This window comes from Schistocerca americana, chromosome 3 (genome assembly GCF_021461395.2).
Source record: "Schistocerca americana isolate TAMUIC-IGC-003095 chromosome 3, iqSchAmer2.1, whole genome shotgun sequence".
NCBI classification, from domain to species: Eukaryota; Metazoa; Arthropoda; class Insecta; order Orthoptera; family Acrididae; genus Schistocerca; species Schistocerca americana.
The window spans coordinates 771,657,182-771,801,360 of record NC_060121.1 but is presented as its reverse complement, the minus strand read 5'-3'; the positions used below and the strand labels follow the sequence as shown (position 1 = coordinate 771,801,360).

General features: G+C 39.7%; 1 protein-coding gene and 1 pseudogene across 1 annotated transcript; both read left to right on the top strand.

Annotated features, from left to right (window-relative positions):
* The first annotated feature begins 45,125 nt into the window (after positions 1-45,125).
* LOC124607995 lies at positions 45,126-45,243 on the top strand (annotated as a pseudogene).
* Positions 45,244-49,366: 4,123 nt separating this feature from the next.
* Positions 49,367-143,172, top strand: LOC124607191 (lipid droplet-regulating VLDL assembly factor AUP1-like). Its single transcript, XM_047139412.1, has 9 exons — positions 49,367-49,664; positions 49,749-49,886; positions 65,105-65,255; positions 83,013-83,164; positions 91,945-92,097; positions 98,365-98,485; positions 111,513-111,672; positions 125,412-125,542; positions 142,488-143,172. Exons 1-9 carry the CDS (start codon positions 49,633-49,635, stop codon positions 142,635-142,637), a joined length of 1,188 nt encoding a protein of 395 aa, XP_046995368.1. The 5' UTR covers positions 49,367-49,632; the 3' UTR covers positions 142,638-143,172.
* The last annotated feature ends 1,007 nt before the right edge of the window (positions 143,173-144,179 follow it).

Below are 144,179 nucleotides of genomic sequence, written 5' to 3'. Positions count from 1 at the left end.
TTATATTTTCTCCTTTCATCAATTAAATTCAATATTTCTTCTGTTACCCAAGGATTTCTATTAGCTCTCGTCTTTTTACCTACTTGATCGTCTACTGCCTTCACTACTTCATCCCTCAGAGCAACCCATTCTTCTTCTACTATATTTCTTTCCCCCATTCCTGTCAATTGTTGCCTTATGCTCTCCCTGAAACTCTCTACAACCTCTGGTTTAGTCAGTTTATCCAGGTCCCATCTCCTTAAATACCCACCTTTTTGTAGTTTCTTCAGTTTTAATCTACAGTTCATAAGCAATAGATTGTGGTCAGAGTCCACATCTGCCCCTGGAAAGGTCTTAAAATTTAAAACCTGGTTCCTAAAAATCTGTCTTACCACTATATAATCTATCTGTCACCTTCAAGTATCTCCTGGATTCTTACATGTACACAACCTTCTTTTATGATTCTTGAACCAAGTGTCAGCTATGATTAAGTTATGCTCTGTGCAAAATTCTACCAGACGGCCTCCACTTTCATTTCTTACCCACAATCCATATTCACCTACTATGTTTCCTTCTCTCCCTTTTCCTACTCTCGAATTCCAGTCACCCATGACTATTAAATTTTCGTCTCCCTTCACTACCTGAATAGTTTCTTTTATCTCATCATACATTCCATCAATTTCTTCATCATCTGCAGAGCTGGTTGGCATATAAACTTGTAGTACTGTAGTAGGCGTGGGATTCATGTCTGTCTTGGCCACAATAATGCGTTCACTATGCTGTTTGTAGTAGCTCACCTGCACTCCTATTTTCTTATTCATTATTAAACCTACTCCTGCATTACCCCTATTTGATTTTGTATTTATAACCCTGTATTCACCTGACCAGAAGTCTTGTTCCTCCTGCCACCGAACTTCACTAATTCCCACTATATCTAACTTTAACCTATCCATTTCCCTTTTTAAATTCTCTAAGCTACCTGCCCAATTAAGGGATCTGACATCCCACGCTACGATCCATAGAACACCAGTTTTCTTTCTCCTGATAACGACGTCCTCTTGAGTAGTCACCGCCCGGAGATCCGAATGGGGGACTATTTTATCTCCAGGATATTTTACCCATGAAGACGCCATACTCATTTAACCATACAGTAAAGCTGCATGCACTCGGGAAAAATTACAGCTGTAGTTTCCCCTTGCTTTCAGCCGTTCGCAGTACCAACACAGCAAGGCCGTTTTGGTTAGTGTTACAAGGTCAGATCAGTCAACCATCCAGACTGTTGCCCCTGCAACTACTGAAAAAACTGCTGCCCTTCTTCAGGAACCACACGTTGGTCTGACCTCTCAACAGATACCCCTCCATGGTTGCACCTACCGTATGGCCATCTGTATCGCTGAGGCACACAAGCCTCCCCACCAACAGCAAGGTCCATGGTTCGAGGGGTTGGGGGGTGGGTGGTACATGTGCACATGTTGTTGAATTTTATGTGTTGTATGGTTTATCCCATACGCGTTTCGCCTTCTCCTGTTCTAAGGCATCATTAGTGGGATCTATAACGATACAGTTTTGTTAGTTATAGATTGTCAAACAGTTCACTTGGCGATTTTTTGTAAAAAAGTAATTACTTACGATTTGCTGATCTGCATTTCCTCACATCTGGCTTGGAGGTCGCACTACCACTTTTTTCGCTGCTATACAATCACTTCTTTGAGTTCTCGCCATCCACTTACTGTTCACCATGTTTGTCACTCATTTTGTGGTGGACTATTGTTCCTTTGTCACTCGATAAAACTATTTTCGTCGTACACTTCTTTTCACAGCGTAAATATTGCGACTCCATTACGTGTTTCATCTTCTTCGGTATGTTCACCTATTTGTTGCCAACCTAACAAAGTATATGTTCGTTACTATCTTCATTTTATGATGTTTATACCGTGTGTGCGCGTGCGTGTGTGTGTGTGTGTGTGTGTGTGTGTGTGTGTGTGTGTGTGTGTGTGTGTGTATGAGTGAGAGAGAGGGGGGGGGATGGAGCCGATTTTTTTTCTCAGGGGGGAGGGGGGGGTGTGGCGGGTGTATTAGGTGTTAGCGAGTGGCTGAAAACTTTGGTGACAGCTGTTTTGACTTTTTGTTTCAATATTCTGGGGAGGGGTCATTGATGAGTTTGTGTCAAGATGTTGGGTCCTATTACTGTTACATCATTACATTGGACAGTATTATTATATTTACCCTTTTTGCAAACATTATTCTATTATATTATCTATAAGTGCAAATAATGAATTGCTTGGTATGTGTACTTGGTCATTCAACAGGTCTTTCCCTACTGCTTTGGTTTTATGTATGTGGTAATCTTCGTGCATGGTCAGGAGGTGTTTTTCATTGTTGATCGTAATTATTTTCATGTCATCTTCTCTAGTGTTTGGTTTGTTGTCATTTTCTCTTAGGTATTCTGCAAATGTGGAGCGGTTTGTCCCATATTTCCATGCTCTCATATGTTCCTTGTATCTGACATCAAATGTTCCCCTGTTTGCCCTATGTATGTGCCTTCACAAGTGTTACACTGTAACTGTTACACTGTAACCTGCTTTCTGGTATATGTCTCTGTTTTTTGTCGGTTTTGGGGTGTATTTTTGTATTGTAATAGGAGCAGGTGACGTGGTCGGGGTTGTAGGGCGTGGCTGGGTAGAAGAAGGTGGCTGTTTTCAGCAGTCTTCCTCTTTATTTTTGCTTCTTCCAATACATTTTCCGGTAGCTCAGCCCCACCGCTCGTGTCGTGGTGGAGACGTGCTGATGCACGATGTCCGGGGAACGCGACGCCACGCTCTGTCGGCAGCTGCGCAGGCGGTAGGAGGTTAGCCGCACGAGGCACGGCCCATCTCGCGGACGCGGCGATTCGTGACGACGCCGGGACTCGCTGGTGCAGCAGCGGGCAACGCCCCCCGCCGGCCAGTCCTTGGGGACAGCGTCACTGACGACGACGACGTGACAGCGACCGAACGCCCAGTCGGTCGAACCGAATGCCGACGCCCACCTCTGATGCCCTTAAATAGTGCAGACCACTGCTGAATCCGCCGGTTTCGCGGCGGCGTGTTTATTAGAAGGTTCTCGATGAGTTGGCTAACGCAACCGCGCCACACGCGGCCCGCGCCTGAGTAATTCTGCTAATGCTGCGTTCTGACGGCTGCCGCGCACGTACACACACACCGACGCTCGTTGCAAAACTGTGTCACCTGCATAACGCGCCGGCCAGCCTTCGTCTGCCGTTTGCCGTGATGCTGGCGCATCGCGCACTGAAACACACTAAATCACAATTTCGCACCGTATTTCCTAAAAACAACCGCTTGTCCTCTAAAATTGCTCCCTCGTACGAAAAGAATTCGTCCCCGAATTCAATCAAAAAGTCAAAACAACTACAATTCACCTCACAAACACAACAAAATGCGATTCATGCACTATTTACACTGTGTTCAGTCTCTTCTATCCTCAGTCTAATCTTTGTCCATAAACATTAATAAGTGTTCTGCTGCAGTGCCTCACAACTGTTCAATGATTTTGTCTGGACCCTAAGGTTAAAGGTTGGAAGGGCGGGATTTGGGCTATCTTCCTCTTGAGTCAATAGTACACTAATCCTACGACAAAGATAAAAATACAGGTGGCGGTGGTTGATGATTCAGTAACTAGTAAGCATTGCTTATGCTCATCAGGGTACTCATGCACTCGTTGAAAAAGATCTTCCATAGGTATACGTCCATCCTGAGCTGCTAACGTCCAGTCCAAAGAGGCGAGCAAAGTCTGGTCTAATGTGCTATTCAAAAGAGTGAGATTTTCTTTCGTGACGAGTTGCACCAGTTGGTTCGGTACGTAGATCAGTGTGCGTGTTATGTTCATGATTGTAGCTCTAGTAATCATGGCTGGTAAACGGAAAGTTGGCCCTGAAATGTCACACTGTGTGCCGTTAATTAACAGTCCCTGCCCCTGCAATTCTATTCTTTGCGCACTACCTTGCTTACTCTCCTCGTAACAAACGCAAATAACGACTGTGTTTTCCATTACTGAAAATACCCAATGTAGACCCACTTGCTGAAGGAACTGCACTGTGCCTTCTATAATTTCCTTAGGGCATTCCGCGAATGGTTCTTGAGAGCGGAATAGAGAATACTCACAAGATTTGGGAACAGTGTGTAACAATTTCTTGGGGCAGATGGTAACTGGACCTGTTCAACAACGCTGCAAGTCTTGTGCAGCGAGGAACGCATGAGCTTGTATGTTACGTGCCACTAACAGTATTTCCTGTACGGTTAATTGTACGAATTTCTCCAAAACATTCCACTTCACAGGATACGTATGCAAGGTGTAACATTCAAATTTACAATCCTTACATGTTAATGGTATTATGATATGAATTCTCAGCAGGGTACCCATCCGTGTACTGGTAACAGTGGCCATTTTGTAGTACAGAGATAAGTGTTCGTCTGTTAATGTCGTCAGTAGCGTGCAAAAGCTGATCGTAGTAGCTGATATTCCCCCTGTGTGTCATTAAACCTTGACTGATTAGCCACCATGGAATGAAGTTCATTAAATGTATCCTCTAATTTACAGATTTCATCTTCAACCGCCCAAATATTACAGTCCACCCTTAAGGTCCATTCATGTCCTGACATAATTACGTCCCCTTGTCGCGGGAACGAAACACCACTTGATATAGGATGTACCTTCAAGGCTTCAGCTAAGTTGCAACAGCAAAACAGAAAAACTATGCTGAGAGATAGTGTACAACTTCCCTCTTCCCTCTTCAGCGCAACCCATGACGCTGGAACTGCTGGTCTTACCAGAATGTCACGCCTTCTGAGAAACAAAAGAGAAACAACTCACATTAGCTCTTCCTTTTTACGCGTGGTCTAACAGCATAATAGCATGTCTGATCGCTTTCGCAATTAACTTGGTTCTCTTGTTTATCTACTCCTTTCTTATTCTTTTTCTTAGATTCTGTAAATGGCAGGCAGCACCGCATAACAGCCACGCTATGAGGGAAACAAACCAACAGCCAAACAGGCGAAGACATCAGGTAAACACGCCGAAGATTCCAGTCGATTAATAGGAACCTTTCCTTGCAGAGGTCGCCACGACATATCCGGCCACGGATTCCTACACCAGGTTTCTGTTGGCACCAGCTCACTATATAGGCCCGGCTAGTCGAAGGCAGACCAGTCTTCGACTGCTCTTAATTGCAACCGCTATAGCAGAGTCTCCGAGAAGATATCACCAAAGCCGTGACGATGCGTAAGGATTCGACAACCCAAAGAACATGGAACCACAACAACAACAAGCACAACCACAACTGCAACAGCAGAATCTATCAGTGCAGCAGGTACTGAATCAACTTTTTCAACAGTTTGCGATACTGCAGCAGCAACTGATTGCCGAAATTCAAAGTCTTCACCGTCCACCGACACCGCCAGCGTTCCCGGCATTCGATGAAGACACTGAAGATTGGGAAACATACGAAAAGAAGATTCATAAACATTTCCAGATTAATCAGGTATCCCAGGAAAATGATCAGAGAGCCTATTTTCTTTCTTGGAATGTCTCTCGTATGTACGTGCTCCTGACGAAACTCCAGCCACTTGATCCTGATAGTCTTACCTTCACCGCCATGTGTGAGTGTCTCACCTCCTACTATCACCGCAGATATCACGTCATAGTAGCAAGAGTGGAATTTCACCAGAGTCGAAAGAAACCCGATCAGACGTACCGACAATGGGCTGCTGAAGTCCAAGGTCTCGTTCGGAAGTGCAACTTTGTCACCCGCATATACCGGGAATCTTACAAAGATGACATGGTCTGGGATCACCTGATCCAAGCAGCCCCAGACGCGGCTTTCCTCCACGACGCCTTGAAGTTGGAGGACCCATCGCTAGATCAAATCATAGAACTTGAATTCAAGTTTGAAGTTTCCACTGCAGCTGACCGTAGATTGGAAACGTGGGCCGACGTCGCAGCCATCCGAGAAGAGACTTCCGACGTCCAGGAGGACGTCGCGGCCATATACGCACCTTCACGCCGCACTCCCCAGCGCAACACCCCGGCATCTTCTCGGCGTATGGAAAAGAAAAAAAGATGGTCGTTCCAGGAAGACAACCAGCAGCCGCAGCCGGGCCAGCAACGCCGCCGCAGGGAACCCCTGCGCCTTCCATCTTGTCCGGGCTGCTACTCCCAGCATGAATGCGAGGATTGTCCTGACCGCTGGGCGACGTGTCGCCGTTGCGGTCGGGACGGGCACCTTGCATCTGTCTGTCGCTCTGCCATGGCGTCGATCTCCAGGCGCTCCGACACCAGGTGTCCATGGACATCAACCAAGTTGTGTCTTCGGCGTCCCCCAAACTGTATATTGATGTCACCATATTGGGTAAGCCAGTTCGAATGCAGGTCGATACAAGGGCTGCAGTATCCCTGCTCAATTACACTACCTACTCCGTTTTAAGAGCGCCAAGCCTTCAACCGGCTCCTCGATGCCTCCTTACATAAACAGACAGGAAATCGCTTTGTTGGGGCAGTTCACGACAGTGGTTTCTTAAAAATCTGTCAGTCGTACGATTTCTTTTCTGGTAGTCAACAGTTCCAATCCTACCGATCTGTTTGGGTTCACAATCGATGATCATGTACATCTGGTCTCTCCACAGGTGCCATTTCCCAAAGTTGACTCTCTTTGCACCGAATTCCAGGATCTCTTCTCCCCCGGCATCGGGTTTGCAGCGACCCTCCACCTCCAGCCGTCAGCCCGCCCTCGTTACTTCCGGGCGAGGCAGGCCCCGTCGCTCTCCAGCAGCTGCTGCGCGACGAATTGGACCGTCTGCAACAGGAAGGGGTGCTACGGCTTGTTCAGTTCAACCGCTGGGCCACGCCTCTCGTCATCGTCCAGAAGCCAGGCAGGCGTCTCCGTCTCTGTGGGGAATTTTCGGCGACCTTTCAACCCCCAGCTCCAGGTGGACGATTTTCTGCTTCCTCGGCCTGATGATCTCTTCCGTAAATCGGCTGGTGGTCGTTACTTTACCAAAATTGATCTCGCTGAGGCGTAACTCCAGGTTCCTTTGGATGAAGGTTCTCAAGCCCTCGCCATTCTGAATAGGCCCGCCGGCCTGTTCCAAGTCACGCGCCTCATTTTCCAACTCTTCTTGGAACAACTTCTGCAGGACATTCGTGGTTGCTTTAATTACCTCGACGACATTCTCGTTACGGGCCCTACTGCTGCAGCCCATCTTAAAGTGTTCCTTCTTTCAGCCTTCTATTTCCTATTTAGAACATCTTATTTCACTTAAAGGCATCTCTCCGTAATTTTCCTATGTAGATGCCATACACCACCTGCCCCTCCATGGGACATCCATCAGCTGAAATCTTTCCTTGGAAAAATATCGTATTACCAGAAGTTCCTTCCGTCGGCCGCTCAGGTGGCAGCCCTCTTATATCACTTATGCCGCAAAGATGTACCCTTCAGTTGGTTCCTGGCCTGTGAGACGGCCTTTTCCACCCTCAAACGCCAGTTGCAATCGGCCTTCTGCCTGATGCCGTATGATCCGTCTCTGCGTTGCTCCTGGCCACGAACGCCTATGATTACGGGGTCGGGGCTGCCCTCTCCCACAAGCTTCCAGATGGGATGGAACGTCCGGTGGCTTTTCTATCCAAGGCCCTAACTGCCACCCAGCTGAAGGACTCTCAGATCTAAAAGGAGGCATTGGCTATCGTATTCGCCTGCTCCAAACTCATGCCTTTTTTTATACGGATGGGCGTTTCATATCGTCACTGACCACAAGCCCCTCCTCTCCCTGTTTTCCCTGGAGGCCCGGCTTCCAGTGAAGAAGTCTCAGAGGCTTCAACGATGGGCCCTGTTCCTCTCGCAATTCCGTTACACCTTGTATTTTAAGTCGACCTCCCAGCACGCCAACGTGGATGCTCTTTCCTGCCTTCCTCTTGGTCCCAGTGCTGCGTTTGACTTTTCAGACGTCTTCGTGTTCCAAGTTGATGAAGCGATCCATGCGGGTTTCCCATCACGGTCTCCACAGTGGCAATTGCGACCACGTGTGACCCATTGTTGCACCGTGTCCGCTCCTATGTTCAACACGGGTGGCCCAGCTGTGCCCCCACCTGCGACCAGCAGCACCTTCGATTCTTTTTCAATTCGCCATCAGCTGTCGGTGGTGGATGGTGTCCTATTGTGGGTAGACCCGTATGTCCACTCTGCGTGTGGTCGTTCCCCAGCGTCTACGGACCGAAGACTTGCGTCTCTTACATCAAGGCCATTGGGGAATCACTTGCACCAAGGCGTTGGCCCGGCATCACGTCTTTTGGTTCGGGCTTACCAAGGACATCACTCACATGATTCAGAATTGCTCCACGTTCGCCTAACAGCTGTCCCGGCCCCCTCAAACCTTCCTCTCTTGGCCTAAGCCGGCGGGTCCCTGGGATCGCATTCATTTGGACTTCGCCGGCCCCTTCCTCGGCTACCAATGGCTTCTCGTCATCGATGCCTTTTCACATTTTCCGTTCGTTATCCGTTGTAACAGCACCACTTTGGAAGTGACCCTCGCTGCTCTCCAGAAAGTTTTTTTCCTTGGAAGGGTTGCCGCTAACAATTCCGGAGCCAGGAATTCGCGATGTTTTGTTCTGCCAATAGCATCCAACATGACCTCACTCTGCCCTTTCATCCACAATCGAACGGCAAGATCGAACGCCTAGTCCGGACAGTTAAGGCCCAAATGACAAAATATGCCTCCGCCCACACTTTGGACGAGTCGCTGACATTGTTCCTCAGTTCCTATCGGTCGACGCCCATCGGCTCCCATAGTCCGGCGGAACTTTTGCATGGCCGTCAACCTCGTACCCTTTTGCACCTCCTCTGGCCCGGACCCAAACAATGGGTTCCGACTGCACAGGCTCCCTTTGTTCTGGGATCCCCTATCTGGGCGCGAGGTTTCGTCCCAAGAGCCGGATGGATTCAGGGGGTGATCGTCTGGCCGCGAGGCCGTCAGCTCTTTGACGTCCGCATCGCCGACACCACAACCAACTTCGGCTAGTATCAGGGTTTTCCTACTGCCTCTTGTTTCCGGCAAGCTGCTCCGCCGGCTTCTTCCGGCCGCCCGGATGTGCTCCCTTCCACCCATGGTCGGCATGTGGGGGCGCCAGATCCCGTCCAGCAGCAACAGCCGTCGTGTCCACAGGGGCTGCAGGCTACACCGGCTCCTCCGCCGGCCCGACCGGCTGCGCCATCCGCCATCCTTGGCACCGCCGCCGCCGATGTCGCAGCCTAGCCAGCGAAGCCCGCACGGTCCCCTTCCCAGGCAGCATCCCGCAGACGTCGATGAACCTATGCACCTGGCGCCGTCGCGGCCAGCTTCCCCGCCTCTCCGCCCGTCTGGTCCGTCACGCCGCGCCCTACTCTGCAGGGGCGAGTCTTCACCGCCTCCTCCACGAGGCCGCCAAGGCGAGCAGGACGACGTCGCCCTCCTCTCCCCCCCCCCCCCCCCAGGAAGGGAGGTGTGTACTGTCTGCCATCGGGTTCCCATAAACGGCAGGCAGCACCGCATAACAGCCACACTATGAGGGAAACCAACAGCCAAACAGGCGAAGACATCAGGTAAACATGGGGAAGATTCCAGTCGATTAATAGGAACCTTTCCTTGCAGAGGTCGCCGCGACATATCCGGCCACGGATTCCTACGCCGGGTTTCTATTGGCTCCAGCTCACTATATAGGCCCGGCTGGTCGAAGGCAGACCAGTCTTTGTCCGCTGCTAATGGCAACCGCTATAGCAGAGTCTCCGAGAAGATATCACCGAAGCCACTGTACTGCACCGCCGATTGAAGTACCAGCCGACCGAGAGGAACCACATCTCCAGCTAGATCGATGGACGTCTACATCTATTGTACAGCCAGCTAGTGTATTGTAGAAGAAGTTACATTCGATAAACTGTTGGAGAAAACAACAGATTCATCTTTCTCTCTACTAGACGTTACTGCAGACAATGAAGGAAGTTCCTCAAAACTCCCCTTGAAAGGCCTAATTCGGCTCACATGCACAATAGTAGGGCGAGTTGGAAGCTGTACTTTGACATTCACCGGCGATGTCATCTCGATCACTTGGAAAGGACCTTGGTAACGGGATACAAATTTTTTCGTTTTGCCTTTTGGCACATACGGATTAGTCATCACCCATTGTCCTACATGATATTTGGGTAAAGCCACCTTTCTATTGTGAACTATGTCCTGTCTCTCTAACGCTTTTGTGTTCATTTTTTTCACAAGCCACCAGATTGTTTTCAACTTTGTGGATAAATCCTTAACAGCCGAAATATTGGTTCCTGGTGGGGTCTTGAGCAATTCAAACAGAGATGGCATCTTCCAACCGAACAGTACTTCATACAGAAACAATCCTGTACTTTCATGCACTTTTGAGTTATACGCCACGGTTACAAACGCCAATAGGGTATCCCAATTGTTGTGTTGAGAATTTACATAATAACTTAACATCTTAGCTATTGTATGATGAACTCTCTCGGTCTGACCATTAGCGCGCATACTCAATTTCTTTACATGCAACAACTTGCATAACTGTTTCAACAAATCGGACATAAAGTTTGACCCTTGATCTGTAATTATAGTTTCAGGTGTTCCGAATTTCAATATCCATTGATGTACCATGGCATGAGTCACTGTTTCGGCTCGCTAGTCCGGAATAGGTGTCATAGACACAAGTGAAAAACGATCTATTATTGTTAAAACATAGCGATTACCCGCTGGTGTTTGCACAAACGGTCCTAAGATGTCTACGTCAAGTAATTGGAGAGGTCTATCTGCTTCCGGTAGTTGTTGCAACACAATTTTCTGATGACTCAATTCCGCCCGTTGAGCACACAGAATGCAATTCTTTACGTACTGATTGACATCTTGCTTACGCGTTGACCACCAATAACTCTGTGCTACCCTCCTTTCCGTTGCTCTTCGACCCGAATGACCAGAAAACATTGAATCATGTGCTTGCCTTAAAATTTCGCTTCGCAATTTTTCTGGTACGACTATGCGTGGACCGTTCCTAGTTTTACGGTACAATATCCCGTCTTCCACGACAAACTGTCGCTGCGAGGTATATCGTTGACAATCTGTGTCGGCGGTTTGCGCCTCCACCCATTCGCCCTCATTTATTCTTGTGCATTCCATGGCGCATACTTTACGACTCAAACCATCCGCGTTTCCGTTCAATTTACACGGTCGGTGAATCACTTCAAATTGTACTCACTAAGACGCGCTAACAACCACTTAAGTGCTGCATGGTCAGCAGCCAGCCAGAGTGGCTGAGTGGTTCTAGGCGCTTCAATCTGGAACCGCGCGACCACTACGGTCGCAGGTTCGAATCCTGCCTTGGGCATGGATGTGTGTGATGTCCTTAGGATAGTTAGGTTTAAGTAGTTCTAAGTTCTAGGGGACTGATGACCTCAGATGTTAAGTCCCATAGTGCTCAGAGCCATTTGAACCATTTTTGCATGGTCAGTAATCACCTTGAGACGTCGTACATACAAATAACATCGGAAATAGGTTATTTCGAAAATTAATGCCAATAACTCCTTCTCAGTTGTTGAGTAATTTTTTTCTGCATTGTTTAGCTATCTGGAAGCATATGCTATCAGTTATTCCTGCCCATCTATTTCCTGAGATAATACAATACCCAAAGCAAAATTGATAGAGTCACAAGATAATATTAACTGTTTACTAAAATCTGGAAAAGCCAAAATCGGACTAGATGTTAACAATTTTTTTAACTTTTGAAAAGTTCTGCTGACCAGTGAAATTTTGCTCCCTTCTTCAACAACTGCGTGAAGGGCCTTGCAATTTCCGCAAATTTTGGAATATACCTCCTGTAAAAATTGGCGAGACCTAAATGAGACTGCAACTCTTTTACTTTTGTATGTGTCCGAAAATTCATTACCACCTCTACAAGTTTTGAATACGTGCAGACACCCTTCTGTCCTATAATATGAGCTAAATAACTGACTTCTTACTAAAAAAATGACATTTTTCCGTATGAAGAGTTAACCGCACTGCCTTCAGACCATCGAAAACTTCGCGCAAACGGCACACATGTTCTTGCACGTCCTTTGAGAAAACAATTATGTCGTCCAAATATACCATACACTGATTAGGTTTCAGCCCTCATAACACGCTATCTAGTACCCATTGGAAGGGTGCCGGAGCATTTTTGAGTCCGAAAGGCATTCGCCGATACTGAAAATGACCTGTAGATGTTGAAAAAGCTGTCTTCGGTCGGTCTTCCGGGGCGACCTCCAACTGGTGGTACCCGCTTCGAAGATCCAAGGTCGTAAAGTACCGACGCTGATCCAAATTCTCCAGAGTTTCAGTGATATTAGGTATCCGATACAGTTTTTTGATTCAGGAAACGATAATCGCAACAAAAACGATATGCCTCGCCCCCATCAGGTGATTTTTTTACCCACTATTACGACAGGAGCGGACCAGGGACTACTACTGGTTTCTATTATCCCATCCCTAAGCTGTTGATTAATTAATTCTTCCATGACAGGCTGTAAACTTTTTGGAACACGATATGGACGTTTATACACCGGTGCTTCATTCCCAGTCGGGATGTAATGCTGAACTAACGGTGTGGCAGGCAGTGGACCATGAGAATTAAATAACTCTTTATATTCCATCAAAAGGTTCTCCATGACTTCTCTATCTTGCCCTTCTAAATGTGCTACTTTACCCCTCAGTGCGGACCAGCTGACAGGCTCTCCCAGCATTGTGTAATCTGCTGCAAAATCCTTATCCAGTTCATCTTCCCCTAATATTTCCAGATTCGCTATTACGGTACCCTGTGCTAACTGCACCTCTTCAAGGCCAAAATTATCAATACTGACAGGCACAACCTGTTTTCCTTCTATCTCCCGCACGTAGGACGCGCTACGGCGCGTAAAACACTTCATTTTATCCAGTGGCTCATTCTCAGATAAAGGTTCAACAACACACAACGAATTTACCGGAACCCTAGCTCCAATATCTGCCCAGATTATTTTCCCTGTACCCTTCGGTATAGTATCCCGCGAGTTAACCCTAAGGGACCTTGTACGCAGTTTAGCTGGACTACCCGACATCTAGGCGGTTCCTTACGACAGTAATTTCGCAGCACCTAGGCGAAATTGTATTCTGTCCAGTTCTACTGTACGCCGTTCCAGGTTAACTTTTGCGTGATACGCAACCAGGAAATCCAATCCGAGTATGACATAGCTGCTGGCAACAACTGGAAGAACTTCTACCTTCACCTGGATGTTCCTCATTTCCTCAAATCCAGGGAGAAGACCACTACTGTCACCAATTGTAACAAGAGTGTGTGATGCGCAGGTTGCCCGTCTGACATCACTTGTAATAGGATGACCGGAGCGGGTGACGTGGTCGGGGTTGTAGGACGCGGCTGGGTAGAAGAAGGTAGCTGTTTCTAGCAATCTTCCTCTTTATTGTTGGTTCTTCCAATACATTTTCCGATAGCTCAGCCCCACCGCTCGTGTCGTGGTGGAGACGTGCTGATGCACGATGTCCGGGGAACGCGACGCCACGCTCTGTCGGCAGCTGCGCAGGCGGTAGGAGGTTAGTGGCACGAGGCGCGGCCCATCTCGCGGACGCGGCGATTCGTGACGACGCCGGGACTCGCTGGTGCAGCAGCGGGCAACGCCCCCCGCCGGCCAGTCCTTGGGGACAGCGTCACTGACGACGACGACGTGACAGCGACCTCTGATGCCCTTAAATAGTGCAGACCGCTGCTGAATCCACCGGTTACGCGGCGGCGTGTTTATTAGAAGGTTCTCGATGAGTTGGCTAACGCAACCGCGCCACATGCGGCCCGCGCCTGCGTAATTCTGCTAATGCTGCGTTCTGACGGCTGCCGCGCACGTACACACACACCGACGCTCGTTGCAAAACTGTGTCACCTGCATAACGCGTCGGCCAGCCTTCGTCTGCCGTTTGCCGTGATGCTGGCGCATCGCGCACTGAAACACACTAAACGCGCACCATATTGCCTAAAAATAACCCCTTGTCCTCTACAGTATAGAATTTTCTGTTGTGTATGCTATATTTATTCCCAGTCTTTTGAAAATGCAGGCCTGCTGCGGTGGTCTCGCGGTTCTAGGCGCTCAGTCTGGAACCGCGCGACTGCTATGGTCGCAGGTTCGAATCCAGATGACCGCAGCTGTTAAGTCCCATAGTGCTCAGAGCCATTTGAACCATTTTTTTTAAATGCTGGTGATTTTATTGGTGAGTTTTGATTGTATGCCATTGTGCACCATCTTGTGTTTTCTTTCATCTTTTTCTGATTATCCTGTGTAGTTGTTGTGGGACTGCATGCTTGTGTTTGGTTCTGTTGTGTTGTTGTCTGTCGTTTGGAGCTTCCTGCTTATACTTTACTTTTAATTTTCTTGTTTAGCTTTGTAACTGTGTTATTATTGTAAAGATTATTTTGTGCTATCTGCATTATTATGTCCAGTTCTTTTTGGTAGCTTTCTTTGGAGAGTGGTACTGTGTTGAGTCTATGGAGCATGTGTCGAAGTGCTGCTTGCTTTTGCGTGTGGGTGGTTTGATGATTGGGGAATAATAAAGTCCGTTGCTGTGGGTTTACGGTAAATTTCAATCATATGCTTATTGTTTTCATTTTTTATTTTTATATCCAGAAAGTTAATTTGGTTGTTCTGTTCTTCTTCAATTGTGAATTTTATATTTTTATGAATCTTGTTGATGTCAGTATGTAGTTTTTCAATTTTTGTTTGTGGTTCATCTATTAAGCAAAGGATGTCATCCATATACCTGAACCAATATAATATGCTGTATTCTTTTGCTACTATTTTTTTGAAAATGATCAGTTCAATGTGGTTTACAAAAATACTTGCTAAGGCTCCTGAAACTGGGGACCACATTGGCAATCCATTTTCTCGTAAATGAAATTCATTATTGTACTGGAAGTAATTTTGTTCGGTTATGGGCTTTATTAGTGTGCATATTTCCTAAATCTGTTCGTCAGGGTGTTGACTATAAGTTTTTAGGATCTTATCTATAATTTCTACTTTTTATGGTACTGTTATGTTGGAATACATGTTTTCTATATCAAATGAAAGGAGTGGTGTCCTGTCTGGGATTTTTATATCTTTTAGTTGTTGTATTAGGTGTGTAGTATTTTTAATGTTTCTGACTTCTTGTACTTTGAAATTTTCAGACAGTATTGTATCCCGCAAGCTTGTAAGTGGGGGATTATCTGAAATCCAGTATTTGCCTCACAGGAAAGTTCGGTTTGTGGATTTTTTGTTGGTTTAAGAGGACTGGTGCAGTGGGACTGATCTGAGTCAACTTCCTTTTCTCTGTGTTATCCAGTATGATGTCAATATTTTTTCGAGTGTCTTTTACTTTTGTCTGGAATCTCGTTGTTGGATCTAATTTTAATTTTGAAATGTAATTTTGTGAGATGAATTCTTGTATTTTTTCAATATATTGTTCATTGTCTACCAGTACTACGGTGTTCTCCTTGTCTGCTTTTGAAATAATAACATTTTCGTTTATAAGTTTTCTTCTGAGTTCTCTGAGTGTTACACATTCTGTGTTTTTTATTGTTTTGTGTTGTTGTGTTTTTATACTGGTTATTATATTCAGGATTTCTTTCTTTACTAGTTCTCTAGTTAATCCAATGTTGACACAGCTATTTTCATTCCTATCTTCCCTCGTCGAAACACTTTCTGCTTCTATAATTAGATTTTCTAAGTAATCTTCATCTACTTCTGAATTTACATTATATTTCAATCCTTTCTCCAACGGCTGTCTTTCTTTATTGCTTAAGTGTGTGTAAGATTTACTAATCTTAGTAGAATTTGTGTGTGTGTTTTTCTTGGCTGTGTGCAAAGGTATTATGTTGTGACTGGAGTTTTTTGAGTTGGTTGATTTTCTTCTATGAACTGTTTCGATTCTTTGTACAGCAGTTTTCATTTGCTTTTTGACCTTGTTGACCGGATGGGAGACAACTGTCATATTATTTATGGTGTCTGCGAGTTGTAAATGTGTCTTATACAACTCGTAATTTAAATCTTGTTTTTTAGAGTATAGGGATTTGATCTCGTATTTTAACCCTATTTTCTGAGCAGCATGCATTGCTTTTTGGGCGCTGGGTGAACTGTTTGCAATGTTTATTTTGATATATTTAGGTAAAAGATCGTTACATTTGCATATGTTGTTGAATTTTATGTGTTGTATAGTTTTATGGATGTTCAAATGAAGTCTTCTGAATTTCTGATGTAGGCCACATGGAAATGCCTGACATGGCGTGAATAACAAGTTTGTTTGTGTGGCCATCCTACGCAGCAAGCATATAAATACTTGTTTTGCAAATCAAACTGCCTTTTCCTGCAGCTAGTTACTTTATTTATCCCATACGCGTTTCGCCTCCTCCTGTTCTAAGGCATCATCGGTGGGAACTATAACGATAATGTTTTTTTAGTTATAGATTATCAAACAGTTCACTTTGCGATTTTTTAAAAAAGTAATTACTTACGATTTGCTAATCTGCGTTTCTTCACATCTAGTCTGGAGGTCGCACTACCACTTTTCTCACTGCCATATATTCACATCTTTGTGTTCTCGCCAACCACACACTGTTCACCATGTTTCTCACTCATTTTGTGGTGTACTATTGTTCCTTTGTCACTCGATAAAACTATTTTGTCGTACACTTACTTTTCACAGCGTAAATATTGCAACTCCATTACGTGATTCATCTTCTTTGGTATGTTCACCTATTTGTTACCAACCTTACAAAGCATATGTTCGTTACTAACTTCTATTTATGATGTTTATACCGTATGTGTGTGTGTGTGTGTGTGTGTGTGTGTGTGTGTGTGTGTGTGTGTGTGTGTGTGTGTGTGTGTGTGAGTGAGAGAGAAAGGGGATAAAGCCATGTTTTTTTCTGAGGGGGGGTTATGGTGGGTGTACTAGCTGTTAGCCAGTGTCTGAAAACTTGGGTGACAGCTGTTTTGACTTTTCGTGTCAATATTCTGCGGAGGGATCATGGATGAGTGAGTGTAAAGATGTTGGGTCCTATTATTATTACATTGAACAGTATTATTATATATAACCTTTTTGCAAACATTATTCTATTATCAGGTTGCCCTCCATGGGGTGGGTATTCGCAATGACTGTGATTGTATTGAGTTAGATAGAGCAGCAATCAGTCATGGAATTAAGTTGCTTTAATATGACATTTATAGTCACAACGCGGATCAGATTTTGACCTGTGTCAGGTCATTATCAATGCAGTGCAGAATTGTAGCAGTTGTTCATGCTCAAGTGAATGCTTACACAGTTCAACCATTATTCTATTATATCATCTATTAGTGTGAATAATGAATTGCTTGGCATGTGTACTTGGTCATTCAACAGGATTTTCCCCTCTGATTAGGTTTTATGTATGTGGTAATTTTCTTGCATGGTCAGAAGGTGTTTTTTATTGTTGATTGCAATTATTTTCGTGTCATCTTCTCTAGGGGTTGGTTTGTGGTCATTTTCTCTTAGGTGTTCTACAAATGTGGAGTGGTTTGTCCCATATTTTCATTCTCTCATGTGTTCCTTGTATCAGACATCAAATGTTCTCCCTGTTTGCCCTATGTATGTGCCTTCACAAGTGCTACACTGTAACTGGTATACACTTGCTTTCTGGTATATGACTCTGCTTTTCTGTCAGTTTTGGGCCGCATTTTTGTATAGTACTGTCTGTTGTGTATGCTATGTTTATTCCCTGTCCTTTGAAAATGTTGGTGATTTTATGGGTGAGTTTGTGTTTGTATGCCGTTGTGTACCATCTTGTGTTTTCTTTCTTCTTTTTCTGATTATCATGTGTAGTTGTTATGGGACTGCGTGTTTGTGTTTGGTTCTGTTGTGTTGTTGTCTGTCGTTTGGAGCTTCCTGCTTATACTTTGCTTTTAATTTTCTTGTTTAGCTTCGTAACTGTGTTATTATTGTAAAGATTATTTTGTGCTATCTGCATTATTATGTCCAGTTCTTTTTGGTAGCTTTCTTTGGAGAGTGGTACTGTGTTGAGTCTATGGAGCATGTGTCGAAGTGCTGCTTGCTTTTGCGTGTGGGTGGTTTGATGATCGGGGAATAATAAAGTCCGTTGCTGTGGGTTTACGGTAAATTTCAATCATATGCTTATTGTTTTCAATTTTGATTTTTATATCCAGAAAGTTAATTTGGTTGTTTTGTTCTTTTTCAATTGCGAATTTTATATTTTTATGTATCTTGTTGATGTCAGTATGTAGTTTTTCAATTTTTGTTTGTGGTTCATTTATTAAGCAAAGGATGTCATCCATATACCTGAACCAATATAATATGTTGTATTCTTTTGCTACTATTTTTTTGAAAATGATCAGTTCAATATGGTTTACAAAAATACTTGCTAAGGCTCCTGAAACTGGGGACCGCATTGGCAATCCATTTTCTCGTAAATGAAATTCATTATTGTACTGGAAGTAATTTTGTTCGGTTATGGGCTTTATTAGTGTGCATATTTCCTTAATCTGTTCATCAGGGAGTTGGCTATACGTTTTCAGGTTCTTATCTATAATTTCTGATGTTTCTGGTACTGGTATGTTGGAATACATGTTTTCTATACCAAATTAGAGGAGTGTTGCTGTGTCTGGGATTTTAATATCTTTTATTTAATGTATTAGGTGTGTAGTGTTTTTAATGGTTCTGTCCCCTTGTACTTGGAAATTTTCAGAAAAAATCGTCTATATTCCCTCTCTCTCTCACTGATACACGCTCACACAAACGGTATGAATATCACAAATAGAAGTTGGTAACAAACATATACTTCGTATGATTGGCAACAAATAGGTAAACATACCAAAGAAGATGAAACTACGAGTTCATCACAAAAACGGGTGAGAAACATGGTGAACAGTGTGTGAATGGCGAGAACACAAAGATGTGAATATATGGCAGTGAGAAAAGTGGTAGTGCGACCTCCAGCCCAGATGTGAGAAAATCGTAAGTAATTACTTTTTTCAAAAAAATCACAAAGTGAACTGTTTGATAATCTATAACTAACAAAACTGTATCGTTATAGGTCCCACTGATGATACCTTAGAACAGGAGAAGGCGAAACGCATATGGGATAAATAAAGTAACTAGCAGCAGGAAAAGGCAGTTTGATTTACAAAACAAGTATTTCTATACTTGCTGCAGAGGATGGCCACACAAATAAACTTGTTAGAATTACTGTTGTTTTTAAATCGAGAAGTAAAGGAAAAGTGTGCATCATCAGGCTTCCAATATATGGTTTTGCAATGACGCTCCCACTACACTACACTCACTGTTGTATTCAAATTCCATGAATTCTGAAACGGTGAAGGATTGTTTCTCATTATTTGTGAGCTCTTTCATGTTCATTGTTTCCAAAGACACAGCACTGCATTTGTAAAATTTAGGCCACCATTGTTTGAAAGCCAGTACAAACTCTGTTGAAACAACTTTAACCTGGTATTTGTTAAAGGTACTTGCAGCAACAATAAGTTCTACAAACTGCATGATGCTATAAATCCTATCGACAGCTCGAATTTTCCTCTTACTTACTGCAAAGTCCCTGTCACAGGGTAAGAATGAGTGGCCTCTGACTGGGAAATAGTGATAACTTCTGAGTAAACGCTGAGATGCTGAAACTGCCATGAGGGGCCTGACCATACTGCTATTCTTATTCTGCCCTGTGCATCCACCTGAAAGTATATGCGGGTATTTTATGTTTGGTGGCAACTCGTTTCGCATGTAATCCAGCAGAAACGTGCAGACTTCATTGGGACCCTTCTTTGCTACACCTTCGTGATAAATGTAGAATGTTGCATATCCTGTCTTCAGGTTGTGGATATTGAATACCTTAACATTGAGTTGCTGAAGGTAGAAAACTTCCTGAACTGGAATGGTAGGAAAGGACAGATTTTGCATAAAATCTGTGGCAATACCTGCAACATCCTCTTCTTTTTGACAGAATACTTGTACTTCACGAATATGAGCAGAAAACTTTTCAGCCCGAGTTTATGAACCATCATTTCTGCAGTGCAACCCTTTTAGACTTTTCATTCATTTTTTTTTCATAATTTATTTTGGATCGCTTCACAAGTACTACATGTATCAACTTGTGGTCGACCAAATGTAAGTGAAAAACGTTCTTTCAATATTTTTAAATAAAATTCGTACATAATATTACTTGCTTGGGGATGTCGTAATCTGAACTGCTCATCCATGATTTTGACATTAAGTTGGCTATTTAAATAACGCTGTTCTCTTGTGCCATAGTGAGTAATTTTTTGGGGATAGTAATTTATGTGATCAATTATCAGACTTATTTCTGCACCACCGATTTGATTTCCTGGTGCAGTTTTACCCCTCTGGTCACTAGGCGACTTTCCACAAGCAAGCAGATTGCTTATCCTCCTTACCCTTTGGTATGTGACACCATGGACACTTAAGAAAGCTTTCTTGCATACCTCTGATCGTCCAGTGCTGGAATTAATAAAATACTGAAAATTGTTGCATCTTGGTTTTCAGTTCCCTCTTTCTGTTACTCTTCTTCGTCTTCTGGAAATATTACCTACGGTAATCAGCCCTTGGAGATAAGAATCTTGTACATCCTTTGATGTCATGTTGTAGAAAAGTGAAAATACTACATTTCTTTCCTCTTCAGGAATTCTTCCAAAGTAGTTTCCACGGCATCTACAAAATTACACAGATGTTTCTGTCATGCAATAAATCATTAGTTTACTATTTTAGTGACGTATAACCTCCCGTATTAGAACATTACTTAATTGCAGTCCACACCAATGCTTTTCATTGAAACTAACTTTCCACTGTAGTTTTTGTACTCTAAACCTTTAATTCGCGACCTATTTATGATTTCACACTGATACTCAACATTCTTTACACCTTTTTTCCTCTTTCTAGTTTCACCACCATCATGTACTGTACACCCATATCTTTCCTGTTCAACATTGCTGTGCTTCACAAACAAAAACTGTACGAACAGAGAGACGATATTAAACAACAGGCTAGCCAACGTTGGCACTAGTCCTGGACAATTGTTCTTTCTCTACTCACTCATAACGTCGGGATCTTGTTTGTCCCATTAAGAATGATGGATAAATGTTGTTTCTGCATTCATTCGATAGAGGGAGCGCCATAACATGGAAATCTGCATGTACATCTACATCTACATTGATACTCCGCAAGCCACCCAACGGTGTGTGGCGGAGGGCACTTTACGTGCCACTGTCATTACCTCCCTTTCCTGTTCCAGTCGCGTATGGTTCGCGAGAAGAACGACTGTCTGAAAGCCTCCGTGCGCGCTCTAATGTCTCTAATTTTACATTCGTGATCTCCTCGGGAGGTATAAGTAGGGGGAAGCAATATATTCGATACCTCATCCAGAAACGCACCCTCTCGAAACCTGGCGAGCAAGCTACACCGCGATGCAGAGCGCCTCTCTTGCAGAGTCTGCCACTTGAGTTCGTTAAACATCTCCGTAACGCTATCACGGTTACCAAATAACCCTGTGACGAAACGCGCCACTCTTCTTTGGATCTTCTCTATCTCCTCCATCAACCCGATCTGGTACGGATCCCACACTGATGAGCAATACTCAAGTATAGGCCGAACGAGTGCTTTGTAAGCCACCTCCTTTGTTGATGGACTACATTTTCTAAGGACTCTCCCAATGAATCTCAATCTGGTACCCGCCTTACCAACAATTAATTTTATATGATCATTCCACTACAAATCGTTCCGCACGCATACTCCCAGATATTTTACAGGAGTAACTGCTACCAATGTTTGTTCCGCTATCATATAATCATACAATAAAGGATCCTTCTTTCTATGTATTCGCAATACATTACGTTTGTCTATGTTAAGGGTCAGTTGCCACTCCCTGCACCAAGTGCCTATCCGCTGCAGATCTTCCTGCATTTCGCTACAATTTTCTAATGCTGCAATTTCTCTGTATACTACAGCATCATCCGCGAAAAGCCGCATGGAACTTCCGACACTATCTACTAAGTCATTTATATATATTGTGAAAAGCAATGGTCCCATAACACTCCCCTGTGGCACGCCAGAGGTTACTTTAACGTCTGTAGACGTCTCTCCATTGATAACAACATGCTGTGTTCTGTTTGCTAAAAACTCTTCAATCTAGCCACACAGCTGGTCTGATATTCCGTAGGCTCTTACTTTGTTTATCAGGCGACAGTGCGGAACTGTATCGAACGCCTTCCGGAAGTCAAGAAAGATAGCATCTACCTGGGAGCCTGTATCTAATATTTTCTGGGTCTCATGAACAAATAAGGCGAGCTGGGTCTCACACGATCGCTGTTTCCGGAATCCATGTTGATTCCTACATAGTAGATTCTGGGTTTCCAGAAATGACATGATACGCGAGCAAAAAACATGTTCTAAAATTCTACAAGAGATCGACGTAAGAGATATAGGTCTATAGTTTTGCGCATCTGCTCGACGACCCTTCTTGAAGACTGGGACTATCTGTGCTCTTTTCCAATCATTTGGAACCCTCCGTTCCTCTAGAGACTTGCGGTACATGGCTGTTAGAAGGGGGGCAAGTTCTTTCGCGTACTCTGTGTAGAATCGAATTGGTATCCCATCAGGTCCAGTGGACTTTCCTCTATTGAGTGATTCCAGTTGCTTTTCTATTCCTTGGACACTTATTTCGATGTCAGCCATTTTTTCGTTTGTGCGAGGATTTAGAGAAGGAACTGCAGTGCGGTCTTCCTCTGTGAAACAGCTTTGGAAAAAGGTGTTTAGTATTTCAGCTTTACGCATGTCATCCTCTGTTTCAATGCCATCATCATCCCGTAGTGTCTGGATATGCTGTTTCGAGCCACTTACTGATTTAACGTAAGACCAGAACTTCCTAGGATTTTCTGTCAAGTCGGTACAGAGAATTTCACTTTCGAATTCAATGAACGCTTCACGCATAGCCCTCCTTACGCTAACTTTGACATCGTTTAGCTTCTGTTTGTCTGAGAGGTTTTGGCTGCGTTTAAACTTGGAGTGGAGCTCTCTTTGCTTTCGCAGTAGTTTCCTAACTTTGTTGTTCTACCACGGTGGGTTTTTCCCGTCCCTCACAGTTTTACTCGGCACGTACCTGTCTAAAACGCACTTTACGATTGCCTTGAACTTTTTCCATAAACACTCAACATTGTCAGTGTCGGAACAGAAATTTTCGTTTTGATCTGTTAGGTAGTCTGAAATCTGCCTTCTATTACTCTTGCTAAACAGATAAACCTTCCTCCCTTTTTTTATATTCCTATTAACTTCCATATTCAGGGATGCTGCAACGGCCTTATGATCACTGATTCCCTGTTCTGTACATACAGAGTCGAAAAGTTCGGGTCTGTTTGTTATCAGTAGGTCCAAGATGTTATCTCCACGAGTCGGTTCTCTGTTTAATTGCTCGAGGTAATTTTCGGATAGTGCACTCAGTATAATGTCACTCGATGCTCTGTCCCTACCACCCGTCTTAAACATCTGAGTGTCCCAGTCTATATCTGGTAAATTGAAATCTCCACCTAAGACTATAACATGCTGAGAGAATTTATGTGAAATGTATTCCAAATTTTCTCTCAGTTGTTCTGCCACTAATGCTGCTGAGTCGGGAGGTCGGTAAAAGGAGCCAATTATTAACCTAGTTCGGTTGTTTAGTGTAACCTCCACCCATAATAATTCACAGGAACTATCCACTTCTACTTCACTACAGGATAAACTACTACTAACAGCGACGAACACTCCACCACCGGTTGCATGCAGTCTATCCTTTCCAAACACCGTCTGTACCTCTGTAAAAATTTCAGCAGAATCAGCTCTTAACTTCATTTAACCAAAAAGTGGACAAGTGTTGTTTCTACAATCAGAGATTCATATTCTTAGTGAAAAGAATAAACATAAGGTGTAAATTTCCATCACTGTGGAGGTCATTAGAATTGGAATACCAGCTAAGTTAACTGAGGGGCAATTGGGGAGAAAGTGCCCAAGTTCTTTTTAATTCACCATGAAGATGGTTTCCTGGAGTAATTTAAAGAAACCACAGAAAACCTAATTCAGAGTGACTGCTCCATCCTATTGTAGTGCACCCTGTTCACCATTGTGCTCAGCCACTTGGTGAGAAGGATACTTGTTTTGCAACTAATATTTTAATCGTTTATCGTAGAAAATTCGTATTTTTCATTTCCAGCATAATAAAGCTTCGTGTGGAATTACTGATTAAGACACCCAAGAAGTAGGCTCAGCTGCCTAATCAGAAAGTGCTCTCTTCTGCCTCACACAAACTCCCTTTCTTCTTGTGAAATTTCTGTTAAGTGAATCAGTCGAGTGTAAGAATGTGTAAGAGATGTGTGTGTAGTGTGGTGTCATGTTTATGTCATATTATAATGGAAGAATGGAGAAGGTGAAATCTCTTATAGGCACATAGCCAGCCTTCATATCTCCATTTGATGTATAGATAACAATCAACATTGGCACGTGCCATTTACATTTCATTAGTTATATTCTATGCTTCCATGGAGAGTATTTTCTGACCTGCAGAAACAAGTCGAAGATCTTCATACAATTTCAGTGCTATACTCGCACAGTGAAATGGCATTCCATTACTGTATATGATGCGAATTGTAATTATAAATTAACCAAAAACATTATATTTAATGAAACTTCCTGAAAATCTCATTCAGGAAACATCCCCCAGGCTGTGGCTAAGCCATGTCTCCGCAGTATCCTTTCTTTCAGGAGTGCTAGTTCTGCAAGGTTCGCAGGAGAGCTTCTGTAAAGTTTGGAAGGTAGGAGACGAGATACTGGCAGAAGTAAAGCTCTGAGACCGGGCGTGAGTCGTGCTTCGGTAGCTCAGATGGTAGAGCACTTGCCTGCAAAAGGCAAAGGTCCCGAGTTCGAGTCTCGGTCGGGCACACAGTTTTAATCTGCCAGGAAGCTTCATATCAGCGCACACTCCGCTGCAGAGTGAAAATCTCATTCTGGATTATATTTAATGTTTATATGAAGACACTCTTCACTGGATTAGAAAGAATTGTCCAAAGAAGGTTCTTTAATTCAGTCTTAAGTCCCATTACATTATCTACATGACATTTAATGTACTCTAGCAGATTTTGAATACTTGTGTACAAATGTACCTGACTTTATACAGTAATGTTAGCTCCTTAAAGTATTTGTATAGGTTGTTTTTGGTCCTAGTGTTATAGTCATAGTTTTCACAATTTTTGGAAAAGCGAAATTTTTGTAATGACAGAAAACATTAAGGAATATATGTGTGTATTGTAAAGTAGTTGTCAAAATACCCACTTTCTGAAGGAGTATCTTTGTACATTCAGCTGGTTTATTCATCCCAAAAAAATACAATATTTTCTACTTCCTTTATTTCATTGTCTGAGTAACTTATTTTATAACTTGTGGTGTTCTGTGAGAAATACTGAACTGTATGTAGTGAGTCTTGTCATAATTCAGTGATAAAGGTATCGACTTATATAAACAACATCTCTCTAGACAGAGGCTGAACCACACTTGGTGGAACAGAATGGAACAAAAAACAAACATATTCACCAGTGCTCTTCCAATGACGCCATTTACACAGGCTACAAATGGCACAGAATGTGATGGAATGCAACAGGGCATCACCATCAAGGTTTCCTGGGAAGAAATTTCTGATGTTGACTTTGATAGCGGGAAATGGATTTCTTGCTTTTACTTCTTCTTAGACTTTATTTTATTTTGCTCTTGTGACAAATTGCTAATGTTTTGGGACAACTTGGATATTATTTCCATTCAGTGTTCTACTGTAAGAGGAGCCAGATATCTGAAAGCAAAACTGATTTAGATTTTAAAATAGCTAAATAAAGTTGGTTCCTACACTGTGTATAAATTAGAACAGAAATAGATGAAGCAGTTTTCATTAGATAACCTCTTATTAAGAAAAAAGATCAGCTTTATCGAAGGAAAAATACAACTGTTTATGAATCTTTTTGTTATGTAGTAAAAAAACATTATACATAAGCTAAACAGACTCTATGCATTTCTTTATAAATATTGCTTGGTTTTTTTGTATGTATAAGTTTTGGCTGGCAAATAAATGTTCGTGTTGTGACATGTTCCACTTCTCAGCAATTTACCTTAGAAAATTAGTCAAAAAGGTAGATATGAAGTTTGCTTTCGTCAATAATAAACTTTATAATTGGTAGTTCCTTAATTCCAATACTACACTCCGACGTTTTGTATCACAGATTGTGTCTCATAACCTCACTTTCACCATTCTGTACAAGGCTACCAAATTGGCGTCGTGTTGATGTTCTGTCTGATGTGGACATTCAACCATTTGACAGATATCTTGATTGACATTTAGAATGAAATTGTCTTTATCCACTTACCTAGAACGGTCTGTTTGCGTTTTCAAATACACTGTTAGTTGCCTCTTCAGTTATGGGACTGCTACTAATTTGTATTCATGTCTGCTACAAGTAAAAAATTCACATCTTCTGAAGCTGTGAGTGGAAGAATATTTACGTGGATCAGAAACAACAGAGGACTCAAAATAGAACCTTTTGGCATACCATATCTTGTTCCTTTAAATTCTGCTGCCTTTCATTACGTGATTGGCTTGGCTGATACAGATTGCTTTCTGTCATTCAGATAAGATAAGGACAATGAGCTATTTTAACTTCTGCATTAGGATGTTATAGTTCACACAATCATGAGCCTCAGAGGTCACAAATATTCCAAATGGTGTTAATTTCTGATGTACTGATTCTAGTAGGACCTTTATCCTCTGTCATGGTAAATATAGCTGGTTAAGTTAACATATCCTTTTTCAAGCACAAACCATTTGCTAATGATTATGTCTTCCTAGCTGCTGTACATTATCTTCTCGAAAATTTTTGATAGTACTAATAATAATGAAAATGAGTGATAATTTGTTATTAATATTTTGTATTTTTTTAGAAATGGCTCAACAGGAGCATATTTAGGTCTCTCTAGGAAAGTACCACTGTGGAGAGATTCATTTGAAAGTAACTCAATTTACTGCTAGGTTCAGATGAACAACATTTTATTGTTCCACTACTGATTTCATCATAACTACTTGAAGATTATTTTTAAGAGAGTAGATACAAGTGAAAACTTCTATTTGAATGTAGGTTAAGTTGAATTTTTCAAACTTGTTTTAGAAGGCTTTCTACAGAAATAGTGGGCCAACTCCTATGAATGTGATCAAACGCAAATCATATGTTATTGACAGAAAAAGTTATTAAAAGTTATTGTATCTTTGGGGCTATCTTTGGCGAGTTCTTCATCTACCTTTTAAGAAAGTTCTTCAGTTTCTTAATTCATTTTCCCTCTCCCACTTTTTACTTTATCCAAATGATTCTAATCTTTATGCTGTAGGAACTCATTTTTGCTTTAAAGTACACTCAGTTTGATTATTTTACGAGTTTCTTTACATGCTTACAGTGCATTACGTAATTTGATTTAACTCTGTCATCATCTCTATTAAATGTCTGTCCATTTTCACTTTTTCCAGCAGTCTTGAAAGTTCTAGGGAAGGTAGTATGCATTTGGCTTATTAAAACTCTGCAACAAATAATGTATTATCAAACTTGCAGTTCAGACTAGTTTAGGATTCCGGTCTTAGGTGGTTGTGTATGTATACAACAAGAATGTACTTTATTCATAAGACAATGAATTATGAGCCACTGATGTATTTTTCGATCTGTCAATGACATTTGCGTGTGTAAATGACAATACCCTTTTAAGTTTATTAGAAAATATTGGTGTAAAAGAAAATGCTGCAAAATATTCAAATTGTTTCTCTCTAGCAGGGAAAAGAGGTGTCAGTAAGTAAGTATCCTTCATTAACTTATCAGGCATTATACACCTGGAAAATAATTACGTACATGTAATGCCTCAAATGGCTATGTCTAGAGTCCTTAATTTTTCCTGTGCAGGCCTATATCGATGACCTTTCGTCAGTAGTATTACTGGATATGAAATTTGTTTTGTCTGCAGATCCAATCAACACCAAATACAAGTATAGTTTTAGTACAATCAGTTAACGAAATTTTCATTGGTATTCAACTGTACATAGTCCATAACTTGTAAGAGAATATGCTTAAAGTGTGACGACATATGTATAGAAGTAGTTTACTTAAAAAGGATAAACTCTTGGAATGGCAGCATGAAAATAAGTTAAATGGGGGTAGTTTACCTCAAAACTACTGAAGAGCCTAAACAAATCTTTATTTGCAATGCAGATGTAGTCAGACATATGTGACACAAAAATAGAAATCTAATATACAGTACTTCACTTGCTTCCCATATGTAATGTCACATTGAATAATTATTTGCGGTAACTCATCAGGCAAAGCTAAACTTTTACAAATGCAGAAACATGTATAACGAATTATTTGTGACATAAACTCAAGAACTTATTTTTCCTTAAGGAAATAGGTCATCAAAATATATCTCTTTTCCAAACCAAGAGAACAGTTCATTAAAGCAATACTAAAAGTAAGGATTCTATTCACAAAAATTTAAAGTCATTTACTTTCTTTCAAAAATGAGTTCATTATTCAGGAACATGCATTTTTAATAGTCTGCCAGCATCCCCAAAAAGTATAAATACTAATACAATTCAGTTTAAGAGGAGCCTAAAGGATTTATTGGTGGCCAGTTCCTTCTTCTTCATTGATGAATGTCATAGTAAAACTGACTAATGTGTATGTTGAGGATATTCACCAATTATCAATTGTGTTATTATTGCCACAACATGTTTTGGGACAGCTTTATCCCATTTTCAACTGCTAAAAACAAGGAAACCAGATAAAACTATCTAACTGTTCCTTAGTAATGGTGGATGCACTGTTTGTGATGTTTTATGTTTTATGGTTTGAATTGACAATGTATGTGTGCAGCTTGTTTTTAAGTTGTGAAAAGACCTAATGGCATAAAAAATTTTAATGTAGGTTATAACTCATGACATTTGTAATATTCAAAAGTCTGTCCATATAAGAAGGATCGTTTTATGTGGATTCCTTGTTTTTAGCAGTTGAAAATGTAATAATGTTGTCGCATAACACGAAGTGGCAATGATTATATGATTGACAATTAGGTGAACATTCTGAATATTGTTTGAATAACATTGTATGATAGGTCCACATTATTTATTATGATAAATACATGTTGTTAATAATGTTAAGTAATACGAGTATTATGTAAAAACTGACCTCAGTACATTTTTGGTACAGGGATGTGATTAATGAAAATAAGTGTTGTAAATTGATTTTGTTGATGATGTGTGGGTAAAATATAGTAAGAATTGCCAAATACACATCAGTGTAATGCACATTTACTTTTTTGTCAAACGTTTGTTATTGTCTTTTAAATGAGAACATATTGTCATTATTATTAACAACCTTCCATGAAAATCTGCTTCTGCAGCACAAGCTCGAGAATGCTAATCAATGCAAAATCTTTAGCTATCAATGTTTTTTTAAGTATTTGTATCCCTTCTTAATACACCTGGTGTACTTCTCATTTCTTCTTATCCAGATTGCACATACAGTACTCACTCAGTAAGACACTGTGGAAACGTTAGTAATTTAAGCCAGGACATTGGTGCAAAGTCTAGTGATCAGCAACTTTATTTTATCTCCGTTCTTCCCCCTGACACCGAAATACTTGGAACGAAAATTTCTGGCACAATAGGATTCGAACTGCTCACTTCCAAGTCAAGTGCCCAGGTGATCATTGGCAATAGAGGTGGGTTCTAGATTAGTAACAATGTCCTAACTGATACAGAAATAGGTAGATATTAATGGTCAGTTTTACATTGAATCTAAGGAGCAAGATTTCTTGGTATCTATTTGATCAGTAAATAGAAACTGAATGATCATATTGATACTAGTAAGTTAATAAGACTATCTCCACTGTATGGTCGAAATCGATTATAGCTCGAAGTATTCTTGTAATTATGTCTACTAGATACTAAATAAAAGCTAAAAATAAAGACATGTTTGCAGGTAGCAGTATATCTAACTGTGAAATTTTACAAAGGCAGATTTATTGAGAATGCTACACCCAAATGCGGCATAACAACAGTTTAGTCTTTGTTAATGTTGTTCTTGATTTGTTTTGTAGTTCTGAATTTAAGAGTGAGTGAACTTATTTGAGAACTATTGGTGTTTTCACATTTGTGGTTATTAATGAATCATTGGGAATTTTATAGTGAAGTGTGTGTGTATGCACTGTGAACTATTTCTTACAAATATGGGGTAGCAACTTGAACCAAAGCAGTAGTGAATTACAGAAAAATGTGTTCTTTCGGTTACTACAGATGTAGTCGCACTATATTGCTGCAGTGGCAACCACTGCAGATACAGCAAAAGGAAATAAACTATCATGCAAGACTGTGCTATGAAATGGAAAGATGGTGAGTAGTGTAGGCCTACTTTGAAGCATACAATATAAACATTTGAAAATGTCACTACTAAAAACAAATGTAAAGTCGTAATACGTACAACTTACGAAAAGGGAATGCTGTATAGCGAAAAAACAGCATGGCTCCACCTTAGTAAACTAAGAGGTGGCATGACAACTGATAATGCAACTAATTTCTTACAGAAATTTTTCCCAATTCACAACAGTTTCACAACTTTAAACAAAGGGATTAAACAATAGCTTCAAAATTTATGTTCTTTCCGATTTAAAAGACGAAATAATGGACAACAATATATGGTTCAGTAACCTTGTTATAAGACGTTTTTTATTCCAAAGGATGCCCAGTGTTCCAGTGAGATAAATTCACAAGAACAAAAATACCCCAGCAGAAAGGGAAATGTCACCAATGTAAAAAAAAACTGCAAGTTTATTTATAGCCAGAGAAAATTTGCAGTGCCTAAGGACAAAACCTGATACATTATGACTGTTTGTTTAAGAAGTGATACCTGACGTGTTGTATATAATATTGTACTCCTTCTTTCAAAAGTGACTGCACTAACGATCATTCCATAGACTGAATGACGCTGTATTGTAACCTTTGAAATAAATGACAATTTCATTAGCGAGGGATTTTGCCTCCTTTGCAGTCATTCACTCTCTCTCTCCCTCTCTCTCATCTTCTGTCTCTTCATAAACAAACAATGCAATAAGGAGGTGCGATATATTCTCATGTTTGTACATTTTATGACAATATATGCATTAAAATAGGATGCTAATATTTCCTAACATTTTTATTTTCCTTGCCATAATCCATTTTTGTTTGTTTCTTTGTAAGCTGGGACATCATGGAATTCTTGATATGGTGGTGCACTTGATCAGCCGCCATTATAGCTGCCTGTATGCAAATTTGCATAATCAATCAAAGAATCTATCTTCACTATCTTTTCATGATTTACAAAGTCAGATTACAATTTATTTAATTAATTATTATGTACACCAACATTAGTGATTCAAACCTTTATTACTGAGCTACAGTCTAGTATCAACCTATTAATGACTGACTACGGAAACCTCTGGTGAGCAAGATGTATGAGACAGGGGAAATACCCACAGACTTCAAGAAGAGTATAATAATTCCAATTACAAAGAAAGCAGGTGTCGACAGATGTGAAAATTACCGAACTATCAGTTTAATAAGTAACAGCTGCAAAATACTAACGCTAATTCTTTACAAACGAATGGAAAAACTGATAGAAGCCGACCTCGGCGAAGATCAGTTTGGATTACGTAAAAATGTTGGAACACGTGAGGCAATACTGACTTTACGACTTATCTTAGAAGAAAGATTAAGGAAAGGCAAACCTCTGTTTCTAGCATTTGTAGACTTAGAGAAAGCTTTTGACAATGTTGATTGGAATATTCTCTTTCAAATTCTAAAGGTGGCAGGGATAAAATATAGGGAGCGAAAGACTATTTACAATTTGTACAGAAACCAGATGGCAGTTATAAGAGTCGAGGTGTATGAAAGGGAAGCAGTGGTTGGGAAGGGAGTGAGACAGGGTTGTAGCCTATCCCCAATGCTATTCAATCTGTATATTGAGCAAGCAATAAAGGAAACAAAAGAAATTTCGGAGTAGGTATTAAAATCCATGGAGAAGAAATAAAAACTTTGAGTTTCGCCGATGACATTGTAATTCTGTCAGAGACAGCAAGGGACTTGGAAGAGCAGTTGAACAGAATCGACAGTGTCTTGAAAGGAGGGTATAAGATGAACATCAACAAAAGCAAAACGAGGATAATGGAATGTAGTCGAATTAAGTAGGGTGATGCTGAGGGAATTAGATTAGGAAATGAGACACTTAAAGTAGTAAAGGAGTTTTGCTATTTGGGGAGCAAAATAACTGATGATGGTCGAAGTAGAGAGGATATAAAATGTAGACTGGCAATGGCAAGGAAAGCGTTTCTGAAGAAGAAAAATTTGTTAACATCGAGTATAGATTTAAATGTCAGGAAGTCGTTTCTGAAAGTATTTGTATGGAGTGTAGCCATGTATGGAAGTGAAACATGGACGATAAATAGTTTAGACAAGAAGAGAATAGAAGCTTTCGAAATGTGGTGCTACAGAAGATTGCTCAAGATTTGATGGGTAGATCACATAACTAATGAATAGAATTGGGGAGAAGAGGAGCTTGTGGCACAGCTTGACTAGAAGAAGTGGTAGAACATGTTCTGAGACATCGAGGGATCACCAATTTAGCAGATTCAGAAGGATGTAGGTCGCAGTAGGTACTGGGAGATGAAGAAGCTTGCACAGGATAGAGTAGCATGGAGAGCTGCATCAAACCAGCCTCAGGACTGAAGACCACAACAACAACAACATGGAAACCTGCTTTCAATGTCTTGTCGTTATCTTAATTTTTTTTTCTCTCAAAACCCCTAGAGAAATTGTTTATTATAAACCAGATACAGAGGAAAAAATTATAATAAATGGTGAGACTGAGACAGGATGTGCAAATTCTAATTTTTTTCTTTTATGTTTCATGAATTCTGTCTCACCTGTGAGGGATGGAAGCATTGTTATTTTGAAATTGAAAAAAAAAGATAATTTACTAACAAAACTGAACACGGATGTATAAAGCAACCTTAAATTATGAACCCATTGTTGAAGGCGACATGAAAACATCTCTATTTCAGGTAGAGACCTTACATACAGCAAACTTTCTAATCCAGTTTGTATAATTAATATCATCAGGGAATTTGTCCACCAGAGTTTGATGAAAGGAAATTTGCACTTATTGAATTTAATTGTATGTATATTCATGAGCTATGTGTCACAATATGACCACTCTTTGATGAACTTTTATCTAATGGAGAATGCCCAGTATCATTGCATATGCCCTGAAGAAAATTGCTAACCACTATTTATTCTCAGCTTAATTCTGTATATACCTCTTTGAATCTCGGTCTTTTATAAAATTTTCAAAATTATGTTGTTAAATATATTTGCTATGGTAAAAACAGGAAAAGTGACCAAAATGGCTTCACACAATAACAATGATATTGAAATGAACACTGAACAAAGCGAACGTGATAATATGGATGCAGAAAATTTTCATGTCTCCGAGCCCAAACCAAAATCGAGCAATGAAATGGGGGTACATACTTTATCTGAAAGTTTTTTGTGTGAAGACCATATTCACATAGACAATCAAACACAAAACTCAGGCTTTGAAACTGATTACGTTTCATGTGAAGCAAATACTCTGATGGACAATGCTTCCATTGACTCTTGTTTGCAAACTAATAATCCGCCTACTGGTTCGATTATGCTCTTGTTGCAAAACCTTAATGAACTAACTGAACTACAAGACTTTCTCACTGAACACTGAAAGTTACATGAAGATTTTAAGACTAGACAATAATAATTACATAAAACTTTTAAGACTTTTTAAACATAAAAGGAAAAAAAACAATCAAATGAATTAACGACATTAACTGCTAATTTTAATAACTTGTCTCTACAACACCATAGTTTAGCAAGTGATGTATCACAGTTGAAAACAGCTTATCGCGATATTCCGAGAGTCACATTAGGTTTGAAGAGAGAATAAAAATAAATACATGGTACTGTAAAACGATTAGTAAACAAAGTAAATACTTTCATCTATGAGCATGTGGTGCAAGTGGAAAAACAATTTAACGATCAGTGAAAAGTCAGTTTTGACGATTTTTCCTAATGGCTGATAGAAAAAGATATTGAGATAAACGATAAACTGAATCCCAAACTGGAACGAATTGCAAGTGAAATGGTCAATGCCACTGAGTCGAATTGTGACAATATCGGTGAATCTGTTAAAACACAACTTGAACAGATTAAGCGAACTTTAAATACATATATATCTACATCTATACTCTGCAAACCACCGTGAGATATATAGCAGAAGGTATGTCCCATTGTACTAGTTGTTAGGGTTTCTTCCTTTTCCATTGACATATGTAGCACGGGAACTATGGTTGTTTGAATGCCTCCATGTGTGCAGCATTTATTCTAATTTTATCCTCATGATCTCTATGTGATTGATATGTGGAGGGATGTAGTACATCCCCAGAGTAATCATTTAAAGCTGGTTCTTGAAAATTTGTTAGTAGACTGTCAAAGGATAGTTTGTCTGTCTTCAAGAGTCTGACAGTTTAGTTCCTTCAGTATCTCTGTGAGCCTCTCTCACAGATTAAACAAACATGTGACCATTCATGCTGGCCTTCTGTGTACATTCAATATCCCTTGTTAACCCTATCTGGTATGGGTACCACACACTTCAGCGGTATTATAGAAGTGGTCACATGAGTGGTTTTTAAGCAATATCTTCTGTAGATTGATTGCACATCCCCAGTGTCCTACCAATACACCGAAATCTACCATTTGCTTCACCCAAGACTGAACCTATGTGATCATTCCATTTCATTTCCCTACAAAGTGTTGCATACAGATATTTGTATGAGTTCGCCAAATCGAACAGTGACTCCTTGATGTTACAGTCATGAGATAACACGGTTTTTCTTCTCTTGAAGTCCAAAGTCTTACATATCTGAACATTCACAGCAAGTTGCCAGTCTCTACGCCACACTGAAATCTTACTGAGATGTGACTGAATATTTGTGCAGCTTCTCTCAGATAGTACTTCATTACAGGTAACTGTATCATCAGAAAAATGCCTGATTTTATTATTAATATTGTTTGCAAGGTCATTAAATAAATAAACATTTACTAGAATGGCGTGGCTAGATGAATACGCACATTTCTAGCTAGCAGTCAAAGGTTTAGTTCAAGGTGCAGCACGACTGTACACAAATATGTAATCAAAGTGCTAATCCCACTGTTTTTCATATGCTGTATGGTGCTGCTATTACTTCTACTGATTTGTTACAAAATACCGGCACCTCTATGTTGCACAATGTCTTGCTTGAAGAGAGCACACTGAAACAGAGATAATACCAGCCTTACATCACAGAAAAGAGTACTCCATGCTCAATTGCATTCATTAAGTCCTTCAAAAACATGTTACAATCATCCTGGTTAGAGCAGCAAAAGATATGCACCATGACAGGATATATACAAGGAGATGGAGCACTCTACTGCTACTTCAAAAGTATTTACATTAAACACATTACTGGAATGTCCTAATCTCACAAAAAATGTACTGAGAATTTTCAAGGTAAAATTACCATTAGATATTTAGGAAAGTTAATACATGTACAGAAAGACGACTTATATCACTTTATGTCGGTTCCCTTGTACAGGAATATGTGAAGGCCAGTAAGAACAATAGTAATGGCTATAACAGCGCTCCACTGCCTAGCCAACTGCGTATGGAGCAGCAAAAAAATGGCCGGTCACATGACTTCTGGGATCCGCCTGTGACGTCTCAGTCGACGTCATCTGGGTATGACACAAGGCGGTCTGATCATCAGCTGCAATATATGAACAGAAAGAATGATAGGAGATACAATAATAACAGCTGGTATCATCCCAATTATCAGGTAAATGACAATGGAAGAAATTATAGAAACAATAATAATGGTTACTCACATGCACAAAATGTAAACCAAAGCCATAGAAATGAAAAATGTAGTTACCCACAGCACAGTCAGGTATCAACTGGTCCACTTAACAATGGCTATCTCAATCTACGTCATTCTCTGAATAAGAGAGGAGTCACAAATGAAATGCTACCCGGTGTTCGTGTTAAAGGTTCAACAAACTAGATTCGACCTCATCAAGCCCTCCAATGCTGGTGACATCGCAGGTGGGGACAATGTTGGCACTCATGCGAACATGTTTCTCTGTAATGAAGGTAATGATATTAGGGAACTGTACAATGATCAGCAAACGGATTTGAATAAAGTGCAAGTAATGGTGCGAGCATCTATAAATGCTACTGGGAACAATCCCTACCTCGATTACCTTGGATAATGGTGCCTTTGTGACTGTCACATCACAAAAATTATTTAGCAAAATTAAGGAAGTAAACTACCAATATACCTGGTACAAAATTGTCAGATAACAAGAGCCTTAAGTTCAAGGCACAGCCTATCAAAATGTAGTAATATCATGCCCATTCCTAACTATAAAGAATCTTCTAATCGACTGTCTGATAGGTATAGAGTTTCTAGAGAACAAGGCTGCAACGATAGACTTCTCACAAGATAAACGCTACTTATACATTGAGAGTAAACATGTTGAAGTCCGTTTAATACGAGTTCCATTTCAACCTGATAAATACCGCCAAGGAATAATTTTTGAAGCCTAGGAATCCGCCTATTGACGATATGTCGTCTTGCTATAGTAAGAATTACACAGATAAAACTAATGTGCTTGATGATGTACTTAAATCACCACATCATGATAAGAAGCAACAACAACAATTGAAAGAATTACTAATGACACATTTACATGTATTTGATGAAAAACTTGGATTAATAAACGCTTACAGATATCGCATCGTCGTAGCGCCACATAAAACTTTCTATAGAATGTTATACCCATCCCCTGGCCGAAACGTTAGGCCGTAAGTTGCGAGATTAAAAAGCTGTTATCACGGTATATTATTGTGTCTCCACACTCTCAGTACTGTAGTCCTTTATTACCTGTAATTAAACCTAATGGAGACATAAGTCTGGTCCTAGATGCATGCACAATTAATAAAATTATAAAATCAGTACATACACACCAAGAAAATTTGGAGGAGCAATTACAAAAGTTTCACAATATGCATTATTTATATAGTGTCGATCTTAGATCTTCCTACTGGCAGACCCATTAGCAGCAGATTTCGTGAAATACACAGCATTTGTTTAGGCTGGTAGATGTTATCAATTTTGTATTTTGCTTTTCAGTGTAAATGTGAGCTCTCGTGTATTTATTACAGTGCTAGACACTGTGTTCAGACCCGATTTGCTAGACAAGATAATGTTATATGTTGATGACATCTTAACTCCTACTGGGACATAGAAAGAACACCTGGATTTATTGCTACAAAAACCAAAGTTTGATAGAGAGAAAATTAAGTCTTGAGGTTGTATTATTTCCTCATCAGGTATAGTACGTGATGCTGACAAAATAAGTGCAATCAAGAACTTTCGTATACCATGCACTAAACGACAGTTAAAAAGCGTTCATTGGTTTATGTTCTTTCTTTCGTTGTTTTGTGCATTGTCAATTACTGAACAGTCTGTCACTCTTAGGATTACTAAAGAAGGACACATTCTGGTTTTGGTCAGATAGTTGTCAAACAGATTTTGATGCTATTAAAGACACACTTGTGTATTTCGATATCCTTTGTTACCCTTGCATGAGGCCAGATTTTTGTGTTGCCCCTGATGCATCCTTAAGAGTAATTGGAGCTTTTCTGTTTGAGGTGCCAGAGAGAAATGGTGAAGTTGAGATTGAGATGATCGGTTTTTGAAAGTAGGACTTTGTCTAAATTGGACATGGGTACTCAGTTACCAACCTTGAAGCTGTAGCTGTAATTTGGGCTTTTAAGAAATTTAATGATTACATTTATGGTAAACATATTAAAGTGTACTGTGATCTAGATAAACTTAGCTCTCTTTTAACATGTAAGTTATCAACCCTAGAATTGCTAGACGGAAAGCATTTCTTCGAGAAAAAAACTTTGAGTTAATGCATATACGAGGTAAGGATAATGTCGTAGCTGATGCTTCATTGTGCTTGCCACAAGGAGTAGCTGAACTTTCTGATATCACTGAACAAATCAACGACTACATAATATCATGGTAACATTGTAGGATTCAGATCCTGGGTGGCATAAGATAAGAACACTTCCATCAAACAATCCATCTGAGATAATTCTGCAACATTACAGGGTTCGCAATGATGTATTGTTTTACTGATGTAGTACTGGGTATCCGTATCTCTAGTATGTATAGAGAATCTCTAGTTTGGCATACTCACTATTTTGCGTTCATTACAGTGGCACTAAGTGCATGAGGAAACTGAATTCATACTGCTGTATTCCAAATATGTGAAGATACATTGAACCGATTTTAAAACCTGTATTGTGTATCAGAAGGCTATGCCAACAAACAAATGCTGTAACACTGAACTACACCCAATACTAAAAACACAACCAATGCATCTAGTATCTGTTGATACAGCTGGGCCAGCACTGACTGCACGAGACGGTGTCAAATTTTTATTAGCTTTGTATGAGCACTTCTCTAAATATGTTAAACTATATGCCTTGACAGCAACAGCAGCATCTTTTATAATACGATGGATTCAGAAACAGTACATACCCAGGGCTTGCAAACCTGTTGCATTCCTTACAGATAATACATCAAACTTTATTTGTAGCCAGTGGAAAAATTTTCTGAAAGACGAAGACATTAAGAATGTTTAGAATGTTTTGACATCCCGCTTTCACCTGAAAAGTAATCCCACTGGAAGCATTTTGGGTAATTTTATCGATTTGTAAGAACATGTGCAAATACACAACACACACTTGGTCTAGCTCATATAGCCTTTCGAGAAAATAGTAAATAACTTGCCAATTTACACCACACCACACCCTACACACCTGCTGAATTACTGAGCAACAAAGAAGGAGCAAATGAAGGGGTAAATCCCTTACCACATCTGTAGAAAGAAGAAATTACTCTACAGAAGAAGATAAAAGACGCAATAATCACTCTGACAGAACACCACATAATTCGAAAGAAAATACAAGATAAAAAGTTAGGACGAGTTCAAACACATACCCTTGGAGAAACAGTTTTGCTATAATCACATCCAAAATCTTCTATACTGCATAATCGCAACAGTAAATGGCAGTTGCTTTACACTGATTTGTACAAAATCATTAGCATACCAAGTCTTGACAGTTATCTTTTGGTTTTTCGAAGATCAGATAAAATTACAGGCATACATCTCCACCAGAATTTGAAGAGATCTTTATATGGTTCGCCAGCAGGTTTTCAATCTGAGAATCATCATAAAAATATATTTGTTTAATGGCGGTAGATTATGAGATATTATGATGGATTCAGGCTTCTGTATTATGTTGGCATACTGAATCTACTCGATTTAAATATTATTACCAGTGTACTGGGAGATGAAGCAGCTTGCACAGGGTAGAGTAGCATGGAGAGCTGCGACAAACCAGTCTCAGGACTGAAGAACACAACAACAACAACAACAACCACATGAAGGCTAAAGAATAATCTGCTGTCTAAACATCCGTTCTGTATTTCCATAATTTTGTTTAACGTGAAAAGAAATTCTGAGATAGCAATCCCATTTTAACTGTTTGTTTCCGTTATAAAGATTCTAGCAGTGTCTAGAAGCCAGATTTGTATGTGAAAATGATTTATTGTTTCCATGATACAAATGTATAATTAATATGGACACTCCAAACAAGCAATTTCTTTAAATAATAGTTGATTACTGTGCTCTATGAGAAAGTAAACGAGGCAAGAAGTATACTGTCTTTAGCAAATACTATAATTTAATGTTGAAGATGAATACGAATTTAACTGTACATACTAATTTATGACTAAACTGCTGTATGCTTATGAACACATATGACATGAGCTTTTACAGCGAGCACTGAAGAGATTTTATAATGTAATCTTTTTTACATTAAAGCAGTATTTTAAATGTATATGTTTTGTTTTTGCATTGTTTCTTGCATGAAGCTCCAAAGCCCATTTAAGGTATTATTGTGACACCTTTGTGTAGTATAATAAACTAGTAGTATCTAGTGGACGAAAATTTTGGTGAAGTCAGTTGCATGTACACTGTCCAGTGATGCACCATGTTTGAGCTTTTCTTTGCTTTGACTTAGCCCACAGGTGAATTAAACATGTTTTTGGTTTTTCTTGCTCTACTGTTACAGATGTTTGCTATGTGATGCTTTATGTCTGAATTTGGAATAGTGTAGCGCCGGTATCAAAATCTGTTCTCAGAAAACCAGATAGGTCTAACTATTATTTATGCGCCTTTACCTGGTGTAATGAGATACAATTTAAATACTTCTGTAAATAACAAGGATCGACTCATAAATGCAAATGAAATCTCTTAATGTTTCTACCTAGACCATACAGATCGAGTAAATTCGCTTCCAGTGAAGATCAGGAGGGACAAACGCCTGAACTGCTATTGTGACAAGTAAAAACTATGGCAAGCTGGAAAGTGAAAGTACTATAAGGGAAGTAGAATGAAAACTTTGGGAAACCATTGTGCATGTATGTGTGCCTACCTTGACATGAACATGAAAGTAAAGATTTGAACCTAGACAGGATTGAGTGTTTGGTGCATGTAGCCATATATATTAAGCAGAAACTCAAGGAAAGAACAAACGTTTTGCTGACTTCATTGTTGATCGCAGCGCATGCAGCGTCGTTGCAGAATTGCAAATAGCGTGAAGCATCAATGGAAGTAAAGAGAATAAATAACATTGGAGCTAACACAGCGTGACATTTGTTGAACTACGTGAAAAAACCGTAAATTAGTTGCAAACTACGCCTTGAACACACTATTCAACTGTAAACGTCACTACAGATATTCGACCTTACGTTAAGACACCTTCGATATGCCTGCCGTCATTAGCGATGGTGTGGCACACACAAATAGCGAAATTTTGCATGACTCGCTGAAGTGTCGGAACATCAATGCTGTCAGTGATCTTCTGAATGGTTGTTTTCAGCTCAACAATGGCTTTGGTTATAGCTGTACGCCTTGTCTTTAATATAGCCCCACAAAAGAAATCGCAGGTGTTTAGGTCTGGCGAATGTGGCAGCCAATCAAGACCCATGCCAGTGGCCTCTGGGTACCCCAAAGCCATAATGCGGTCCCCAAAGTGCTGCTCCAGGACATCAGACACTCTCCTGCTTCGATGGGGTCGAGCTCTGTCTTGTATGAACCACGTCTTTTCGAAGTCAGAGTCACTTTGGATAATGGTGATGAAACCATCTTCCAAAATCTTCATGTAGCTTTTGATAGTCACCATGCCTTCAAGAAATATCGCACAAATTATTCTGTGACTGGACATTGTACACCACATAGTCACCCATTGAGGGTGAAGAGACTTCTCGATCGCGAAATGTGGATTCTTAGTCACCATATGCGATAATTTTGCTTATTGAGAGACCTATCCAAATGAAAGTAGGCTTCGTTGCTGAAGCATATAATACTAATTCCCATCATGCCCTACAGCCAACCGTGCAGTTTGAATGTCCCAACGCAAACCGTTCAAAAGTTATGACAATTTTATTTCATATAGTTCAGTAACTGTCATCCTATACATAGTACGTTGCTATGAACATTTATCGTGAATTAAGATGATAAAGACTAAGTTATCTTTTACAGCAACTGCAGAACTTGGGTTATACTGTAACGAAAACAAAGGCTATGTCGCTAGGATCTAGAAAATAATTACAAAAACCATTTTAACATTGTGTCTCTAAACTTGATGTCGAGAACGACAATTCTGTATTTTTATGTCTAATTTTTTTTCAGCACAACCATCATGGATTCTGCTGAGATATCACTGAGTCTATTGTGTAACTGTTCTATGATTCCTGAACCTGTTGAGCACCTGAGGCCTGCCTGAATGACATCGTGGTAATCCTACTACAACGTCATGTGTCAGTCTGGATTGACAACTTCTTGCTTGGGACCTATTTTCTGGGCTGGTATTACTCACCATCCTGCCTCATCGCTCGTCACACGTGGTCTCTATGCTGACAATGGTTGTACGTGAAGCACATATATACTGTGGTATGGAGTGAGCGAAAAAATCTAAAACTGCAACCCTTATTCTTTATACAGGGTGAAGCGAAATTTGCGCACTCAGGCTTTGCAGCGCGACTTCTCATATGTCAGCGATAAAAAAGTGTCTCACAAAATTTCGTCCAGTGAATACATGCAGCAGAAAAAGGACGTTAAAGAGTGGCAATCTGGTGACACTGTAACTACATGTATGGTAACTACCTCTGTCTGCACAAATCAGTTGTGCTGTACAGTTGGTGCAGAGGATAGAGTTTTGGGTTAGCATGCAGGAGGTCGATGGTTCGATCTTGGATTGGGGCGCACTTTTTTTATTTGCTAATTTAATTCTGACATTTCATACTGTAATATACACCGTTTTTTAGATCACATGTATCCTAAATTTCCAACATTTTGTAACGCTGAGCATAACAAATACATGGTTAGCAAATAGGAAAGAGACAGTTGAAACAAATGACCTGTTTTAGGACAAAATAACTACAAAAAAGAATATCAGTTTGCAGATGCTAAAGATGATAGCATAGTACAATGACACAACATCTACTTGTCATTTATATTACATGTAATATGAGCGCTCAGAAGTCGCACATTAGCAATCAGTGACAAAAATAATGTCCATATTAATGACCACATGACCTTCAAAACAGAATACGTTGTCCTCAGAACAACAGATTCTCATAACGAGCTCCCTGCATGTCCAAACATTGCACAACCCGCTCGATCATACAGCTCTGGACCCCTTGCAGCAAAGCTGCATCTACAGTAACAAGAGCAACATGAACATGCACTACCAATTCTTCCACTTTCTTCAGTGGAGTAGAGTATACGTGCTCCTTCAGGTGTCCCTACAGGAAGAAATCCAGGGGATATAGGTCAGGTGAAAGCGGTGGCCACACAACTGGACCTCCACGTCTGAGCCATTTCCGTGGAAATGTTCTATCCAAATACTGTCGCACATTAATTCCAGAGCGTGGAGGTGCACCATCACGTTGAAACCATATCCTCCGCCGAAAATGTAGTGGAACATCTTCCAGCACATCAAGAAGATAGTTTGAGAGGAATGCATGATACCTTCGCGTAGTCAACTGGTCAGGCAACATGCAGCGGCCCAAACACCAGTAACCCAATGTTCCAGTCCTGACGTTGATACCAAAGTGAACTTGATATCCATGGTCGCGGGTGATGTGCGGGTTAACCTCACACCAGTGGTGAGCATTGTGCACATTGAAGACATTCTCACGAGTGAATACTGCTTCATCCGACCGACGGTGTTCACGAAGTCATCATTGGCTTCCTGTTGTTGTTGGAACCATTCACAGAATTGCATCCACTGATGGCGATCTGCAGGATGCAGGTGTTGTGTGAAAGCATAATGATAGGGGTGCAGTCCATGCTCATGCAGCACGTTAACGACAGTGCGTCGCGAGACACACAGTTGCCCTGCTACGCTAAGTGTACTTCGCTGAGGTTCTTAATGTATGACCTCCAGAATAGCTTCCTTAGTAGCTGAAGTATGGCGAGTCCGTGGACGACCTTTGCTGGTACCAGAGGTGCAACTCCAGATGACAAAACACATTTTTATCTGGATTGCGTCGACGAGGATATCTAGCAGCATATTCATAAATGGCAATACCTGCCCAGTTATCAGATGCACCAAGGACAAGGAGCATATCCACATATTCATCGTTTGTACATGCCATATGTCTGCCACACTGGTTGAGAGGTTTACAATGAGAAAAATAGATATGTGTACACATGTTCATTGGAGTCTGTCACGAGTGTGTTACTCTGCTCGCAACTGGTCCCTGTCTGGTGGACAGCGCATACAGTATAAACACGCCATCAGTCCTGCGCACTGTTCCACCTAACATGCATTACCCCTCTGACAGATACTGTTCTGCATGATTCATCCCGACACCGCTAATTGGAAATGTTCGGTTTCGAATTACACTGTTTCCCTAAAGGTACTAGATGCGAAGTTTTCACAGTCTGATCGATACAGTAATAATAATAATTATTATAATGCATTGAGATACGTACTAAACAGCATGCGGTTACCAGGCTCAGTGTTGGAAGGCATAATTAGTGGGACCATGGAGACAACACATACAAACAGTAACCGAGTTTGGACATTATTTGAAAAGAATGTTGCTAGTCCTACTAGTAATGTAAAGTCCTAACGAAATGTAATGGGCCTGAACGAAACAGGAATAATAGTTGGTACTTATCTATGGGATCACTGGAGGAGGATACAAAGAAAACAGGTTTCACATCTTGTAGATGAAATGGTGCAAATAAATTCAAGTCCATGACATGGAAATGGCTTCTTTCAAAGCTGACCAGTCTTCCATTTCTACAATTGTAGTATGTAAGTACAGATGTTTTCTAGAGGACCCGTTGCAATCACTGTTGACAATTAAGATGCCAGATACCATACCACCTAGACTGTATTTAGCAAATGAAAAGCGTATGCCTCATCCCAGGATCGAACCATCGACCTCCTGTATGCTAACCCAAAACCTCTATCCATTGCACCAACTGTATAGCACAACTGATATGTGCTGACAGAGTTAGTTACCATGGATGTGGTTATAGTGATGCCAGATTGCTACTCTTTAACGTCCTTTTTCTGCCGAATGTACTCGCCGCACATTTTTTTTGTCACCGACTTGGGAGGAGTCTCGCAGCAAAGCCCGAGTTCACAAATTTTGCTTCACCCTGTATAAACCCTAATTTTGTTACTAGTGAAACGACTGTTTTCCAACGGCCTTGCCGCAATGGTAACACCGGTTCCCATCAGATCTCCGAAGTTAAGCGCTGTCGGGCTGGGCTAGCACTTGGATGGGTGACCATCTGGTCTGCCGAGCGCTGTTGGCAAGCAGGATGCACTCAGCCCTTGTGAGGTAAACTGAGGAGCTACTTGATTTAAAAGAAGCGGCTCCGGTCTCGGTAGCTGATATACGGCCGAGAGAGCGGGGTGCTGACCACATTCCCCTCCATATCCGCATCCAGTGACGCCTGTGGGCTTAGGATGACATGGCGGCCGGTCTGTACCTTTGAGCCTTCATGGCCTGTTCAGGAGGAGCTTAGTTTTTTTTAGAAGTGACTATTTATTGAGAATGATGTACAGAAAACGAAAAATACAATGCAGCTCTAAAGTGAGCAAAAGACAATCCCTACATCTATATCTATACTCTGCAAACCACCTTGAGTTGCATGGCAGAGGATACATCTCACTGCTTCAGTTATTAGGGTTTCTTCCCAATTCATTCACGTATGGTGCATTGGAAGGACCATTATCTGAATGCCTCTGTGTATAAGGTAATTATTCTAATCTTATTATCAGGATCCCTAAGTTAGTGATACATAGGGATTGTAGTATATTCCTAGAATCATCTGGTTCTTATAAATGAAAGTCAGACTACCATTTTTCAACTTTAAGTTTACAAACATGTAAAACGAAATTCTATACAATGTTTGTGAAGTAGATTAGTGAATTGTTAGTATGAATATGTGTTGGTTGGAAATGAGTAGCTTTATTACAGACAGTTAACTGTGACCATCTCACTATATGTCGATTGGTGTTGTAAAGTTAGGTAATAAACTATGGCAACACCATTCAAGGGGGCTGTGTAATACCTCTTTTACAAAAATTAACCACACTATCGATAATTCCATAGATGAAATAACGCCCTCTTGTAATTTTTGAAACAAGTGACATTAATTTCTTTAGAGGGGGATTTTGTCTTTTTCTCACTTACTCAGTCTCTCTCTCATCTCTGTCTCTTCATAGATACACAGTGTAATAATGAAGTGCAATAATTTCAACTACTTGTACATTTATGACTGTATGTGTGAAAACAGAATACCAATGTTTACTAAGATTTTTGTTTTCCTTGTCCTAATGCATTTTTATTTGTTTCAGAATTTGTAAGACGACAACTTGGAATTCTTGATACAGTGTCACGATTGATGGGCCACCATTACAGCTGCATATAAGCAAATTTGCATAATCAATCAGAGAACCTGCCTTCATCTTCGTTTAATGATTTACAAAGTCCGATTACAGTTTATTGAATGCATTTTTATGCATACCAGCATTGGTGTTTCAAACCTTTATTCCTGATAAACGGTCTAGTATCACCCTGTTGATGATTGAACATGGAAACCAGCTATGCTAATCATTTTATTTTCTCTCTTTTAAAATCCTGTCTTCATGATAAATTTTTTTAGGAATCTTTTATTGTAAACCAGATACAGAGGAAAAATATTATTATAATATGTGAACACTGGCTAACTCAGCCAGAAATAGAATACCATGGGCGCATTGAACATCTGTAATTGGTGAATCAATGGTGCAGAGTTATTTCTATCCATGGTGGTGTGTCTGTGTTTGTAAATAGTAAGCTCGGTGCCAACAAGAGTGACGCAGATAATTTCTGTGTGGAGTTGGATCTAGAATTGGCTGCCCTGGGGCTGCCAGATCCTAATTTAATTGTTGTTTCTGTGTATTATTCCCCAAATGGTAATTCTGAAAACTTCGTCAGCAAACTGGAATGCTGCCCGTGTCATCTAGTGTGACTAGGAGCAAAAATTTCCACATGTGGAGACTTCAACATCCATATCAGGAAGGTAATGACAAAGTGAAAGATTTTATCAACTTAGTAAGCAGCTATGGACTATTGTAGCACGTTATCTACCAAAAAAACGAGTTGTCTGTCTAGATAGATGTCAAAAAACTAAATAGTTGGGACTACAAAGTAAGTGTGTTTGAGCTTATACTTGCAGATTACGATGCAGTAATCATGAAAGTATGGACAAACTCAGTAAGTACACAACAAAGTCCCAGCTGACATTCAAATTATGTCTTGAGAAGTAGGGTTATTATAAAGAAAAATTTAAATAATTTTAAAACTGCCTCGTCTTCTACAGATTGACATCATATGTCTGAACAATTGACACCAAATGATACATTCAGTTCCATGGTTTCAGACTCTTAAAGCCAAATTCGATGAAAATTTTCCACTAAAACCCAAGAGAGATCCGACTGCCTGAATGTTTTCATCCAATGTATTTTCAGTTTCCTTGTTCACACAAAGACAAATCCTGAGCCCTACAAAAAGAGAAATTAAGTTCATTAACACAGCACTCATTAAAATACAGTATGGACAGGCCAAGATGTTGGTTGACTAAGATACAGAACAGATTCCCAATCATGAATTAACTAAGATACAGAACAGGTTTCCAATGGTGGCCCTTAAATTATTTAATGGTCTACCAAAGGATATTCAGTTATTGCCAATCGAACGATTCAGAATTAAAATTTTGTGTATACTAAAAGAGCAACCTTTGCACAGTATTGAAGGATACTTCTCTAGTGACATATCAGTGTCTACCTGAGCTGCAGCTCAGAGCCAATGAAAACAGCAGCATCTCTGTGGTTTTACTACACTGTGTTCTAATATCGATTGTCTTATAATTGTAAAGTATGTTGTAATCTAGTTTTTCACTTCATGTTTTATAGTATCCAATTTAGTATTATAGTTTAAATTGCAATACTGTAACCATTTTATTGTTGTAATGTTATTGCAAACTTGATGCTATCTATCCAGTTATGGCTCGTGAATGTCATAGAATTGCTAAAAAAGATGTCTTTTGGGGTCCAACCCAGAACATATTTTCGAAATTACTTAAAAGTCTTAACAGTTATCTGAAACACTGGACTTTATTTATTCGGTTGTATTTTCCACCAGACATAACTTTCTTTTAGAAATTTTGTTTGTTTTAATTACACCATTAAATTCACAAGAAAGTTCTGAATTAACTATAACATTTAGCAGATGTTTAACAGTAGATAGTGAAATTCTACCTCTTTCTATAGACCAAATGCTCTCCATAATTGAAAAAAAACTTTCTTCAGTAGTTTCTGGTGTTTTTTCTTCATGCACATCAGAAAATTCTCGAGTGTACTGCGAGCAATACGCACATTCATTGTTACTGTGCTTACAATTTAAAAAAAAAAATGTCTTCCGGTTACAGGTTAACATTAAACACACACTTTATTTCCTCATAGCTAAATGATGAGAGAAAAAACGAACAGAGAAAAAAACTGTGCAAAACGTTTACGTAGGCTAATTAATTCAGACATGAAACCAGCATAAACGCACTGCTCATGTAGTGTTGCCAAATTAAAACTTATAGCCTGGCGATGGACGCCAGCGCTTGCGCCAAGGTCGGCTGAGAGAGTGTTTAAAAACGCGGTGTCGAACATATAGGTCTAAAATTCAATAATATTCTCCAACGACGTTTTTGCATTCGCGGACAGTTCCAAAACTCCTGGACTGTTCAGGCTAATATCAGACTTATGGTAAGGCTATGCAGATACTGTTACATTCTTGAAATGCAACACAAAGCTAATAAATAGTGACGTAAATATTGTAAGTTGTGTAGAATCCAAGTACCCTGTCAAAATGTAATTTTCGTAGGAAAGTAAAATATTCGAGTAAATAACTATTACTGGAGATACGTTTACTATATTTCGATATCTATAGTCATATGCATCTGTCTGTTTTTCATTTTCAATTTTTTTTTTTTTTCGTTTCAGGTACTGTGTTGAATCTCGCAAAGCAATCGAACATTATTTTTCCTCAATAGCAGCTGTCCGAGCGCAGCAGCAGAAGATAGGAAAGAAGCTCCCAGAAATCTTTACGGAGTCAGAACCTGATTCACATTTTTTTCTACGAATGCTTAAAAAATCCAACTATAACTTCTATTATTTATTTCATTTGATAAGCGCAAATGGGATACCCGATTACGTGCATTCTTAATTACAATGTCTTAAGTTATGCGCACCATAATAACCATTATATAACGTTAAAATTTATGTAGTTCGTAAATATGAGTCTAGTATAGAGATACAGTTCAAGATGATTGCACAAATTTAATAGCAGTTTGTTGGCATACAAAGGTATCAAAGTGCAGCGCTGATCAGGCTGACGCAGTACCACTGTATCGAGAGTCGTATGTTAGTTTCGTGGAGTATGTGACTTTCACAATGTGCGAGTGTGTGTGTGACAGTCTGACAGGGGTATTGTTTCAAAATTTAAGTCATTAAAGCTTCCTCTTAAAAACGCGGTGTACAGTGGAATTGTTTTTTGGAAAATTGCAGAATTTGTTTACTATCAAATAACGAAAACGGATAGTTAAACTTCATGGTGCATTTTTGAGAACTTCTGCTTTGGATAATTTATCGCTTTGACATATGCAATGGAAGTGAAAGAACTGTTTCGTGAGAGCAGGTGGATATATGTGTGGCCAGGATAATATTGGAGAAATGTTAACTGGCATTGGCGCTGGCTTAACACCTGTTTCATTTCTTCTAGATATCCCTCAGGTTTGTCAGCGTTACTTCTGTCCGTCTATTCGCCGTTTGGATTGCTGCTGGCAGTGCTCAGATTTTTGTTTGGACTACAGCTAATCCTTACGAGTAGACTGCTGCCACAGCTGTCTATCGCTAAAAGGTGATTAATAAATATATTATATAATTCAACTGATGAAGAGGTTGGGGGGGTGGCACATTTAGAAACCTTTGTAGTTTTTATGCAGCAGATGTTTGTTATTCCGAATTTTAGTTTACAGAAATTTACCTCTGATGCCTAGTGACGTGAGAGCATTTTTCGTGTTGCTGAAGATATTTAATTTGCTAAAAATACCTACTTTTTGAGATGTACTTCCATGGTGACATATTCACATGTTAAAAGTTGAATTTCAGGTGTCACAAACTAATATTTAAAAAAGAAATTGTATAGTATTTAAATATGAGAAATCCTTTGATAACTTGTCTGTTGCTTCAGTATTTCTTCGAGATTTTCACCTGTATAATGATGGATGGTTTTAGTAATTAGGCATTGGTTGTACCCTGATGATTTGAGGTTGCATTTTTGTGTCAACAGTTTACCAAAGGTTTGTTTTTGATAAAAACATATTTCTCATAGCATTTGTTGCTATAGAATTTTTCTGTACTGAAACATAATATCTCCTACATTTCATACGTTGTCGATTGAAGTTGGGCCTTCCTCATTTATCAGGTGATCTTGTAATAGGAAATTACAAGTGGCAATGCTCTGAGGTGTCAGTCAAACTTGCCACTCGCCACACTAGGAACTTTTTGTGTCTGAAATAAGCAGGTGACTGAAACATGTGGCTGATGGTGACTGATATTGCATTCATGTCATTTAACATGTTGTTGTTGTTGTTGTGTTGTGGTGGTAATTGTTGTTGTCATTGTCATCGTTGTCTTCAGTTTGAAGGTTGGTTTGATGCAGCTGTCCATGCTACTCTATCCTGGGCATGCTTCTTCATCTCCAGATAACTACTGCTGCTTGCATCCTTCTGAATCTGCTTATTGTATTCATCTCTTGGTCTCCCTGTACAATTTTTATCCCCCACACTACCCACCAACGCTAAATTAATGATCTCTTGCTGTCCCAGAATATGTCTTATTAACCTAGCTCTTCTGCTAGCCAAATTGTGCCACAAATTTCATTTCTTCCCAATTTTTTCACTACATCCTCATTTTTTGGGTGATTTACCCATGTAATTTTAAGCAATCTTCTGTAGTGACTTATTTTGAAAGCTTCTATTCTCTTCTTGTTTAAACTGGTTATCGCCCATGTTTCACCCCCATACACGGCTACACTCCATGCAAATACTTTTCAGAAAAGGCTTCCTGACCCTTAAGTCTGTATTCAATGTGAACAAATTTCTCTTCTTCAGAAACACTTTTCAAAACACTGTATCATTAACAGACGTAGGTCATGTGATGTGATGTGCTTTACAAAAAGTTTCCCTTATTTGTATGTACATTTTAATCTGAAAATTTAGAGCTTATTTCTGGTTTCATGCTGCCTGTTGTTGGGGTGAACATTGTTGTTGTAGCACATTTTGTTCCTATGTTTCCAAAAATCTTAAACGATAATTAGAAATAGTTCCTCAAGCTAAAATATTAGTGTCATTGCTGTCTGTTTTCATTTCTTATGTTGTGGTTTATATAAATTTTCTGTACAAAACTTGATCTGTTAAAGTACCTCACTTCAGCAAACATAATCTAGCTCTTTTGGTGTTGTGTTAGTTACACATTTGCTATTAAAATAAAAGTGACTTTTTAGTACAGTACTGTGGCAGCTTTGTGACATGATGTTGCAGCTAAATGTGTGCTTTTACTCTGCTCTTCCCGTCCATCCTGATTTGGGCTTTCCCTTGTTTTTCTAGATTCCTAGGCAAATGCCAGGATGGTTCCTTAATCGAGGCCATGGCCGACCACCTGTCCTATGCGCACAGGCTACTTGTCCAATCCTCATAAAGTCGTTGGTACTGTTTGTGGGGGGGGGGGGGGGGGGGGGGGAGTTTGTTGGTTTGTGATTTAGTTGTGGAGGATCTATTTTGTTGCAGTTTTGTTGAGTTGTGGTGTGTGATTGAGATTTTTTTAAATTTTGCATTTGGTTTTTGTTTGAGTATTTTATTTTGGGGGAAGGTTGGGTTGGAGGGTGGGTGTGGTTGGATTGATTCCAATTGGTGGTTGCTGTGGGTGGTCCGGTATCGGGACTTGCTGTTGAGCTATATAGGTTAAGGGAAGAGTTCAATTCCAATTTGTGGGGTCGGGAGCTGCTGTTGAGCTATATAGGTCAAGGGAACTGTCTGATTCCAGAGGACATTCTGTTTAGTGGAATTAGGGGAGTTTTTTTTTAGTATGATGGTGTGTGTGTGTAAATTTGTTTATATTTACTTTGGCCCCACCCAAAAACCCCCAATTTCCCACGCTTGTCCCGTTAGTGTCATTAGGTTTTTGAGGAACGCGTGTGTGTGTGTGTGTGTGTGTGTGTGTGTGTGTGTGTTGGTTTTCGATGTATTTTCATGTTTGTTGTTATGTTTACGTAATGACGTCATAGGCGCCTTATTGGAGTCATGGTGTATGGTCGTTTCCACCATATTTGTGACGTCATGGGCCAAAGCAGACGGGTGGAATCGGACACTTCTGTATTTCCATCATTTGTACTCAAATATGCAAGCCTCAAAAGGCTTTGTCCATTAGTTTGTTTTAAGTCATTAAGTTTCTTGTTTGGGTATCTATTATTTTATTTCATTAAATTAGAGGTAGTCATGTAGAATATAATGTGCTAAAAATACAGATTAGTTGTTATTGTATTAATAAAATAAAAAATATTTAATATTTTGTTTTCCTTATTCAATTGTAACTAGCGGTGGCATGTCGGCCCCATTGATAACAACATATAACAGTAATTGCAAAAGATTCACAAACTGTATCTTATTATGTTTGCAGGTCTTTGCCTCTGGTTTTCTTGTGTATAAAAATAACGTAGTGTATGTCAGTTACTTATCCATTGTTATCATAGATAATGGATTGTGAAGAGAAATCTTTACAACTACAATGCATGGAGAAGTATGGCTGCACTAAAAGTGTTCATATGACTTAATCCCTACATATTTTGACACAAGTGAAACAAGGTTTTTCTCAAGTTTAGTGGTCATGAGCTCTAAGTAAATCATCACATTTCCATATGATTTAACATCTCAAAAGTAAACATCTTAAATTAAGAAAGGGCTAATTACACTTGGTCTTAAATTAGCTATTGAGGTGTGACCCATAACTAGGTGTTGAGAGCGGGAGTGGCATGAGATGCATCAGTATATTTCATAGATGGGTAGGTTGTGGAATATTACTGTGTGAGACACAGGAAGGATTTTCCTCAGTTACAGACATAGTGGCAGGTTTGTCGAAGCCCTGGTGAAGAATATGAAGAAGTTGATACAGTGCATTCTGATAATATGTGATGAGAGCGACTGGAAGAAGTTCTCTTTTAGCAGTTGTCTCACGAAAGTGGTTGGAGGAATGGTGACATGTGAATATGGCCCAAGAAAACTGTTTGCAAACTTGTTTTGTAGGGTATTGCCTGTTTGAAGACATTAGTAAGATCAGTATACTGGGGACGGATTGCTTGTCACTGTAGATGTTCCATCCACTTATGCCCAGACTTCATATAAGACTTTCATTGTGGAAGGGTGGCATCTATCATAATTGGGATGCTGTTCATTGTTAGCACAGTTAATATGGACTGAAAGCTTTTGTGGAACCACAGGAGAGGTAGATACTGATATCTACTGGGCTGAAGAGGACAAGATTAAGTGGATAGGAGAGATGGTATTGAGGCTGTGGAGAAATAAGTACAGAGTATCTTGAATCTGGGTCTAAGTCATGGCAATATCATCAATAGACCTGAACTAGACAAGAGGTTAGCATCTTGGACAACTTGAAAGGTTTCATCTAGATGGCCCCTAAATTGATTGGCATATGAGGGTGCAATATGTGTGCTCATAATTATGACACAATTTGTTGGTGTATCTTCCCCTCAAAGGAGATGTAATTATGGATACTTATGTAGTTGATCAGTTGTACAAGGAGTGAGGTGGTGGTTTTGGAGTCAAGCTGTTGGAGAAGGTTGCGTTCTGTGGTAGGGACAACGTATGTAGTGCGTGGTTTTGTGTTAGGTAATTTAATTGAAGACATTGTCTGAAAGCTCAGCAATGTTTACAGTCTTTTTTTTAAAAAAAAAAAAAATCTGCTGCCGGCTGTTGTGGCAGAGTGGTTCTAGGCACTTCAGTCTGGATCCATGCGACCCCTACGGTCGCAGGTTCGAATCCTGCCTTGGGCATGGATGTGTGTGATGCCTTAGGTTAGTTAGGTTTAAGTAGTTCTAGGTTCTAGGAGGCTGATGACCTCATATGTTCAGTCCCATAGTGCTCAGAGCCATTTGAACCATTTTTTTTATTTGCTGCAATTCCTCAACGCTTCAGTTATGTTGTTAGTGGTTACCTTAACTGCATTTATTATTTGTATTCTGCCAAAGACTTCTCAGTATCAGATATATATTGATTTATGTAAGATAAATGTCAGGTGTTATGAAAGCTTGATAGATGTAAAGAAAAGTAGCAAAGTTGAATCAAGGGTAGATCAATAGAAAGAGAAAAGTTAGTGTGTGTCTTCAAAACAATGAAGGGGGAAGTTCGTTATATAATCGACAGTGTGAATATTGTACATGTTGGATGCGAGACATAAGTAGTTAAATTCAGAACCTCAGTTAAAAACAATGTCCTCTGGTGATTCTATGAATTCTGTATTATCAAATTTCACAATATTATTCCAGTAATAGAAGCCAAGATAACTGTTTGCCCCATAAATTTTGGGCTGGCCATCTCACAGGATTTCGTTTGCCCTAATAATTTATCCATGCCCTGGTTTTGTCAGTTATAAAAGGATGTACTCACTGTAGGATGTCTAGAGTAGACTTGGCACCTTTCACCATGAGTGGTATGTTGTAATAGGTAGCATACTATGCAAGTATCATTCCCTCTATTACATTTTTTGGATGGTGAACAGGAAGAATGAACATTGTATATCTCCATGTGAGTTTGAAATTCTTTTCATGGATCTTATAATGTAATTGGATACATAAAAAACCTACTCACCAAGTGGCAGCAGGAGAATACATACACTAAAAAAAAACGTTTTTGGGCATGCAGGCTTTTGGAGACAGTGGCTCCTTTTTCTGGCAGAAGGATTGAAGCAAAAGCAAGAGGGTTGAAGAAAAACAATGGGAGAGGTTTGGAAAAAGGGGTAGAGTTTGGAATCCGGGTCAGGGGAGAATTAACAGACAGGACGACAAGGAAAGACTGATTGTTGGGGAGTGAAAGATTTGAGAACCTGAGAGATTAAAGGTGTAAGACAGGTTAATATGAAAGATAGAGATTGCTCCTGAAAAATTGAAATGATCGTATGTCATTTATTGGCTGGAATATCCCCTCTGGGGTTCGGCTGCTGCGTAGCAAGTCTTTTTAGTTGGCGCCACTTCGGCGACTTGCGTGTCAGTGGGTATGAAAATGATGATGAAGGACACACAAAACCCAGTCCCCTACCGGGAATCAAACCGGTCCCCCTTGCATGGTAGGCGGTAACGCTACTGCCGTGCTACAGAGGCAGATGGAGAGATTGCTGCTAAAACATTGTGAACAAGTTAATATGAGTGAAAAGCTAAGTGCATTGTATGTAATACAGATTTTTTTTTGGGGGGGGGGGGGGGACGGCAAAAAACAACAGGTCTGAAAGTTAAAGATGTAGAAAACAAATGGAGTGAAGAAAGGAGTAGTTACTGTGAAGAAATCCTGAGACAAAAGAAATTAACATAAATTAAGGCCAGGTGGGTGGCGAGAACCAAGGAGTTCTGAGAAAATAGAGTATCATGGAAGAATCTAGATGGTGCATGTGACGAAACAGGCACCGAGACCATGACTGTGATGCAGCTCTGCATCAGAATATTGTGTATTGCCAGTGTACTCTTCCTGCTTAAGTCCATTCACACTAACTGATAACTTGGTAGCAGTCATGCCAATGTAAAATGCCAAACAGTGTTTACACAACAGCTGGTATGTGATGTGTCATTTCACAGGTGGATCTCCCTTTGGTAGTATATGTTTTGCCACGTACAGGACTGGTGTAGTTGTGGTAGGAGATTGCATAGGGCAAGTCTTGCTGTGGGGAGGGTCTTAGAGGTAGGAACCGTTGCGGAGATCGAGAGGACGACAAAACGCTCTTCTAGGTATGATGGGCAAAATCTCGGACATAATGGATCTCATTTCAGGACATGATTTTGGGATATCATGTCCTTGTTAAGACAGCTGATTAATACATTCAAGACCAGGATAATATTGGGTGACAAGTGGCGTGCTCCGAAGTTGCTTTTTGGAGGGATCAGAAGTACCAGGATTGGATGTGATGGCCCGGGAAATCTGCTTTTGAACTAGGCTCGTGGGGTAATTACCCCCAGTGGAGGCCAAGATAAGCATAGTGGTGTATTGCTGCAAAGAGCCTACAACTGAAAAAATACATTTGCGTCAAATGCCAAGGCTATATGGGAGAGAACGTTTGACATGGAAAGGATGGCAACTATCAAAATGTAAGTACTGTTGTTTGTTGGTAGGTTTAATGTGGACAGAAGTGTGTAGCTGGCCTTCGATGAGGATGAGATCAATATCAAGGAAAGTGGCATGGAATTCAGAACAGGACCATGTGAAATTTAATTGGGAGTCTGTATTTATAGATTCCAGGAATTTTTAACAGTGCAGCCTCACCGTCAATCCTTAGGGCAAAGATGTCATCAATGTATCTAAACCAATCCAGGTGCTGAAGGCTTATGTGTCCCAGGAAAGTGCCCTCCAAGCAATCCACGAAAATGTTGGCATAGGAAGGAGCTGTCCTGGTTCCCATGGCTGTACACCTGATCTGTTTGTATGTCTGCCCCTCAAAGGTGGGTAGTTTTTAGAAAGTCGATTAAGGTGAGCAGGAAGGATGTCAGAGGTTTGGTATCTGGTGGGAGCTGACTGAGGACATGTTCAGCAGAAGTTATACCATGTATGTGAGGGATGTTGGTGTAGAGGGAGATGGCATCAATGATGACAAGCAAGGTGTGTGGTGGGAGTAGAACATGCACAAATTTCAGACCATGTAGGAAATGGTTGGTGTCTTTGATATAGGAGGGAAGTCTTTGTACTAAGGGTTGCATATGTTGATCAGTTAAGGCAGATATACCTTTGATGAGTGCTTTGAAGCCAGAAACTATAGGATGGCCAAAATGGCGGGGTTTGTGGATCTTAGGAAGAAGGTAAAAGGTGGGGGGTAAGAAGTTCTGTGGTTTGAGTTGTTTGTCCTTGTGAGGGGCTTGTGGTTTTAAGGAGGGACTGCAGGTTCACGTGCCATCAAAATGCCATCCCTGCAGTCTGTCCTTAAAACCTCAGGCTCCTCTGGAGGACTTAACACCCCAGTCTGTAGTACTTCTTACGCCACTCAAACCACACATCCTCACCTTTTACCTTCTTCCTAAGATCCACACATCCAGTCATTGTGGTTGTCCTATAGTTGCTGGCTTCAAAGCACTCACCACACGTATATCTGCCTTGGTTCATTAACAAATGCAACCCATAGTACAAAGACTTCATCCTATATTAGACACCAACCATTTCCCAGGTTGTTTGAAATCCATGCCTTCCCACTCCCACCACACACCTTGCTTGTAATCATTCATGCCACCTGTCTCTACACCAATATCCCCCAGATACATAGTGTATCTGCCACTGAATATGCCCTTAGTTAACGCCCACCTGCTTCCAAACCTCTGACATCCCTCCTGCTCACTTTAATCAACATCATACTTACCAACAACTACTTTACCAGTGAGGGGCATACATACAAACAGATCATGGAATTGGAAAGCAGCTACAATTGCTTAGTAGTGGTAAGGCATCAGGACCAGATGAGATACCTATAAGATTCTGTAAAGGTTATGTGAAAGAACTTCCTCCCCTTTTAGCAGTAATTTATTGTAGATTGCTTGAGTAATGAAAGGTACCTAACAACTGGAAAAAAGTGCAGATCATTCCCATTTTCAAGACAGGCCTTAAGACAGATCCACACAATTATAGACCTACATCTTTGATATCAATCTGTTGTAGAATTATGGAACATGTTTTATGCTCAAGAATTATGACGTTTTTGGAAAATGAACATCTCCTCTATAAAAATCAACATGGGTTCTGCAAAGAGAGATCCTGCGAAACTAAGCTCACTCTGTTCCTCCGTGAGATCCACAGCACAATGGACAGTGGTGCTCAGGTTGATACCATGTTCCTTGATTTCAGTAAGACATTTGACATTGTCCCGCATTGCCGTTTAATGAAAAAAATACAAGTTTACGGAGTATCGGAGCAGACTTGCAATCGGATTTAAGACTTTCTTGCAGATAGAACTCAACACGTTACTCTTAACAGAACTAAATAAACAGATGTAAGGGTAATATCTGGAGTATGTCAGGGAAGTGTGATAGGACATTTGCTGTTTACAATATATATATAAATGATCTAGTAGAAAGTGTCGAAATGCTCTTTAAGGCTGTTTGCAGATGATGCAGTTGCCTGTAGAAAAGTAGCAACACCAGAAGATAGTAAGAATTTAAAGAATGCCCTGCAGAGAATTGATGAATGGTGCAGCCTCTGGCAGTTGACCCTGAACATAAATAAATGTAACATATTGCACATTCATAGGAAGAGAAATCCACTACTTTACAGCTACACTTTAGATGACAAACAGCTGGGACAGCATCTGCCGTAAAGTATGTAGGTATAACTACCCAGAGTGACGTTAAGTGGAATGACCACATTAAACATATAGTGGGAAAAGCAGACACTAGACTCCGATTCATCGGAACAATCTTAAGGAAATGTAACTCATCCACAAAAGAAGTGGCTTGTAAGGTACTTGTTCACCCAATTCTTGAGTATTGTTCATCTGTCTGGGATCCCTGTCAGGTAGGACTGATGGAGGAGATAAAGAAGATCCAATGAAGGGCAGCGCATTTCATCGTGGGATCATTTGGCTGGCGAGAGAGCATTACGGGGATGCTAAAGAAACTCCACTAGCAGACATTACAAGAGAGGCACTGTGCTTCATGGAGGGATTTACTATTGAAATTTCGGGACAGCACATTTCAGGAGTCGGAAAACATATTACTTCCCCCCCCCCCCCCCCCCCCCCCCAACACACACACACACACACACACACACATACATCTTGTGTATTGACCATGAGAAAATTCAAGAAATTAGAGCTGATACGGAGGCTTACCGACAATCGTACTTCCCATGCACTATTCGCGAGTGGAATAGGGTTGGAGGGATCAGATAGTGGTACCAAAAGTACCCTCTCCCATACACCATTAGGTGGCTTGTGAAGTACGATGTAGGTGCAAATCAGGGTGTACAGCCATGGGAAGCAGGACGACTCCTTCTTATGCCACCCTTTTCATGGGTTGCTTGGAGGGCGCTTTCCTGGGATACATAAGCCTTCAGCCCCTGGATTGGTTTAGATACATTGATGACATCTTTGCCATATGGACTCGTGGTGAGGCTGACCTGTTAAGATTCCTGAAACCTCTAAATATCTTCTCCCAATTAAATTTCACATGGCCCTATTCCGAATCCCATACCACTTTCCTTGATATTGATCTCATCCTCATCGAAGGCCAGCTACACACTTCTCTCCACATTAAACCTACCAACAAACAACAGTACTTACATTTTGACAGTTACTATCCCTTCCATGTCAAATTTTCTGCTCCTGTACAAGCCTTGGAATTTGACACAGAAACATTTGTTGGCATGCAGACTCTTTATAGCAATACACAACCATTCTCACCTCAGCCTTCACTGGACATAATTACCCCACGAGCCTAGTTCAAAAGCAGATTTCCTTGGCCATCATATCCAATCCTGGTACTGTTAATGCCTCCAAAACATCTGAAATGAGATCCATTATGTCTGAGATTTCGCCCACTATACCTAGAACACCTTTTCCTCAGCCTCCCAGTCTCTGATTAGTCAGGATGAATGGGCATAGGCATATATTGTGGCATGCAGGCAACACGCAATATCCTGTTGCAGAGCATGCTCTACAATATGACAATCGGCACCTAGGTAGCTCTTCCACCACACACACACACACACACACACACACACACACACACACCATCTGAGTTCTTCCCCCAGTTTCTAAGCACTCCTCAGGTGGGAACTAATGCTACAACATGTTCTTGGTTCTCGCCACCCACCTGGGCTTATTTACGTTAATTTCTTCCCTCTCAGCAGCCCTTCACAGTAACTGCTCCTTTCCTCACTCCGTTTTAGTTTTCTACATCTTTCATATTTTGACCTGTGTATTTTTCGCTGTCCGCTTCCCACCGGTGTTACATACAGTACACTTAGCTTTTCGCTCATGTTAACTTGATCACGATGTTTTAGCAGTAATGTCTGGGTGACTTTTGCCAAGTCTAACCCTTTTCATAAACCTCTCCAGTCCTTTCCCTTCACCCCCCCCCCCCCCCTTTTCCTTGTCCTTCAGCCTTTCTACCACGAGGAGGAGCCACTGGCTCCAAGAACTTGCTTACCTAAAACCATTTTTTATGTACATTCTCCAGCTGCCACTTGGTGAGTAGACTTTTTCTCTATCCATTTACTTTATATTATCAAAAATCGATGATTTTCGTTTTTATGGAACTTACATTTCTAACTTCCTGCCATATTAAATATTTGAAAGTCCTAGATTTGTTGGTATTACATATATCAGCAATTGATTAGTACATTTATATCAGCAATTTGCTACCCACTGCTGAATGAAGACCTCCTCTAGACTTCCCAGTGTATTACAATCTTAGTTCATGCATTCAAATCGCTCCTATATGTTTTCTAATGTAACTTACTCCCTTTCCATTAGGTTATCGTTTCTTTTTTTCTTCTCTCTCAGTCCAGCAAAGAACTTCCCCACTGTGTCTACCATTGATTTACCTGGTACGTGTCCTATCCCTCTCCATTTCATTCCCATTGCAGTCACAATTATGTTTTCCACTCCATTTTGTTCGCTGACATAAGTATTTTTTCTGTCCCTTTTATTGGGCGCTGATGACTGTGCAGTTGAGCGCCCCACAAACCAAACCAAACCAAACATTTGTCCCTTTTATTAATTCTCAATGCACTTTTCTCATTTGCTCATTGGGGAAACTTTGTTTTTAGAATAGTTTCATATTTTAAGTCCCAATCTGCATCTGCCGAAAATTCAAAAACTCATCAACAAAGCACAATACAGCAACCGAAATAGATCATCACACGCAATATATTTCCTATAATGATGAATTTCCAGCTTCCTCAATTTGGACGCACTCTCCGGTGGAGCAGGAGACAGGCTTTAAGAATCAACCTACAAACATTTTCCGTCATTTGGAATGGGTCAGTATTCAAACAGCCAGTTCTATCTTTAGGAAAAGGTAAAGAGATTTACCTGCTGTCACCTATGACAAAATGCACTATTTGAGCACAGTTTTACTATGGGTAATTATGAAGTACGTGAAACATTTCTAAAAAATGGTATGGGTGAATGGCTAAACATTAGGAACAAATGATAGAGCACGTGGAAGACAAACTGTGAGATTTTTGGATATGGTGCCGGCAAGTTAGTTTTGCAAACCACTGACTACGTTACTGACTGCAGTTGTTGAAAATGTTGTCACACATCTTGACATGCTAAAACTGTGGCATGTGTCACAACCTGAAACTGATGGCGAAGATTTCATCTTTCAGCAAGATGGCACCTCTCCCCATTTCGACAGCTGTGTACAAGATTACGTATCACAGGATGGGTGCTGTTGCAGCCACTGACCATTCCCTACTTAAGTGGCCATCACAGTTGCTAATTTAACACTTTGTGATAATTTTTTTGTGGGAGTACATAAAGACTACTCTTATGCTAAGTCAGGTATGAGCATCATTGCACTACTTTTAGATGTGTAGTGTGTGACGAAGGGGGCCACTTAGAATATTTATTGTGTGTATAAAAATTTTTGTTGATTGTTTTTCTTTCACGTACTGTATCGTTTGTTATCAATCAAAAGCTGTCAGGCAAAATCAAATAATGGAAAATCCAGAATGGAATAATGATCTGGCTGCCAGGGCTGGCCAGAGACTGTGGTAGTGTGTGTATGGGTTGTGTTTGCATGGGTGTTTGTGTGTATGTTGTCTAATTCTGATGAAGGTCTGTTCGGCTGAGAGCTTTGAAGGTATTTCTGTTGTGTCTACCTGCTACTCACCATCTCCGCTATATGGTGAGCTATCCTTTTTGTAACAGAATCATTTGTTATGTTATTCTTGCTTGTTTATATGTACTGATTTTTTGAAACATTTCATGGACTTTTTCTTTTCATAATTTTGGGAACTTCAGTTATATTATTATTGATTTCTGTCATAGTTTCAAATTTCCCTTATTAAGCTGTTCCCTTCTTTGTTGAAGTTTACCCACAATAGATGCAAACAGCACAAATTCCTCAAAAAATGGTGACTCGGCTGTTTCATTAAAGGGTCGTCATCATCATCATCATCATCATAATCATTTAAGACTGATTATGCCTTTCAGTGTTCAGTCTGGAGCATAGTCCCCCTTATAAAATTCCTCCATAATCCCCTATTCAGTGCTAACATTGGTGCCTCTTCTGATGTTAAGTCTATTACTTCAAAATCATTCTTAACCGAATCCAGATACCTTCTCCTTGGTCTCCCCGGACTCCTCCTACCCCTCTACTGCTGAACCCATGAGTCTCTTGGGTAACCTTGATTCTCCCATGCATGTAACATGATCCCACCATCTAATCCTGTTCGCCCTGACTGCTACATCTGTAGAGTTCATTCCCAGTTTTTCTTTGATTTCCTCATTGTGGACACCCTCCTGCCATTGTTCCCGTCTACTAGTACCTGCAGTCATCCTAGCTACTTTCATATCCGTAACCTCAACCTTATTGATAAGGTAACCTGAATCCACCAAGCTTTCACTCCCATACAACAAAGTTGGTCGAAAGATTGAACGGTGCACAGATAACTTAGTCTTGGTACTGACTTCCTTCTTGCAGAAGAGAGTAGATCGTAGCTGAGCACTCACTGAATTAGCTTTGCTACACCTCACTTCCAGTTCTTTCACTATGTTGCCATCCTGTGAGAATATGCATCCTAAGTACTTGAAACTGTCCACCTGTTCTAACTTTGTTCCTCCTATTTGGCACTCAATCCGTTTATATCTCTTTCCCACTGACATTACTTTTGTTTTGGAGGTGCTGATCTTCGTACCATAGTCCTTACATTTCTGATCTAGCTCTGAAATATTGCTTTGCAAACTTTCAATCGACTCTGCCATCACAGCTAAGTCATCCGCTTTTGAGAGACTGCTTATTTTGTGTTCGCATATCTTAATCTCAGCCAGCCAGTCTATTGTTTTCAACATATGCTCCATAAATAATATGAACAACAGTGGAGACAGGTTGCAGCCTTGTCTTACCCCTGAAACTACTCTGAACCATGAACTCAATTTACCGTCAACTTTTAACTGCTGCCTGACTATTTATGGAAAGACCTTTAATTGCTTACCAAAGTTTTCTTCCTATTCCATAATCTCGTAGAACAGACAATAACTTCCTCCCAGGGACCCGGTCATATGCCTTTTCTAGATCTATAAAGCTTAGATACAATTCCGTGTTACACTCGTAACACTTCTCCATTATTTGCCGTAAGCTAGAGATCTGGTCCTGACAACCTCTAAGAGGCCTAAACCCACACTGATTTTCATCCATTTGGTCCTCAACTAATACTCGCACTTTCCTTTCAACAATACCTGAGAAGATTGTACCCACAATGCTGATTAAAGAGATACCTCTGTAGTTGTTACAATCTTTTCTGTTTCCATGTTTAAAGATTGGTGTGATTACTGCTTTCGTCCAGTCTGGTGGAACCTGTCCCAACTCCCACGCCATTTCAATAATCCTGTGTAGCCATTTAAGACCTGACATTCCACTGTATTTGAGGAGTTCTGACTTAATTTCATCCACCCTAGCCGCTTTATTGCACTGCAATCTGTTGACCATTTTCTCCACTTCCTTTGATGTGATCCTATTTCCATCATCATTCCTGTCCAATTGTACATCGAAATCTGAAACATTACTGATCGTATTTTCACCTACATTGAGCAATTCTTCAAAATATTGCCTCCATCTGCCCAAGGCATCAACAGGATTCACCAGCAGTTTTCCTGTGACCTGTCCAAAATACTTGTCATTTCCTTCTTACCTCCCTTTCGAAGACTGCTAATTACGCTCCAGAATGGTTTTCCAGCAGCTTGACCCAAAGTCTCCAACCTGTTTCCAAAGTCTTCCCAAGATTTATTCTTGGATGCTCCAATTATCTGTTTGGCTTTGTTTCTTTCTTCAACATAACTTTCTCTGTCTGCCTGAGTTCTAGTATGCCATTTTTGATAAGCCTTCTTTTTCCTTTTACAGGCTGCCTTGACTGTGTCATTAAAGGGTATTGCTTCTTTTTTACCCTGTATAAAGAACTGAAATTTTCTCTAGGGCTGTTGACAATAGTTTTGGTTATGTGGAATATACTTGCCTACCCCCCCCCCCCCCCTCCTACCCCTGCTGGTCTTTAAATTGTGAATTTCAAACTCTCCTATGCAGTGTAATGGGAGCAATAGCATTGAGGTTGTTCTTCTGTATACTGATTTAAGTTGAATAAATGTTTTGGCTTTAAAGGCTGTTCGTACAGATTTGGGTGAAATGATTCAAAACCTGTATCAGGCAATATCATAATTCATAATTATTATAACTGATTATTTAGATTTTGGTAAAATATTGATAAAGTGCTTTGGATGGGACAAACTATTTTCTGAGTAAAGCAAATAACCAGCTTTTTCATACTTTCAAAATAGTTTGTACAAACTATATTAAACTGGTAACTCATGTTCTAATTTGTAATGAAATTCTGTTAATTGAAGGAACTTGCACAATTCATTACAATTGGCTAGTGAGGCTAGCGTTATTTGGTTTCTATTGCAGGGATGAGGAGAAGACTGTGTGTTTTGGTACATATGAAAATCTTAGCTGTTTCACTTTAACTTTGGATGAAATGGAAACAAAATACTGTACTTTGTTATGAATTTGCCTTAGTCTGCTCTCTGTGTTACATATTTGATTCCTGTTATGTTCTTTGATGTAAAAAAATATTTTCAAAATTTATCATAATTTTACAGCAAGGCCTTCCATATTGTCTGCCCTTTGCTTGGTCTCTTAGTATCACATGAGAACAAGGAAGCCAAAGATACCACCAGCCGGGTATTTGTGGCCAATCATGTCACTCGCTGGGATGCTCTCATCTTCCATCTCACTTTAGGTTGCCTAACGGTAAGAACTTTGTCTTTTTTTATTATTATTAAAAAAAATCATATTTACTGGGTATGCACATTTGCTGAATTTTTCGTATGTGTTTTATAGATGAGGTTGGTGCTGTATGTGGGTAGTGAGTCACTTTGTATGTAATTATTTGGTAACTATTTCAGTGATACATGTAACAGGTATTCCCCTGCAACATCTTCAAGTTGTGCAGATTGAAAGTTCAGCATGGTCCTGAGCTGCATTATAACTTAAAATAAGCGTGTTTCAGTAATGAATACATGAACATGTTTAAGTAATGAGTGCTTTGATCCATTAATAATGAAATGACTGATTAGGGAGCTTTTAAGATGAAGATTCATCAAAATATGTGGCTTCCTTTTACATTTAACCTGTAGTGATTGTGCATCGTTATATCAGATATGTTCAAGATGCAAAGTGTTTGTGCTGAGTGATGATATCACTGACATTCATAGATTATTTGGTTTTTTAATTATTCCTTGTATGGATTCTCTCTCTGTATTATCAGACCATTTTACACCTTTACATACTGTGTTATTAAATGTTGCAATGAAGCAGATTTACTCCAAGCCACAACATTTTTGGTGATGCAGACTTGATCCCGGGCACTGACCAACCTATCTGGCGGAAGTCGACATGAACTGTGGAGTTAATTGATGTTACATACCATTTCACTACGAACATCAAGTACAGACCAATCACATCTTGCACTTTCTGTGCACTGAACTGCAGTTCCATCCCAGACATCAAGCAGAAATCAGTCATGCCACCAGCCTTCTGCATAGTGTATCATAGTTTTGTAATGTTGGATTCATCACTGACTGTTGGCATGCCTCCGAATGCAGTGGTTAACAGTCATGGTCAAACCACCACCACCACAATTGTAGCAAAACCCAATCTTGCAGTTTGCACAGCTTCAGAGTCAGTTTTGTGCTAGCTCACTGATGAAACCAAATACGGTTATGTTGTTGCTGCATTAAATGAAGACATGGCTATGGAAGGATATTTTTGGCTTTACCACCAAGCACCAACCGGTACTCGCCAATTAAGAGCGCCTGGATCACGCGTGTTACAGTCCAAAGCAAAACTTCTCTAGAAGTTACTGCATATTGAGGAATTATGTGACCACACTTCCTCACAGTTATTGTGCCAGATACGGATTCTAGCAAGTAACGCTGTCAGTGAGGATGTCCTACGAGATATCTGGTTGTTGCTCTTACCACCAGACGCGCAGATATGCACTTTGGATCTTGATGCACTTGCATAAACTGCAGACTGCATCTCAGTAAAGTATGTGTCCACAGGTGTAGCAGCTATTGGCTCACAGTTGTATAATGCTATCGCATCATGACAGGCACAAATTGCTGAACTTGTCCTCCACGTGAGATGATAAACATGCCAGGAGATCATTATTGATATTGACTAGCTTTCCAAACAGCAACCATGACTGTTTGTCACTGAGTTCTATATTATGTGTGCCTCTGTGGTCTTTCTTCTGCCAGTGGTTCATCCAAACATATGGTCACATGACACTGTAGCTAAACCTAGGCCTGTGCCGCAAGTTTGATTGGCAAATTATTGTGGCAGATGTAATGTATCCTTTTCTTAGAGCAGACTTTCTATCATTTTATGGCCTGCTCCCGGACTATCGTCGCCGTCTCCTCGACACCACCACTAATCGAACAGTCATGGATGAGTACGCTATGTGGACAATACAGCTCTGTGAATGATTGCAGGTGATTCTCCTTATATAGAACTTCTCGAGCACTTCCCAGAAGTACTTTGGCAGCTGCCTACACTAGTGTTGGTAAGACATTCGACACTACATTACATACTGACAACACCGGGACCACCATTTCATGCTTGATCTTGTTGCTTAACGGTAGAAAAGGTGGAAGCAGTGAAACAAGAGTTTTCCTTTATGCCTTCACAAGGAATCTGCTGCCTGTCAAGTAGTAGTTGGGCTCATTGCTGCACATAGTTCCCAGAAAGACTGATGGATGATGTCAGTGTGATGATTACTGGCAACCCAATCCTAGAAAAATTCCTGATCACTACATTTGGTTACATTTGGTATGTGCATTTTACCAGGTACTTGTTGCTCCAGAAGATGTAAGTAAAATTGTCGTCTGTGCCTGATTTGGTCTGTTTGCATTTACGAAAAAGCCTTTTGGACCATGCAGTGTTGTGCAGAGCATCCAGTGTTTTATGGATGAAGTTACATGAGATCATGATTATTGTTACCATATTTTACAGACTAAAAGATGCACTTTTTTCTTCCAAAAATTGCCTCCAAAATTCAGGTGTATCTTATACTTCAAATTAATATCAAAAGTTCAGTGTTTGATTTAAAATCTTAAAAATGGCCATATATTGGATGATGCAGAATACCTCTCTCTATCTGGCAAAACTGGATTCAACTGGCAGCAGCATTGCACTAATGCGACAAACATGAGTTGTGGGGACTCAAAGCTTGCTCTTACTACTATCTCCCTCCTACCCCACCATCACAAACCCAGAACACTGTCTGACCTATGATGTGTCATTGCAGTCGACAGTGCCAGTGAACTTGAACTGAAATTGATTTGTGTTATTGGTAACAGTACAATATTTTTGTAAGTAGCTCGTTTTGTAATGGAAAAAATAAAAGGTATTCATATGATGCGGGCTATAAATTGAAAGTAGTAGAATATGCAGAACAACCTGGAAACAGAGCAACTGGTCAGCATTTCAGCTCTCCACCAACAGAAAAAAAGCCTTTACGATTGTTGGGTAACACAGAAGAACTGAAAAAAATAAATAAATAAATAAGGAAGACTAAATGTGCAAATAGAGGACTGAATGCAAAATGGCCAAAACTTGAACATTATGCGCTGAAATAGATAAAGGACACCATAAAAATGGGATTGAAATTAATACAAAATGATTCAAATACTCACTCGCAAGCTAGTGCCACAGGATAAAGCAGATGGTAGACTTTAGTTTATTGGTAGAATACTGGGGAAGTGCAATCAGTCTTCAAAGGAGATTGCTTGCAAATCACTCATGTGACCTGTTTTAGAATATTGCTCAAGTGTGTGGGACCTGTACCAGATAGGATTAACAGGGGATATCGAACATATACAAAGAAGGGCAACACAAATGGTCACACATTTGTTTAATCCCTGGGAGAGTGTCACAGAGATAGTGAAGCAACTGAACTGGAAGACTCTTGAAGATAGACGTAAACTGTCCTGAGAAAGTCTATTAACAAAGTTTCAAGAACTGACTGTAAATGATACTCTAGGAACGTACCAGAGCCCCCTAAGTATCACTCACGTAGGGATCGTGAGGATGAGACTAGAGTAATTACTGCATGCACAGAGGCGTTTAGTCAGTCATTCTTCTCAAGCTCCTTACATGGTTGGGACAGGAAGAAACCCTAATAACTGGTGCAATGCAACATACCATGTGCCATATGTCACACGGTGGTTTTCTGAGTATAGATCTAGATGTAGATACAGTGAAACTTAACAGGCTTCAAAAGTGGAATTGGTTAGTGCAACAGTTGTATGAAGCACCATGAACTAAGCATGCGAACCAAAACCAAAATATCTTGGAAAATACCACAAGAGTATGAAGAGAATATTATTTTCCCATCGCTTTAATATTCAGCATCAAAAGAAAACCAGTGGGGAACTAAGGCAAATAGTGAATATGAATGAAACTCCTCTGAAATTTGGTGTGCTGAGTAACAGTTCTGTTGCCATAAAAGGTGTTAAAACTGTAATATAAAAACAAGTGGACATGAAAAAAGTGCACTACACTGTTGTATTTCATGTTGTGCTGACAGTACTAAACTTAATCCAGTGATCATATTCAAGTGCAAAATAATGCCAAACATTCTGAAATACCACCAGGTGTTGTTCATGTACATGAAAAGGGCTGAATGGATGAGGCTGGTATAAAATTATGGATTAACACAGTGTGGGAGAGGAGGAGAGGTACTTCATTGAAGAAGAGTTTTCTTCTTATGCTATATCAGTTTAGAAGTCATTTGAAAAATTCTTTGAAAGAGCAATTGAGACAAGGAAATATAGAGCTTGCTGTTATTCCTGGAGGACTTACTTCACAATTTCAACTTCCTGATGTCTTGATAAATAAACTGTTTAAAGTATACATGAAAGAAAAATGAAACAAATGGATGATTGATGAAACCCAGCATGAATTCACATGAAACCCAACATGAATTCACACCGAAGGAGCTTTAACATGACCTACAATGAAACAAGTGTGTTAGTGGATAAAACAGTCACCGTATAGAATGATCCGGAGGGCTATGCCGGCAGTAGCTTAGCTACCAGAAGGGTCACCCAAGCCAGACAGGCCAAAGGGGAGGAGCCAGACAAAGTGTGACCCACAATGGCCTATCGCTCCCCCTTTCCTATCCCAAACCTGTCCTCACCATGTCCTTTTCCTGTTATATGTATAAGACCTCAACAGCAGCGACAGCGGAGAAAGAGTCTTTCAGAACAGTGAAGCTGGCGGAAGAGGCACTTTTTCCTCTTTGGGTACAAAAAGAGTACAAATAGTGACTGTACCCCAGAGGGGCAGCTACAGACAGCATCTGACTCATAGTGAGCAGCTGATTTTAGGCTGGGCATTCTACTGCCTATGTGGAAAGTAACTGGAAACTACCACATGACATTCCCAAGCAGTAAATGTTATGTCTCTCCATGTGAAAGATTCCAGAGTTAAAATTCCCCCTCATTCGGATCTCCGGGAGAGGGGGGGGGGGGGGGGAAGACACATTGAGAGTAGACATATTTGAAAGGAAGAAAGGGACAGTGAAGGAAGGAAAGATAAGGATTGGAACCTGGAATATGAGGACACTGCTGCAAGCAGGAAAGCTAGAGAAAGCAAAACAGGAGATGAAAAGGAACGGATTAGATGCCCTTGGTTTGCATGAAACGAGATGGGGAGATAGAAAGTGGAGATTATGAGCTCTTATACTCAGGCGAAATCAAGAGTGGTGGAAACGGAGTAGGAATATTGATAGAGCAAAAGCTGGAAAATAAGGTAATTGAGATACAATATATTGATGGAAAACTGCTGATGATACGACTGAAGGGTAGTTCAAAACATCTGGTGTTAATACAGGTATACATGCCAACCAGCCAGCATAGAGATGAGGAAGTGGAAGAGTATTATGAGAAAATACAAGAACTCACCGAGAAAGAATGCCTGCGTTATCATCAAGGGGGACTGGAATGCAGTTGGTGGGTGAAGGAAAAGATGAAGGTGCAGTAGGAAAATTTGGATTAGGAATAAGAAATGAGAGTTTAATGACTAATTAGCTTCTGTAAAGAAAATTCATTAGCTGTGGGTAACACATTATTTGAACACCACAAAAGGAGACATCACACATGAATATCAAATTTGAATATGGAAAGAGTGTGCTCCCTGCTGCCGTTGGATAAGCAGCTGCAGCAGAAAGTCGTATACTCTTAGCTCACTTATTTGTTACATAGTTTAATTCTTAATTTCTTTGCGTGTTTTTGGTATTTGCGTTGTTTAATTCATAAATTTCGGGCGTATTGTAGTATTTGGGAGTTGTAGCATTGCTTTTTAGTACCTGAATAGTGTAAAATCGCGTAGTCTCCTTCCGCCGCCGAGCAGTGTGTCAGCAGTGCGCAAGTAGCAGCATTACTGCAGTTACTAGGCAATCTTGTATTTTAATAACCGTTTAAATTTTGTGTCGAATTGTTTGTGCTCTCTGTAGATTAGTTCAGACGTTCTTAGCATAAGTTTTTAGCATGGATAGGGACTGCAACTGCTGTGTTCAGATGCAGGCTGAGTTGGCATCCCTTCGCTCCCAGCTTCAGGCAGTGTTGGCTTCGGTCACACAGCTTGAGGCTGTTGCCAATGGGCATCACTGTGGGGGTCCGGATGGGGGTTTGTCGTGGACGGCCAGCTCGTCCCACGCATCCCCCGATCGGACTACGACTGTGGCTGCCCGGGATACTGCCCACATTGAGGCTGATCCCTCACCTGTGGTAGAGTGGGAGGTCGTCTCGAGGTGTGGCAGGGGGCGAAAGACATTCCAGAGGGCTGAACGGAAGGCCTCTCCAGTTTGTCTGACGAACCGGTTTCAGGCTCTGTCTCAGGCTGATACTGATCTTCGGCCGGACATGGCTGCTTGTCCTGTTCCAGAGGTTGCCCCTCAGTCTGCAAGATCTGGGCGGTCGCAGAGGGTGGGCTTACTGGTAGTTGGGAGCTCCAACGTCAGGTGCGTAATGGGGCCCCTTAGGGATGTGGCAGCAAGAGAGGGGAAGAAAACCAATGTGCTCTCCGTGTGCATACCGGGGGGAGTCATTCCAGATGTGGAGAGGGTCCTTCCAGATGCCATGAAGGGTACAGGGCGCACCCATCTGCAGGTGGTCGCTCATGTCGGCACCAATGATGTGTGTCGCTATGGATCGGAGGAAATCCTCTCTGGCTTCCGGCGGCTATCTGATTTGGTGAAGACTGCCAGTCTCGCTAGCGGGATGAAAGCAGAGCTCACCATCTGCAGCATCGTCGACAGGACTGACTGCGGACCTTTAGTACAGAACTGAGTGGAGGGTCTGAATCAGAGGCTGAGACAGTTCTGCGACCGTGTGGGCTGCAGATTCCTTGACTTGCGCCGTAGGGTGGTGGGGGTTTCGGGTTCTGCTGGATAGGTCAGGAGTCCACTACACGCAGCAAGCGGCTACATGGGTTGCAGGGGTTGTGTGGCGTGGACTGGGCGGTTTTTTAGGTTAGATGGCCTCGGGCAAGTACAGAAAGGGCAGCAGCCTCAAAGGGTGCGGGGCAAAGTCTGGACATGAGGGGGCCAAGCAGCAATCGGCATTGTAATTGTTAACTGTTGAAGCTGCATTGGTAAAGTACCGGAACTTCAAGCGCTGATAGAAAGCACCGAAGCTGAAATTGTTATCGGTACAGAAAGCTGGCTGAAGCCAGAGATAAATTCTGCTGAAATTTTTACAAAGGCTCAGACGGTGTTTAGAAAGGATAGACTGCATGCAACCAGTGGTGGCGTATTTGTCGCTGTTAGTAGTAGTTTATCCTGTAGTGAAGTGGAAGTGGATAGTTCCTGTGAATTATTATGGGTGGAGGTTACACTCAACAACCGAGCTAGGTTAATAGTTGGCTCCTTTTACCGACCTCCTGACTCAGCAGCATTAGTGGCAGAACAACTGAGAGAAAATTTGGAATACATTTCACATAAATTTTCTTAGGTGGAGATTTCAATTTACCAGATATAGACTGGGACACTCAAATGTTTAGGACGGGTGGTAGGGACAGAGCATCGAGTGACATTATACTGAGTGCACTATCCGAAAATTACCTCGAGCAATTAAACAGAGAACTGACTCGTGGAGATAACATCTTGGACCTACTGATAACAAACAGACCCGAACTTTTCGACTCCGTAAGTGCACAACAGGGAATCAGTGATCACAAGGCCGTTGCAGCATCCCTGAATATGGAAGTTAATAGGAATATAAAAAAAGGGAGGAAGGTTTATCTGTTTAGCAAGAGTAATAAAAGGCAGATTTCAGACTACCTAAGAGATCAAAACGAAAATTTCTGTTCCGACACTGACAATGTTGAGTGTTTATGGGAAAACTTCAAGGCAATCGTAAAATGGGTTTTAGACAGGTACGTGCCGAGTAAAACTGTGAGTGACGGGAAAAACCCACCGTGGTTCAACAACAAAGTTAGGAAACTACTGCGAAAGCAAAGAGAGCTTCACTCCAAGTGTAAACGCAGCCAAAACCTCTCAGACAAACAGAAGCTAAACGATGTCAAAGTTAGCGCAAGGAGGACTGTGCGTGAAGCGTTCAGTGAATTCGAAAGTAAAATTCTATGTACCGACTTGACAGAAAATCCTAGGAAGTTCTGGTCTTACGTTAAATCAGTAAGTGGCTCGAAACAGCATATCCAGACACTCCGGGATGATGATGGCATTGAAAAAGAGGATGACACGCGTAAAGCTGAAATACTAAACACCTTTTTCCAAAGCTGTTTCACAGAGGAAGACCGCACTGCAGTTCCTTCTCTAAATCCTCGCACAAACGAAAAAATGGCTGACATCGAAATAAGTGTCCAAGGAATAGAAAAGCAACTGGAATCACTCAACAGAGGAAAGTCCACTGGACCTGACGGGATACCAATTCGATTCTACACAGAGTACGCGAAAGAACTTGCCCCCCTTCTAACAGCCGTTTACCGCAAGTCTCTAGAGGAACGGAAGGTTCCAAATGATTGGAAAAGAGCCCAGGTAGTCCCAGTCTTCAAGAAGGGTCGTCGAGCAGATGCGCAAAACTATAGACCTATATCTCTGACGTTGATCTGTTGTAGAATTTTAGAACATGTTTTTTGCTCGCGTATCAAATCGGTTTTGGAAACCCAGAATCTACTCTGTAGGAATCAACATGGATTCCAGAAACAGCGATCGTTTGAGACCCAACTCGCTTTATTTGTTCATGAGACCCAGAAAATATTAGATACAGGCTCCCAGGTAGATGCTATTTTCCTTGACTTCCGGAAGGCATTCGATACAGTTCCGCACTGTCGCCTTATAAACAAAGTAAGAGCCTTCGGAATATCAGACCAGCTGTGTGGCCGGATTGAAGAATTTTTACCAAACAGAACACAGCATGTCGTTATCAATGGGGTGACGTCTACAGACGTTAAAGTAACCTCTGGTGTGCCACAGGGGAGTGTTATGGGACCATTGCATTTCACAATATATATAAATGACCTAGTAGATAGTGTCGGAAGTTCCATGCGGCTTTTCTCGGATGATGCTGTAGTATACAGAGAAGTTGCAGCATTAGAAAATTGTAGCGAAATGCAGGAAGATCTGCAGCGGATAGGCACTTGGTGCAGGGAGTGGCAACTGACCCTTAACATAGACAAATGTAATGTATTGCGAATACATAGAAAGAAGGATCCTTTATTGTATGATTATATGATAGCGGAACAAACACTGGTAGCAGTTACTCCTGTAAAATATCTGGGAGCATGCGTGCGAAACGATTTGTAGTGGAATGATCATATAAAATTAATTGTTGGTAAGGCGGGTGCCAGGTTGAGATTCATTGGGAGAGTCCTTAGAAAATGTAGTCCATCAGCAAAGGAGGTGGCTTACAAAACACTCGTTCGACCTATACTTGAGTATTGCTCGTCAATGTGGGATCCGTACCAGATCGGGTTGACGGAGGAGATAGAGAAGATCCAAAGAAGAGCGGCGCGTTTCGTCACAGGGTTATTTGGTAACTGTGACAGTGTTACGGAGATGTTTAGCAAACTCAAGTGGCAGACTCTGCAAGAGAGGCGCTCTGCATCGCGGTGTAGCTTGCTCGCCAGGTTTCGAGAGGGTGCGTTTCTGGATGAGGTATCGAATATATTGCTTCCCCCTACTTATACCTCCCGAGGAGATCATGAATGTAAAATTAGGAGATTCGAGCGCGTACAGAGGCTTTCAGACAGTCGTTCTTCCCGCGAACCATACGCGACTGGAACAGAAAAGGGAGGTAATGACTGTGGCACGTAAAGTGCCCTCCGCCACACACCGTTGGGTGGCTTGCGGAGTATAAATGTAGATGTAGATGTAGATATCAGCTGGACTTTATTCTGATACAAAAAAGGTTTAGGAACTGTTTGAAGAATGCCAAAGCTCATCCAGGACTGGATATAAATTCAGACCACAACCTAGTAGTGGGAGAAATACAAGTGAAGTTGAAAAAAGTCTTGAGAGGCAAAGCAAAAGAAAGACTAAACATAGAAAGACTCAAAGAGGTAGGAAAGGCATCAGATTTGGAAAACAGATGTATGAAAAAATGGGAAGGAGGTAGTGTTGATGAAAGTGTTAATGACAAATGGATAAAAATGAAGGAAGGACTCATGGACTCTGCCAAAGAAGTAATAGCAATTAGAGTATCCTGGAGTACCAGGAAAGAATGGATAACAGAAAACATGTTGACAAAGATGGAAGAGCAGAGAAAGTTGAAAATTGTAGAAACTGAAGAAGGCAAAAAGAGGTACTGGAAACTGAATAATGAATTAAGAAGAGAAACTGAAGAAGCAAGGGAAAAATGGATGAAACAGAAGTGCGACAAAATAGAGAAAATGGAGAAAGAGGGAAAGTATGAAATGATGTAAGACTGGCTAGTGAGATATTTTTGAATGTAGAAGAAAAAGGAATAACATGGAAATAGAAAAAGTGGATGGTACTGTAGCAGAAGAACCACATGAGGTTTTGTACAGATGGCAAGAATATACTGAATGTCTGTTTAAGGGGGATGAAATACAAAGCGAAATTAAGGTAGAAGAGGAGCAATATGTGCCAGAAGATGGAAAAGGATTCACTATCTTGGAAGCAGAAGTAGAAAAGGCGCTGAAGGAGATGAAGAATAGGAAGGCATGTGGAATTGATAATTTGCCAGCAGAACTGTTTAAGACTCTGGGAAACAAGGCAAGAAAAGAAATAGTCTACATCTGTAATGAGATATATGACAGAGGAATGGCCTGAAGACTTCCTTGCAACAGTTATGATACCAATAGAGAAAAAGAGAAACACTAAAAAATATGAAGAGCTTAGGACCATCAGTCTAATTTCTCATGCAGCTGAAGTGTTGATGAGAGTGTTGAATAGAAGGCTGTATGGCAATCTGGATAGAGGGATTGCAGAGGAGCAGTTCGGATTTAGAAGAGGAAAGGGAACAAGAGATGCTATCGGCGTGTTAAGAACTATACGGGAAAGATATATGGAGGAAAGTAGATAAATCTTTACTGTTTTTATAGGTTTAGAAAAGGCTTTTGACAGAGTTCAGCGGAACAAGCTGATAGTTATTTTGTAGAGGAAAGGAGTGGATTGGAAAGAGAGATGACTGATACAGAAACTATATTTACACCAGAAAGTAAGGATAAGGATTGGAAATGAAATGTCAGAAGGAAGCATCATTGAATGAGGTGGTAGACAAGGTTGTTGCATTTCCCCACTGTTGTTTAATGCTTACCTTGAAGAGATTATTGTGAAAGGCTTAGGTGGGAAAAGAGGAATATGTATTGGTGGAAAGAGAATAGAATGTATAAGATATGTTGATGACATGGTATTAGTAGCAGAAAGTGTGCAGACAGTGAATAACATGCTGAAAGATCTGATATTAGTGGCAGAAAGTGAGCGGATAGTGAATAACATGCTGAAAGATCTGAATGAAGCTTGTGTAGAATACGGGATGGAAATAAATGCAGCAAAAAAAAAAAAAAAAAAAGAGTATGGTCGTCAGTACAAGACGCAGATTGTCAAGTACTAAAATAGGACAAGCTACCATTAGCCAAGTAAGCATGTTTAAATATCTTGGACGCACAATAACCGAAGACTTGAGATGCCACCAGGAGGTGAAAACTCGAATTGCCATAGTGAAGGAGGCGTTCAACAGAAAGAGGAAACTCTTATGTGGCAAATTAGATAAAGGTCTAAGGAAAAGGCTTGGCAAATGTTTTGTCTGGAGTGTGGCACTATATGGGGCAGAAACATGGACACTGAGATGAGAGGATGAAAAAAGGTTAGAAGCATTTGAGATGTGGGTGTGGAGGAGAATGGAGAGAATAAACTGGATGGAAAGAGTGAGTAATGAAAGAGTATTGGAAAGGTCTGGTGAGAGGAGATGTCTACTGAAGGTTATAAGAGAAAGGAAATGAACTGGTTGGGACATTCATTGAGAAGGGAGTGCTTGCTAGCAGATGCTTTGGAAAGACTGGTTTGTGGGAGAAGACTGAGAGGAAGATGGAGATACAAGATGATAGACAACATAAAGGGAAGAGGAAATTATGCAGACCTGAAGAGGCTGGCAGAAGACCGGACAGCCTGGAGAACTACTATGTGAAAATCTGCCTTTTGGCAGAACACTGATGTTGATGATGATGATGATGATGATGATGATGATGATGTCTAGAATGAGAGAAGACATTATTGTTAAATCTTTCAAGAAGTGCAGTATAAGTAACACTCTCAATGACAGTGAAGACCATCTTATGTATGAAGAGGAAAATGACGATGACAAGAAGAAGAAGAAGAAGAAGAAGAAGAAGGTTCAGATGATGATTTTCAGGGATTTTAAAGGTCAGTTCGGTTTTATAAACTAAGATTTTTTTCTGTCTGGTTTTGCAGTCTAATAATAAAATGGTAAAAATGTCATTTAAAAATATGCTTAAAAATGAATGTATGTCTTGCGATCCGTAGTGTCTTATACATCATAAAATATATCGTCTTTTCATAGAGATGTTTTGGTGATATAAGATTCTGACACCGGGAAAATTTGTGCCAGATTTTTACTTACCCTCGTTCACATACACTACTCATAAATCTGTCAAAGTGCATCTTTGGGACATCAGAAACTCGCTTCCTGGGTTGTACCATCAGCGTTCAAGGAATACTGCTTTCATAGGAGAAGGTAAAAGCAATAATCAACTCCCTGCAGCTGTGACTGTCTGTGAGTTGCAACAATTTCTCAGCGTCACTAATTTCTACCATTTTTTTGTGCGACGCTGTGCACTTTTGGCCACCACATTGGATGAACTTTTGCGAGGCTGAAACAGTCTTCAACAATATGAAGACCACTATCACTGAGGCTCTGCTGTTAGACTATGTAGGACAATTTATGATTCATGCAGTCCATGTTGTGGGAGAACTGAACAAACCAGCAGGTGTCAACTCTCGTCTAGAAGTGATTACAGGTGCAGCTGATTATGAAGCACTCACTTTGGTTCAACAATCTGACAGTGAGCTCAAAGATGTACTGGCAAATACATGTAAGTATGCAACTCCTATGTGTCCTAGTACCACCATTAAGAGTGCTGTTGTATTGGCATGTCTCCACATCAAAGCCACAACCATTTGTGACTGCTGAATTTCGACAACAGGCAATTGCATCTCTGCACAACTTTTCATCCAGGGGTCCACGTTACAATAAATTTGGTTAAATGGTCTTTTGTATACCCAAATAACAACAAAGATTGCAAGGCATTTGTGCCCCAGCATTTGGCCTGTCAGCAGAATAAGATCTCTTGCTGTGTCAGTGCAACCAGTGGCACATTTGTCCTACGTAACCAGCGTTTCGACCGCGTACTTGTCAACATCATCAGACTTTTATCACCTTATGAAGTATATAACTGCCACCAACCGACTTGGTGGCCTGAAGTCTTTCCCATGGTCAACATCATTGCCAAAACGGTCACAACCACATTCTTTCATGGATGGATTGCTTTTTTTGGAGCGCTCCTTTGCATTGCCTTTGACCAAGGCAGGCCTGTTAAGGCATTAAGCACATTCGAACAATGGCTTATCACCTGGCAGAATATGGTTTAGTGTAACATATGCACAGACAGTTAAGGATATTCTTTTGGTGCCACAAATCACAACATGGGACAGAAACACTGCTGATCATCCTGAGCCTCCACACATCCAGCAAGGATGATCTGAAATCTACACCAGCAGATCTTGTCTGCTGCCAACTGATCAGACTGCCGAGTGAGTTTCTCAGAAACATGCCAGACCCTCTTATCAAGGCTACTTTATCAACAGACTGTGAACACAGATACAGCAGCTCCGTCACATTTGAGAGATCAACAGACTCGCCACCCTTTTGTCTTTGCCAATCTTCATGACCAAGTTTTTGTTCATCACAATGCTGTCTGCAAGCCTATGCTTTCAACATATGATTGACCATATCTAGTCTTCAGTGAAAGTGGCAGAATGTTCAAGTTTGACCGCCTTGAACCTGTGTTCAGCACTGCATACACTGGTACGAGAAAATTGCCTGACACACCAACTACAGACAAGACAGGATCATCTGGCACTCCACCTCAAACAAGCCGCAATGGACATTGAACGCCATTCCTGACGCCGTGGCACCTTGTATTGATTCTCACTGTGTATTCTCAAACTGTTTTATGCCTTTGCACACTATGCTATTAAATATTCCAATAAAGCAGATTTACTCTAAACTGCAACAAACCTAATCTTTCTAATAATTGTACTATATTTCTTCTGGATTTAAATTTGGAAAGTTGTTGAAAGAATTTATTTGGTAGTGTTGCGAAATATGTCTGGGACTATTCAAACACGATGCAAGTCAAGTGCATGGGGCAAATAGAATGGTCTAAAGGTTTCACTACTTTCAGGCTCACCCTTCGTTTATGGAATAGAGATGATGTTGATGTTGGCAGTGTATCACTAGGTCAGATTTGCAACAGCTAGTTAGAGGATGGTAGGGGGAAACTGCTAACATGATTACATCTACATACCAAAAAATACAAACTGGTCACATAGCATAGACATACTTTGTGCCATTCTTCCTCATATCAACACTCCAGTTACTGGTGTAGACCTACATAGTACTTTTTTATTGCTTCTCGATGAAATAGTTATTAATGATTTCATTTGAAATACATAATTATTATGGTTGTGGTAATGGGCTAATGTGTAATATAGTCCAATGTCTTTATTCTGTGGTAAGTTGGTTCCATTTACTTCAAGTGGCATGAGTAAACTTGAAATTCGTATTTCCAGAATTGTGATAGCTAGAGATTAGTATTGATCATCCATACACTGTGTTTGTTACCTGTATAGCTACTTATATTTTGACCCAACAAATGGACTGTTTCCCCCATAAGTATAGCATGCCTGCAATTTGAGCAGTTGTACTTCAAAGTCTCCATTACATTAGAAACCAATAGTTACTTTTATTGCCTTAGAAACTTATGTTATCAATATGTCATTGGTTGTTCAAAATTGGTTTTTACATCACCGTCCCAATACCCACTATCATTCATGGAATTCTCATTCGAGGTAAGTGCATGAATGCCCTCTCATAAACTTTTAACAGAATATGTTTGTGATCTGAATGGTGGTGAAAAGTTAGTCTTTTGGTCATTCAGATTACCTACACAGTCACGTTTATTCAGCATTTTCAAGGGGTTTAGATAATGAAATAAAAGACCATTGAAGTACTACTATGAAAGGATCTCAACCTTATCTCCTTTGGGTGGGAGGTGCTGCACATGCCAGGTGAACAACTTAAATTGTACTTAACACCTGACATTAAGAATAACAAGGAAAAACAATTTGTGAGACTGTGGTACATGTATTGTGAAGACCTGCTGTCATTGAAGTCATCTCAGTTGTACTGCTAGAAGTCATTTGTTTCATATTTATTTTTAACAAAATTCCATTTTTGTTGCACTTGTTGACTATATAGAGTATCTTGCCTTGAAAGTAGCTGGCAATGAAAGTGTGTAATAATTCTGTCTGCAACATTCACTGAGTCTTTTTGCCATCAGATTGCACCAAATTAATGTTGTTCAATGGGATATTTACTGTAATGGTCCTATAAGCTGATCAGTTTTTACTGTCTTTCTTCAAACATTTGCTAACGTAATTTTGTCATTTTCTCTCATATCTGACTTGTGACCAGTCATGTAAAATGTTAAAATATGGTCAAGTGCATACATTTCCTATAGGTGACAATGAAAGAATTATTTAAATGTAGCTGCTTGCTCTTGCCTCATATTACTGTTTGCATGTTTACTTTCAGGAGAGATTGCTTTTGAGTCTGGGAGTAGTGGGATTCACATCCTGTCCAACCTGCCTTGTATGGTGTCTGTATGGTTTCCACTTTCGTAAAATGAATGTCAGAATGGTCCTTTAAACAGCGTCATGGCTGACTTCCCCACCACCCTACCCAATTCAGTCTTGTGCTCTATATCTGACACTGATGTAAACTGTATGTTTACGGTACCGTATTTACTCGAATCTAAGCCGCACTTTTTTTCCGGTTTTTGTAATCCAAAAAACTGCCTGCGGCTTAGAATCGAGTGCAAAGCAAGTGGAAGTTCTGAAAAATGTTGGTAGATGCCGCCATAACTAAATTCTGCCATCGAATATATGTAGCGCTACACAGGCATGCTTTGTAGGCACAAAGATTAATACTGGCGCCGAAACCTTTGCGTCAGTAAATCAATTTAAAGAAAGGTGGAAGACGAGCTTTTTTTTCTCCGCCCTGAGTTTCGACCACTGCATTTTCATACATTATCCAACGAAATAAATACAAATTCCGTATTGTTCATCTTCGAATGTAGCAGCATTTCAGTGCACTACGAAAATCCGACTGGCAAGACTGTTTGGGATGTTTGTCAAAATGGCCAACTCTGTGTTCTGAATTTTTTCCTACCTGTGAGAAGAGATGGTTGCTAATAGGAACTTTTATAAATTGTGAATCACATGCAGTATTCTCTTCACCATAATAATAATGAATATAAACATTTTACCATGTATTCTTTCGTGTTTGCTGCTATCTCATTTAAATCCTGTCTGCCTAATAAACAACGAAACTAGAATGAGACAACAGCAAATGCGGAAGAATATACATATCATGCCATGTTTATATTCATATTATTCTTATGCAGAATAGTGATACAGTCAGAAATGAAGCACGACAACTGACTAGATTTTTAAATCTAAGATGACCCTCATTTCAGTCGGCTGGAGTGGCCGAGCGGTTCTAGGCGCTACAGTCTGGAACCGCGCGACCCCTACTGTCACAGGTTCGAATCCTGCCTCGGGCATGGATGTGTGTGCTGTCCTTAGGTTAGTTAGGTTTATGTAGTTCTAAGTTCTAGGGAATGATGACCACAGCAGTTAAGTCCCATAGTGCTCAGAGCCATTTGCGCCAACTCTCATTTCTGTGCAGAATGTAATGTACTAAAGAGGCATCTGGAAAGATTTTCAAACGGAGAAAAATTTTCGCCTAACTCTTGTTCAGAACATGTTCTATCATACGCAGTCTATTATTTGGTTCTTGTTGATCATTATCAAATAAAGCAGCAGTGTAAGTAACAACAAATAGCAGTCTCTTGCCATTGTTTCGGTAATAAGACGATTCCTCTTTCTTTTTTTAATTGATAGCGTGCACAAAAGCAAGGCATGCCGCGAGCGGCGACAGGCTGTAAACACGCACTATCAGAATGCGACAAACAGTGCATGACACAGTACAGTAATGCATTTTCAGCCTAGAGTGATGTAAACACTTATAACAAAGAAAACGGCACTTATCAGATCAAAGCAAAATAAGCAATCGATTCAAACCAGACGAAGCACGTGAAAAAGAAAGGGTACCCATATAAATATGGATGGAGCACCTAACGCATAGCAATGGCTACCTGGTAAAACTTAACTGCTAAGCTTACGACTCGAACCAAGCTACTGTAGCTGTATCGTCATTCATTCGACCTAAATTGTGTCTCATGTTACAATGGACCAACTTTGTTTTGATTTGGAGGTGCGGCCTAAAACTTTTCTCTCCCCTTGAATTTCGACTCTCAAATTTCAGGTGCGGCTTAGAGTAGGGAAATTTATTTTTTTTCCCCTTTATTTCGAATCTCATTTTTCAGGTGCGACTTAGTTTCGAGTGCAGCTTAGATTCGAGTAAATATGGTAACTCTAACCTACCTTTCCTTCATGAGTGGCTGACTTCACCTGGGGAGATTTGAAATTGGGTACATCAGTGGTTTATTAATTATTACAAATATTGTGCAGATCCAGTTTTTCTGTTAGTGTATTACTATAATATGTATTGTTTTGTAAATATTAATATTTTTGTAAGACATCTTTTGTTGCAGTCTGCAGAACCTGTGGTGCATATTATGTTTTGGTTTCAGAAACCAAAAGACTGGGGTCTTCCTTTATGGGTAAATGACCTCCTTGGTATTAAGGATGACTTGGTGGATGAAAGGCACCAGGATTCAGACTCTGGCTCTGTCCTCCTCCTCCCAGAGGGAACCACTACTAGTGGAACTAAAGGATTGCTAAAGTAAGCAAATGTTATGCAAATAAAGGTTCTCTTGGTACGTGAAGGCAATAAAATCTGCTCGGGTTTCTTGCTGTGTCAGTCCGCAGTGTGTTTGGGGCTTTTCAGAAGGCAAATTGCAAAATTGAAAGGGATCCAATATCTACTGTTGCAAGGAAGACTTCTACGCTCCTGGACTACTGTGGATTGCTGTAAGATACCATGAAGCAATTAAAACAACAGCTCGCCTGCAGGGTCATCCACAGGTACACACCGAGTGAGGTGGCGCAGTGGTTAGACACTGGACTCGCATTCGGGAGGACGACGGTTCAATCCCGCGTCCAGCCATCCTGTTTTAGGTTTTCCGTAATTTCCCTAAATCACTCCAGGCAAATGCCGGGATGGTTCCTTTGAAAGGGCACGGCCGACTTCCTTCCCCTTCCTTGCCTAATCCAATGAGACTGATGACCTCGCTGTCTGGTCTCCTTCCCCAAACAACCCAACCCAACCACAGGTACACCAGGTGGGTGTATCCTTAGATCACAGACATGTGAACTGAAACCACAGAAGGCCACCATGCCAGGTGATCATGTGGGCCACTGCAGTCACCATATTAGAAGGTCACTACAGTTTGTGGACATCGTAAGAAAAATAAAACAGTCTTTACTGGAGCAACATTTTGAATACCATATCTTAAGCTTGGTTTGTCACCACTTAATGATATATTCTTACATGATGAGGACTGTTATGAGCAAGTTGTTGGTGTTTCAATTGTGCTTGCCTCTATCACCTATTGTGGCAGTCGTCTACTTGAGGAATTTGAAGAAATCACACCAAAAACAGTGCCACATAAAGCAAAGCACGTCTACAGGTGTGTAGACACGTTTGGTAGGAACCACATAAGTACCACTCACAGAAATATCAAATTCAACTTGGAGGTTGAGAAGAACAGTTGTTTTCCACATCTGGATATCCATTTGTCAAAAAGATCTGACTCTGTAATGTGGAGTACACAGAAAACTTTCATACCAGCCTATATCTACTAGTAAAGAGCTGTGCCATCACCCACTACAGTAATTTTGTTGTTTGATGTCACTTATATACAGAATGAGGACTGTTTGTTAGGACAACATACCATATTGAGCTGCATCATCTGCAAAATATCTTTGCTTCCAGTGGCTGAAAGAGGAAGAGGAAGAAGGCACTAAGCACACCAACACTCAGAAACAAGAGCAAAGAAGATCAACTTGACTTTCTACCATACACTGAAATGGCAGAGCTCCAAACAAGAAATGAATGAAGCCTATCAGTTGGTCGCTTGTAGAATTTGATAAATGTTTTGGGTAGTATGAAGGATAACCTAGGCTTTTCTAACATCTCAAGTATAGCGAATTCCTTAAAAGTGCAGCAAATCATATGTTGGACAGACCCATTGCTGCATTATACTGAACATATATGCAATGTAAGGCTTTGCCAAATCAGTACACACTGAGCACAGCTTAATGGAGGGCGCACAGTTCAGGTTTTGAAAAGATGTCTATTAACTGTCCGATGAGTGGTTTCTGAGACAGTATTATTAAGGTGGCAATTGAAATAAGAGTAAAATTGAATCTTATTAATTGGAGTAGGGACTGGGCACTCATTACCATTTGACGTCCTTCTTTGGAAGCTATAAGATGGAACTGACATCAGCATTCTGGACTTGTGATGCAGCAGTGGACAGCGAGTGCAGGCTGGTCATGTTAACACAGGGCCAGTGTAGAAATTAAATGGTTACAGTATGGCCTTTGCAAGGATGTGAATATCCAAAATTGCTGATGATTGTATAAGATGGACTGCAAGAATCTATTACTCAGCCAAAATATGCCTTCTGAAATGTAGTGAGCCAAAATATGCCTTCTAAAATGTTGTGGGTTCACTGCAGATTTACTTGGCAAGAAAATCGAAGATTTTAAACAAATTTGTTGTATTATTTATTCCATTGAAAATTTCGTAAACACCTCCAGACTAGGTAGATGTTTAATTGGCACTCATACATGCAATGCATTGGACAAAACATAAGTTACAAACCATTAACTGTTAGGGAAAAAAAGTGGGCTCAAATATAAATACGATTGATATAAAAATAAGATAGCAGTTGTGAAATGTGGTAAATACAGGCAAACATAAACAAAGGTGTTCATTTCTTCTCACACTGTCCAATGTGTAATCCCATGTGAAAGAACTGTGTGTATATTAAATGATTCACGTAGCGAAGTCAACAATTCAGCAAACAGTTGAGGTACATAAACAAGATTGAGAAAGCTGTAGCTTGAACAGACAACTTTGCTGACTTATATATCATTATTGGTGCATATTTTATTCAAGCAAGTTCTCAGTAGTCCTTGTGAGACAGATTGGTGTCAGACCTTTCCACTGTGTAAAAATCAGAGATGGTATAATGTCTCCCTTTCCTTTGCTCCCTTATGATATGAACACTTTTGCAGTTATGTAGTTAAAAATATGTACTCTTCTAACAATGAACACTGCTACTATAATACTTCTACAACATTATCAGAAATGTAGAAATTTCATTAAGTTCATAATAAAGTTATGTGATAATGATGTACTCATCTGTGTAATTGTTCATGATACGAAGCTCATTTCTTTATTGTCTGTGGGTGAAAAACAAATATGATTTTTCTAATTCATAGTACAGAAACTTTTCTTCAATCTCAATATTTACTGGTTTAGTTCACATTATTGATTCTTAATACCATTCCAGCACTCCACAAAGAGAACTTTTTTTCATGACAACAACATCTATGTGATAACTAATTTTCTTAGCACAAGATTAATTCACAGAAATATGCAATATTATTATTATTATTATTATTATTATTATTATTATGTTGTGTACCAGTTTTTATAGATATAAAATTTTAGAAAGTGCACCAGTACATAACATAAAGATTTGGAAAACATGAATTGTATAATTTATTGCTGAAATTTATTTAAGGGGAGTACAAACGTCCTATACCCACAGTGTTGAATTTGCAATATTGATGACCCATCATCTCAGATCCTTTGACAGATAGAGATCTGAAATTTTTGGGATGTATAGTATCACTCCTTTTCTGATTACTGAACCAGAATCAAAATGTACAGAGAAATAATTAGCTAGTTACGATTTTTTAAAAATGTTGTTCAATATTTTCTTTTAAAAGTCCACTTTTTCTTCAGTAAGTAAAAAACCATTAGAGGTAGAGATGTTTTGGGAGGTTCAGTAGCTGCAGTATACTAAGTGGTAACATAGTGTAAAATTAGAGATGTGTATCTGCAATAGTTCCTGAGATAATGGGTCAAATAATTTTAAAAATGTATTTTCGGCAAATCAAGTTCAAACATTTTATTTGATATTAACTTACACATGGAGGCATGCCAGCTTCTAGAAACAGCCAGGCCCATAATCAGCATTATCTGGATCCTGTTATTGACTATCCTGCAAACCTAGAAGCTCCCTTCTTTTCCTGCCCCTTGCTTCTTTAGTCATTTCCTCTGCTGCACACTGGGCTTTCATGATCGTAAGTCGATCCATTCGCTGAAAGGCTTGCAGTGTGTTGGCACCTGGAGTGATACCAAGTTCCTCTAGTACCCCAATTCTTCCCTTTATACCATCATTAAATGTTATCATAGCATCACAAACACCCAAGCTTAGAGTTTTCCTTCCTACAAAGACATTTTTTGGTACGCGGGTCCAAATTACATTATTGAAAGACTCATTCAGGTTTTGTGTTCGACCATGGAGAAATTTGGAAAGGAGGTGAGGATGAGATATTTCGCTATACAGGGTGTTACAGAAAGGTACGGCCAAACTTTCAGGTAACATTCCTTACACACAAATAAAGAAAAGATGTTATGTGGACATGCGTCCGGAAACGCTTAATTTCCATGTTATAGCTCATTTTAGTTTCGTCAGTATGTACTGTACTTCCTCGATTCTCCGCCAGTTGGCCCAATTGAAGGAAGGTAATGTTGACTTTGGTGCTTGTGTTGACCTGCAACTCATTGCTCTACAGTACTAGCATCAAGCACATCAGTACCTAGCATCAACAGGTTAGTGTTCATCACAAACGTGGTTTTGCAGTCAGTGCAATGTTTACAAATGCACAGTTGGCAGATGCCCATTTGGTGTATGGATTAGCACGTGGCAACAGCCGTAGCGCGGTACGTTTGTATTGAGACAGATTTCCAGAACGAAGGTGTCCCGACAGGAAGACGTTCGAAGCAATTGATCGGCATCCTAGGGAGCACGGAACATTCCAGTCTATGTCTCCCGACTGGGGAAGACGTAGAACAACGACACCTGCAATGGGCGAGGCAATTCTTCGTACAGTTGACGATAACCCTAATGTCAGCGTCAGAGAAGTTGCTGCTGTACAAGGTAACATTGACCATGTCACTGTATGGAGAGTACTACGAGAGAACCAGTTGTTTCCGTACCATGTACAGCGTGTGCAGGCACTATCAGCAGCTGATTGACCTCCACGGGTACACTTCTGCGAATGGTTCATCCAACAATGTGTCAATCCTCATTTCAGTGCAAATGTTCTCTTTACGGATGAGGCTTCATTCCAACGCGATCAAATTGTAAATCCGCACGCAATTGTGCAATCACGTCATCAACACAGATTTTCTATGAACGTTTGGGCAGGCGTTGTTGGTGATGTCTTGATTGGGCCCCATGTTCTTTCACCTCCACTCAATGGATCACGTTATCATGATTTCATACGGGATATTCTACCTGTGCTGCTAGAATGTGTGCCTTTACAAGTATGACACAACATGTGGTTCATGCACGATGGAGCTCCAGCACATTTCAGTCGAAGTGTTCGTATGCTTCTCAGCAACAGATTCGGTGACTGATGGATTGGTAGAGGCGGACCAATTCCATGGCCTTCACACTCACCTGACCTCAACCCTCTTGACTTTCATTTATGGGGGCATTTGAAAACTCTTGTCTACGCAACCCCGGTACCAAATGTAGAGACTCTTCGTGCTCGTATTGTGGATGGCTGTGATACAATACGCCATTCTCGAGGGTTGCATCAGCGCATCAGGGATTCCATGTGACGGAGGGTGGGTGCATGTATCCTGGCTAACGGAGGACATTTTGAACATTTCCTGTAACAAAGTGTTTGAAGTCACGCTGGTACGTTGTGTTGCTGTGTGTTTCCATTCAATGATTAATTTGATTTGAAGAGAAGTAATAAAATGAGCTCTAACATGGAAAGTAAGCGTTTCCGGACACATGTCCACATAATATATTTTCTATCTTTGTGTGTGAGGAATGTGTCCTGAAAGTTTGGCCGTACCTTTTTGTAACACCCTGTATATTGGTTTAATAGCTTCCATCACTACAGATGGTATGCTATTTTTGTGCCTAAATTGTTCCTCGGTACCTGCTGCCTGAGCTTTGCGGTAGTTGCACCATGAATCAAAACCAGGTGGACAAAGACCACGTATAGGTGTATCATCAGTGGAAGATTTGTGGAAGAATGTAGCCCACAATGCTCATTTCATCCCTTATAGGTCATATGTATTGTTTCTTATTGCCATTCCATAATAATGCCGGAGTTCATCAATGTTTTTGTCTGTAAGTCTTCCTTTACCATTTAGAGTCTTTCCATCTGATAACTTCTTTTTTCCTTTTGTCTGCTTCAATTTTTGGAGACGTGTTCCCATCCGTTTTTGAACGTGGCCCACACATTCAATCTTAACAATCTGCTTATTACCATAAGGTTGGCTTTCCACTACTGATTTGTAAACTTTTGAATCACCGTCCCCCAAGTATTCATTGTAACACACACCTCTCTCCTGTTGTGAACATCTGAACATAAACAACTGCAATAGCCTCCATACCCCCACTAGTTCCCTCATAATTCTTAGCACAATTTGTTTTATGGCTTTCACGTGTTTCATCAACTGATTTACACTAATGACAGTATTTAGTTAGCACTTCAATGTCTAAAACTTTACCTGTGTCAACACTAGTGACAGTTGCAACTGCATTTTTTTTTTTTTTTTTTTTTGTGTGTGACGTCTCTTCTGCCATGTGCCATCAACTGCCACAGATAAGTCTGTTGTGTTATTTAGTTCTACTGCTTCTTTAGCAGCAGCTTTCATAAAAGCAACAGCAACAGATTTGACACATTCACCAATTACTTCTGTGTACTTACTTGATCTGGTTGGTGGGTTTGGCAAGTTCAGCGTTGCACATAATACTTCAGCTGCAGTAAATCCTTTCCCAATGCACCTCATTCCACACAGGAATCTAACATTGCTCTCAAACAAGTCATACTTGCACTTTCCAGAAGTCCAAAATGATGTTGAGAGCCTGCAAACTTCGCACTGAATATTCAGTTTGTTAGCCAGTTCAGTTCTTGCAGATGAGTCCTCAGAGATGTTAATTTGCCCACCACAAACCTTACATGACACAGCATCTTGCAAAACTTGTCCTAACACACTCAAATCTAAAAGAACATAACCTAAACTATTTTGATCTCTGTCAATAAATAAATCCTCATGGTCTCAAAGTTTCCTCTTCGAAGCGCTAGTAGGTGTGTCCTTATCACAGGTCTGTGAAATATCTATTTCAGGATCAACACTGGATTCAGATTTTGTGATATGCTGATTTCCATGGAAATGTCACTTTTTAAAACAATCCTTTCTTTTCGTCATGTTGAAAAGAGGTATAAGAGCATATAATAAACACCAAACCACTATGTTTCCAGTTCAAAACTTATGAAACACAACCACCACAAAGTAAATAAACAAAATGCATGTGCTATACCGCCATTTCTGTTTACACAGTGCATCCAACCTCTTAACACGAACATTAACATGATTTCAAGGAATAAATAGCTGAAAATCACGGCCTTATAGATTGAATAGTTCGAGAGAGAGATACTTAGGCAAGTCAGTGCAGAACGACCAGATAATTTTTCACACACACAATTAACTTTGAAATGATAAAAACTACACTTCCAATTGGAATTTTTCGACAAATAATGCATCAAATTATTCAGGAGAGATCAAATATTAATAAGAGATAATAATCCGAAAATGTCACTTTTTGACCAATTCCGTCATATGTACTCCCCTTAAAACATTACTGAAAAGAATGTGGTGTCACAAATTTCTATTATTTCCAGAAGTTCCTATTATTCTTGGTTTAAGTGGTCATTAGTATTCAAATGTGTGAAGTCTTGCAATGCTAACCATGAGACTGTAGAGGGTATGTCTTCCTAAAACTAAGGATATGGCTGAGATCTTGAATTTATGAAGCAGTGAAGCACCAGGGATCACATTAAAAAGGAAGAGGGGAAACTTGGATACTTGCAGTGGGCAGACATGCTGGAAAGATATGTGAAATTCTGGATGTAAGATGGTTGAAAAATATAGAAAGTACACTGAAGTGCCATAGAAAATTGGATAGGCATGTGTATTTAAATACAGAGATATGTAAACAGGCAGAATATGGCACTGCAGTTGGCAATGCCTATGTAAGTCAACAAGTGTCTGGCACAATTGTTAGCTCAGTTACTGCTGCTGCAATGGCAAATTATCGAGATTTGAGTGAGTTGGAACTTGGTGTTATAGTTCGTGCCCAAGCTATGGGACACGGCATCTCCGAGGTAGCTATTAAGTGGAGATTTTCCCATACAACCATTTCATGAATGTATCGTGAATATCAGGAATCCGGTAAAATATCAAATCTCTGACTTCGCACGGCCGGAAAAAGATTCTGCAAGAACAGGACCAACAACGACTGAAGAGAATTGTTCAACGTAACAGATGTGCAACCCTTCCACAAATTACTGCAGATTTCAATGCTGGGCCATCAACAAGTGTCAGCACATGAACCATTCAATGAAACATAATCGATATGGACTTTTGGTCAATGGCCCACTAGTGTACCCTTGATCGTTATTGAACATACTGTCATGCCTTGCTACAAGCTGTTCAGAAGAGATCTCCACCAGCTCATGCTCTTATGGATTTATGGACAGCACTGCAGGATTCATGTTGTCAATTCCCTCCAGCACTACTTTAGACATTAGTAAAGTCCATGCCACATCCTGTTGAGATACTCTGGCTTGCTCGTGTGGGGGCCCTACATGATATTAGGCAGGCGTACCGGTTTCTTTGGCTCTTCAGTGTATTTGCTTAACATACTTGGGTGATGCAACCTGGCTTCATAGCAGATAATGACTTAAATGTAGCTCCTGCTTGTTTACCATAGTTTAGTATCATAGATGTTTCTGTGAGGATAATGAGTGAGGACCAGACAAAATAGACAACTTAGTTCAGGTTTAATGAAACAAGGCTCTTGTTTGCTGATAGCTGAATACAATGAAACTGAATACAATGATATTTACATTGAAGTTGCTGCAAACACTGTCACTCTTGAACTTTGTCATTCCTGCTGTGCAGTTGGTGTGGATTATTATTATTATTATTATTATTGTTATTATTAATTCCCCCCACCCCCTCTCTCGGAATCTCCTTCACCCTCTCTCTCTCTCTCTCTCTCTCTCTCTCTCTCTCTCTCTCTCTCTCTCTCTCTCTCTCTGTGTGTGTGTGTGTGTGTGTGTGTGTGTGTGTGTGTGTGTGTGTGTGTTTCTGTACAATGTGATAGACTAGCCACTTTCTGAAGGAGCATTTATTTAGTGAAACACTGTCTGCAGTTTCTGTAACTTACTGCTGGAATAGTATTGTATGTATTCATTTTTAGATTGCTAGACTGAATTTTTTTTTTCCAGATTTGCTCCATGTGAATTCAGTGCTGTGCAGCCAGTTGCTGTGAAAATCAAACGGCCAGCATTTGCAGATGTGGCACCCACATTGCTGTCATCTTCCACATGGGCAGATCTCTTCTGGTTTCTTTTTACGCCTTACACAATGTATACTCTCATGTTAGTATGCAGCTTCAAGTGATGACATATACAGGGTGACAATTATTGAACTATATGAAAAAAATGTAAATTAGTTACAAACTACAGGGTGCATACACTTTATTCCACATGTAAACATCACTACAGATATTTAAGGCTAGTTTATGCCATGTTTGATATGCCTGCCATCATTAGCAATGATGTGGCACAGACAAATATCGAAATTCTGCAATACCCGCTGAAGTGTCGGAACTTCGATGCTGTCAGTGGCCTCCTGAAGGGCTGTTTTCAGCTGAACAATGGCTTTGTGGTTCTTGCAGTACATCTTGTTTTTCATATAGCCCCACAAAAGTAATCACATGTGTTCAGATTCAGAGAATGTGGCGGCCAGTCGAGGCCCATGCCAGTGGCCCCGGGTACCGCAGAGTCAGAATGTGTTCCCCAAAGTTCTCCTCCAGGACATCAAACACTCTCCTGCTTTGATGGGGCCAAGCTCCATCTTGCGTGAACCACATCTTTTCAAAATTAGGTCACTTTGGATAATGAGGATGAAATCATCTTCCAGAACCTTCTCATACCTTTTGCTAGTCACTGTGCCATCAAGGAATATTGCACTGATTATTCTGTTACTGGACATTTCACACCACAGTTACCCGTTGAGGGTGAAGAGACTTCTCAGTCACGAAATGAGGCTTCTCAGTCCCCCAAATGCACTAATTTGGCGTACAGACAAACTCGTCCAAATGAAAGTGGGCGTAGTAATTTCCATCATGCCCCATGGCCAACCATGCAGTTTGAATGTCCTAATGCAAACCATTCAACGGTTATGACAATTTTATTTCATATAGTTCAATAATTGTCACCCTGTATGTTGTATTACCTTAGGTACACATTTTACTGTTTTATTTAAACTCACACTTTGTACTTGCAAAAAAGGAATACATTTGATCAGTTAGGGAAAAGGACAAGTAAATCTTCCTTGTTAACAAGTTATCCTGTAATCTTTATTTGTAGTATGTGATACTGGAGAACGATTAAGTGATGATAATTCAGGTAGATCACTTACCATTAAGAATATTGATACAAGAGATTTTATTGGTAAAATTCAGATACTGCTGTTTGTGGAAATATTTGACAAGAAAACATTGCAGTCAGAAGCTACGAAAGCTCTAATAATTCGACTGATTCTGTCAGTTTTCCTTTTTTTGTTGTTGTTTCCAGAGCTGTTGAACTTGGTTTCGAACTTCAGATATAAGTGAAAATGTAAGAAAGAAGTCAGTCAGTTGGAAGTAGCTTCCACTAGACTTATTTTAAGCTTTTGTTTATCTCATTTAGTGAGAAAACTGATATCATCAATGTAATTTATATTGTCACAATTATTTGTTTGATAAGCAAGATGGAACTATCTTTTTAGTTATGATTTCATAAAATAATTCATGCTTCAAACAATGTATTTTGCTTGAAGGATCAGTGAAATGCATTTCTTTGTTTTTGTAAAGAAAAGAAGAGAAGGAGAATTATAGGATTGAAACTCCGTGAAGTGGCCAGGTAATATCTCATTGCAAAGAGTACTCTTGCTCTGTCAGGACAGTGCATGGCTTCTAAGGCAGAAATCAAAAGAATGAGAAAACACCACCACGGGGAGCAGTTTTGTACTATACGTAACTTTGATATAGAGCATCCTTATCAAACTGTGTATACAAGTCCTTGGGAAATCCAGTATAAGTTAAAAACTTTAACTGTTCATAATACACAAATTAACATAAGTCCTGAGGCCAGTTTTTATGTACTACTTTTGTAGAGAAAGTTGCGACTGCACCGTGACAGTCCTCGTCTGCTGCTAACTGGAGCTATTTGGCAGGAACTGGCTAGAGCTGTAGTCAGGCGATCTCATGTCCAGGTGATTGGTGATGCCTCAGCTCAGGGGGTGTGGCAGTCATGTGACCAGTGGTTGGGTAGTTCTGATCACTGGCACTGGCACTGGCACTGGCACTGGCACTGTCGGACAACTGCGAAACCTCTAATGCCAACCTCTGCACACAGAACGATTACCCCCTGTGAGGTATCAACTGGCTATGACACCACACTCCAAGAAAATTCTAATTAATTGTAGTAACTACATTCAGTTCCCATCAAGTCATTCTCATACAGTCTCTTCGTTATGTTGGCAATCAGTCCATCTGAATGGTGACTGATGTAATGAATTGATTTTGATTCACTTATTTCTGTAGACTTTATTTATTTATGCATTTATTTTACCTGGCAAGATTATGGCCTTCAGGCCCTCTCTTACACCTAACCAGGCATACTCAGATTGAACGAATTACAGTTTCTACAGAACATTAAGGACATATAATGTGTTATACAGTATTAATTTTAAAGAAAAAAAATAGAGATTATATCAGTAGTACAATGATAATTGTAGCAATCAAAAAAATAATTATAACAATCAAGAATAATTGTAACAATCAAGAATAATAATAATAATAATAATAATAGTAATGACTATGTATATGAAAGTAAACATATTTTTCTTTTATGAATGTCAGTCCTATTGCTAGTTCCTAGTTGGGAATTTTCTCATTATGTTCTTGCAGCTTGTGAGTTATTCTCATCGAGCAGGGACATAAGACGATAGAGTGGGGTGAAAGAGATATAGAAGAGGTAGATAGGTTAGAGGAAGAGAAATAGAATGGTAAAATTCGAAGCTATGGTGGAGAGGAGAAAGAAAGAGATGAGAGGGGCACAACAATGGTGGCTATACCTTCCCTAATATGTAAGTTTTGAGTTCCCTCTTGAATGTTGAGTGGTTCTGGACAAGACGCAGATCACAGGGGAGCACGTTCCATAGTCGTATGGCTGAGATGGAGAATGACACGGAGAAGATTTTGTGCTATGTAAAGGTACAGCCAAGATGCTAGACATATCCGATCTGGTATTGCGGTTGTGGAATGATGATAGGTGTTTAATGTGAGAAGATAAGTATTGGGGGCACCAGTGGCTAAGAAATCGATGAAGTAAGCACATCGTGTGGAGATCGCGTGCCTTATGTGGGCGTATCCAACCTAGCTGGGAGTATGAAGGACTGATATGATCATACAACCGTATGTTGCATACGTATCTAACACAAGCATTCATCACTAGCTCGAGGCATCTCGAATTTTCATTATTTGTGCCATGTTGAACTACATCACAGTAGTAAAGATTAGGCAAGACTAGTGTTTGGACTAATTTTTGTTTAATATGGGTTGGAAATATTTTTCTAAATTTTTGAATTGCATGTAGGGAGGAGAGCGATTTCCGGCAAGCTGTGACTGTTTGTTCTTCCCAGTTTAGGTGTTCATCCAAGATTATTCCAAGGTCTCTTACTGTTTTTTGGTATGGTAGTTGGGTACCATTGAGGAGTATTTGAGGGACTGTTTCGCGAAAGTACCGGCTGATTAACTTTGGATGAGATATAAGTATGACCTGGGATTTCTTGGGGTTTAGTTTCAGACCTAGGTTCTGTGCCCATCGAGAAACAGAGCAAAGATCTGCGTTTATACTCGCTACTGCGTCAGCAATGTTCTGGGGGCTTGCACTTTTGTACAGTTGGATGTCGTCGGCATATAGATGGTAGTTGCAGGAGTGAATCACTGAAGAAATATCATTAATGTACAGTGAGAAGAGTAATGGACCAAGGACGGAGCCTTGGGGAACTCCAGAGAGCACGTTTTTCCATGATGACTTTTCCGACCCACAAATGACTTGTTGACTTCTGTTTTTGAGGTAGCTGTCGAACCAGTGTATTGCACTGTTTGAGAAATTCAGCTGTTTCATTTTAATTAGTAATATATCGAAGTCAACTGTATCAAAAGCCTTGCTAAAGTCAAGCAGTGTTAGGATGGTAGCTTCACGTCTGTCCATAGCATGTTTAATGTCATCAGTTACTTTGATTAATGCAGTTGCAGTACTATGGTGCTTTCGAAAGCCTGACTGATATTTGTCATGGATGTTATGAGTTTTGAGGTAATCCGTCAGCTGTTCATGGACGATGTATTCTAGGGCTTTAGATATTGCAGGTAGTATGCTGATCGGCCTGTAGTCACCTGGCGACTTAGGGTTGAATTAAACTTTGCTTCCACTCAGTAGGATATGTACTACTAACAAGAGACAGGTTGAAGATGTCTGTGATAACTGGAATAATAGTGTCTACGATGTTCTTAATCATGCCAATGCTCACTCCATCATTTCCTACTGCCTCGGAAGAGATTCTCATAATTGCCTTGTGTACTGTGCCAGTAGTGACATGTTTTAGGAAAAACTTGTATCTCGAGAGATTGATATCTTGGGGCTGGTAATTTGTTGCTGAGTGGCAGTTTACAGCTGTTGAGAAGAAATTGTTTAATTCTTCTGCAGACGCTTGATAAACAGCGTCAGATCTTCGCTACCCTATACCAAAACTGCGCAGCTTTTTCCACAGTGCAGCAGGTTTTGATATGCTGCATACGACAGAGTGGGCATGTCTGATTTTGGCATTCCTCATGCTTTGCTTGGTTCTGTTTCGGAGTTTCCTATAAGCTTCGTACACCTCGGGAGTTGGGTTACGCTTGAAGGCCCTATGTGCAGCATCACATTTATTCATTAACTGGTGTAATGCAGTGGTGAGCCACGGAGTGGGAGCTCTCTTTACCTTGACAGTGCATTGAGGAGCATGTTTATCATACAGTGCAATAATTTTGTGACATAATTCCCTAATTTTTCCGTCTAAAGTTGGTTCATTGCTTAGATCATGCCAAGGGATGTCTGAGCAATCCTTTTGAAGAGCGTCAGGGTTAACATTTTTTAGGTTTCTGTAGGTTACCAGGTGAGATTTTTCTTTGGTAGTATACATTGAGCAATTTAAGAATATCACGTCATGAGCAGAGAGTCCCGGAGCAAATGTCTGATTGACGCGAATTATTTTATCTGGTCGCTTTGTTGCTATTATATCTATGAGCGTATGGCTGTGTGGCGTGTGATGAGTTGGGTCATTGTTCCACAATTCACATTGCAGACTGAAGCTGCTACTAGACTGCTTGTATGTTATGCTAACTTCACTCTCTCATTAATAGTAGTCTGCTTATATGATATTAGCGTATCTTTATTTATAGTTAAAATATGTCTTAGTTATTTAATATATTTATATGAATATATGGGATTATCAGAGGAAAATAATGATATATTTACTGTCAGGTTATTGCTTTATTTTTATTAGGAACATTCTATTTCTGTTACAAAAGTAGTGTATATGATCACAGGTTCCGAATATTAAGATGTCCACAAGGAATCACTGCTAAGGTTTTTTCTTTAATTTTTTATTCCTGGTGTGTTAGTGACTCTTGTTACATCTGCTGCCACCTCCTTAAATGCATTCGCACTTGAGTGTATACCTCCTCCATGCAGCTGAAAACAGGATACAAAGTCTGTGTGTGAATGGTGTTATAGTTGTCTGCTTCATATTTCATTGGGAACTGTTACCCATAAATGCCTTTATGATCATAATGACACAGTATTGTTATAATGTTAATGTTCTTAAAGAGAGCCCTGCATGACTTTACATTTACAAAACATTTGCAGAACAAACGTTTCATACATTTTTCTTTGAATGCTTGACAATATTTGTCTGTAATATATGCCAGCTTTGAATTTCTGATTGCTGGACAACACAGTGACAAAGGTTTTAAGTGGAGCGCAGGCCAAACAGTAATTTTAGAATTAGATCATCAATGTGTTGATTTCATTTTATTGTGATAATGACAAATTCTGGAGCAACATATATAGGCAAATGTGCGCACGCATATTCGCACTTGCACACACACTTGATATTGCACTATGATCATTCTGAAATACTGATTTATACAGATGGTAGTGAAGGAATGTCCGGATAGAAATAATGGGACAGCTGAGAAAATAGTGGTTCTGCATGAGGAAGACCAATGCCCCTCTATGTGTACTGACTGCTAGTGTAAGGATTGTTTTAATCAAAGATATAAAAAGAAAAGCAACAATGTCCCACTTCAGTGTTAGTAGTTTTATAGTAGCACCTTATGTTGTTTGGCATTAAACAGATTGCATATGGAAACATTAGTTGCATGAATAACTGACATATAGAGCTGGAAATTTTTAAAATCTAAATAACTCTTGCCACGTGAGTGATGGCCTTTGATAGTAACTATTCACACTTCTGTGCAAATTTCTTCCATTCAGAAAATCACCTGGTAATTATGTAATTGTCATATTAGGTGATGAATTGTATATCTTATTCAGATTTCTTCCTGTGATGAGGCGTGAAGAGGATGAGGACGACTCTGCCTTTGCCAAGCGCTTGCAGACAGAAATTGCAGCTGCGCTAGGTCTTTCAGCCACAACTTGCACTGCAGCAGATAAGGTAAATGTTTGCCTCTGTTGGTTGTGATTGTAAATGAATACTAAAATCGTCCATTAGAAAATTCAAACTAATTTATGTACTTTAGAGATTACATAAAAGTTTTGTTCTGAAGTGAACCTACATAGTTGTTAACATTCTCTTGATATTTCACAAAATTGTCTTGTGAAATATTAGTATTTCATGCACTTCTAACGTACTAGAAATATAGAAATATTTATGACGAAGGGAAATATAATAAAGAGATAGAGATGATGATGATGATGATGATGATGATGATGATAAAAAAATCTTTATTTGTACATGCAGTAGAACTTCGAATATACATTCTCTGATTTTACGTTTTTTTGCAATTCTACATCATAAATTCAAAGCCGCTGTGAAAAACTCGTGAGGTAAATGCTAAAAATTTCATTTTTATGTTCCTTGCTAGTAACAATTACTTGATTCTCAGTTCTTACTTGATGTATCACTTGACTTCGTCCTGTTTTCTTCCTACTGACATTTGATGTGACAAAATGAGTTATAAGTGGCACAACAGACAGATGATTTGCACCATGGGTGCTGGCAGAGTTAAGGGAATATTTTAGGCTGTTGTAGAGAGGGGAGACATGAGAGAGGAAATGCTGACGTAATCCACTATTGTCATTGCCAACACAACTTGCAACATTTAGCTTCACCGTGCAATGATGAGGGGTTGAGTACATTTCACACTATTTTTTGCAGGAGCTGGTGTAATCATAACATGGTGGCACTGTGAAGGTGACAAGGAATGATCTTTCAATTATTACAAGTTGTTTTTTATCAATGTGGTAGTGACAGGAGAATCTGTTGTAGCCACCACTCTTCAGGGGAATATGTTTGTGCAAAATATTTGTGACAAGGAATAATATGGCTCATTTCACTTCCAGCAATTTAAGCTGTTCTCTTTATGTTCCTTCCTCACCACATACTCAGAAATCACCACATATTCATAAATAAACAGATAAATATTTATTTCATCCTTCTTTCTCTAACCAAACAGTAATGTTTAACAACATTGAATATTGCAGAAAGTACTGTATTACGAAAGCAGTGAATGTGATAACAATGCTAAGTTGAAAAAAGATATTGTCATGCACTGAGTTAAAAACCTGTAACCTCTTAAGTCATGTAATCATGGTGTTATTCATTACAGTACAGATTTTTTGTCAGAATTTAGTATTGTGCATTAATTATCATAAAATCTCTTGAAGCATTACATCATTAATTTTTTATTAATTGACTTTTAATAATAAGTGTGAGGTATTTGTGATATACTTTTAATATACAATTGCTTTGAAATGGCACACTGTGCACATATCACACACTATGAAAGAAATGAATGATTGAAATACACAAAGTTCATGCAGGGGTTGTTCACGAGCGCTCGCCAAAGTTGACAGTCAAAAGCCCACTAGTGACGTCACAACTGCAAAAAGTGGTTTGAAGTTGCGTTCACAATGCCACTGGAAACGTGTTTGTATTGGAAACATTATTTCCTTCATTGTTTCCCATCTGTTTCCAACATTGTTTCTTGTCTCTGTTTCTGTCTTCACTTGCAGTAAACATATCTCAGTGTATTTGCATTATCTGCAATGCCATTTATTGCATTGTTTTCATGTTGTCTGCCACACCATGTCTAGAGATGAGGAAACTGTAATATGTGCTGCATGCTGCATTTTTAATATTCGAAGGTTCATGCAAACACAATGAAAGACGTTGTCCTCATTTGTTCATTATGTATTTATTTATGTGACTTGTGATCTGAAGCTCATTAGCATATCTCATTGTTTTATAGTTTTACAGAATAAGGTTGCATTTATCAAAGAATTTTGTAATTGGTTTTGAAATTACTATATTATTTTGTTGGAGAGTTTGTACAGTACTTGGCACTGGTTGATAAAATTGTATTAGTTGTTGTAAGAAATAGATTTGTTGGTTTGCATAAAATCGTTGACTTTGGTGATGGAAAACATACTATAAAACAACTGGTGGGGAAAAACTTGCTACATATAGGAGCTGTATATGGAAGACAGCTTTAGTTTCTGTAATTTCACGTGGATATCATCTAATGATGTTGAATTTGGTTTCACATTTTCTTTAAAAAAAAAAAAAATAGAAATTTAAGGAAAGCAATTTCAACCAGATACAGTGTTAGTCTTAATGTTTTGTCAGTAGGAGATTCATTCCAGAGCCTTGAGTACTTATTTCCATGTTTTGAAGCAAGTTATGACAAATGACCTTATTTTGGTTTCTCAGTATTCTACCAAATGTAGCAGCAGTGTTCTGCAGAGTGTCTTGTTTTATTGCTGTTCTTGTACTGCTTGCTTCATATATTTCACAAACAGCCCGTCAGCTTGGTTCAATGGTAAAAACTTGACAGTCTGCTGCCTCGTTCACTGCAATTTTTCTTCCCCCAGGAAAACTTAATACAGCAGGAGAAAACAACTCTAGACAACAGATGACACAATGCGACATGTAAATGTACACTTGCACTGTGCAGAGGTGATATGCAGTAGTTGTCCTGAAACATTGATTCCTTTAATCTATACTGGCTAGGGATAGATGTTCCCATGTTTCAAAAACATGTTTCAAGCTTATATATATGCAGCTTGAAGTCTACTCAGCCCAATTAAACTGTCATTGGCTACAGAAGGAAAACACACACCACCCTATGTTAGATTCTGATGCCTCTCACTGTACGTCACAATTTTCAGTTTAATTCACCACGTTCATCAATTTTTGCTTTTTCCTGGTTGAACATGAAGGAAAGATGTCTCAAAGAAGCATGGTTTGAGGTGTAATTGGTTGTCATAGCACATCGTAAAATAGCTCGGTTACTTTGTACCCAGCTACCAATTTCAGTAAAAAGAGTTTTTGTTTGCTGTTACAAATCTGTGATTTTACCACAAATTATTATATAAGCATTTTATTGTACATTTAATTCTCATCATTGAGACAGATTTTATGCATTTGTTTTTGCTCTTATTTTGGGGGTTTTAACATCTCCTTTGATTCTGCGTTTTTCTCAGTTTCACAGTTTTTAAGTCAGGACCTGACAAAAATGTAAAATAGGGATTCCACTGTAATAATTTCAGTCTTGAACATTATTTTTGTACATTTATGTTACCATGCCATAAATATAATGAATACATGTAAGTAGCACATTATATACTATTATATAAACAGTTATCACCACTAATGTAACGAAATATCTACAAATGTAATAATACTGACAGGTGATCAGAAATCTTTGGTTATAAATGTCGTTTAGTTAGCAACTGTTTCAGATTGCCATTAAAAAGATTTGCATAGAGTTGCCTTATATTATTTGGCAACCTGTTACAGAATTCTTTTAGAAAAAGGATACCGACAGCTGTAACTCTTCCTTTTATTATTTAAGCAACTAGTTTTGACACTTCATTTTAGGAAGAACTACAGCTGTTGGTGGCCTTTTTCTACAAGTTACTGATCAGCCACATACCTGCGTCCACATCTATATGATGGATCTGTAAAAACTAAATGTACAGAATTGTCTTCCAGCTACAAGTACACTGTGGTCTATAGCTCCCTTATTACTCAGCATCCTATGGTAATTGCACCAGGTTCACGTATTTTAGTTATGAATGTCTCACTTCATTACACTTATTTCTTCATCCTCTTTTACAGTCATAATTGTCTTAAGAACATACAATGAGCTCACAGTCAGTAAATTATACTTGATGAAGTAATCCTTCAGAATTGGCATTTGCTGTTATTAGCAAGTATTCTAACTGCCTGCTTCTGAAGCATGAATATCCTATCAGTGTAGACTTCATATAATTAAAGATGTACACACAGGAAGCAGCTACGTGGGTAGCAGAGGCTGTGTGGAGGGGACTGGGCGGCTTTTTAGGTTAAAGCATCTTGGGGAAATCACAGATGTGTTACCAGTCTACATCTATCTACATCTACATGGATACTCTGCAAATCACATTTAAGTGTCAGGCAGAGGGCTCATCAAACCACCTTCACAGTTCTCTATTATTCCAATCTTGTATAGTTTGTGGAAAGAACGAACACCTATATCTTTCCGTACAAGCTCTGATTTCTCTTATTTTATCGTGGTGATCATTTCTCCCTATGTAAGTCAGTGTCAACAAAATATTTTTGCATTCAGAGGAGAAAGTTGGTGATTGGAATTTCATGAGAAGATTCCGACACAACGAAAAATGCCTTTCTTTTAATGATGTCCAGCCCAAATCCTGTCTAATTACAGTGACACTCTCTCCCATATTTCACAATAATACAAAATGTGGTGCCCTCCTTTGAACTTTTTTGGTGTACTCCATCAGTTCTCTCTGTTAAGGATCCCACACCGCGCAGCAGTAATCTAAAAGAGGACGGACAAGTTTAGTGTAGGCAGTCTCCTTAGTAGACTTGTTACATTTTCTAATAGTGCTGCCAATAAAACGCAGTCTTTGGTTAGCCTTCCCCACAACATTTACTGTGTGTTCCTTCCAGCTTACGTTGTTCATAATTGTAATTTATAGGTATTTAGTTGAATTTACGGTCTTTAGATTTGACTGATTTAACGTGTAACAGAAGTTAAATGAATTCCTTTTAGCACTCATGTGGATGACCTCACACTTCGTTATTTAGGGTCAACTGCCAATTCTCGCACCATTCAGGTATCTTTTCTGAATTGTTTTGCAATTTGTTTTGATCTTCTGTTGACTTTATTAGTTGATAAACAACAGTGTCATCTGCAAACAACCTAAGATGGCTGCTCAGATTGTCTCCCAAATCATTTATATAGATAAGGAACAGCAAATGGCCTATAACACTACCTTGGGGGACATCAGAAATCACCTTTGTTTAACTCAATGATGCTCCATCAGTTACTACGAACTGTGACTTCTCTGACAGGAAATCACAAATCCAGTCACATAATTGAGACAATATTCCATTAACAAGCAATTTCACTACAAGCTGCTTTTGTGGTACAGTGTCAAAAGCCTTCCTGAAATCCATAAATATGGAATAGATCTGAAATCCCTTGTCAGTAGCACTCAACACTTCATGCGAATAAATAGCTAGTTGTAGGCAATTCATAATGTTTGAACACGATATATGTTCCAAAATCCTGCTGCATGTTGACGTTAATGATATGGGCCTGTAATTAAGTGGATTACTCCTACTACTTTTTCTTGAATATTGGTGTGACCTGTGCAGCTTTCCAGTCTTTGGGTATGGATCTTTGGTCAAGTGAATGGTTGTATATGATTAAGTGCGGAACTAATGCATCACCATACTCTGAAAGGAACCTAATTGGTGTACAGTCTGGACCAAAAGCCTTGCTTTTATTAAGCGATTTAAGTTGCTTCACTACTCCGAGGATATTTACTTGTAAGTTACTCATGTTGGCAGCTGTTCTTGATTTGAATTCGGGAATATTTACTTTGCCTTCTTTTGTGAAGGCATTTCGGAAGGCTGTGTTTAGTAACTCTGCTTTGGCAGCACTGTATTCGATAGTATCTCCATTGCTATTGTGCAGAGAAGGCATTGTTTGTTTCTTGCCAGTAACGTACATCACATACAACCAGAATCTCTTTGGATTTTCTGCCAGATTTTGAGGCAAAGTTTCATTGTGGAAATTGTTATAAGCATCTCGCATTGAAGCCCGTGCTACATTTCGAGCTTCTGTAAAAGACCGCCAATCTTGGTGATTTTGCGTCTGTTTAAATTTGGCATGTTTGTTTTGTTGTTTGTGCAACAGTGTTCTGACCTGTTTGTGTACCAAGGAGGAACAGCTCCATCGTTTGTTAATTTATTAGGTATCAATCTCTCATTTGCTGCTAATACTACTTCTTTGAATGCAAGCCACATCTGGTCTTCGCTTATATTATTAATTAGGAAGAAGTGGAGATTGTCTCTCAGGAAGGTGTCAACTGAATTTTTATCTGCTTTTTTGAATAGGTATATTTTTGTTTATTTTTGGAGCATTTGGGGGTTACAATATTCAATATGACTATGACAACCCTGTGTTCATTAATCCCTGTATCTGTTTTGATGCTCGTTATTAACTCAGGGTTATTTGTCTAAAAGGGTGCAGCACAAATGCAGGAAGATATGCCAAGCAGCAATCTATATTGTAGTTGTAAATTGCTGTAGCTGAACTGGGAAAGAAGCAGAACTCCTAGTGTTAACAGAAAGCACTGAAACTCAAATCATTGCAGGTACAGAAAACTGGCTAAAGCTAGAAATAAGTTCAGTCGAAATTTTTACAGAAGACCTAATTGTGTTCAGAAAGGATAGATTAAATACAATTCGTGGTGAAGCATTTATTGTCATCAGAAGTAGTTAACCTTGTGGTGAAATTGAAGTACTTACACCCTGTGAATTTGAAAGGGTTGAGGTTATACATGACAACCAGAATAAATTAGTAGTTGGTTTATTTCACTGACCCCCCTCACCCAGGTGAACTTGCTGAACAGTTCAAAGAAAACTTGTCTTTTTTCGAATGGGTACCCACTCACACAATTATAGTTGGTGGCCACATTAATCTACCCTTGATATGTCGGGAAAAATACATGTTTAAAGCTGGACTAGGCATAAAATGTCATCCGAAATTGTACCGAAAGCTTTCTCAGAAAATTATTTTGAACAGTTAGTTCAAAAGCCCACTTTAAGTGTAAATGGTTGTGAAAACATACTTGACCTCTCAGCGACGAATAAGAGCAAATAGTGTGCACGGTGATGGATACAGGGATTAGTGGCCACCAGGCTGTTGCAGCAAGACTGAATACCATAACATCCAAACCCATCAAAAGTAAACACAAAGTACATCTATTTAAAAAAGCAGATAAAAATTCACTTAACACCATTCTAAGAGACAGTTTTCACTTCTTCCCATCTGTGTAAGCATAGACCAGATGTGGTTTGGATTCAAAGAAATAGTGTCAACAGCAATTGAGAGGTACATACCACGTAAATTAGTAAGCCATGGTACTGAAACCCCATGGTGCATGAAATGGATCAGCACACTGCTGCAGAAGCAGCAAAGAAAGCATACCAGCTTTAGAACAATGCAAAATCACCAAGATTGGCAATGTTTTACGGAAGCTTGAAATTTAGTGTGAATATCAGTGCAAGATGCTTTGAATAGTTTCCACATCAGAACTTTGTCTTGAAATCTGGCAGAAAACCCAGAGAGATTCTGGTTACATGAAACTACACCAGCAGCAAGACGCAATCAATACCTTCACTGTGTGATAAAAATACTGATGTCACCACTGACAGCACTACTAAAGCAGATTAATAAACACAGTTTTACAAATCTCCTTCACCAAAGAAGAAAAAGAAGAAGAAGAAGCAAATATTCCAGAATCTGAGTTAAGAACAGCTACCAACATGAGTAACTTGGACCAGATTGTATACTTGTTAGGTTCCTTTCAGAGTATGCTGATGTAATAGTTCCATACTTAACAATCATATACAGGCACTAGCTTATCGAAAGTTCCATACCTAAAGAGTGGAAAGTTACACAGGTCACACCAATACCCAAGAAAAGAAATAGGAGTAATCCACTGAATTATAGATCCTTATCACTAATGGTGATTCGCCGTACAGTTTTGAAACATATGTTGTACTCAAGCATCATGAATTATTGTGAAGAAAACAATTTAGTGACAAGTAATCAGAATGGATTTAGAAAATATCATTATTGTGAGGCGCAGCAAGCTAGCTGCTCTTATGAAGTAATGAGTATTTATGGGGGTTGTCAAATCGGTTCCATTTCCAGAAGGCTTTCGACACCGTCCCTCACAAGTGTCTTCCAGTCAAATTGTGTGCTTATGGAGTATTGCCACAGTTGTGCGACTGGATTCATAAGTTCCTGTCAAAAACTTCACAGTTGTAGTAATTGATGGAAAGTCATTGAGTAAAACAGGAGTAATATCTGATGTTCCCCAAGGAAGTGTTATAGGCCCACTGCTGTTCCTAATCTACATAAACAGCATAGGAGACAATCTGAGCAGCCCCCTCAGAGTGTTTGCAGATGATTCTGTCATTTACCATCTTGTAAAGTCAACAGATGATCAAAACCAATTGCAAAATGATTTACAGAAGATATCTGTATGGTGCAAAAAGTGGCAATTGACTCCAAATAACTAAAAGTGTGAAGTCATCCACATGAATATTAAAACAAATCTGTTGAAATTTCAGTTATGCAATAAATCACACAAACCTAAAGGCTGTAAATTCAACTAAATACTTATTGAATACAATTAAAAATAACATAAATTGGAAAGACCATATAGATATCATCATGGATAAAGCAAACCAAAGACTGTGATGTATTGCCAGAACACTTAGAAAGTGCAACAGGTCTACTAGAGAGACTGCTTACATCACACTTGTCAGGCCTCTTCTGTAGTATTGCTGTGAGGTGTAGGATCTACATCAGGTGGGACTGGTGGAGCACTTTGGAAAAATTCAAGGAAAGGCAGCTCGTTTTGTATTTTCGAGAAAATGGGAGAGTGTGCCACAGACACGATCTGTGGCTGGGGTGGCAAACATTAAAACAAAGTGGTTTTTCATTGCGGCAGGATCCTCTCATGAAATTTTAATTACTAATTTTCTCCACAAATTGCAAAAATATTCTTTTGGTGCTCACCTACCAAGGGAGAAGTTATCAAGATAAAATAACAATATTATGAGAAGGAATGTTGCTACTCACCATATAGCAGAGATGCTGAGTCGCAGATAGGCACAACAAAAAGACTATATGTGACTCAGCATCTCCGCTATATGGTGAGTAGCAACTTTCCTTCTCATAAAATTGTTACATTCCATCCTGGATTTTCCATGGTTTGATTTCATGATAAAATAAGAGATAGAAGAGCTCGATTTTCCTGCCTGCCATTGGAGAGTGGAACGTTAGAGAAAGAGCTTGAAGGTGGTTTTATGAACACACTACCAGGCACTTAATTGTGAATTGCAGAGTAATTGTGTGGATATAGATGGAATGATTCCACAAACATGTAGTTTTAGGTGTATGTTAAAATGGTAGTACATTCGTAATTGCAGTGTCATTCATCAGTGAACAAGTTTGTCTGTGGAAAGAATTTTAGATCTGTCTATACTTTCCTGAATCTTGTGGAAAGAATTTTAGATCTGTCTATACTCTCCTGAATCTACAATACACTCCTGCAATCAAGCGTATGCATGTGTTATGTCATCTTCTGAGGTGGCCTACATGTTGTCACAACTCTTAAGGGCAGTTACCTCTAGTGCAGACTAATTCAGTGGGGGACATGTCTGGTGATTATGATTTTATGTAGCACACACACAAAAGTTTGTCTGTAAGCATTTTACCGGTTGGAGAACATGTTATTCTAACATTGTAGAAAAGGTAACTCTTTGGGGACAGATGTCAGTTGAGTCGTATCGGGCACTCTTCATTGTTCTCTCATTGTAGGTGGTAGTAATTTCAGGCTACACATCATGGGCCAAGAGATTATTCTGAATGTTGTTTAGTATGCTTCTGGTTGATGCTACATGTAAGAATCATCATTGGTGGTGCCAAGGCTGAAACTGCTCTCAACACTAAATTTTGTCATTTATCCCTCCAGCTGCATGACAAAATTGGTGCTATTTTGTATTTTTGTATGTTGTTGTTGATACATTGTTTTTATTTATGTTTCATTTGATCTGGTCCATTATAAATGTTTTTGTGAAAGCCTGTGAGTAACTAAAAATTGCACATTTTTTATTTATTGCAGTAAAGTCAACAAAACAAAGCAGATTGAAAATGGGAGTCGTTTCCCAAAATGTGTTGTGTAAAATATGTATCTTGACTCCCAGCAAAAAAGTTAATTATAAACAAACCCAGTTCTGTTTCAAATGCCAGCTTTCAGAACTGTCCTAATATCAATTCTGAATGTTGATGTTTAATGTTGTGACTTCAGGAATCCATCAGTAAGGCTAATGAAAGGGGTTATCAATAAGGAATCTAATTCCATGTTGGTAACCCCTCTCGTTACCCTTACTGATTAGCTAAATGGTCAGTGTGTCTGCCTGTCATGAGGTGGAAGCAGGTTAAATTCCTGGTAATGTGAGAGACTTTTCCTTGGTGGTTGGCTTGCATTGGGATGTACTCACCCTTGCTAGGCCTGTTGAGGACCACCTCCTTGAATGATAAATTGCGACTCTACGGCCTGAAAGCTGACAGTGGCCAAGAGAGTGATTTGCTGATCCCATTCCCAACCATACTGCAGCCATATGACAGAGGATGGCATGGTGCCTGGTTTGTGTTACTTGATCTTCAGGGCCTGTTTGCTGAGTTACTTTCTTTTTCTTCTGTTTAATGAAAGACAACCTTTGTATCAAAGAAGAAGCTTGATAGCTTGAAGAAATTGATAGCTTCTGAACCCTATATTGAAGTATTTGTTACCAATGTTTTAGCGTATTCCATTAATTTAGTCATTTTGATCCATCTTAGTGTCTCTAAATGTTTTTTTTCTTGAGGCAGTCGTTATTTCATTATAAACATTAACAGCTTGTTGAGACTGAAATGCAAAGCTGCATCTTTAAAAGATTTGACAAAGTTTGCAGATACTGTGCATTGATGTTAGCTGCATTCTGACTTCGTACATCTGATGCACAAGCTTCAGGTCTCTAAATTGTTATAACAAATGTTATGTATTATTTTTCCCACTACACAAAAAAATAAAAACAAAATATAAGAAAGTAATAAGAATTTATCAGTATAATAGGAGCACATGCAGTCGTTAGAGCGCCAATGAAATTGTTTCTCCTTCATTTTTTGTACAATGATATTGAAAGCTATCACTTACATGATAAGAGGGAGGATCAAATTTGACATATATATATATATATTTATTGAAATGTGAATTGGCAATTATAGGCTGGTCATAAAGCATTTATATAACATATAAAATTTCATTTATAGTTGGAACTGTAATGATGCAATGTTATAAAAGTATAAATATTAAATGTCTCCTTAGTTCCAGTAAAGTTTATGCTAGCAAGCTTAGAATATCACATAAAAGACTAGTAAAAATTGTAGCTTTTGTGTTACTGGAATGTATGCAGAGTTGCCATTAATCTTATAAACAGTTTCAAACAAGCATAGCTTACGGTGATTATACAGGGATGAAGAGTCTTGCACAGGATGGACAGTCATCAAGAGCCACATTAGACCAGCCTTGGGACTAAGGACGACGACGACGACAACAACAACAAGTGTGTCAAATGTTCTTGTCAGTAACAAGTTCAAAATTTGCAGTTGCTTCCTTTGCTGTAAATATTTTCGTCATTTAGGCTGCTTCCTTGGATGATACCTGCACTGAAAAAATAAAGCATTTTGGACCTGCAGCCCTAAAATGGATTGCACATTTCATCAATAGTTTTGTCACTGTCATGCACATTCCAAAACTCTGGGGGAAAGCCAAATTAGTAACCCTGCTAAAACTGAGGAAAGAACCTATAGATCCACAAAACTTCAGGATTGTGTCACTTCCGTGTCATGTCTACAAGGCATTTGAAAGAATGGTTCTTGACAGAATTTGTGGCACAGTAGGTACCAAAATCATACCAGAACAAGTAGGATTTATGCCTGATAAATTGTGTTGTGGCCAAATATTCAATCTCACCCAAATGTAGAGGATGACTTCATACAGAAGCAGATAACTAAAGTCACTTTCTAAGGCCTCTGGGCTGCCTGTGATACTGTCAACCAACAGCTGTTCAAGTTTTATTACAAGACTGAGTATTTCCTATTGATGAAATTAGTGGAATGTCTCATTAAGAATAGATGTTTTTGTGTGATGCTACCAGGGAGATATAGCGAATGGAGAAGGCAAAAGAATGGCCTGCCCAAAGGCAGTGCCCTGTCACCAATTTTATGTGATTTCAATACAGTTGATCAGCCTATAAACAGTGAGACAAGACATTTTGTATACACAGTTGATACTATTGTGGCTGCACAAGGAAAATTTATTGCAGAAGTGCAAGGGAAACTGATGCAGACACTTGAAGATATACCTGACTTCTATGGAGAGAAGTCTGTGTAAAACTCAATGTGTGCCTTCCTTCTTAGAAACAAACATGCACTTAGGCAATTGAAAGTGCTGTGGCAGGGTCTGGAGTTGAACCATAATGATTAGCTGAAATGTCTGAGTATCCGAGTTGACAGGACTGACATTTGAGAAGCACTGTCAGAACATTAAAGGAGATGTATGTGCAAGGGATCATCATCCAGACTCAGCAGCAGGAAAAGGGGACCACAGATTCAAAAATTCTGAGAACATTGGCTCTCTCAGAATGTTTCTCTGCAGCAGATTATGCAATACCTGTCTGGACAACTCAGCACATGCCAAATATGTCGACATAGCAATTAATGAGACTGAATCAATGGTGTTTGGCTGCCTAAAACCAATGCCAATTCAACAAATTTACCTCATTGTCGGCATAGCTCCACCCACAATCAGAAGGCAAGTCACAGTTGAAAGGAGGAAACTGTCTGATGATCACAGGCACCCATTTTATGACTACCAAATACAGCACAGCTGACTGAAGTCTCGATGAAGTCCATTGCAAATGACCAACCCTTGAAGATGAGCCACTGGAATTATGGCAAGAAAATTAATGGCAAAACTTTTTTAATGAGACACTAATAAAGCCTAAAGAACAACTGACTGCTGGAATCCTCAACTGTTTCCGAGATGGAGGGCGCTTAACTGCTAGTAAGAACTGGTGTCACCCAGTGCAATACCAACCTGAGAAAATGTGAATATAAAGAGAATGACTCCAGTCAGTGTGTTGAAATACAAGGTCATCAACATCTAGTGATATGCCCAAAAATAGGTAAAAATTTGTGTTATAGTAAACGTTATAGCAAATGGCAAAGCTATCCATGTGGCTGATTATTGGAAATATGCAGTATAGTTGCTGACCCGGATATGTAAAGTAAATATTCATATAAACATTTTCGTGTGTCTTTCAGGCAGAGTGGGCGAAGAGACGTGCTGCAGAACTGCGTCGACAGGCGGCTGCGGCCAGAAGAGCTTTGGCTCAGGGAACAAGCAGTGATCTTCAAAGGATGGTAAGGCAGGTTGCGGAGGTTCTGCCCCGTGTGCCACATGAGGCCATCCTGCGAGATCTCAGTGAGTAAAAGTTTCACATCTTTGTCCAGTACTGAAACCTATCCTTCATTGCACATCTACATGTAATAATATGCTGCAAGCCACCTAATGGTGTGTGGTGGAGGGTACTTCTGGTACCACTAGCTGCTTCCCTCTTCCCAGTTTCATTTGTGAATGACACTTAGGAAGAATCATTGTCGGTTAACCTCTCTACTACTACTACTACTACTACTACGACGTGGTCAGACCCAGTGGACCTGAAAATTACACATGCAAACATCACAAAAAATATTTATGTACACAAATATGTTTCAAAATAAGAATAAATTCTCAAAATGTTTTGTGCTACACATAAAAAATAAGTAAATGACAGATTTTCATTATCTAAATCATAAATGACACAGTTGTTGTTTGGTGAGATGTATGTGGGATGAAGTAACATGTTGTCCAGCTCTACCCAGAACATACTGTCTTGGCATTTCAACAGTAAACCTCTCAATGATGGACCAATCCTATCCTACCGGGTTACCTGGTAAGTCTCCCAGAATGATGAGCAGTACTCAAGAATTGGTCAGACAAGTGTGCAAGCCACTTCTTTCATGGATGAGTTAGACTTCTTTAAAATTCTTCCTTTAAATCTGTCTGGCATCTTCATTTCATACTGTTTGTTTTAACTTAATTTCGTTCAACATAATTGATGTTTTTGGAAAGCCTGCAACTGTGTCATTTATGATTTAGATAATGAAAGTCTGTCAGTTACTTATCGTTTCATGTGTAGCACAAAACATTTTGAGAATTTATTCTTATTTTGAAACACATTTGTTACACTGTAGTTCTCTCTTTGAAGTTACTCAGCAACTGCAAAATTGGATAAAATAAATCTTGGGATGTTTTTATATGCTAATGTTAGAAACATTATTTTTGTCTGTCTTCTTACATGTATTGTTCCTCCTCCATTACACAAATCACCACAAACATGCAAATCATCACTTACACTGGCTTTTGTTTGTTTGTTTGTGTGTGTGTGTGTGTGTGTGTGTGTGTGTGTGTGTGTGTGATCAAAACATGTTACAGAGAGATTATGACAGTATGATTCCACAGAGAGTTTGTATACAGCCAGAGCTGTTAATTTTTTCTGGACTGCATTATTTACATGAAGTTTTCAGTTACAAAATTTATTTTACCATTATTCATTGTGAAAGTACTGATTATAAATATATTCAGTTTTGTTGTAGATGTTGAGTAGTGTATGAGGAAATCAACATGTTTATGGAAATTACTACAGTTATTGTGTAAAGTAGAAACTTATGAAGGGAAAAAAAAAAAACTGTGTTGCTATATAGTTTTTCATTGTGAACTTTTCCACCTTACTTTTTGTGGTGTACAAGGATTTCCAGCTCCTCCATTAAACCCATTGTATGTGATTTTTAGAAGTGGTGGAGTTTCTCAACATCATCTTGTACGTTTTCGAATGGGTGGCCAGGTTGTGTGCGTGTGTAGCTATTGCTGAATTTTCTGGTTGTGTGTGTAGCAGTTGATGTGTTCTGTGCATCTAATTTGAAAGTTCCTGCTAGTTTGTCGTATGTAATAGCCGAGGTGCAAGTTTTGTGTGTCATTTTGAAAATGCCTTAGGCTGCTGAGAATTTATCTTTTTTATTGTTTAGGGTGTGCACTATTTTCTGTTGTAGTGTGTTGTTTGTGGAGGAAACTACTTTCATTTTATCGTAAATTTGATTGTATTATTGGTTCCATGTAAAGAGCCAGGAATTTTTTTTATGTCTGTCATTGAACTGGGAAGTCATTAGACACTGTCATAAATGTCACAGCTGAATGCCTAAAACTTAATAGCACTAATTTCTAGTTTTGTGTGTAGAAAATCACAGCTTCAAGATACACAGTAAAAAGACAGCTTCCAACAGCACAATTCTTGCCACAACATGTCACCCAAAAGCACACAAGAAAGGTGAATACAAAACAATGGTATACAGAGTAAACAAAATTTCATGGAACAAAGAGGATAGGGAGAAAGAATTATACATCATTAAGCAAATTGCAGTGGCTAATGACTTATCCAGTTCAGCAGTAGACAAAATGGAGAAAAAATAGAAAAAAGAATAAATTTTCTATAGTACAAAAACTTAAATACTTAGATACACACACTCTTTATATTGACCATTTCACTTCAAGAAAACCTCTTTCTTACTGGAATTTACTTTCAAAAGCTATTATTCTTTGAACTAACTCTGTATAGTCATTTACCAGATTCTAGTGACTTGGCTACACTCTGATTGAATTTTACGTAAGCTAACTTTTGCTATAACACTTTGCAATTGTTAAGAAAACAATTTAAATGGTGCCTCTTTATATTAACTTGGCACTTCATAAGTCTGTAAAATAGGATCCTCGGATTCATCAAACACTGGGAGGGAACCCTATATAGGTGTATGGTTAGGATGAAATAAAAGGGTGACCCACATTCTTTAAAGTTCAGGAATGGTTACTAAAACACAGTTCAAATTTAATGGTTCACACGGTACAAAATTAAATTTACTGTAAAAAAATTGTATCTGGTGGCTGTAGGCTCGGATGTGGTGAACAATTATGGCAGCTTACACTACCCACACTACAGCCTTCAAGAATCTTGCTGTGTGGGCTAAATTTCTCTTCTTGGCGTCATTCAATTCTAGTTACAGTAGCCCATCAACTCGCAGCTATGCCTTAAGCCATTTGCAGTCTCCATCCAAGACATTTTGTGCGAATTTGCAGGCAAAGCTGCTTCTGCTCCATAAAGGTGCTGCCTCAATCACTGCTGCCTACAGACTGTTTGTGATACTTCCCGTGCTTGCTCTAGGTAGCGCGTCAGTTCACCCTTGCCATCTCCCCAGAACCACATTTGTTTTAGACAAAAGCACAATGGCTTTTACTTAACACCTATTTCTTATATTGTTGCAAAGTATGACCATTTCTTAAATTGTCAACTTTACATGAACATGGACAATTAATACACACAAATATTTTTAAATTTAATTTGATTTAAAATACATTGGTTTAGCATAAATTGATTTAACATAATAAACAGTTTACATAGTATTTTACTTATATTATTCACATACAATACAAAGAACTTCAACCTCCAGTATAGTACACTTTACTTTACATATACAGAAAATATAGTACCAAGCTGCGAAAATTTTAAAGCAAAAAAAATTATAAAACTTTAAATGAACCATAAACAAATATTGTTATAAACTGTGTAAACAAATGACATGTTAGGTTTTTCCTTTGGTGGTTATGAGACAGCTAGTTAAATTACTAACGTGATATTTTTCATACGTTGAATGTGAAAGGGTTTGGTTGAAAAAATCATGATTACTGCCTTGAGATGCTGATAAAATATTTATTTAAACAAGTTTTGGTTGACTGACCATCATCACATTCTTAAAAGCATTTACAGCATCACATTAGGCATATATAAAATCATTGATGCCAGATAAATAAAACAATGACTTTGTCACTGTTGTCACATTGTAATATAAATTATGTCATGTATATACAAACTGGGGCCATGACTGTTGCGTGGGGAGAGGTCAAGACTGTAGGATGGGTGCTAGAGTATCTCCCAGTTCCAGAATGAGATTTTCACTCTGCAGCGGAGTGTGCGCTGATATGAAACTTCCTGGCAGATTAAAACTGTGTGCCCGACCGAGACTCGAACTCGGGACCTTTGCCTTTCGCGGGCAAGTGCTCTACCATCTGAGCTACCGAAGCACGACTCACGCCCGGTACTCACAGCTTTACTTCTGCCAGTACCTCGTCTCCTACCTTCCAAACTTTACAGAAGCTCTCCTGCGAACCTTGCAGAACTAGCACTCCTGAAAGAAAGGATATTGCGGAGACATGGCTTAGCCACAGCCTGCGGGATGTTTCCAGAATGAGATTTTCACTCTGCAGTGGAGTGTGCGCTGATATGAAACTTCCTGGCAGATTAAAACTGAGTGCCCGACCGAGACTCGAACTCGGGACCTTTGCCTTTCGCGGGCAAGTGGTAGAGCACTTGCCCGCGAAAGGCAAAGGTCCCGAGTTCGAGTCTCGGTCGGGCACACAGTTTTAATCTGCCTGGAAGTTTTTTATCTCCCAGTTATCTGTAATGGATAGGGTTGAATTCCTGGATCAACTGGCATCTTGTGTCAAACTACGTCCAGCCCAGAACTTGGCACACCATTCCGCAGTGTTGATTTCTGACAGAAATGCTGCCGCATACACAATTTTCAGTCTCCGATGGATGTCTACCAGTGTTTGTCCTTTGGCAGCCAAGAAAAGAATAACAGTATGTGGTACTGTTTGGATGCATTTTGTAATGATGTCACCACAATTCGTGTTTCCACATCACCTACTGCAGGCACCTCAGAAGGACACAAATGCCACACTAATCCCATGCCTACATATTGGTGTTGTATACCGGTATTGGAGTCACATTATATTGCATATACACTGCAGCAGTGCCTTGAAACAAACTTTTTGACCACTCTTTATATATTGACAGTGTAATTTATATTATGATGTGACAGTAGTGACCAATTCGTAATTTTATTGTATGATGCCATTGATTCAAATTCACCTAAATATAATGCTGTTAAGAATGTGATGATGCTCAGTCGACCAAACCTGGTTATTTAAATAATGATTTTATCAGCAGCTCAAACCAGTAATTACATTTTTCAGATATGTTAGAGACGTGGAGAACAACCTCCTGAAAATATATTTAAAGGTTCAGATTGAAAGAGGAAGGTGATGTAAATATTTGCAATGTGTGTTAAATTTAAAAATTGTACTGTTCCAATCAATAATCAACACTGTTTTGAGACAAATGGGTAATAGTGAGTAATGTGTTCACTTACAACATATATAAAACAAAATAACTAGCAGCTGCTATTTTGGTTATTTCAAGTGCCTTGAACACTTTAGAATAAATCACTTACTGTTCAAATGCCATCAACTATCTCCATTCCCGTAAGTTATTTGAAAAACCCTTACATCACTTTTAAATTCAGGAATGCAGGGATATTCAAGCTGGCATGGATGCAGTTATATTGCCAGTGGAACTGTGTGCTGTATATGAGAGCAGACTGAAAAGCAGCATTTAATACTGAAATCAGGCTTGTTGTGTGGCAGTTGATGGCTGGAGTGCTGACACATTATCTGCGAATCCATTTATGCTGGCAACTGATGTGATATAGGGACCGTATCAACACATACCGCATGAACAACAGCCTGAAGATGGTGCATTGGAGTGTTGAAACTGGTTGCAACAAAATAAAATACAATCATAAGGATGGCTGTAAGTGTTTTATTCTGTCACAATAGTAAACAGTTGTCGTTCCAAAGAACTCCTGCCAAATGGATGGACATACAAAAACAAGACAGAGATTACTGCTAAAACATTAATCAACTACTTCGACAAGGCCACAACTTTCTAAAATCATGCCCTAGAATAAGATTCATTCAATTCGAGATTTTGCTTGCCACACCTAGAATAGCTTTTTGTAACCCTGCCAATCTCCGTTACATCCTTGTCAGATGCTATGTTCCTTCTGCACCCATCTCCCTACCCAATGGCCCCTTTCCCTGCAACTATCCCTGCTGCAAGACTTGCCCTTTGCACCCTCCTACCACCAGCTAACTATACCAGCCCTGTGACTGGCAAAACATGTATCAAAGGCAGGGCCACCTCTGAAAGCAAACATGTCATATACAAGCTGTTATGTAAACACTGTTCAGCCTTTTACATCAACATGACTACCACCAATTTGTCAGTAAGGATGAAAGGGCATAGGCAAAGGGTGTATACCAGCAACACACAATACAGTACCCTGTTCCAGAGGATGCTCTGCAATATGACAGTCGCGACCTCATTGCCTATTTCACATGTGCCATCTGGACTCTTAGCACGGACACCAGTTCCTCAGAAGTCCACAGGTGGAAACTAGCACTGCAATATGTCCTTGGTTCTCACCAACCACATGGCCATAATTTACATTAATTTCTTCTGTTTTAGCATTTCTTCATGGTAACTACTACTTTCTTCACTCTATTTTTCTCTATCTTTCATTTTCTGGCCTGTCTGTTTTTTGCCACCCCCATCCCACCTCTGTTACATACAATTCACTTAGCTTTTCACTTGTTTTGACTCAATCACAATGTTTTAGCAGTAATCTCTGGCTTACATGTTACTTCTATTCCACCTTTAAGCTCTCAGGTTTTCAAATCTCGTCTAGTGCAATCATTCTTTTCTCTGCATGCCGTCCAGTAAGTCTCCCCTGACCAGGGGTTCTGGGTGACCCTCTCTAGTTCCTTTCCTTTCAACCCTCCTTCCCCTTCAGCCCTTCTGTTGAAAGCTTGCATAAGTAAAACCATATACGAACTTATGTCTGGAAATGCATGGTTTCCATGCTAGAGACCATTTATTCACTCATATATTGTTAATGAAACTGTGGTCTAATACACACTGTACGATGCAGCCACAGTTACTGTATGTGTTGAAAATGGTTTCCATGTGCCTCCACACAAGCGTGTACATGCCACAGCATGTTCTGTCTCACATGTTCACATTGGCCAGGTTGCATTCAAACAGTGTTAAAGGCAGCATGAATACGCTGCTCCAGTGTCTCCACATCTAGAATGGGCTCTGCATGCATGATACTTTTAACCCCATAACTAGAAATTTCATAGGTTGAGATCCGGTGAAAAAGCAGGCCATAACTAGAAATTTCATTGTTTGAGATCCAGTGAACAAGCAGGCTGTGCGACTAGACCCCCTCGTCCGATCCATTGACCAGGGAAGACACGATTGAGATGCGTCCGGATGTAAATGGCAAAGTGGGCCAGAGTGCGATCACATAGCAGCCACATAGCTCTTTGAATCATCAAGGGCACTTCTTCCCGTAGGGGAGGCAAAGTCACCTGCAAGAAAAACCAATAGTTCCGGCCTGTTAGGCAACGTGGAAATACGTTTGCCAGTTATCCTGGCCCACACATTCTGGCTGCACCAATGCTGATGATTCGCAGTCACCATACCATGGTTGTTCTGCATACTATCTCACAGATGACTGTTAGGAAAGTTGAAGATACCACTCCGTCTAAAGGTGGCCTTGTCTGTGAATAGGATGGATGTCACAAATTCCGGAATCGTGGTTGCCCGATGAAGAACCCAATGACAAAACTGCTCTCAATATAGAAAGTCTGTCACTAGGAAACCCTGCACCTGCTTTAAGTGATAAGCGTAGTAACAGCTGTCACGGAGAATGTTCCACATGGTCATCTGGCTTACCCTATACTGGCGGGCCAACTGCCTGGTACTGACACGGTGGTCACCTTCCACAGTGTTTATCACATTTTCCTCCAAGTCTGGTGTCCAAACATTTCGGGTACGTCCTTCATGATTTCTTGTTTCCTGAAACGACCCTGTCTTGTACAAATGGCAAAACACTGTTGCAAACATTGAATGCTGTTATTGTTGTTGTCAGGGATAGGTCTCCTGATAAAACCTTGCTGCCCACCACCCATTGCCATTTGCCTTTTCATAAGTAAACACCACATTGGCAACCTCAAGATTCGAATATGGAACCATTGTGTACAACACTGTATCATGTCCACTACAAGTTGAGTCAGAGTGAAAAGTGAATTGGACACAACATTACCAATTACTGTGGCAGGAGAGGGTGCTGGGGCATGATATATAAGGAACAGTACCACTCTCTAGGAGGAAACCAAGCATACTGTAACTGTGGCTGCATGGTACAGTGTGTTTTAAATTGCAGTCTCTGTAACAAAGTATGGTTGAATAAATGGTCTCTAGCATGGAAACCATGTATTTTCGGACTTAAGTTCATTAGACTTTTTTGTTCTGTATCGTCTCCTCCATCAATCCCTAGAGCTTGTAAATGGTGGAAAAAACCACCCTGTGTGTGTGTGTGTGTGTGTGTGTGTGTGTGTGTGTGGTGAGAGAGAGAGAGAGAGAGAGAGAGAGAGATCCACCTGCATCTGGATCTTGTCAAAGACCCCTGGTGTGCTTGCACTAGAGTGTGCTCACACCATAATCATATTGTCATACACTCATCACAACCGTGATGCTGAGAGGTAGTCACTTCCCATTGTGGTTTGTCTGTCTGTCAGTCAGTCTGTCTGTCTGTCAGTCTGTCTGTCTGTCTTCAACTTCTTTACTTGGAAAATCCCTACCATTGATCTCCACTTTAGGATATTTGTGGGGCTTCATATAATGTGATATTAACTGCTTTTTGTCAGAAGAAAAGGTTGTAAGTGACAATTAAAGTATGACAGTTATGACAGTGACAGGCATAAGTAGTAGCACTGTTTTGTTGAAAACTACCATTTTGAGATTGAGACTGTTTACAGAATACAGGTTCATTCTTGTAGAGAAGTAAATGGCAACCAGTTACTTTTAATAGAGATATTTCTTCAGTTAAGTGGTGCTGTTCCCAGTACAAGTAGTTCACATAGAACAGACTTTCTTAGTCTGTGAAGAACACAGAAAAGCACAGGTTATTGCGCCAGTCAGGTCGTCACATGAAATAAAGTCCAAGCCTTAGCAATTGTAGCAGTCAGAGACCTGCTAGTTAATATAGCTGAGAAACACATACCAGCAAATATAGGTGTTCATTGAATCTCTACAGTGCCAGTGATTTATATTAAATAGCTGTTGCAACATGTGATGCCCTGGGGTGTTTCCAAAGATTGAGGAGATTCTTTAATTGATGTCCATGTAAAATTTCTGCCAGACTTTTTCTATTCGTGAGAATAGAAAAGTAATGGTTCAAAACTGAAGTCAGTGCTTCATGAGAAAGAGTGAACTGCAAGGTTTGCTTCATCTGAGGTTTGAAAACCCTTACAGATCCTATGCTTCTCCATTTGCTTGTGGCTAGAAAGGAGCTCATAGGTGGTGTTGACTACCTTGCAAAGAGAAAAATCTGCCAACATGGTTAAGGAAAATTGTGAGCTTTCGTCTGTAACTATTGCTTTGGGGAGGCCTTATGGTACAAAAAATCATTGTCAACTGTGCAGTTGAGTGTAATTTGCTTGTGTAGGGAAATTTTGAAAAGGAATCCATCCTTTTTTTTTTTTGGTGGGGCTACAGTGTATATGCTAAGGGCCCCAAGGTTCAGTCATATGCAGCCAGGGGGAGAATACTTATGCAGAGCTGCATGCTGAGCTGAACACTGCTGGCACAAGTTCACAAGGCATTCTGTGTCTCAGTCTATTACAGGCCAACCAAGATGGTGTCATGCCACTACTTTAGTTATGGAGATTCCCCAATGTCCACTATGCAGTAGCGCAAGTACTTTCTTAAAGATGACAGAATGAATCACCACATGTTTGTGTCATTCATTATTAGGAGAACAACTCGTGTGTGACTGAACTGCTGAAAAATAAGCTTTGCACACTGAATTTGTACAATAACACAAGTGTCATGACCAGCTGTTGAAGAATGTTTTGTAATGTCAGATCTCTTGTGCTCCATGAAGCTACTAACTGTTCAGTTATTGGCAATTCTTGAAGTGCTTGTGTTGTTTCATTCAGTTGGAAACACACAATCTCCTGCTTGTCAGACTCATGATCTAGGCCTCATGGAGACAGAGAGATGATGGCTTGTTGGCGTAAGCAGGATTCTGTACATGTAACAGCTGAGAAACAATGCCTGTCTCTGTAGTCGTGAGCCATTCTACCTGGTAAAGACAACCTTGGGGATTGTGGATTGGTGATTTGTTACCAGAAAAATTTTCACCTGTACAGTTATATACAGAACTAATGTATTGGTTATATAATCACTAATCCCTTTTTCTGGAATTGAGCAGTTCACTTGGACCGAACTTAATGTCTTTGAAATACACACACTACAGTGCTCTATTCCATTTTTGTTTCTGTGTGACAGAAACCACACCAATGTCATAACTAGAAATTTGTTGTGAGGGCCAGATATTTATAAGGTTCCTGTTCTAAGCTTCTGAAAGCTTTGAAACTTATTGTGGACCTTATGCATGCCTCACTGTTCTTCACATTGTATTTGATAGTTTTGATATCTGGACCACATTTGGGATAAGACAACTAGAGTAATTCCAGAACGAATTTTCTCCCTGCAGTGGAGTGCGCACTGATTTCAAACTTCCTGGCTGATTAAAACTGCTTGCCAAACTGGGACTCGACCCTGCAACTTTCTGAAGTATGGGTGGAAGTAAAGCTGTGATGGTGGGTTGTGCTTGGATAGCTAAGTCAGTAAAGCTCTTGTCTATGAAAGGCAGAAGGTCCCAAGTTCAAATCCCGGTCCGGTGCACAGTTTTAATTTGCAGGAAATTTCGGTTTTAGTGATTAATCTTTTCCAAGAATGCTTGTAGTTATTTATCATTCTGAGTTCTTTCAGATACTAAAATATGGGATGTGTTCCATTTTTGTTTACAATGAACCCTAAATACTGGCACTAGGCTACACTTCAACTTGATTGTCTGTTGAGCTTGGAAGAAACTTTTTGGATTCTCAGTTAGCTGTTGCACATTTTTATTCACGACAGAGATACTGTCTAGATGATTACAGCATCATGTAATGCTGTTGGTTGATGTTCTAGAAAACTCTGAAACATTGATGGAGTACTAATTATACGGAAAGTTAAATGTAGATATATGTAGATGGCAAAAGGAATGTTTGACACTGGAAATGTTTTAGATTCTTTGTATAAGCTAACTGGAGATAAGCTATATATCTGTGGATGCTAAGCACTTTCCTTACCATGTGTAATACTACAGTGGTAAATTACCTAAAATACTCAATTTGATGGAAAAACCTGACTTAAGTTGATTATATGTGATATTTTATCCCCACAGGCAAACTGACAATTTAAAGAGCTTTGGCTGCCAGCACAGTTTTGATGACAATGTAGCCAGTGGTGGTGTGGGCTGTGCATACTATTATCCATGAGATCCCATTTGTTAACGTTGTAACCTCCAATAGTTAAATGCTGATCTTGTGGAATAAAGCAACTGCAGGTATAGTCAGTGGAAGTAATTTGAGGGGGAGGGGGTAATTTGAGGCAGATGTTTCTGTGCTTGGAATTCTTGAATATTACTTGCTAGATGTGTCAGTCATTGGTAGAGATTGGCTCAATGCACTTGTTGCTGATTTTGTGAATAATATTCATGAATCACATGTGATTACGGCTTTCTGGAAGTAACTCAGAATGACTGTCCATAAATTAGTTGGTATGACAATATTTCAGTCCTTTTGCATTGTCCGTCCTGTCACAAAATTCTGCGTCTCTTGATCAAAATTGTTCTTTGATGGTTTCTTCCTTGCTTAATGCTTTTATCTGGTCCATAAAGGTGTCCATTATTCAGGAATATGCATTTTCAGTAAGCTGCCAGCAGTCATAAGAAAACTCCTTCTACTCCATTGAAGAATTCCGTAGTAGAACCAGTTCATGTGTATATACATTTATAATTATTAATATCAAATAATGTGAGTATTGTGTAAAATCTGACTTCCATCCTTCTTCAGTGCAGTATTGTTATCACTGTAAGTAAGTGTTTCAAACTATGTTTTCTCATTAATGATGCAGGGCTAAGATTCTCTAAGAATTATCAGATGCACCTCAGTATATTACATCAACATGTTTTGTGAAAAGTTTATTACCCTTTAAAGGAAAAATGTTTATTATTTTTTTAAATTTTTTTCCACATCCATGAGGAATCTTTCAAATGCACTCTTTGGAAGGTACGTTACAATAAATCTTTTTTTTTCTTTTTTCTTTTTTTAAAAATGTGTTGTGTGTTCTATATCCTTTATGATTGAGGATCTCCTCACTACAGATCTATGGAGCAAAAAGTACATTGAATCGGTTCTATTCTATGGTCTTCTACCGCCCTTGTTCTCTATACACATAAACAGTCTGACAGATAAGGTGACTGCTGCTGATGCTGTAGACTACAGGAAAATGTCATCATCAAGTTACTTTAGAAGGATACCGGAAGACTTAAACAGAATTTCCATTTGGTGTGATGAATGGGAGCTTATTCTATATGTACAAAAATGTTAGATAATACAGATGAGTAGGAAAAACAATTCTGGAAGTTCGAATACATTATTAGTGGCATAGTGCTTGACACACAATGATTACATATCAGGGCATAATGTTGTAAAAGGAATGAGCATATAAAGTCGTCAGAAGGGAAGATGAAAGGTAGACTTCATTGGGAGAATTTTAGAGAAGTGTGGGTCTTGAATACTAATAAAGGATTTGTAGTGTCCCCAGCAGGTTTTGTTAAAATAAGACAGCAGAGCAATTCCAAGGTATGGTGCTAGATTTGTTAATAATACATTTGATAAATACATAAGTTATTGTGGATGTGCTACACACACATCCCCATCAACGCGCGTCAAATCGGAAGACTATCACCTGGCGATCGGTCTATCTGACAGGAGGTCCTAGTCACATGACATTTATATTTTAACAGTTCAGAGAACTGGTATTTGCGACTAATTGCAAAATGATTCTACTGTCCCCAATGTAAGCCTCATGTAGGGTCCACGAAGAGGAGGCAAGAGCAATTAGAGCTTGTACAGAGGTATATAGACAGCCGTTTCCCCTAGCTGTATTAGCTTGTCGAACAGCACTAGCAGTGGTACAATGTACTCTGCACCGTGCACCGTATTGTGGCTGTTGCTGGACAGAAAGTAGTTATACACAAATTTGACATATATTTCCTCTGTTTTAATGTAAATATTGCTTTAAAACTAATTATTTCTAAGGAGAGGTTGGTGTCGTTAGGTAATATGTATTAATTGATGTGCCATGTTTCGTACCAAAAAACATAAACAAGAATTTTCAGACTTTCTGTAAACACAACACACTCTGATAAAATAAATGAGAGATCCACAGGATAGCTACTGATAACAATGAATATTACGCAAATGTTGTAGCAAAAGAAAATCGAAAGCAAACAAAAAATTTAAAACTTAAATTTCAAAAAAAAAATATGTTACTGTTTGCTTCATCGTCTGCCTTAGTCAGCATTGGACATTAGGAATGGCACAGCATGTGCTCAGCACATTGCACTTCTGTAATTAGTATTAGCTTTCATAATTTGAGGAAGTTTCCGTCAGTTGTTCCATTGTTATTGGGACATTAAGTGCTCATAAACAATAATTGCAAACCTGTTTCTGTATGCCAGTTTTTGGTGCCATAAAACTATTCTTGAATGGCAGCATTTCAAAATATGTTCCAACAGAACTCATAAGCTTCAAGAGAGTTTCTGTTGACTGTCTTTAACAAATATGAAAAATTTGTCTCTCTTAATGTTAATAACAGAAAACTAGAATTTTGTGGACTGTCATAGCTTTTACCATACTCTCAGATTTGTAGCCAAGGCATTTGTGCAATAAATAGCCCTATGCTACAAATATAACACAGGAACTTCTTATTTCCTAACTGACATGTGGGTTGTAACTGCTGTGTGAGCAGATGCTATAATACAATGGTGTTGGAAAACCTCATAGAATTTCTTGTACATTGTGAATTGTTGTATAATGTTGCTGTGTAATGTGTATGGAGAACTGTATTTTTATGTGAAACCATTTTCTTTGTGTTGGTATCTTTGTGTGTGTGTGTGTGTGTGTGTGTGTGTGTGTGTGTGTGTGTGTGTGTGTGTGTTTTCATTTATTTGAGAAAATTTATTAGAATGTTGTCTCTTTGTTAATAGTGAGGACTCGCAGTGTTGACATTACAATTTCTAATATTCTTGAGGGCCAAGTGAGGTATGATCCTTTGCCTGAGAGTGTGTCACCCTTGTCATCTACACTTATTACAAGTATTCCCAGTGGAGCGTCACAGGTAATCATACAAGTTATAAATATACTATAATACTGTATATGAAAGTACTTGAATTTCAGTTGTGATGTTGCTGTGTTCTGTTAGAATATAAATAAGCCTTTTATCGAAAGTATGTTTGAAGGAAATTACAAAAAGTAATTTCAACAGTCTTCTTTATGTGAAGGATATTTGTTGAGGGAAAAAAACTGACACTCGTCATCAGTTATGTGAGATAAGCTGCAGGGTAAAGGTCTTCTTTAGACATTGTTGTATTATATGTTTGTTATTCAAAAAAAGAACCTTCAGACCAGCCTCCAGCTATATATTCTTTTAGATGGGGGAAAAGGTTATACTTTTTTAGTAGAGCTAATAAGCAGCATCAAGTACTAAAAATTCTTTAATAGGCTGTGAGCAGCCCTAGCAATATCCCTGCTTTTAAGATAGATAATAGTACAAGAGAAATAATTATGTTTTCCAAAAATATATTAAAAAAATCTTCATCTGGTATTTTAACTTATCCACATCTTTCACTTTTAATTGCTTGATGTGGTACTATTTAAATACTGTTGCTGCTTTCATTGAAGTATGTTGACTTAAAAATGCATACAGACATTTTTCTACAGAATAAGTAGGTACAGACATTTTTCTACAGACCAAGAAGTATATTTTAACTCTTCACAAGCATTGTAAGAATCACAGCTGTCACCATTTTTTGAGTGTAGTTCATAGGTGTGTTATCTTTGTCTCCTGACAGCAGCTGTGGTTCAGATCACTCTGGTATCACCACATCCCATTCAGGCATTGTATGATACATGGAACAGAAGAATTAAAAGCACAGTGAAATACATTGTAAAATGTAAATTAACTCTCTTTGTAATTCCTCAAAAAATTTGTTCAGTGGCTAAGCTTTCTGAGTAAAGGAAACGCACTGTCAACACCCTTTAATATTGGAAGGAAAAGTGGTGTCTTACAATGTACGCACATCAAAAAAAGTTTTGCATCAGCCCAGTTCCCAGAACTCCTGAAGATAGACATTTACTGTGGATATTGTATCACAGACACAGTCCCATAGACTGTTCAAAGATGTAAACAACCATGCGTGAGCAGTGCCCATTAGACGGAGGGGGTCTAACAGCCGATCAGTTCGTCATTCCACCAGTAAGGAGGTAAATGGCTCATGTTGTCTGTAATTCAACTGTGCCTAGACTGTCAATACCGCAGTTCGATCGCGTCTGCATTGTTACTTTGTGCCAGGAAGGGCTCTCAACAAGGGAAGTGTCCAGGTATCTCGGAGTGAACCAAAGCGATGTTGTTCGGACATGGAGGATATAGAAAGAGACAGGAACTGTTGATGACGTGCCTCGTTCAGCCTGACCAAGGGCTACTACTGCAGTGAATGACCACTACCTACGGATTATGGCTCGGAGGAACCCTGACAGCGATGCCACCATGTTGAATAATGCTTTTCGTGCAGCCACAGGCCATCGTGTTACGACTCAAACTGTGCACAATCGGCTGAATGATGCGCAACTTCACTCCCTATGTCCATGGTGAGGTCCATCTTTGCAACCACGACACCATGCAGCACTGTACAGGTGGGCCCAACAACATGCCGAATGGACTGCCCAGGATTAGCATCATGTTCTCTTCACTGATGAATGTAACATGTGCCTTCAACCAGACAATCGTCGGAGACGTGTTTGGAGGCAACCCGGTCAGGCTGAACGCCTTAGACACACTGTCCAGCGAGTACAGCAAGGTGGAGGTTCCCTGCTGTTTTGGGGTGGCATTATTTTGGGCCAGTGTTTGCCGCTGGTAGTCATGAAAGGTACTGTAACAGCTGTATGATACCTGAATGCCATCCTCCAACGAATAGTGCAACCATAACAGCAGCATATTGGCAAGACATTCGTCTTCACGGATGACAAATTGCACCCCCATCATCCACATCTTGTGAATGACTTCCTTCAGGATAATGACATCGCTCGACTAGAGTGGCCAGCATGTCCTCAGACGTGAACCCTATCAAACATGCCTGGGATAAGTTGAAAAGGGCTGTTTAAGGACGATGTGACCCACCAACCACTCTGAGGGATCTACGCCAAATCACCGTTGAGGAATGGGACAATCTGGACCAACAGTGCCTTGACGAACTTGTGGATAGTATGCCGTGACGAATACAGGCATGTATCAATGCGAGAGGATGTGCTACTGGGTATTAGAGGTACCGGTGTGTACAGCAATCTGGACCACCACCTCTGAAGGTCTCGCTGTATGGTGGTACAACATGCAGTGTGTGGTTTTCATGAGCAATAAAAAGGGCAGAAATGATGTTTATGTTGATCTCTATTCTAATTTTGTGTACAGGTTCCAGAAATCTCGGAAATGAGGTAATGCAAAACTTTTTTTGATGTATGTATTATGGCATTCACCTGTAGGCACCGCTGTTGCTCCAGCATTTCTTCTGTCATTTACCCATCTTCAGTTCGATTTTTGTCTCAGTGTTTTCTTATATCTTGGTATGCAAGAGAGAACTTTCCATTTACAATCCATTCACTTGGCTAAATGTCATGCCTACCTCCATTTCTGTTTCATTACAGCTACGATTGTGTGTTCTTCGCCCACCTGGAACCTGATCAGTGATTTGCTGTTCCACCAAGTAATTGCTAGTGTGACCCCTGTATTACTTGCTAAGTATTCAACTTTTTGTAATGATTCTCTTATTAAAAATCTATTTTATTGCCACAAGTTTAACTTTCCTTTTCAGACACATTGGAAGATTAGTTCTGAAAATTCTGTTTAGTTTACCAAAATCACAGCATTCCATTTTCACTCATTTTTTCCCTCCTTTCTTGTCCTGTTGATGCAGTAGTTTTTTACCCTCAACTGTCACAAATACTAAAACTTGTAAACTGGTTCTGTGACTTCATTTCTGATTCGCACTATATTCTTTTTGATATGTTGAGTATACTTTATTTTAACTGGATTTCAGGACTACTTTCAAGCTCACAAATCCGTTAAGTTTATCTTCACTGGAGTCAAATAGTGCACTGTAATCCACAGAAAGTGATTCAGAATGATGCATTAACTTGTATTCTTCTTCTTTTTCCCAATTTTAACACCTGAAATCTTCCTCAGGAACTGATGAAAATAGTTTTGGTTATGTGAAGTCTTATTGTCTGTCTCCACTTTAATTTTGACTTTCTCACTAATCTGGAGAGATCTAATGAAAGCTGTAGACTCAACTTGTTTTTTAGTATGATATTGTAAATTGAATCAACACTGTTTTCCTCGGGGGCTATTAGTAAAGATTTACTTGAAACTGTTCAAGCTTTCTCAAAATCTACAAATTACAGACATTTAGCTGACAAAATGGGGTATTTTCCCAGAACAAGTATGTTTTGTCTTCTTCATACTGTTGTTGTTTCCAGTTGTTTCTCTTATCATATTTCATTGTTTGTTTTCACATCCTCTTGAAGATATATTTTAATAGTTTTGTTAAGTTAAATATGACAAATGGAAAAACTGGTAGAAGCCGATCTCAGGGAAGATCAGTTTGGATTCTGGAGAAATGTTGGAACACATCAGGCAATACTTACCCTATGACGTATCTTAGAAGATAGATTAAGGAAAGGCAAACCTCTGTTTCTAGCATTTGTAGACTTAGAGAAAGCTTTTGACAATATTGACTGGAATACTCTTTCAAATTTTGAAGGTGGCAGGGATAAAATACAGGGAGCGAAAGGCTATTTACAATTTGTACAGAAACCAGATAGCAGTTATAAGAGTCGAGGGGCATGAAAGGGAAGCAGTGGTTGGGAAGGGAGTGAGACAGGGTTGTAGCCTATCTCCAATGTTACTTCATTCTGTACATTGAGTAAGCAGTAAAGGAAACAAAAGAAAAATTTGGAGTAGGAATTAAAATTCATGGAGAAGAAATAAAAACTTTGAGGTTTGCCGATGACATTGTAACTCTGTCAGAGACAGCAAAGGACCTGGAAGAGCAGCTGAATGGAATGGATAGTGTCTTGAAAGGATATAACATGAACATCAACAAAAGTAAAATGAGGATAATGGAATGTAGTCGAATTAAGTCGGGTGATGCTGAGGGAATTAGTTTAGCAAATGAGACACTTAAAAGTAGTAAAGGAGTTTTGCTATTTGGGGAGCAAAATAACTGATGATGGTCGAAGTAGAGAGGATATAAAACGTAGACTGGCAGTGGCAAGGAAACGTTTCTGAAGAAGAGAAATTTGTTAACATCGAGTGTAGATTTAAGTGTCAGGAATTCGTTTCTGAAAGTATTTGTATGGAGTGTAGCCATGTAGGGAAGTGAAACATGGGTGATAAATAGTTTGGACAAGAAGAGGATAGAATGCTGAAGATTAGATGGGTAGATCACATAACTAATGAGGAGGTATTGAATAGAATTGGGGAGAAGAGAAGTTTGTGGCACAACTTGACTAGAAGAAGAGATCAGTTGGTAGGACATGTTCTGAGGCTTCAAGGGATCACCAGTTTAGTATTGGAGGTAGTGTGGAGGGTAAAAATCGTAGAGGGAGACCCAAGAGATGAATACACTAAGCAGATTCAGAAAGATGTAGGTTGCAGTAGGTACTGGGAGATGAAGCAGCTTGCACAGGATAGAGTAGCATGGAGAGCTGCATCAAACCAGTCTCTGGACGGAAGACCACAACAACAAGAAGTATAATATGTTCTGTGATGATCATATTATTGTCTGTTTGAAACTATCATCTGCTCTTTAATAGCTTCTTTTTTCTAATTGAGATGTTGCATTATTTTAGTCTCTTTGTAGCTGCAACATCATGTACCTTTTGGATAAATTCTTTCATCAAATAATTATCACTTTCATCTGTATCTGTTTAATCTTCATTTTCCAAAATGTTGAATTTGTTCCTTAATTAAATCTAGCATATCTTCCTGTACTTGCGGTTTCTTACCTTAGGTGTCTCATACTTCTTAGCTTTGAACCTATTTTTTATTTGGTCTTTTAATAGTTAATGGCTGCTTGAGGTTCTTAAGCAGTTTGGGAGTGTCATATCCTATTTATTTATCGTTTGGTAATACATACTTTGATTTTTAGTTAATTTTCAGCATTGCCAAGTCAGATTTCTCCTTTTATTTTTCTTCCTGGTGGAGCAGTATGTTAAGTATATACATGTTGTTTTCTCATAACAGACTCTACTAGCATGTGACCTGTCATTTCTTGAGTCATTTTTAGGAAACATTCTTCAGTTTTTGTCCTACTGTGAGGTTAGAATGGCAGTTTTCTTTGTTTTCTATATAATTTTCATCCACATTGACCGTATCGCACAACTCAAACTACTCTCATTTCTACTATCTACACAAAGCAGAAACAGCACTTTGCAGCCAGTCATTTTTACTGTTACAGCTTACTTGTGACTGTGGGATCTTAGATTGTAATCATGTAGCAACAGATGATGGAATTAAAGCAGTTGTGATCTTTCATCCAGTAGTGTATTTCAACCTGAAGGACATATTGGAGGATCACTTCTGTGACAAACTGAAATTGAACATCAGAATGCCCTTTGTATCTAGAAAGCATGATGTTACCAACAGAATGTGCCACTTTGGACTGCTACTTGATTGCAGATCTTAGATTCTTCCATTCTATAGAGGCTAACCTTGCATCTGATGTGTAATAGGGGACCCAGTTCTCAGCCTCCTCCTCCATAATGCACAACACAAAATAGTCTTCCTGTTTATAACAAGAGATGCTGACGACTGATGCCCATTCTTGGATTTACTTTTGGCCTTGATCAGTGTCACTGAGTCCCCATGGGCCTCTTCCTCTGTCTGTCTCGTGGCCAATGTGGAGCCCTTGACACAGTTGCTGGCATCTCATCAAGACCACTCACTTCAAGATGATGTGTATCTGTTTTTTGCTGCTTTGCACCATTTGCTCTTTTGTAACATTCAACTGCACTTATAATATCTTTTATCCAGGTAAGTAATGCATGTTCATCGAGCATCATTGCACAAGAATTTGTGGGAATAGAGTAGAATTTTTATTGTCACGTGATATGTTATATACAATTACTTGATTGAAACGATGGTGACTTGTCAATGAATACTGTTCTGTGCCTACATAGGTATATATAAAATCAACATACATGAAAAGAAGGTTTCTGCATGCACACACAAGCACATTACACCACAAAAAGCTAAATACATGTTATATTTCTTCCTCTTTTTTAAATTTTTTCAAACAGCTTCTTTCTATTTTTTTTATTTTTGTTTTTATAGTTTATAGATATGGGCATGTATAAGAAGAATCCATATCTCTATTAAAAGAGAACAAAAACATGTAAGGAGCTCATAATATAAAGTAGAAAAAAATTAATATCCTCTACTTGCCTTCCTCATTTATAAAATCTTACACACAGTAATAACACTTGCTTTTTAAATATTTTCCAGTGTTTACTGATGTGGTTTATAACTTGCCTTGCTTGAACTTGGACTGTATTTTATGGCAAATCTCCAAAGTCATGTAATACAGTGTATTTTCAAATAAGCTGAGTCTATGGCAAGGTAACATGGAGGAGGCCTTCTGTCATTAGCCTGTGTAAAAGATTTTCCGTCAAAAAGGTGTGTGTGTGTGTCTTTGTGTGTGTGTGTGTGTGTGTGTGTGTGTGTGTGTGTGTGTGTGTCTTTTAAGCTCAAAGAGGTTACAAAAAGGTACGGCCAAACTTTCAGGAAACATTCCTCACACACAAATAAAGAAAAGATGTTATGTGGACATGTGTCCGGAAACGCTTAATTTCCATGTTAGGGCTCATTTCAGTTTCGTCAGTATGTACTGTACTTCCTCGATTCACCGCCAGTTGGCCCAATTGAAGGAAGGTAATGTTGACTTTCGTGGTTTTGTTGACATGTGACTCATTGCTCTACAATACTAGCATCAAGCACATCAGTACGTAGCATCAACAGGTTAGTGTTCATCACAAACGTGGTTTTGCAGTCAGTACAATGTTTAAAAATGCAGAGTTGGCAGATGCCCATTTGATGTATGGATTAGCACGGGGCAATAGCTGTGGCACGGTACGTTTGTATCGAGACAGATTTCCAGAACGAAGGTGTTCTGACAGGAAGACGTTTGAAGCAATTGATCGGCGTCTTAGGGAGCACGGAACATTCCAGCTTATGACTCGCGAGTGGGGAAGACCTAGAACGACGAGGACACCTGCAATGGACGAGGCAGTTCTTCATGCAGTTGACGATAACCCTAATGTCAGCATCAGAGAAGTTGCTGCTGTACAAGGTAACGTTGACCACGTCACTGTATGGAGGGTGCTATGGGAGAACCAGTTGTTTCCGTATCGTGTACAGCGTGTGCAGGCACTATCAGCAGCTGATTGACCTCCACGGGTACACTTCTGCGAATGGTTCATCCAACAATGTGTCAATCCTCTTTACGGATGAGGCTGCATTCCAACGTGATCAACCGAGCGAGGTGGCGCAGTGGTTAGACACTGGACTCGCATTCGGGAGGACGACGGTTCAATCCCGGGTCAGGCCATCCTGATTTAGGTTTTCCGTGATTTCCCTAAATCACTCCAGGCAAATGCCGGGATGGTTCCTCTGAAAGGGCACGGCCGACTTCCTTCCCCATCCTTCCCTAATCCGATGAGACCGATGACCACACTGTCTGGTCTCCTTCCCCAAACAACGAACCAACCAACCAACCAACGTGATCAAATTGTAAATTTTCACAATCAACATGTGTGGGCTGACGAGAATCCCCACGCAGTTGTGCAATCACGTCATCAACACAGATTTTCTGTAAACTTTTGGGCAGGCATTGTTGGTGATGTCTTGATTGGGCCCCATGTTCTTCCACCTACGCTCAATGGAGCACGTTATCATGATTTCATATGGGATACTCTACCTGTGCTGCTAGAACATGTGCCTTTACAAGTACGACACAACATGTGGGTCATGCACGATGGAGCTCCTGCACATTTCAGTCGAAGTGTTCGTACGCTTCTCAACAACAGATTTGGTGACTGATGGATTGGTAGAGGCGGACCCATTCCATGGCCTCCACGCTCACCTGACCTCAACCCTCTTGACTTTCATTTATGGGGGCATTTGAAAGCTCTTGTCTACGCAACCCCGGTACCAAATGTAGAGACTCTTTGTGTTCGTATTGTGGACGGCTGCGATACAATACGCCATTCTCCAGGGCTACATCAGCCCATCAGGGATTCCATGCGACGGAGGGTGGATGCATGTATCCTCGCTAACGGAGGACATTTTGAACATTTCCTGTAACAAAGTGTTTGAAGTCACGCTGGTACGTTCTGTTGCTGTGTGTTTCCATTCCATGATCAATGTGATTTGAAGAGAAGTAATAAAATGAGCTCTAACATGGAAAGTAAACGTTTCCGGACACATGTCCACACAACATATTTTCTTTCTTTGTGTGTGAGGAATGTTTCCTGAAAGTTTGGCTGTACCTTTTTGTAACACCCTGTATTACCTTTTTGTAACACCCTGTATATTGCCATTAAGTGAAGGCTTACAAATGAAGGTTTGCATGATTGTCTGATCTTTGTTCCCATCAAAGCCCTGACGATTTTTTTTTGTGTATCCTGAACTCACTGAGGAGGTTACCTTTTTTGATGCCCCAAAAAATTGTGCCATATCTTAGAGCTGATATAAAATAGGGGTGATAAACAATTTCCTTCACAACTAAATCAGTTACTTTATTTAGAATCCTCACTGCATCAACAAAATTGTTTAATCGCTACACTAAGCAATCCACAAGATCAGTTCATGACGAGTTCTTATTTATAGTCACTTCAAGAAATTTAATGGAGTCCGCAGTGGTCAGTTCTATGCCCTCATAATTTAACTGTGATATATATTCAGCAGTTTGGTCCTAATAGGTACAATTTATGTTTTTGTAATGTACAGTTTCACAGCATTATTATTTATCCAGTTTTCTGTTTCTTGAAGAGTTTGTTTTGTATTCTGTGCCAGTTCTTCATTGTTTTTAAAGCATACTACTGCTGTTGAGTCATCTGCATACACAATGGTTTCTGATTTTGCTTTACATGAGACATTGTGTAAGTAATACAGGAACATTAACGGAACTATTATGGGCCCCTGGGATATGCTTGCTTCTATTTCCTTCCAACTAGAACAGGCTTTCTCACCTGTTTGTTTTATAACTACCCTCTGTTTTCCATTTTTGAGATAGGATGAGAACCAGCTTAAAGTTTTTCCATGGAAGCCATAAGCTGCTATTTTGTGGAGCAGCAGCTTCTGGTTTCCTGTATCAAACACTTCAGTGAGGTCGCTAAAGATAACATATATATACACTCTTTGTTATCAAGGCCTCTGCTTATTTTAGTGATTAGTTCATTCATAGCATGCACAGTGCTTTGAACTGTCCTAAATCCACACTAATAATCAAGAATAATGTTGTGGTTTTTCTCATACTTCTCTAATCGATTACACACTGTTTGCTCAAATATTTTAGCAAAAACTGGTACAGTGAAACCCCTATTTTACATTTTCATGTGGTCCAGAGTTGAAAGATACAAAATTGAGGAAAATGTTAAAACCTCCCAAAATAAAAACACATTTAATTGGAATATATGATTAAAAATCACAATCCTCTCCAATACTTTGTATAAAATCTGTCTAAGTGAAGGAAATTAAATGTACAATTCAATGTTTATACACTAATCTGTGGTAATGAATTTCATCAGTTCTTAAAAAATCATGGATGTGTAACAGCAAGTAAAAACTCGTCAAAAAATTTAAATTGATATCTGGGTACAAGGTAATTGAGCTATTTTCCAACATGCCCTGACCATAAATTATATGTTTGAAACAGGCATTTTTGAGAGATCATCCTTTGTTCTCACCCAGAAAAAAAGCAAAAATTGACGAACGTGTTGAATTAAACCAAGTACCAACAGCTAAGCGATTAAACCATAAGCATAAATGTGGACATCTACTTAATGACAAACTTTAACAATATTATGAACAGGATAGTTGCCTCTCACCATATAATGGATATGCTGAGTCGCAGATAGGCACAATAAAAAGGCTGTCACAAAGTAAGATTACAGCCCCCCCCCCCCCCCCCCCCCACACACACACACACACACACACACACACACACACACACACACACACACACAAGACCACAGCCTTAGGTAGCTGAAGCCTGACTAATGACAAACTTTGTCACTATCGCTGTTATTGTTTAATGCTTTTCTTACAACCTGCACGTTGTATGCTCACTAGTGTTAAAAATGTTATTTTAGACTTCATGAGAGAAACACACACATGCAAAAATTAGTTTACTTCACCAATTGATGTTACAAGCTTATTAGAAGTCTGCTCTGTAAATTTCTGTGAACTGTGTAAAATTTGCAAGAAAACTCAGATGCTACAGTTCATTTCATGCTCTTTATCACTGCTGCCAATCTTCATGATCTACAGTGTGTGGTGTGAAGTATACATGCGAGTTGTGTACGTGGTTGCGGCAACAGTATCGTATTAGATTTGAACACGAAAGTCTTTAAAATGTTCTATCGCAAAAATCCCTGTTCTATTTCTGTGTGACATCTCTGTCATAGCACATCATCTGCATGAAAAGTATATTTTCAGCACTTCACAAAATGCTTTTCCCCTTCTTGCACTCCCATCGTTGAAGAGCCACTTCCTCCTCTCCACACATCCAGTATGTGAGCTCACTTTCCATGTGTTAGTGTGGTGTGGTGTCTGCACTGGCTATTGGGTGACTTAACAAGTCGTCAGCCAATAAGATTTCACTAGCTGGAAATAGACAACTTTTCCTCAGTTACGACAGAACATATTCTTCGAAACTCAGTGTTTGAATGTAAAAGGTTGATAATTGATATTGTTACTAAATGCAGTACAGCAGAAATACATGCAAAAAGATGAAACTGACTTATAAGTGACACAAGAAAAGGTGGTGACTGGGCCCCTTCATCGTGTATTTTCTAGGTTTGAAACACTTCACGTTGACTGTCTTGTTTTTTCATTACTGCTGCAACCTAGCAGTAATTATATCATAATTGTGCGGTGAACTTTGTGGCAAAGTAGGGATACAATATTAGCACATCTTGCCTTTATTATTTTTGTTGGAATTTCATCCCATCCCACAGATCTTAAATTCTTTAGGGATTTTATAATGCTAGCCACTTTATGGCAGGATAAATGAGTAAATTTAACTACTCCTGATCTGTGTTGCACTATATTGGGATTTATGTGCGACTGCAGTCTCAGATAACTGAAGCTGCACTGTGAGCAGCAGTACCAGTGCATGACGGGAGTGGCAATTGGGTGGGGGTAAGGAGTAGACTGGGATGGGAAAGGGGAGGGTAGTAGGGTAGGGGTGGCAGACAGTTAAGTGCTGCTGGTGAGCGTGCAGGGATGAGATGGAGATAAGGTAGCGCAGCTATGTGCAGTCGGGAGGTTAGTGGGATGGCAGGGGGAGAGGTGGGGAGGGGAGGGGGATAGTGGAAAAGGAGAGAAGTAAAAAGACTGGGTGTGATGGTGGAATGAGGGCTGAGTAGTGCTGGAATGGGAACAGGGAACAAGGAAGGAGCTGGGTGGGTGAGGACAATGACTAACGAAGGTTGAGGACAGGAGGGTTATGGGAACATAGGATATATTGCAGGGAAAGTTCCCACCTCTTCAATTCAGAAAAGCTGGTGTTGGTGGGAAGGGTCCATATGGCATAGGCTGTGAAGCACTCATTGAAATGGAGTAGTCATGTTTGGCAGCATGCTCAGCAACAGGGTGATCCACTTGTTTCTTGGGCACAGTTTGTCGATGGCCATTCGTGCTGAAAACAGCTCGTTGGTTGTCATGTCCACATAGAAGGCAGCACCTTGGTTGCAGCTTAGCTTGTAGATCACATGACTGGTTTCAGATGAAGTCCTGCCTTTGATGGGATAGGTGATGTTTGTCACTGGACTGGAGTAGGTGGTGGTGGTGGTGGTGGTGGTGGTGGTGGTGGTGGGGGTGGGAGGATGTATGGGACAGGCCTTGCATCTAGGTCTATTAGAGGGAGACATGAGGTAATGGGTTGGGTGTAGGAGTCATATAGGGATGGACGAGTATATTGTGTAGGCATGACGGAACACCACTGTGTGAGGGGTGGGAAGGATAGAGGGCAGGACATTTCTCATTTCATGGCAAGATTAGAGGTAGTCGAAACCCTGGCGGAGAATGTAATTTAGTTGCTCCAGTCCTGGATGGTACTGAGTTACGAGGGGATACCACCTCTGTGGCTGGACAATGGGACATTGTGAGGTGATGGGACTCTGGAAAGATAAGGCATGCGAGATCTGTTTTTGTACAAGGTTGGATGGCTAATTACAGGCTGTGAAGGCTTCAGTGTGACCCTCAGTATATTTTGAGAGGATCCACTCATCACTGCAGATGCGATGACCACGGGTGGCTAGGCTGTATGGAAAGGACTTCTTGGTAGGGAATGGGTGGCAGCTGTCGAAGTTGAGTTATTGCTGGTAATTAGTAGGATTGATATGGATAGAGCTGCTGATGTAGCCATCTTTGAGATGGAGGCCAACATCTAGGAAGGTGGCTTGTTGGGTTGAGTAGAACCAGGTGAAGCAAATGGGGGAAAAGTTGTTGAGGTTCTGGAGGAATGTAGACAGGATGTCCTCACCCTCGATCTAGATTGCAAAGATGTCATCAGCGAATCTGAACCAAGTGTGGGGTTTAGGATTCTGGGTGTTTAGGAAGGACTCCTCTAGTGGCGTATGAATAGGTTGGCATAGGATGGTGTCATGCGGATGACTATAGCTGTACCCTGGATTTTTTTTGTAGGTAATACCTTCAAAGGAGAAGTAATTGTGAGTGAGGATATAGTTGGTCATGGCAACTATGGAGGAGATTGTTGGTCTGGACTCCATCGGGCATTGGGAAAGGTAGTGTTCAATGGCGGTAAGGCCATGGGCATTAGGAATTTTAGTGTAAAGGGAAGCGGCATCAATAGTGACACGCAGGGCACCATGCAGTGAAGGGACAGGAACTGTGGAGAGTCAGTGAAGCAAACCATTTAACCAGCAGCAGTACCTCCACTTAGACAGCTGCCACCCATTTCGTACCAAGAATTCCCTTCCATATAGCCTAGCCAACCATGTCCGCAACTGCAGTGATGAGTGGTCCCTCTGGCAATATAAGAGGGTCTCACTGAAGCCTTCACAGACCCTGATTACCCTCCCAACCTGGTCCAAAAACAAATCTCTCGTGCCTTATCTTTCCAGTCTCCCACCACCTACCAAAGTCCCACTGTCCAGCCACAGAGGAGATTTACCCTCATAACTCAGTACCACCCAGAACTCTCCTTTTCCGCTACCCCTCCTGACCTTTCCCCTGTCATCCTTCTAACCTCCCGACTGCACATAGCTGCCCTACCTTATCTCCACCTCGTCCCTGCATGCTCGCCAGCAGCACTTCACTTTCCGCCACCCCTACCCTTCCACCTCTTCACCTCCCCTTCCCAGCCTCCTCCTTACTCCCACTCGGTTGCTACTCCCATCATGCACTGGTGCTGCTGCTCATAGTGTGAGTATTTTTGTTGTGCCTATCTGCAACTCAGCATCTGTGCTGTATGGTGAGTAGCAACTTTCCTTTTTATTATATTGTTAAGGTCTAATATGAACTTATCTGTAGCAAAATAATTTGTACTGCTCACTATATTATCTATACATGTTGCAGAAGATTGTTACTCAAGTGTACTCACTAAAACTTAATGTTAGGCCATGTGTCGGCAACAAGTCCTTCAGAGAAATGGCAAGTCTGTCATCTTTTATATCTGTTGATATCAGTAAGAATTATGGCCAACCTACTCAGCAACATTCAAATTTGTATAGAAATGCTCATGTGGCTGAATAGGAAGGTATATGATATATGCTGATAATGAATACTCAGTATTCTAACATTTTGTTTTTGAGCAAAGTAGAATGCAGCAGACTCATAGTAACAATTGTAATGCTAGGTCGGGAGTAAAGTCAAGCAGAAAGAAGAGAGTCCTGCTGTTAGGTAGCAGTCATGGGAGAAGTGTAGGCCAGTTGCTACAGGATAGGCTAAGAGGCAAGTACCAGGTCACAAGCATTGTGAAACCTAGTGCTAAGCTTAGCCATGTTACAGAAAACCTTGGGGCCTTGTGCAAAGATTGTGATGGTGAGGACCATTTCTTATAGTGGGAGGAGCAGGAAACAGCCTGGCTAACTATTTGAACTAGTACTTTTTGCAGATGACACGACTGTTGTAATAAATCCCATCCCAGAAAAAGAAGCTGAAGATATTGTTAAGGATGTCTTTGAAAGAATTATTAAGTGGTTCTCAGAAAATGGACTCTCCCTTAATTTTGAAAAAACTCACTATATCCAGTTCTGTACACCAAATAGCCATACTGGCAATTGATGTAGCACATGAACTGGGCTCAGTTAAGAGGGTAGATTTCTCCAAATTTTTGGGTGTTCACATTGATGACAACTTGAACTGGAAGAAGCATATTACTGAGCTTCTCAAACAATTAAGTTCAGCTTCTTTCGCTCTTTGTATAATTGCTAGTCTTGGTAATAAAGAGATCAGCCTCCTAACGTGCTTTGCATTCCACTCAATAATGTCTTATGGAATAGTTTTCTGGTGTAACTCACCACTTAGACGTAAAGTATTGATTGCACAAAAGAGAGCAGTGAGAATAATTAGTGGTGTTCTCCCAAGGACATCATGTAGGCACTTGGTCAAGGAGTTATGTATTTTAACTGCACCATCAGAGTACATATATTAGCTAATGAAATTCGTTATAAATAATCCATCTCAATTTGCGGAAAACAGTGCAACACTAGAGGGAAAAATGACCTTTCCTATCCGTTGTTAAAGCTGTCAGTTGCTCAAAAAGTAGTACATCATTCAGCAACAAAAATCTTTGATCATTTGCCCAACAACATAAAGTGTCTGTCAGGTAGCAGATCAAGTTTTAAATCTAGCTTAAAATCATTTCTTTTGGACAACTCCTTCTATTCCATGGAAGAGTTTCATGTAGTTGCATGTGTAGAACTAAAAATTGCAGTAATATTAATATTAGCACTATTCATGTGTGTGTGTGTGTGTGTGTGTGTGTGTGTGTGTGTGTGTGTGTACATATCTTGTAATCTTACTTGTTCCATATCACATCGATAAAATAATCATAAAAATGATCTATGGAACATGACATAACTAAAATAAACTAAACTAAACTAAAGCAGCTTTCAGTTAGTATTTCCTTGCTCAAGCAATTTAAATCTTGTCTGACTGCAAAACTTAGCATATGCTTTACTAGAATGCTTGATATTAACAGGCTCTTCTGTTGGTTCTTGCTCGAACAACATTATAATAAATGAAAAGCACCAGTTTGCTTTTGTTCTCCAATATGACTTTTATTGTTAACCGGTTTTCAGCTTATAAGGGTTTTTTTTTTAAAAAAAAATAGCTGTGTTCAAACATCTTTGCAATGAAAATGTAAAAACTGAACAGTACATAAATAACAATGGAGTAGACAGGAAAACCTTTAGCACAAAATAGGAATAGCATGCTTACATAACAGTTTCTATTAATAAACAAAACTAATAAAATAAAATAAAATTGGTACTAGACCAGGTTGCATCAGGAGGTTGAACTATGTCTGAAGATGGCCTTGTAAGTCGAAAACTGGTTAACAATAAAAGTAATATTGTAGAACAAAAGCAAACTGGTGCTTTTCATTTATTCGAATGCTTGATCTTCCAAACCTGTTCCAACTCCCCTACAAATTCATTTAAGCATATAACTTTTACAGAATTTGTCCTCCAGAAATAGTCTCAATTGATATAGCTTCTACATCATTCCTACTGATAAGCCATCTATGTTAAGGTGCATTATGAACTTGTTTACAAATTAAATCAAGCACAGAATCATTGAATTGATCGATGTATCAGCTACCTGGGTTTGTTTTTAGTTCTAAATTGCATTCCCATGTTATTTTGTTTCCTTTGGACTGAATTCCATGTCATTTGGTCCACTCAATTAGTTTCCCTGGGTTAGTTGTTAAAACTTGTGTGTGAATGTGAGAGTCAGTGAGAAGGGAAGAGTAGAGTAAAAATTTACTTCGTGCTTAGAAATACCTTAATATTTCATTACAGACATTGGAACTGACATAAGGTTGCTAATTGTCAGTAAAATTATAGATACATGGCATAACACACTGTACACTATGTAGCCATAATTTTACTGACAATTACCAACTTTGTCAGTTCTGAAGTCTGTAATTTTATATGATTTAAATATTGTCTTCCTATGAAGTATTTTATATGACAAGCATATGTTGCTCTTAAATCTGTTCACCTGTTACTACATGTAATTGTTTGGATTTTCTGATAAAGACACCCATAGTTGAAGCCAGTTTAAAGTAAAATCCTGTTGCAAGCTGTTAGCTGTGTTATACATATCGTACAATTTCTGTATTGGTCTAGCTATGTTTAGACTTGCTGATTCACGACAGAAACTTGTTATGGCAAAGGCCTCAAAGTAGAGGAGGAGGAGGATGATGAGAAATACACAAGCCTTTGCAACATGTTCACTCTATTTAGTGGCCAACATGGGAACCATAAGCTAGTGAAAGGGAATGTAGTGGAAAATCAGGAAACTACAACTGTAATGTTTCACTTGGTGGACTTTTAGACAGGGCTTTTGTTCCCATAATTTTATGGACATCTGCCCCAAAATATGCATTACGAAATAGAAAGATGGTTTCTGCAACACTTGATCTTCAGTTCATTTTGTTTATATCCTTGTCAGCATTAGCAGTTTAAATTTTGAAGAGTAACTTACTTGATACCAGATGAGAATTCTTCACTTAATGTACTTTCTGTTTTTCTTTTTGCAGAGCACCAGCTCAGAAAGCTGCCCGCCTTGCTTCCCAAAATCTGCTCAGGAGCGTATGCAGTCATTTCATGAACGTAAAGCACGTCTTATAGAAAATGCTCGTCAGAAGTACATAGAAAAACATGGTTTGAAAATGGGACTTAACTGTTAAGCAAGACTTCAATGGCCAGTTCAGTTATCTACCAAATGGTGACAGAAAATGTTGTTCTGTGGACATAAAATCAGTGTCTTAGGAAAATCCTGGTCGTGTGAGACTGACTTTTTTATGTAGAGTGTTGTACAGCCACTTGTAAATATTGTATGAAAGTCATGTACCTCTTTAGTGTTAAATGGCAATTGCTGCTATTTTGGGATCTCTTGGAAGACAATACCGAAAATCGATTGAATGAAATTACGCTGCTTGCAGTCTTCTTGTATGGACGTGAAGAATGCTAGTGGGGAATAAAAATTGTACTTAGATTACCCTGCATCACCATAAGCATATAACAGAAAGAAATACATATTGAATGGAAAATTAATTTTAAATTTTAATCATGGATTTCTTGTCTTAAGCTAATGCACAACTGATTTTGTACTGATGCCGGAAGTAATTATGCATTTTTCGGATATTATTGATTTATTACTTGTACTTCTGTAAAACAGAATAAAGTGTGTAGAACATTTTTCTTACAATGTAAGAAATATAATACAGTATCTAATTTTGGTTGCAGACATCAACACTACTATAACATTGCTAAGCATAACAAGGGACCGAGTACATGTATGAAACTGGGCAGTTAAATGATAGTTGCTAACGTTACAGTTTTATCAGGAGATAATGTCCTTGCATTAAATAGTGTGACCTTGAGAGCAAGACTTTTCAGATGCAGAAAATATTTTTTTTTTTTTTTTTTTTTTTTTTAAATCACTGATAGGAAATTGATGTTGGTTGAGCTTGACAATTAAATCAGATAATGGAGGTTATTCATGTTCTTACAAAATTTACTGTTTAGTGTCAGTGCAAATAAGAAATATGCACAGAAAAATACCTTCTTCCGTTAACACAAAATAAACTCTCTTTAAATAAAAAGCTATATGCAGTTTCAAAATTTGTGTAGATTCTTTTCATGATCTGACATATTGTTAAAAGGATATTTTTGCACTGAAAATAACTGATTTTAGTTTTTATTTTTCAAGAATGAAATTGTAATGAAATAACTGTTTAAAGAATATGAGTTGCCATTGAGCTCACCTGTGAGATAAAAGCCTTCTGGATACAATCATTGCAATGAAAATAGCAGGCTTCTGATGTTTGACTTCTTTGTGACAGATTCTAGAGAGGGGACAAAAGCAGGCAAGAGTATTTTTTAGTGCTATTGCTATTGCTTGCACATAGGGTGCTTCTTTTCCTTCCTAAATACAGTGATATCTCAACATTGAAATGTGTTGACAAAGGCAAGGAAGATAGTCACAAATTGAAGCAGAAGTCGCAAATTTGATTTATTCTGTTCCCTGTAAAATAATGAAAATAATTCAGTACCTTCAATTAAGGTTATTGCTATCTAAAAGAAATTAATTTAATGGTCCTTCTACTTTTCAGATTGCATTTGTAAGAGGTTGTCAAGTGTAACAAAATGCTGTGTTGCCTAAAAGTTAAAATCTGTTGTTACAATAATTCAAATAACTTTCAAAAGTTTGTAAAGAGCATATAAGT

Excerpts from the sequence above, each read along its gene's own strand:
- LOC124607191 (XM_047139412.1), top strand. The coding sequence starts at position 49,633 with ATGGAAGTGAAAGAACTGTTTCGTGAGAGCAG. Across the intron at positions 49,665-49,748 it reads GAACTGTTTCGTGAGAGCAG|ATATCCCTCAGGTTTGTCAG; the intron begins GTGGATATATGT and ends CATTTCTTCTAG. Across the intron at positions 65,256-83,012 it reads TCACTTTAGGTTGCCTAACG|AAACCAAAAGACTGGGGTCT; the intron begins GTAAGAACTTTG and ends TTTTGGTTTCAG.